The sequence below is a fragment of the Hibiscus syriacus genome, unplaced genomic scaffold (assembly GCF_006381635.1).
Source record: "Hibiscus syriacus cultivar Baekdansim isolate YM2019G1 unplaced genomic scaffold, ASM638163v2 tig00117005_pilon, whole genome shotgun sequence".
NCBI lineage: Eukaryota > Viridiplantae > Streptophyta > Magnoliopsida > Malvales > Malvaceae > Hibiscus > Hibiscus syriacus.
This window is the reverse complement of record NW_024063519.1, coordinates 31,223-171,367: the sequence shown is the minus strand read 5'-3', so window position 1 is coordinate 171,367 and position 140,145 is coordinate 31,223. Positions and strand designations below refer to the sequence as shown.

Genomic DNA, 140,145 nt, shown 5'->3' with positions numbered 1-140,145 from the left:
GCTTAGTAAATATACCGCAGAGCTGATCCTGACTGAGGAGCGTCACTGTTATCAGTTCAGAGAAGGCATTCGAGGTGATATTCTGACCCATATTGTAGTAGATCCTCCTAGAGTCTTTGCTCAGGTGTCCCACCAGGCGAAGGCAGTTGAGAGAGCCCTAGATAGGCATACTAGGCAGTCCAGTGAGGCTGTAAGACAGGTCGGGAGAGCCATTGAGTCAACGAGATCATCGTAGTTTCTGGTCAAGAGAGCCAAAGATAGTCAGGGTTCATCGAGACCCCCGGTGGCACAGTCCCAGATGATTGGGCAGAGTTTGAGTCGTGGAGTAAAATCCAATTCGAGTAAGAGGCCATTGAACTTAGCTTATGAGGGTGTTACTAGTGAGTCGATCGGAGCGTTCACCTCTACCCCATGTTCTAGGTGCTAAAAAAAGGCACCAAGTGACATGTCAGCTGGGGTATGAAGGTTGTTATAGTTGTGGGTCCATGGGCTATTTCGCTAGAGAATGCCTAGGAGCTCAGGGCACAACATCAATGGTGACTCGGTGATCAACACCATCAGTGCAAAAAGTATCGATACTTTGGGTCATAGTTTCGAAATTGCTATAAAGTTTCGAAACTAGGCAGAGCAAAATGTTTAAAAGTATCGATACTTATATAAAGTATCAAAACTTTTGCAGGAGTATCGATATTCTTGGGATAGTATCGACATGTTTAGTCTTTTTTGATAAAAAGGCCAATTTTTAAGGGAATTAGACTTGAGGTACCCCCAACACTTCAGTATATCCTCAAATAAGACTTCAAACGAGAACAATAATTAATATCATAATAGTAAAAAAAGAAATAGCTAGGTTTACATAAAACTATCATTGGTTGACGCTAGGGAAATAATGAGGACACCCGAGTTCCTTTTAGTAGAAATATGACAGTCAGTGGATCCAAGTCAATGCCACGACACTATAGCAGTCGACTGGGCACAGATTCCCTAAGACTCGACGGAGTAAGTCGATAGGTGTACGTTCCGATGCATAATTTTGGATCTGACCCAGAAGTACTGAGCCCTGAGGTACAGAATCCCTCAGCCTCACCATGATGTCAACCACATATTAGCAGTCCAGTAATTATACACTCAGACGTGTGCCACATTGTCACTTTATCTAGTGAATGCATATAGTATAGTACAGTTTTCAGTGAGGCACTGAGCTCGTAAGCTCAACGTTCAGAATGTGTTTCCGTGCGCAGGTTCTTAGGGAGCAAGACGTTGGTGTCGTTTATCTTTTTTCTCAAGGTTGGATTTGACATCACTACAACTGATCAAGATGACACTTATTTGTTATCATGCTAATCTTTCCTCTTTGGACCCTAGGATTGATTTGGATACGCGTTTTGCGCTTGCATATAGTTTTCTCACGTCGCTTGATTCTGATTTGAGATTTGTCGGTAGACTTTCAATAGTTTTATCCCCTTTTGTGGTTCATTTGTCAATGCAATCAGATTTGTTTGTATCTTTGTTTTGTTCGAGCATTGGTTAGATTTTTTTTACTTTTTTATTTTACTATCATTGTGTAATCTAGGTGGCTATTTTTTGTGTCAATGGTTATAAGAAAATATCTTAATTATAATTTAGTTTATGTTTATGGTTATGCTCGTAAATCTTCATTGTTCTGGATATTTTCTATTTTAAATAAAACTAACGGTTTTTTTTATAAAAAACAAATAAAGAAGGTAAATAAGATTCAAAGAATTAATAATAAAAAATATATTATATGGTATATCAAGTCGAAAAGAATTGTCCATTCAAATAAAAAGATAATGATGATAATAATAATAAAATTAAACCCTTGTCCTTTCAAAAGGAAAATTCTCATTTTGATTTTTTAATCCGTTGCTACAGTCTCTTACTAATTTTTATCAAAAATTGATTTTGCAGGCGAATGAAGTACCACCATGTGTTTTTTTTTCTTTTCAAAAACATATTTTCTAAATGAAATAAAAAAAATAAAAGAAATCATAAAAAGTAAATAAAAATCTTAAAAGAATCATAAATTCCAAGTAAGTATAATAATTATGTTAACAAAAAAATATAATTATTAAATTTACCATCACACCTTTTTTATTTCTCTACTTCTTTCGCATTTTTTTCCATGTCGACATAAAGTAAGCATAGCAAAATATTGAGTATCCCTATCAATTTAGAAGAGGGTAGGTTTTTTTGGTTAGGTGTGTACACAGAAAAAAAATTGTTTATGTCGACCCTTTTATTTATTTATTTTATATTTAAAATTTGTAAAATTGCCCTATATATATAGGGTAGGATCCTAAACCTATATGTATATTCTAACTTAATATTAACCATATCATTCTTAACTATTAACATGTCTGTTTTTGAGATTTTAGTGATCCAAGACGAATATAGAAATTAGGCATCTAATAATAAGTATTGAAAAAAATTAAATAGTAAGAGTAAGAAAATAAATAAATAAATTTGTTTGTAAATTGTTTTCTTTATTACGTTTAATAAATTATTTAATAAATGCATCAAATTTTAAATAGAAAAAAATAAAAAATATTACTAAACATCCAACTACTTACACAAAATAAGCATCAACATCGTTGTTGATTTTTTAATGATGGATAACAAAAAAAATGAAAATGTAAGGTTAAGTATAAAATTAAAAAAAATGACTAAATAAATAATTTATTTTTTTAATTATATATGAACTCCCTAATTTTGGACCCCGAGCAGGAGGGAACCCTCGGCAAGTTTCTCTCTTACCCATATTAAATACGAACCTGACGATTATAACCATATAATAAAAATATTACTTGTCTATATTCGTTCAAACCAAGCTCTAGCAGCTTCAATATAATAAATATAAATTGAACTGGTACAATTAGGAACAAGTAGTTCTCAATTGCTATAAACAACGAAGTTTGCGTTACGCCAAGTTTGCCATATTGTAGCAGTTGTTGACGAGTTACATTATGATTTAACATCTTTGTTTATTTTGCAATTATGTAGAATCTCACTGTTTAATTGACATATTAATGATAATTAAAGCAACTTCAGTAATACTAATATATGAATAAATAAAGTCTTTTTTGACCAATTAGTCGTTCACTTAAAAGGAGGGCTTCTAGTGGGGTTTGCATTGAGAAAATGTTAGAAACAAGTATGGAATTCATATGACAGTGAAGGAACAAAGCATATGTAATTGCTCGTTTTAATAATTTTCCAAATTTGACTTTATTTTTTCTTCTTTTGGTATAAGGCTGGTCGATTTCTCTTAAATTTGATCCAATTCTATTTTAATTTGATTACTTCCCTTCATCTCTTGGCATAAGTTCAATAAGAATAAATGTCAATTTTACTTCTCTTTGAATATTAATCTTTAGCTAAGAAACATGTTATGTGGGTACTAAAATGAGCTTTCAAGCGCTAGTCAACTTTGGGTATGTATTAATAGAGTTCTAGTAATTCAAAACATGTTAATTGTGTCGATTAAGAATCTATTCTTGATAAAATGCGTAGTAAACTTAATGATTGATCAACTCGTACTCTTTCCATGACATGTCATATCATACTAGTCAAGTCAATTCTCTCGGACATCGATCTATGTCTATTTTAAGCGAACCTTAATGATTTTTATTAGTATCTGTCAAGAAATAGAAAACCATTCGAAGTTTAATGTGGGGTACGACTTGAAGGGGAAAAAAAGATTTTGTTTGTCAATTGAGATTTCATTTGTTTACCGATGATAGAGGGTGCTTAGGTATCCTTCTTGCTCGGGAACATAACACAACTTTCACGTTGAAGGGTGGTAATGCTTTGATTATCCAACCAAAGGCTTTCTAGGTTATCAGAAATGATCAAATTGGCAAATTAATGATCCTCCTCAAAACTTTTAAATAACCGTCTATGGTGTTGCTTCAAAAAAAAAAAAAATTAAACCTTAGTTATCAGAAATATTTATGATCCTCCTCATACTTGTTGCTTCTTAATTCAATGATCTAGAACCTGACAATAAAAAAAGAACAAGAATGAAGCTTTCTCTTTCTTTCTTTTTTTTACTTCAAAATGACTTATATAAAAGATATTATAATTTAAAAATATTTATTTAGTGAGGAAAAGTCAGAGAGATAGGCAAAGGTGTTGGCCTGGGAAAAGAATAAAGTTGTGATTTAATTTTCATAAGATTTTGAATTAATATGATAGTAAAATTACATTAAAATTTTCATAAATTTTAGTCCTATAAACCAACTGTCTGACTTCACCACAAATTTAATACATTTGTTTTTTTTTTTAAATAAATATATAAATCAACCTAGTTAACCCTAATAAAATTTTCAACTTCCACAAATTTCTTGAGTTGACATGGAAATGCTACGATGCATATACTTTTGATCATGCAGTGCATATTATATATATTTGGTCAAAAGGAAAAGAAAGAAAGATAAATGGGCACATTTTTTAAATCAAATTAAAGGTCGTCTTTGTCTCACAGTAAAGATCACTGGTTAAGAAGACAGTTCAGTCCATTTCACTACAGCTCAGCCAGAAAGCGTTGGCTTTCATTCTCCAATCTAATCTATAAAGATTAATTAAGGATAAAGAAATGTTGTGGGGGGAACTCATCCGGCATCACAGACTTGAGCAAAGAAATATATAATCAAGTGAAGTTTTGAATGAAAAAACATAAAGTTGGCTTTATGGAAAACGTAGCTACACATGACCTAAAACGCCACCTTCTTTTTTCATTTGTTCAACGTTCAAAAAAGTTTCACTGATTCACAATGAAAAGATTGCATTCATTTCATTCTTCTTCTCATGATGTTCATGGGCACACTTTCAACCAAAAAAAAGAGGACTTGACTTCGGTGTAAAGTTTCTTACAAATTGATGTTTGGAGGCTAAGTATATTCAGCGCAAAAAAATATGCTTTGGTAGATGTTATCATCTGGTCATTTTGAATAAAATAAATGGGTCAACAGTTTGAATCTTGTTTATGAACTGGAAATGTTTCTGATACTTACTCTTTTAATGACTGTGTCAAAGGAGCAAGAAGTGCTTCAGAAACCCATAATCTCAAGGATGTGATTGCTTCCAATGAAGTCATTGATCTGCTGATGTTAGGGTGGGGGCTCAGATCCAATCATTCAATCGTTTAATTGTGTTAGATAGAACCAAGTTTAGTGGATATTTGGTGACTTAATCTTAACCTAATATTAAAGTTGATTCAATTGGTTTTTATTAGTTTTTTTTATAATTACCGATATCCGATCTATTGATCGACTAATTCAGATCGGATAATATAGAGGCAAGGGCGACCCATCTAACAAAATTTACTTCATTCGCAATCGTCAGGATTCGAACCTCTAATTATTAGTTATCTTTTAAACCCTATTTAAATATTATTGGATTATGGACTTATATTGTCGTCGTCATCATCATATATATAGAGGATAATTTCAAGTATCTGTTTAGATATTTCTTAATCATTGATAACACATACTCATAGATATAGCTCTAATTATTAGTTATCTTTTAAACCCTATTTAAATATTATTAGATTGTGGACTTATATTGTCGTCGTCGTCATCATATATATAGAGGATAATTTCAAGTATATGTTTAGATATTTCTTAATCATTGATAATACACTCATAGATATAGTTGCTTGACCTAGAATTTCTAACGATAATAAATTAATAATATTCCCTTTAACCATTTATGCTACTAATTTAAATTAACTAATACAATTGGACTAAATATATATAGTTATTCAAATAATTAATTTTTAATTTAAATTAAGATTAGTATGTAAAAGTTACAAACTAAAGTTAGGTCTTGGAATACGTTTTTTTCCTTGAAATATCTGTGTTCCAATTATTCAACTTAAAACAAAAAAGTTCAAAAACGTTTTCCCCTTAATTATATTACATGAGAGTCGAAAATTTAAAAAAAAAAACATATGTGTTACTTTATTAATCATACGTAAAAAATCATTTTTTTATCCTAAGAGATTGCTTTTGATAATAGGGTAGATGATATATCAAGCGTATTAAGTTATATTTGAGATCTTTATGGAATCGGTTCAATTTGATTTAGTTAATTTCAATTAGATTATATCAGTTCAATTTTTAAATTTAAGATTATTTTAACTGAGAAAATTCAAATTATAATAGGGTAGATGATAATAGGGTAGATGATACTTTAATTTATTATTAAACATATTTAAATCTAGTTAAAATTCAAATTATAATATATGAGAAAATTTTATAATCTAAAACCTTAGCTGCTTTATTCATCCTCCTCCTCCTCTCTTTTTCCCTTTTTTTTTTTTACAATTTGTGTTAATTTTATTGATCAATTCAATTTTTTCTTTAATTTTGTTTAACCGGCGACGGCACTGATTTTAATGCCGGTTGTCACCTGTCTGTTATTTTTTTCTTTTTAGTTTTTTAAATAAGAATAATTATATCTTTGTGACATGTTCTCTATCTTTATGACACATTTATCTCTGTCTTTGAGGCATGTTTTTCTTTGTCTTTCAGTAGCTTGCGTTTTTTTGTCGTTGTTTACGATTTTTTGTTACTTTTTTTATCTTTTTTCTCAGGGTTGGATTTGACATCATCACGACTTATCAAGATGACGCTTATTTGTTACCATGATGATCTTTCCTGCTTTGGTAGAATTTAAATAGTAATTTATTTATGTAACAATAGCAGGGCAGCTTTACAATCACTGCCCACCATTGCATAGATGGAATTGTGTATAGGAGAATCATGAATTGGCAAACCTCTGTCTCTAAATCATTTTAACTCATACGACTCGGTCACTACTACAATGTAATCCAGGCGGATTATTGGCCAAGACAGCATGGCAAAGGAAATATCTATGCCCCACAAAGCCCAGGGCAGTGGTTCTCATTTGAACTAATCGCGTGGAGCCATTGGCTCTTGCATCCTTCTTTGCGTAATTGCCTCTTGTTCAGGATCAACTTACATAATTAGGAAAATTCAGATTCCCTAAACATCACCAAGAAAGCAACTAAACTAATATTCATTCCCCGCGCACATAAAAAGGTAATAATAACAAATTTTAAAATCTTTAATAAACCAAATACAAAGCTGAATGTTTAAATATATATATTAAAAAAACAATAGACAGCGTCCAACTATGAAGTATCGTAGGAGTGAAGGTGAAACTGTAAAGACATGTTTTGTTGCTAAGAAACTAAGAAAGGAAAAATGAAAAGAAATATATGTGGATTGAAGTGTTTTCGATTTTTTTCCCCTTGAAAAAATGAAAATTAAAGGTATCCTTTCGTTGGGCTGGAATGGGCTCATGTTGGGTCTTATACATGCCAAATTTCAGATATGATCCAACTTACCCATTACATTTAAAGGGAAAAAAGGTATAAAATTTCTTGCTATATACAATCTCTAATCTATATATAATCTACATAAAATTATAAGTTTAGACCCTTTTTTATGTAATAGTCAGGTGAGAAAATGATAAGCTAAGAGAGTTTGGGTCAATAGAGGAAATGAGAAAGTTTAAAGGGGCCCAAAACTTAAAAGCCCAAAAGAGAAAAAAATGAGGAATCAAAGAAATATAAAGACTAATAGGGATAACCTTTTTGTTAGATTTTACCCAACAATTGGAATATACTTCGTGAGTTGATAAGAGGAGAAAAAGCATCTTCTTTACTTTCTTTTTACCACTTCTCTTTGGTTTCTATTTACACTCATCTAGAAGTCAAAAACTTCAAGTTGTGTAAGGTAAGGAGTGATGAATAATAATTTTGGGATACTTGTAGATTAAGAAGGTTTAGAGATGCATTTGATATAGAAGGTTTGTGAAAGAAGATAGGACAGATAGTTGTGAATTAGGCTAAGGTTTAAGGATAGGTTAATGATCATGTTATATACTTTTCTTGTTAACCCTTTTGTTCATTAAGTCTAATATTTCTTATTTTAGAGAAAGGAGCTGGAGATTCCTCTCAAATCAAAGGTAAGGATAAGTTTGATGAGTGAAGAAGGGATTACTCTTTCTTTTTCCACCACATCATTTTGACTATGTAATGAAATCTTGTTCTTGATGGATGCCTCGCACGGAGCCCCAAAGGGTTATTATAGCTACTCACACGGAAGTGCCTAACCAATTATATTTCGGGTGTCTCGTACTGGAGCGCTTAATCAATTATATTTCGGGTGTCTCGCACGGGAAGGGTTAGAGTGACTTGCACGGGAGTGACTAATCAATTATATACCGGATGTCTAACACGGAAGCCCCGAAGGATTAGAGTGTCTTGTACAATAACACCTAATCATATATATATATATATATATATATATACTCTTTTACAAGAAAAGCTTGTATTATTTTAGAAAAATAGTTATCGATTGCTACTTATGTGATAAGGATTATGCTTGGATTTACTTGCGAAATAATACCATATGAACTGTTTAGAACATTAGTTCATTACTAGCTAAGCACAATAGCTCATTATTCTATTTTCAATGACTTTTCTTCTCAGGATAAAAGTTGTAGATATTGAGTTAGGAGCGCCATCGTTATGGAACTCCGACGCCCGCTGATAAAGTACATTCCTAGATTCTCTTGTGAGGGTTGGAGTATCCATGTATGTGGTCTATACGTCTCTAAACTTGCCTTATTTTGAATTGTGTAAAGTGTTTAGAATTTGGGGTTTACTTTATACTTTTGTACAATGTTAAAGTATGGAGCTTCGTCTTGTATAGTGAATATTTTAAATTCATTTTATCTCTAAGTACTTATGATTTTGTGAGTATTTGAATCTGCTCGAAGCGAAAGTCAGTTCTGAATACTGTTTAGTATCACTTTGATTTATAGTGGGTCGGGTGTTACATTTTAAATCAATGAAAATATTTTATTTTATTATATCATAAATTTAATATTATTTTAAATTAAAATTTATTTTTAATTATTAACTTAAATGATTAATTTAAAAATTGATTATAAAAATACAACTCTTAAAATAAATTATAAAAAATTATGCTAAAAATTAATTTAATAACAACAAGAAGAATATGTATGTGAACCAAATTCTTATAACATATAATAATTAATAATACAATAGAATCTTGTAAATTTTATATATGGTTACACATTAGTAGTTAATCATGCATAATTTTGACTTATAAGTATATTTGTACTGTTTTTATGTTTTCATTTTTTAGTTATTTCTCATTATTGTCATATAGTTATTTATTTTACTCATGTTTTATATATTTTTATAATACTTTAGTTTTAATTTTATAATTAAAGTTCATTAAAAATATATTTATAATTAAATAATTACACATGTGATTTACAAGATAAAAATATAAAATGGTTGAATTATCCCACCTAATAAAAGTTTCTTAATTAAAATAAATGGCATGTAATCGGTGACAATTAAAGAATCTCATGCATCTTTTAAATTTTAATGCAAGTGTGTGTATTATATATATGAAAAAGATTTATTATCGAACTAAAAATACATCACAGAAGTCATGGGGTTATAACAGCCAATAAAACAAAGAACATAAACAAGTCACCAAAAGAAAATCCCAAGGGAACCGGCAACTATATTAGTATTAGAATATTTAAAGAAGCTATATGATAAAAATCAACAGTTTTTTGGGGGTGTATGGGAAATAAGATTATATAGTACTGAGATTAAGTTAATCATCACCGTTTAAAAATTGCAAGTAACCAAACTCGTTCTGTATTATAACAACAGAAAATCATGCCATGCGTAGCACGGTTCAGTTACTCTTCCCATCGTGTGTGCATAAAATTGAAGCAAATAAAAATGATTGATTAAAATAAACCTAACAGATCTCTTCTATCTTCAGAGACTATATTAATATGATTCATGGGAAGTGCAGTTCAATATTTTAAATGAGGTTTCGCTTAATGCTGTGTATTATATTATGCTATAAAGATTTTCTGATATATATCAGAAGCTAAACCTGGATTTCGTCTATAAATAAGAGCCAAAAACGCATTTGCTTTCCCTCAGAATCTTACACAACACCCTTTGGCTCCTTGGCTTCGGTCTTTCCTGGAACTCCTGTTTGGTCAATGGCTAAACCTCAACAAACTCAACTTCATGTCATGGGTAAGTGCTCACGTACTTTGAAACGTCGGCCAAGAATTGTCGATTAAAGCTTTTGTCAATTAATTCTAGCTCGTTGAACTGGTTAGTTTATGAACACGTTGAAACATGCATGGCAGACCCAGAAGCTAAAGGAGCGAGTTCAAGATCTGATTACCGACGACCTCCTGGGAGAGACATGATGAGATGTTTCCGGATAGCCCTATACGCAACCCTTGTGTTGTGTGGTCAAACAGCAGCAGTGGTGCTTTAAAGATTGTATTTTGAGAAAGGTGGAAGAAGCAAATGGATCTCTACGGCGGTTCAAGTTGTGGGTTTCCCTATTATCCTTCCTTATTACTTCATCTCACAACGCAGAGCAAATTCATCTTCTGCTGCTGTGAAAACTGAACTATCAGCGTTGCTGTTGCGGGGTTTTACGTACGTATCCCTCGGACTGCTGGCGGCTGGAAATGCGTATCTGTACGCAGTTGCCTTCGAATACCTCCCTGTGTCCACAGTGGCGTTGATCTCAGCATCCCAATTGGCCTTCAACGCTTTCTTCTCTTATTTCCTCAATTCCCAGAAATTCACTCCTTTGATCATCAATTCCCTGTTTCTTCTCACCATTTCATCCGTCCTCCTGGTGGCAAATAACAGCTCCGAAAGGCCTGCCGGAGTCTCTAATGGCAAGTATATAACTGGGTTCATATGCGCCATTTTCGGAACTGCAACGTTCGGCCTGAACGTTGCTTCCCAACAGCTCACCTTTCGTAAGGTTCTGAAGAGTGAATCGTTTAAATTAGTGTTGGATCTTGTAATTTACCAATCCCCGGTCGCAAGCATTGCAACATTAGTAGGGTTGTTCGCATCGGGAGAATGGGAACTATTAAAGACAGAAATGGATGAATATTTACTGGGGAGAACATCTTATTTATGTGATGACCCTCTTTTGGACAGCCGTATCTTGGCAGGCTTACATTTTCGGTGGAGTGGCGCTGGTGTTTGAGCTATCAGCTTTGTTTTCCAATGTCATTGGAGTATTAGGATTGCCATTTACTCCCATAGCAGCCATGCTCGTTTTCCATGACAAAATGAACGCTGTGAAGGTAATATCAATGGTGCTGGCCATTTGGGGATTCATTTCCTATGTCTATCAGCAGTACCTTGACGACTGTGTTTTGGATGCTGAAACTGAAGTCTCCAACCCTTGAAACTCTCCTTCACCATTTGGAAGGAATTGTGGTATCAAATTTACGTTTAATTATCATATCATACTTTTCTATTAATGTGGTGGAGGAAGCACTCATGGGTTTCAAGTTGTAACTGTTTTTCAGATTGTTCTCCATTGAAAATTGGATAATAATAAAATAATTGTGATATTATTAATTGGTTTTTATAGCTCTTCTTAACCTTATTATTCTTTCAAAATCATTCAAACATAAAATTATATATTATAATTGTATCATATTATACTTTATATTATATAATACCCGAATACCAAAATCTGTAATTATACCTTATAATTTTAAATAAAACTAACAAAACACCATATTACTACAATCCAAGCTTGAAATATTTACTATAATGATGTTTAACCAACATGATTTGATTTGAAAAAAAGAGTATAATTTTCTTATTTTAAAGAGTTATTACTTTTCGGATAACGTCGGCCAAATCTGTTCTACTATTTATTTTTAAATATTTTATGCAGACAATCTCCATCCCGAAAGATATATGTGGAAGTATCGAACAAATAACAAGTTTATTTGGGGTACCTCATCGAACAAACGTAAACCAAACCTAATCAACTGAAATCTTTGCTGCCAACCCACCGAGAACGGCGGCTTAGGTCTCCAAAAATTATCAGTCCAAAACGATGCATTCCAGCTAAAAATGGGATATAACCTATTGAGCGAGAGAGAAGCCTTATGGGCACAAGTCCTCCAATCGAAATATAAATTCCAAGACGAAGCCCCAACATCAATCAGCAGGAACCAATGCTCGTACATTTGGTATTCACTTAGCCGAGTCTGGCCAGCTAATAACAGAATACCTAATATGGTCGCTTGGGAAAGATCAATACGTGAAGTTTTGGACAGATAACTGGATACCCAGCTTAGGACTGTTAGTCCACATCGCATAAGACCAAGAAGAAGACATCATCCTCTCAACGAGGACGTGTGACGTAATCCATAACCGAGGCCACTGGAACACTAGCTTTCTATAACACCACCTACACGACACCCATATCCCACACATCCTGTCAATACCCCACCAAGCGTAACAGCTGACGACAACCTACCTAATTATAAGAGAAATGAGGAGGGCAAATGCACGGTGAAATCCTCGTACCACCAGATACAACAACCATACTGGGAAGAAAAAGACACGACTTGGTCCTTGGTTTGGACATTTGAAGGGCCACAACGCATTCGCCAGTTCATTTGGCTAAGACTCCGAGCTCGACTACTCACCAACTGTGAAAGGGCACGCAGGGGCATGACCGATGATACATCTTGCTCAATCTGCAGCAGTGCGACAAGACATAACCCATGTTCTAATGGACTGCCATAATGCACGATCCATATGGACGCAAATTATATCAACAAGGTCCCGGACGATTTTCTTTTGGCTTCCCGTGGAGGATTGGCTCAAAGCGAACTTACAAAACACCCTATGAATCACACACCCGGAATGCGACTGGAAGCATCTATACAGAACCTTGATTTGGCGCCTATGGAAACAACGAAACGATATTGTGCTTGGAGGTGACTATGGGTCAAACTTCGACCTACTCCAGTCAGCAATCTCCTAGGCCAAAGTTCAAAGGAACTCGACAAACACAAACGCAATACCTCAATTATCGATTCGACCAAGGCAACAATCCCCCCCCCCCAAAAAAAACAGATGGGGAGGGTGAAACTTAACATGGATAACGCCAACACACAAGCAGCTTCAGTAGGGGGCATTGCACGAGGAGAATAGGTAATCAGATATAGAAGCAAGATAGGCTACTACTCAGTGCTAAACGCAGAACTTTGGGAGATTCTAGATGGTCTACATCTCCAATGGGACGTGGGTTATCGACTTATAACAACAGCAACGCACAATATGACAATAGTGAACATCCTTAAAAACACAAACAATCTAAAATATCCACAATAGGCCGACTGATCCAATCCTGGCCCAGGAACGGGACGTCGAACTACAATATACACCTCGTGAAACAAACAAAGCTACAGACTACATAGCCAAGTCGTGTGATCAACAATCAATAGGGCTGCAATTAGTCCAATAGCCATCGTCAAAACTACACTACTTCAACATGACAACTACCCTAACCAGGGCATAGGGATTAGGGAATATCAACTAGGCTCAGCGCGAGGCTTACATTTTATTATATATACATAAAAAAAGAGTTATTACTTTTATCTTAACTCTCAAGTTTAAATTTGATTAATTCTTGATGCAAGATAATCTTTCTATGCCCCATTTAATAGTTGAGCTTTATATAACCAAACCAGCCACAACATTAATAATAATGGATAACAAAATAATCGAGGAAGCTGCACCTATAGACGAGATAACAGATTCGTTTTAAATGTAAGATTAAGGTAATACCAGTCGGACATGGAGTAAATTTACCTTAAACTTTCATTCAAATCCAAACTTGCTGAGACGCAGAACGTGAACATGAGCGATGAAGTAGAAAGGGAGCTTTTCACTATAAAAAGGGGAAGGGTAACGGAGAAACAAAGAAGGGAAAGAAGAGCGAAGGGATAGTCCACTATCACAAATTAGCACTGTGTTCCTACGTTAACATAAGCAGACAATAAATTAGAATACAACCTCGTGGCCCAGGGCAGTAGCCATCAAGGTCTCTTCAGACCCCCACCAACCATTACACGTAAATATTCAATCGCAGGAATGCCTTTGATTGGGCCACTTTCAAACACTTGCTGAAAAACCAGGAGGTGATTACATCAGTAACTGTTTTGCCAATACTGTTGGGTCTGCTTTGATGGCTGGCCTTGAGACCCACTCGGAGTTCCATCCATGGGGTTTTGCTGCTGATGGTCCCCCAATACTCCAGTTTGTGAATGGTAGAAATTTGGGTATCCAAGAGACCCAAACTGCTGTGAAGGCTGTTGCCCTTGTCGAAATCCACTGCCTTGCAGGTTCTGCCCCTGGAAGCTGTAATACGTGCTTCCAGGAACAGCAGACATTGTCCGTGAGCCAGGGCCACCATGTACCCACATGGCTGAATTCTCAGTCTAACCACATAAAACAAAGGGAAAAAAGGGTCCCCTTTTAGATTCAAAGCGGCAGAAATGAAGAACACTGAAATATATAAATAAATAAAAACTACAGAAGTACTTGAAATCACAGACCCCTGAGAGTCGAGGTAGAAAGAGGAAGGGAAGACTTCAGAACCATTTAACAAGAACGAATGCAATATTATGCACACACATTCCACAGAAATGAAAGCAAACTATTCAATTCAAATGAACAATGTTTGGTACATCTGTTACCTGTTTAAGTGACATCAAATGATTGTTTTCCTTGTACTGAGAACTCAGAATATCATCATAGCCAATGGTTGTGCCAGCAGGTGCAGTTGGTGGATTCAGAGGAAGTCCTCCAGGAACGTTGGTAGAATTCCCAAGCCCATAGCCAGATACAATTGCAGCAGATTGAGGTAGGCTGCTAACAGAAACACTATTTTTGTATTGGGGGAGTAGTGCTGCCAGGGACTGAGGATAGTTACTATTACCAGCAAATGTTTGCTGGAATGCCGGTGGCATATAAGTGTAACTCTGAGGCAAGAAAGGATAACTAATCATGTTGGCAAAATGTCCCAATGGGAGCGTAGGTTGGGAAAAAGGGTGCATGGCTAGATGCTGCGGAAGAGCAGGTCCTGAGGCAACACTGGCACCAGGCGGGGTATGTGGAGTTTCATGTGGTGTAGAAATACTAGCTGCTCTCTGAGCCTGCAAATGTCCAAGTTTATAAGGAAAGGATTAAATCTTACCAATTATAGATTTTTTTTTAAGTTAGACTCTGAAATTGACCTATTGTTTTTTCTTTCCCCACACCCAACTTTACAGTCATTTATGGTCGGTAGGCATTTTTATCCCTTTTTCCCGACACAGCATAAGCAAATAACAAAAACATGCAACAAAATTAAATCTAGGTCTGGTAGAAACAGATGCATAATTGAGTGAGGACAAAGAAGTGACGGATAAGAATAGTCAAAGGCCACCATTCCACATTAGGGATCAGTGATGCGTTCAGAACTAGCGTTTAAGAATGTTTCCAGTGTCAGCGTAGAGCATGTGCTTTCACAACCAAAATTCAATCTATTCAAATATGAAAGCAAGATAGTGCATACTTGATGACACCAATAACAGGTAACGTTGACATTAAAAAGAGCTTCAATATTAGATGATATGAAGTTCTAAATCACTTCAGCTGGAGAGATCCAACTCAGATGCCAATTAAAAAAATGACCCATAAAATAACAAAACTAACTTTGAATATTGAGAATATAGGACGTTTATTTTATTCTTATATCTTCATTGCCAACTATTAGTTGCCTCCTATTTATCTCTTCTTAAACAAACCAAAATCAAATGTTCACAAACTCTCATGTTTTATCACTCTTTTCCCCCTATCCATACAGCCACCATACAAGTGACTTGAGTCTTGATGGTATTTGGAAAAAAATAATAAAAAGGGATAATAGTTGGTCACTATTAGAAATGCAGAGTCACAGACATCAAGAAATTAATAAGATAAAGCAAAGGGCACCTCTGGCATAGAAATGGTTGGACCACTAATGGAAGAGACTGCATTGGTGTATTTTGTAGTCACAGGGAAGGGCAAGTATGGAAGATCCGGTTCCCCTGCAGTCTGAACAGTTGATGTCTGCAAAGTACTTGACAATGAATTTGTATATGCTTGCTGCACAAAAAACCATTATGGTAAGAAGGGAACTCCAGATACTAACACACTGTTCCAATAACATATTAGGTCAATCAAAAATTTCAAACAGTACAGCAGGGTTTTTCTTAAAAATGAAACATAGAAGAAAAAGGATAAGCTGTCAACCAGAAAGTTCGATGTAAAAGAAAATTTTAAATCAAACTCCAAAATATATGGTTTGAATCATAAGCTAGAAAAATAAAGTTCATGTATTAAAAACAGAAAAACAGAACATACAATTAAGTTGCATTACCATGACACTTGAGAAAGGAGTGAGATTGTGTATTTGGGTGTTTGTTTGTGGATGAGTAAAAGCAGGATTTAACTGTTGAGAGTTCTCATAGTTATAACCAGATGCAGATGAAGGAAATGCATATTGACTCCCTTGGGCAGCTACAGAAGCGTCCTGCTTTAGTTCAGTTGGTTGAGAAAATTCAGTAGCCTCGTAATTTCCAGTGCTGACATTACTTCTGGACATTATATTTTCATCTGTATTACTTCTGAGAAGTTCATCGCCATAATACTCGGGATTTCTGCAAGCAAAAATGTTTACCACAATTGTACATAGAACAAAAGAGAAAAACAAGGCAAATTAAAATCTTGGAAAAGATTCAAAAGAATACCTATCCTCATTGTCCCCAATAGATGAGATATCTGCTGATTCAGGAGCTTCATCCAAATTATTCTGCAAGGGACTTGAAAATGATTCAGAACCAATGCCAGGTCCAAAACTTCCAAAACTCAAATGTGAACAGTCCAGGGAGTGGACTTGCAGGTGGTTTGGTATGATTACAGATGGATTATCCTCTTCATGTGGTGGCTCTTGTTCATCATTATGCAAATTAAGCTTCTGCATATTCACATCAACTGATGAAGAATCATCTTCAGCTGAAAAAGAAAGAAACAAGATAGATAAAGTGTTAAAGTCCATAAAAACTTCCTAGCCCATGGACAAAATCTATACCAAATGATCAAAAACTAACTGTATATAAGGGTAAGAACTATACTCTAGAAAAGGGTAGATTTAAGAATAAACAGTTTAGAGAATCACAGGTCAAAGTGTGGCTATAATTTTGGAGAAGAAAAGAGGGAGTCAAGGAAGACATCCAACTCTAGTTGTGCTCAGGCTCACAAATCCACTTCATAGGAGATAGAAACGTAAAATTATTCAAAGTAAAGAATGTATGATATTTTAATTGTGCACGAGGGGTTGGAGTGATTCAACAACCCTAAAATATAAATGAAATTGCAAGACAATTAGAAATAAGTTGTAAAAGGAAATTCCAAAACTGCAATCACTGCTAGCCTTAATCATAAGTGATTAATTCATGTGAATAACTAGGTCACTTTCATCATGAATCACACACGATTGAGTGACTTAAAGCACTACACTAACCTTCATTATTCTCAAAAGCATGCTTTTGGGGCTGATAGGAACTGGTATCCGTACGTAAGTTATTATCATAAAGAGATGAGCCACCAGAATTATCCTCTTGTATATTTCTACTTGAAATAGAAGGAGGCTGGACATTGTTATCATAGACAGTTTCAACAGGACCATCATCCCCTGTCTCAGCTTCCTCTAACTTGGCTTCTATGTGTTGGTTATTTCTATCCACAGGCAATTTAGATGCATCTGCATACAATCCAGATTCTGCAGATGCCTCTGCGTTACCACAGACAGTAGATGGGTTGTCAATGGGGGGCCATTCATCACTTGGAGAACTATGCTGGCTTGTGGTGACATTTGGCTCATAAGTAACATCTGACACCTTGGAAATGTGACCATGTGGTGGATGTATATTAGGATGTACTGCAATATCCCGATTATTAACACTTTGATGAGGTGGGTTTGGTATGACAGACACCTTGTTTTGTGGCCTGCCCATCTTGACAATATCAGCCATTGATACTTGACCTGGAGCCCCCAACCAAGCAGATTGGTATCCCGAATGTTGTGACAATAAAGAAACTCCAACTAAACCTGCTGTGGATGTCTTATGTTCGGTGACAACAGCTTCACTGCAAAGCTCACATATGAGAAAAGTAGAATACTAGCACACCCATAAAAAACATATCACAGTCACATTGTTTGTGAACCAAACAAATAGAAATGCCATTCCAAAATAGAAATGAGGGAAACAAAACTCAGTCAACTAAAAATGTAAAACATCCTAACACTTCTTAAACATTAAAAACAATTACAAGTTTGTAAAAAGGTAGCCTCTAGTCCAAACTCCACTTACCCCAGTTTTGTGAGCATTTTATAGTCACGTCCACCCTGGCCAAACTAATCATCTTTTATAAGGATCAGTTCCAACACACAAACCCAGTGAGGATCAAAGGTGTACTAAGTTAATTTCATTAAGAATGATTCTGTGTTAACCAATATCATGTTTCTCTTGGCTTTCAATCAAATGCAAGCAAAAGCAAAAGACAAATGTAGCAATACAATCTAGCTGCTTTTCAGCTCCTGAACTGGACAGACGAGAAACATCATCATTAAGATTGTATGGATTACCCGTGGGGAGGAGGTCTCTGGTTCATGTTGTTTCCTTGTAGACCAGATGCAGAAGATGAAGAGTCTGCATAAGCGTGGGTTCCGTTTTCCCTCTTTTGTGCAGGTTTACCATTGAAAAGGCCAGGCTCTAACAAAAAAAAAGCAGTAATGGATGAGAAACCATCTTAAAGAGCTCCAGGATATTTTTTTCCCTAACCAGGTAAAAGCCAACTCTTCTCCAAATTGTATGGAGCATGTTCATAGTCATACCATTAGAACTGTAATTGGATGAGCCACCACGCCCAATATATCGGTCTGAACCACTCCTACCAACACGACTCTCAATGTTATTGGCACCACGAAATCTGGAATCAATTGTATCTTTGCTCTGGAGAGAATGGGGGAAACAAGTCGAAAGAGAAAACACGAAGCACTATAACCATCCCAAATCATTAAAAAATATTAAAATGAACTAACTAGGGTAAGCTCATCATCAGTGAAAAGTGAATCTAATTAAACACTCATCTGCAATGCTGAAAGTAACTGACAACCTGACATGACGAATATATGATCTCAATTGTGCCATCTATCACTTAAGTTATACAACAACAACAACAGACGAAAAGAAAGGGACACGGTTATCAAGGAAAACGTAATGGTCACGTAATTTCCACAGGCACACACCTTTTTCTTGTCCCGTTTGCTCTTCACCTCGTAAAAAGGATCTACACATTTGGCAAGCATCTTATTAGAAACGAAATACAGTGTCATTACAATAGCAGAAACTTCATCAGCCCTAAAGTTATGAAACAAAGCATCATATGTTTTCGCAATCAATTGAAAGTTACGGAGGCAGGGTTTAAGGCTGTGGGCATTCTCATGTACAAACTTAAGCAGATTTTAACTTTACCACATTAAAACACCAAAACCCAGATGTTATCATTCTCCAAACTAAAAATTAATTAAAAAAATCCTTTGATTAACAAAAAGCCGGGAAATAAACCCACCAAATAGGGGGACCAAAAAAAGTGTTTAAAAATTAAAATAAATAGAAAAGAAAAAGGGCGGGGAACCTTGAGAGAGTAGGCGATTGACGGCCTCGTTAGGGTCCATGTTACACTCTTTAAGCATAGAATAGATCTCGGGTTCAGGGCAGTTCACAATCTCCTTCAAACTCTGGACCATATTCCGAGACCCAGCCGGAATACCTGAAATTCCACTACTGCCCTTCCCTAGCCCATTATTCCCACCACCTCCTTTCCCACTCATCCTCTCTCTCAGGGTACCCCTCTCCAAACGGTTTCGCTTAGGTCTCTCTCAGATCCGGGGGGGGGGAAGACGTGGTTAACGTTTTAAGCTTTTTGTTTTTCGCTTCTCTCGACGGAAATAAAAGACAGCACGCAGCAACGACGAAGCAGATGAAGGATAAATCTCTTAAGAACAAAGCTTCGCTTTATAAAAGAAGTTATTTTCTCTCGTCTCCGAGGTAAAAACCCTCTGGGATAGTGGCCGCGTATGTGTCCAAATTTATTCTTTAATTTTTAAAATACTTGCTTCCGAACAAAAAATTAACATATTACAAAAATTAGTTCTCAAATTATGTCTTAGAAAAATATTTTATTGTCTAAATATTTTTGCTAAAAATAAATGTCTAATGGTTTTTTTTGTTATCATTTTAAGTACTAGAACATTAACTTTAGTTAAAAAAAATTATTAAATAACATGTGTCACATTCTGATATTTTTATTTTTTTAAATATTTTATATTAAAAAACATAGTTGTGTCTTCCCTTCCTCCCCTGCCACAACTAAATGTCACAACCAAAGACCAACCGCCACAGCCAACCAAACTGCAAACAACCGACCACCACATCCGATCAAACGATCGATTACCATGATCTATTTAAGGATTTTTATGGTTTCAAACCCCTAAAATAAAAATTTTCAATTACACCATTTTTCGGTGTTCGATCGGTTGGGAAATCATGTGGGTTTTGGTCGTGGGTGGTTGGTCGGCCATAGGGTGTTCGATAGATTAACGGTGTTGGTTGTGATCGACTCTAAAACCCTAAATTTTGAGCTAGTAGTTTTGAGGTTACCAGAAAGGTAAGTGGACCTTCTGGAATTTATAAATTAAGTCGTTAGGCTTAATTGAGTTAGAATTGGACTCAATTAGCAATCAAAGTATATTTTTTAATTTCAGAAAAATAAGGGATGACCTACAGTGCAATTTTCCCATTTTAGGAAGATGGAGACTTTTTATCTCTTCTATCTCCATATTCTCTTCATTTGTTTCATTCTTATTTCTCTTTCTCTTATTTTACTCTCTAAGACCCATAGCACAAAGTTAAGATATTGAGCCTTTTTTATGTTTCATTTTTGTCCTAAATTCATCTGGCAACCTTAGTTTTATGAATTAAAGTATTGTTTTAATCCTAGCTAAAGAAAAGTTGGGGTTTTCATTCGAATCACCAAGAAAAGAATTATGGTTAAGCAAAGAGCTTAATTTCAGATCCTAGCATCAAGGTAGTATATTTCTAATCTTTTGGAATATTAAGCTTTCATAAATCTCAAGAAATTGCTAAGATTTGTGTAGTTGATAATTTAGGATTTCACATTTGATTCATGTCATAAATCACGAATTTGTTGTTTAGTATGTATTTTATGACACCTTAAGACCCTAAATAACTACCCATTACATTAGTACATGATTTAGAATCAAACTATAGCCTTTATGATGAATTTTAAGTGTTTTCCGAGCCTAAAATAACCATTTCATAGTTCGAGTATCAATATTGGGATGAACAATATTGATATTGGTTAAATTGGGGTAAAAATTAGGGATTTGGGCTGGGAGTACCGGTACTGCCAAAGGGAGTACCGATACTTCCCCTGCAGTATCGATACTCAAGGTGACATTATCGATATTGAGGCCCATTTTTTGCAATTAATGCATTTTTGGTACCGATACTAATAAGGGTGTCGATACTACTCACTTTGGATGGTTAGATTTAACCTGTTTAAGATTGTAAGAGCTAAGAACGATCCGTAATAGTAAGACTTAGTCCGAGAATGACATAAATGACCAAATATACCTAGAAGTACTCATAGGAATAGGTTACATTAGGAGCAACCATATTAAGCCTAATAAGTCGAAGTATCTTCAATCGATGACGTATACAGATTATTAAGGGCGAGGATCGTACAGAGGATATATCGATAAGCTATACGGAGAATATGTCAGATTCAGTAATAGAAAAACGTGTGAGCTTCGAGAACGTCAGTAAACCCAAGAAGTATAAGTCGTCCCTTTCAGTTCTAGAGGTATTGAAGGAAATTACGATAAGAACAACTAGATTGTTATACTCAATAATGAACCCGAGTCAGGTATCAGGCTAGTTAGTGCTTCAGACAGAGATCAGCAAACTCAGTAATCATCGTTCAATCACGAAAAACGTAGAGATCACTCTCGAGAAAGAGTTACTAAAACATCTTTAAGTAATGAACAATATGAATATAGCAGCTTGTTAAATAACATACTAATAAGCCTTCGTATAATGTTATAGATGAGATAACATACGAGATATGAGATAGTGAGAGGATAACCTTAGTTTAGTGAGTCTAGCTATTCTAGGGTATAGTCAGGCTACCTTAGTTGTCCTAATGGAGCATTGTTAGTACACGGGGCACTTCAGGAGCTAACTAGGGTGCGAGGCTCAAACAATCGCGAGGAGTGGGATAACGATGTCAGTGTTATATTACCTTTGGGTTTTAGATATGCATGGGTATTAATGATTATGAATTGCTTTAAGGACATAAGACACTAAAATACTATTAAACTTTTGCATAACGTTCTAGGAGAGAGAACAGTCAAAATACTTGTAAGTGAGGGAGTGTTCTCACCTATGTGTGTTGTAAATGATAATAATGACAAGATAACAAGGAGTTAATAAAATTACATGTGTGATAACCGTAAGAACCTTATGAGGCAAGATTCCATAAGACTTATGCCTTTTGTTTGCTGCTCGGGAAATGATAAGGACACCTGAGCTACTTGTATGTATGATAATCGTCTAAAGTATATGTCTATGAAATATTAGGATATATACCAGTAGTGATAAGGTAATTTAGTATCAGTGCAAATGTGTAACACCCTAAACTAGTACAACACACAATTGACCGATCATAATGACACACATAACCACCAAAGTGGCTAAGCAAAATTTTCTTTAAATTTTTCCGTTGTTAAAATGACCATTTGTGACCACTCATACTAAAATAAATCAACTACAATTTAAATTAAATAGTTTACATTAGGAGCTCCCAAAATAATATTGAAATCATACAGACCATAGTTTAAAATAAGTTACGACTCATATAAAATATATACAAATCGAGGTTTATAATTATACATGCCCTCTAAAGATGAACTCGAGACTTAATCTGCACTATATGGGTCTGGATTACTATTACCAAAAAGCCATCGGACTTCTCCTCGACTAACCTATGTAAGGAAACAAATTCCAAACGCTGAGCTAACTAGCCAAGTGTCATACTAACAACTAAAACATACTAAAAGTGTCCATGTCTTGCTCAAGCTAACTAATAAACTGAAATAGTGAGTATACTCGTATACTATACTCTCTACTTTATGGTAGACATCATGGTGCGATTGACGGTTTTGCATCTCGTAGCTCACATACCCCTATAGTATACCAAGGCTTGTTGTCTAGAATCTTTGTATCAGTCAACCCACTCCTTGAGTGTCGGACCTTGCGCCCAAGCTAGTTAGCTTTAAGTGCTTCGCACACTACCTAAGGATATATCCAGACTGAATCTATACTTTCGATAATGCTAGCATTTTCTAAAGGAACTCAGGTGTTATGATCGTTTCCCAAGCATCAACCAATACTATTTTTATGTCACCCTAATTGATCTTATTTTTAAGTGTAATTAATATCATTAATATTTTCACTTGTAGTCTTTTTTGATGATATAATAAAAGTGTTGGGGTACCTCAGGTCTAATTCCCTTAAAAACTGACGTTTTTGCCCAAAACTGACTGAAAATATCAATACTAGCCCAATAGTATCGACACTCGTGCAAAAGTTTTGATACTTTATATAAGTATCGATACTTTTAAACATTTTGTTCTGTCCAATTTCGAAACTTTATGGGAGTTTCGAAACTATGACCCAAAGTTACGATGGGGTACCTCAGGTCTAATTCCCTTAAAACTGACGTTTTTGCCCAAAACTGACTGAAATATCATACTAGCCCAATAGTATCGACACTCGTGCAAAAGTTTTGATACTTTATAAGTATCGATACTTTTAAACATTTTGTTCTGTCCAATTTCGAAACTTTATGGGAGTTTCGAAACTATGACCCAAAGTTACGATACTCTTTCCAAGAAACTCACGAACTTGCCCAAAACGAATAACTAGTATTAAGACTATCCCAATAGTATCGATATTTTACTTACATAAATCATAAAACACATACTAAAATGCTATACCTCAATCCCATCTACCTTAATGAGGTCCCCAAACATGCTTAAAGTTGTATTTGATCAACAAGGGTCATCATAGAGGCTTTAAACACATTTATAACTCTAAAACAAGAATTTCACCATAAAAATGCTTATGTAACACCCCCGACCCGTACCCGACCCATATACTAATCTGAGGTGTCACATTAACTTTTTAAAACTTTTACTCTTTAGAAGTGCATAAAAAATTCAAACTCTAAATTATATTTAAGTGGTGAAACCCTTATATCCTATTAAAATTCAAAATTAAAATAAGACATTCGATAATTTACATAAATATAAAGGTATATGATTACAAAACAGATCAGAGCATTTCAATTTAAAACTAGTAATGCATGCCAACAGTTTATAAAATAACAAGAAACCTACAATTTAAATTATTCTGATCTGATCTTCTGTGGGAGTATGATGTCCTCTCCTAGCTTTAGTCTTCAAATTTCTTTGAACCTACGTGTGAAACAATCACACGCTAAGTCGTTAACTTAGTGAGGCAAGTACTAATATAATAAAACATTGTAAAATATTTTCTTATTCATCTCACATAAAACACTTCTAAAGAATTCAATTTACATTTATAACAAGAATGTATACTTTTAAACATTGTTCGTTTTATAACACTTTGTTTTTAATAACGCAATGCATACTAATGGGAACTCTAGGTATTTGAGTACATTGAGGTTGTGCACTAATGAAGTCACTACTAATCACATAATTTGCACCGAAGTGCTACATATTTGTCCAGAATGACCACATAGGTTTGTCCCGAAGGACTACATAAGACCCATGACTCTTGGCATGCCAACTATACCTCTAATTCTCACACATATACCTTGGGCTTTAACCACATAATTATTTCTCATTTCATTATTCAAAGTGTGTCTTATTTTCAAATAGTATATTCACATATAGGTCACTTTCATGTATAGCACTTTCACTTAGCACATAGATTATTTTCATATAAAACATAATCATATACATATAGAATCAAAATAATACTTTGAAAAATACATTTTATCTAAAGCATAATAAAAATAATTGCATAAAATAAATAAATTGTTTTCGATTGAAAACTTCGAGGTTGGCTTATTGCAAGTCGTCCTCCTAATACAAAAAATATAATTTTGCAGTCTCTTGGCCTCACGTAAGTCCTAAATGAAATTCTTTTTTCCTTTCGATCAATCTCGTACTATAACAATTCTTTTTATACTCTTTTGATCCAAATCTACATATCAATATGTTCAATATCAATAAAGAATTCCCATAAATGGTTCATCAGTTAGCAATTACATAAACATAACAACAATTCTTAATTTAAATTTCATACTGAATAGTATCGGTACCCCCTACAGTATCGATACTTCTCTTCTATGGTATTGATACTCACTTCGGTATCGATACCATTTTAGCATTCTGGAATTTCATTTTCGATTACGCTATTGATACCTTCCTCTTGGTATCGATACCTCCACATCAGTATCGATACTCTTCAATCGGTATCCATACTGATAATCTGATTCATCATTTTTCCAACAATTTACCTTTATAGTATCGATATTATTATTCTAGTATCGATACCCTTACCCATAATTTATATTTTTCACTTCAAATTTTTCCAAAATTTCACCTAAATCTCATACTTTTAACTCCAAATAAACCCTTAAACTCTTTAGCACTTATACCACACAACTTATATACATTACTCCTCCTATAACATCTAATTTTCTCCATAGAACAATGAGAACTAAAAATCACCCCAAATATTCAAACATGTTCTTAATCATTTCTAATACTTCTAACTTCTTAATTACACCCTTGACAAGTCAAATATATCATTAGAAATCCAAATACTAATTCATATCATCAAATCCCTTAAAAACTCATTCTATTAATCCATTAATAATTTATTAATCTCTTAATTATATTCAAATTTAATATTTCCTTAAGCTTATATATCACTCAGTACCTCAAAACAACCCCAAAATTAAAAAGAATAACCAACTTAAGACAAACTCACCTTATCAATGGAGTCATGGGAAGAGAAGTAGAAGAAAAAAATGAGCCAAGCTTCACGATACATCCCCTTTTATTATCTTCGTAAGCTTAAAATATCTTTTAAAATGAATTTTAAATTCATATCCTGCTAAAAGACCTCTTTGCCCTTCCATTTTTACATCTTTGTTAAAAAAATCTTAAACTCAAATTTCCAAAATTAATCCTTGAATTTTCAACTTATTCCAATTAAACCACTAAATTTTAAATTCTTACATTTTAGTCACTAACCCAATGTTTGGGGTATTACAGCTTACAATGCTTGACTCAACTATTTAAATTATTTTAAACTTCTAATGACTCACTAAGAGTATAAAAGAGTTGTAAATGTGTTACCTTGTTTCTTGGATGGCTAGAAACTTTCTCAACTCACTCTAGATTCAACTTTTCTTTTCATTTAGCTCTTGAGCTTTCTCCTATCTTCTTCACTAAACAAAATGAGAAAATAAATCACCAATCTATCTAGGGGTTGAATAGCATCTAAACAAACTCTCTATAACTCAAAACTTTGTTAGAATCCATATATTCACACAAATATCTCAAGACCCATTTTTTGGTCATATGGATAAAAACTAGTGAAATAGATGAAGGAAGGATGAGGTTTAATAATCTTACCTTGGATGGATCCAACTAGGCTTGAATTCCTTTGAGATTCTTACTTAAAGAAAATTGAAAAAGATAAAAAGATGAGAAGATAAGAAGAGTGTTTGATGAGTTGTGTAAATGGGGTCTGTTCATGGTGAAAACATAAAATAAGGAGGGATTTTTAGCTTCTAAATGACTATGGGTAAACTTCAATTTTAGTCTCTTTACTTTTATTATCATGATTTACTAATCTCCGACAAAAACTCTCTTGGGCCCTAACTCAAGCCCATAACCAAAAAACTTGGTCCAACTATAATATAAGGTATAATAACTCAACTTTAGGTTTCAGGTTGACCCGAACTACTAACATGGGATTTAGGGTATTACAACTCTCCCCTCCTAAAAGAAATTTCGTCTTCAAAATTACCTGGATAAAAAATATGTGGGTACTGAAGCTTCATATCTTCCTCGATTCCCAAGTAGCTTCTTCGACCTCATAATTCCTCCAAAGTACTTTTATCAAATAGATCTTTTTTTTCTCAGCTCTTTCACTTTCTTGGCTAGAATTCTGATCGACTCCTCCTCATAAGATATATAAGGGCTCAACTTGACTTGTTCTAAAGATAGGACATGTGATGGTTTGGAACGATATCTTCAGAGCATGGATATATGAAACACATTATGAATGCGCTCCAATTTTGGTGGTAAGGCTAAACGATAAGCTACTAGTCTTATTCTCTCGAGCACCTCATAGGGACTGATGAAACGTGGAGTCGACTTTTCTTTGTGCCCAAATTGAAGTACCTTTTTTTCACAAGGACACCTTAAGGAATACTTTGTCTCCCACTTCGAACTCAATTTCCTTGCGTTTCAAATCTGTATACAATTTATGTCTATCTAAAGCCTCCTTAAGTCTATTCTGAATTACATTGACCTTTTCTTCAGTTTCTCAGATCAGGTCTGGCCCTATTATCTTCCCTTCACTAAGATCAATCCAACAAAAGAGGAGTTCTACACTTGCACCCATACAAGGCTTCGTATGAAGTCATCTAGATGCTTAACTGATAATTGTTATTATATATGAACTCCACTAATGGTAGGTGATCTTCCCAACTACCTTCAAAATCCAACACAATACATCTAAGCATGCCCTAAAGAATTTATATTACACGCTCTAATTGACCGTCTGCCTGAGGGTGAAACGCGATGCTAAAATGAAGATTGATACATAGGGAACTGTGAAGAGTTTCCCAAAACTGATAAGTGAATCTATGGTCTCTATCGGAGATGATCGTAGTCGGGACTCTATGCAACCTCACTATCTCGCGAATATAGACTTGTCTCTAGGGTAAAGTCCATTCGAACCGGTAAAAATTGAGCAGACTTGGTCAACTGATCTACTATCACCCACACAACATCATGCTTGCACCTTGTCATCAGTAACCTAGTCACAAAATCCATCGTTACTCTGTCCTATTTCCACTGCAGTATCTGAATTGACTAGAGTAACCCCGAGGGAACTTGATGTTCTAACTTAACCTGTTGACACACCAGACACTTTGCTACAAACTCATAAACCTCTCTTTTCATACTTAGCCAAAAATACAACGGTCGAAGCTCTTGATACATTTATTGCTACCAAGATGGACAGAAAGTGGACTACAATAGGCTTTATGAAAGGATCTTGTTACGCAACTGCTCAACATCAGGCACACATAATTGCCCTCTAAAATACAATACCTCACTATATTTCATTTCGAACCCTGGAGCCTCACATTACTGACTTGCTATGTCTAAGCTCTTAGGCAGTTGTCTGAACTTTAAAGTTTTTGTCTTCGCTCACTAACTCGGGTTCTACTTAAAGCACTTCTAACAAACCTCCATTATTGGATATACTCAGGCGCACCAACAAAGCTATCAACTCTGACATCGACTTTCAACTCAGCGCATCTGCTACAACGTTCACTTTTCTGGGTTGATAATTGATAACACAGTCATAATCCTTAACCAATTCCATTCACCTACGCTGCCTCATGTTTAGCTTATTCTTGGTAAACAAATACTTTAAACTTGTGTGATCTGTAAAGATGTGTTATTTTCCCCAAACAAGTAATGTCTCCAAATCTTGGGTGTGAAAACAACTGCAACAAGCTCTAAATCGTGGGTGGGGTAATTCCGCTAGTGAGGCTTGAGCTAATGAGATGCATACACTACTATATTTTGATCTTACACCCCCAAAATGAAACTTCAAATAACATGAACTCACATTTTCCCAACTTAGCGAACAACTAACGGTTTCGAAGGGTTTAAAGAACTATGTAAATGTGTCGGTCGTGGTCATCATCTGATCGCGAATAAACCAGAATATCGTCTATGAAAACTACCATAAATTGATCTAAATATAGGTGGAAAACTTGATTCATGAGGTCCATGAATGTCGCTGGGGCATTGGTAAGTCCAAACGATATTACAAGGAACTCATAGTGATTATATCTTATCATGAACACCGTCTTGGCTATATCCACTTCCTTGCCCTTTAATTGATAATATCTAGATCTTAAATTGATCTTGAAATATACACATGAGCCTTTGACCTGGTCAAAGCGGTCATCGATTCTGGGTAAGGGATAATAGTTCTTAATGGTCAACTTGTTCAATTATCAAAAATTGATGTACAATCACATCGATCTATCTTTCTTCTTAACAAAGAGAATCGATGCTCCCTACAGTGAGATACTTGGTCGGATGAACCTATCTCCAATAACATTTGTCCAATAACTTCTGGATTTGAACTTTCAGCTCTTTTAGTTCCATCAGTTCCATGTGATTGGGAGCAATGGACACTGAAGCTGATCATGGAATTACCTCAATTTCAAACTCTAACTCTCGATCCAATGATAATGTAACATCCTCAATACCGGGTTAGTGACTAAATTGTAAAGTTTCAGAATTTGGTGATTAAAATAAAATGAATGAATAGTATAAAGATTTATATGTAAATTATTGTGTAGGATGGAATTGAAAGGAAGAAGGAATGAAAGAACAATAGAGTAATTGCAAGAAAAAATAATTAAAGAAGGGATAAGTATGTATATTAGAATACACGTGGGTGAAAGGGGAGAAAACACTCAAGACTTCCAGAGTTCTCTTCTTCTTCTTTCTTCCTTGTGCATGTGAACCAAAGCAAAGGTAAGATTTCTAATTATTGAGTTTCTTGTTAAATTTAATATTGGGTTTTGATTATTAGATGATAACTAAGCTTAAGGAAAGCTTAAGTTATCTTAACATCAAATGATGATTGAGTTAGGAGAGATTTAAGATTTGAAGTTCTTAAATGAAATCTTGGAATATTCATAACTAGAATTGAAAGTTAAATTTGACTTGTCATTAATCTAGTTAAGATATACGAAGTGTTAGAAGTGGAATTCAAACATGTTGATTTATTAATGTAATTCTTGAATTACATATGAAGGATAGGATTTGAAGGTTTAAGATGAAATAAATGAGTATAAATTGGCTTAAGGATATGTACTAGAGTTAAGAATGAAAAGGGGGATTAAACATGAAGGATTTAATCCAAAATGAATGAATTTTCGGGTTCAAAAAGAGGATTATGGGCAGAGTGCATCGATGCATATTCATAGTGCATCGATGCATCAAGGTTAAAACCCAAAAAGTGTTTGAAGGTGTATCGATGTACAGGTGGTGCATTGATGCACTCTTTTAAAAGAAAAAGATAGAATGCAATTAGTGCATCGATGCATAAGGCATGCATCGATGCATAAGGCATGCATCGATGCATCCCATTAATAATAAAACATCGAATGTATTTTATGCACCGATGCACAAGTAGTGCATCGATGCATACCTTCATTAAAAGAGGAAATTGACATTTATCTTAATCTAAAAAGTGAACCATTAGAGTATATTAGCTATAATACTGATATAGATCCATGTGTGATTATGTAGATACTAAAAGTAAGTTTATTCCGGAACGATCAAAGGATTAGAATCGAATCAAAGCAAAGCTAAGGTGAGTGCATACTATATGTGTATAGTATAATGGAATAAGACTTGTGATAAGTCTAATCTCTATATTGATTTTCATAGTACAATAGTTGTGAACATGTATACATGATAATTATTGTAATACATGCATAAGGCATATATATGTTCATGTGATTGGATTAATGATGTATATATATGAATCGATTCAAATACACATGTGATATGATATGTGATATGTGATATGAGAAGATGACATGAGCTACATGATCACAAGAGAGATGACATGAGCTACATGATCACAAGAGAAATGACATGAGTACATGAACATATAAAAGATAAGAATAATGCCCATAGTATACGATATGAGAGCTATAGGTGTAATTGGCATGCCAAGAGTCGAGGGTATAATAGTCCTTCAGGACGTAGTCCTTCGGGATGTAGTGGTCCTACGGGACATATATGACAGTCCTTCGGGACGAATACTGAACTAAGGTTCAGTGCCCTATGAGGGAATTGATACGAGCTGTGGTGACAACATTAGTGCACAACCTCAATGCACTCACATACCTCTATTCTCAATAATATACATGGGCAATTAAAATACAAAGTAAAGTAAAAGTGGTACAAGAAGGTAAGTTTTGTACATGCATGATATGATTATATATGTTATTGTGTAGTAGTAGATACATGCATGTTGAAATGTCATGAAGGAAATGGTAAGAATGCATATACATGAAGATATTGTGCATATTCATTTATTGCCTCACTAAGTCTATGACTTAGCGTGTAAGTGATTTACACGTAGGTACTAAGAAATAAGAAGATTCAGAATAGCAATGGCACGGACAGCAACATTACTAAGAAATCAGATTAGAAGTAATTGACAAAGTATGTATTTTGTTGTGTATAAAGTGTTGGTATGTAATAAGTGGTTAATTACGAATGCTCTGATCGATTTTGTATTAAGTGGTCTCTTTTATGTAAATTAAAGTATTTTGTTTTAATGAAAGTTTTAAATTCCCAGGATTTTTCTTTAAGAAACAAAGTTTAAAAAGTCAATGTGATATCTCGGACTTGTATTCGGGTCGAATATGAGTTAAGGGTGTTATAGATAACCCCGATAACTATTCCATAAAATATCTAAAAAATCTCTGACTGTTTGGATGTTCTCAATCTACAGAACTGCTACTCTGGTAATGATTACATGAGCCACAAAGGCTTCACAACCTCGATCCAACATCATTTGAGCTTTAAGAGCTGATACAATCCTTGTGTACTTGGGTTTTCACCAAACATCATAATTTTCATCCCATCATCTTTCCTGAGTTTAAGCCGTCTAAGCTTACACCTCAAGCTCACATCATGCTCTGACAACTAGTTCATGCCCAAAATTAGTTCAAACTCTCTGAAATATAGCTCCATAAGTTTGGCGGGGAAGGTTTCACCTTGGATTTCAACAGGGCATCTACGATGAACCTTGTCCATTATGACATCTAATCTTAAAGGGCTAGATACTCTTAACACTATCTTAAGTTTCTCGATTGGGATATTCTGCTCTTGAACTAGATCATAATATATATAGTAATGGTTAGATCCTGGATCGGTTAACGCAATAACTGGAAGAGAAAACACTGTAAAAGTGCCTAAAATAATATATGTTGCGTCTCAATCCTCCTAGGGTTAGACTGCATACTGACGAGAAGCAACTCTGGGCTCTGTAATGGCCCCGGATCGACCCACACCTCTACCCCTTTAAACTATAAGAGCTGACCTCTGTGTTGAAGCTAGTGCTGCAACTCGAGCTTTTGGCACTCTCTGATAAAATAGTCCAAAAGAACTATATCTAAAATATATAAATCAGGGTTTATAATTATACATGCCCTCTAAAGATGAACTCAAGATATACTCTGCACTATCTGGGTTTGTATTACTTGTGTAAAAAAGTCCTCAGACTACTCTTTAACTAACCTGCATAAGGAAACAAATTTCAAACGCTGAGCTAACTAGCCTTGTGTCACACTAACAATTAAACCATACTAAAAGTGTTCATGTCATGCTTAAGTTAACTGGTAAACTAAAATAGTGAGTATACTCGTATACTGCACTATCTACTTTATGGTATATATCATAGTACGGTTGAGGGTTCTGCATCTCGGAGCTCACACACCCTATAGTCTACCAAAGTTGGTTGCCTGAAATCTCTACATCGGTCAACTACCTCGACTAGCCTACTCATTGAGTACCAGACCTTGTACCCAAGCTAATTAGCTTTAAGTACCCCGCGCACTACCTAAGGATATATCCGATCTGAATCTATATTTTTTATAATGCTAGCATTTTCTAAAGGAATTTGGGTGTCATGATCGTTTCCCAAGCATCAACCAAGGTTATTTTTATGTCACCCTATTATTTCTAAGTGTAATTAATATCATTAATATTCTCACTTGTAGTCTTATTTGATGATATAATGAAGTGTTGGGGGTACCTCAGGTCTAATTCCCTTAAAAACTAACATTTTTCCCAAAACAGACTGAAAGTATCGATATTAGCCCAATAGTATCGATACTTCTGCAAACGTTTTGATACTTTATACGAGTATTGATAATTTTAAACATTATGTTCTGCCCAATTTCAAAACTTTATGGGAGTTTTGAAACTATGACCCAAAGTTTCGATACTATTGCCTAGAAACTCATGAATTTGCTCAAAACGAAGAACTAGTTTCGATATTATCCCAATAATATCGATACTTTACCTACATAAATCATAAAACACATACTAAAATGCTATAATTCAATTACAATGACCTTAGTGAGGTCCTCAAATATGCTTAAAGTTTTATTTGATTAACAAGGGTTATAATAGGAGCTTTAAACACATTTATAACTCTAAAACAATAATTTCACCATGAAAATGCTTATCATGCTCAACTCAACCATTTAAAATATTTTGAACTTATAATGACTCGTTAAGAGTATAAAAGAGTTGTAAAGGTGTTACCTTGTTCTTTGGATGGCTAAAAACTTTCTCAACTCACTTAAGATTCAACTTTTATTTTATTTTAGTTCTTGAGCTTTCTCCTATCTCATTCACTAAACAAAATGAGAAAATAGATTACCAATCCATCTAGGGGTTGAATAGCATCTAAACAAGCTCCCTATAACTCAAAACTTAGCTAGTATTCATAGATTCCCACAAATCTCTCAAGACACAGTTTTTGGTTATATAGATAAAAACTAGTGAAAGGGAGCTCAAAATGAAGCTAGAATGATTAGGTTTAGTAATCTTACCTTGGATGGATCCAACTAGGCTTGAATTTCTTTGAGATTCTTACTTAAAGAATATAGAAGAATAGATAAAGATGAGAAGATAGGAATAGTTTTTGGTGAGTTGTGTAAGGGGGTTTGTTCACGGTGAAAACATAAAATAATGAGGGATTTTCAACTTCCAAATGATTATGGGTAAACTACCCTTTTAGTCTATTTACTTTTATTATCATGATTTACTCATCTTCAACAACAACTCTCTTGGGACCTAACTCAATCCCACAAACAAAAAACTTGGTCCAACTATAATATAAGGTTCAATGGCTCAACTTTGGGCTTCGGGTTGACTCGGACTACTAACTTAGGATTCAGGGCGTTACAAAAGGCACTTCCGTATCAGCGCCAAGGCACTTTAGTACCAATGTTAAGGCACTTCCGTGAATTGATGATAATGCCAATAAATATATATATTTGTTGTTTGGTTATGTATCATGCTTATTGCATTCTGCCATTGTTTGGTATTACAGTCAGAGACCTAATATTTGTATACTCATGGAGAGGCCCTTAGCAGAGACTAAGGGAAGCGTGAGACTTCTACTTCAGTGATAAAATAGTAAATCCCTTAAGTAGGTAACACTTAATCTAAATCATGCATGTACCTACTGCTTAGTATCATGTCTTCATTATGCTTATGTTTATGAAATTCTTTTGCTACTTTAGATTAACGATTATACTGATGGGTTTTGCAAGCTCAACCGATTAGATATTTTCCGTTGATAGGTTAGTAGCTTGAGCAGTTCGTGGAGCACCGTTATAGCAAGACTTCCAACATCTCCGAAAAAGTATTGTACTATAGTTTTAGTGCGCATATGTATTCATAGTACCTTACTCATGTATTCAATATATTAAACTCAGAGTCAGTATTATTTTTTAGGCATTAAAACATTTTTCAAGGCATAATTTAGACACTTATTTTTTGTATTAAGACTTCTTAAAATCAATACAAAATCATTTTAAATATTTTTTTCGTTTTTCAAATGATTCAACTAATAAAATTGTAGTGAGATTCTTTTAAGATTTTGAAAATGTATCAATTCAAAATATTATTATGATATTTGGATAAATAATTTTATAAAAATAATATTTAGATTTGATAAAAATTATAATATATAGAAATAATATCATTATAAAAAATCTATTCATCCTTAAATTTATAAAAATGAATAAATATCCGACGGTATGAAAAGGTCAAAATGAATATAAAAATGTATTTAGTTCTCCACGGTTCATGGGCTGCCTCAACCATTAATCGCTTTCCCACCCCCAACCCCCAATATCTCCACAGCCCAATTCTCATTTATTCTCTCAACTTCTACGCCCTTTTTAAGTTTTTTTTTTCCTAAGAAATTCATTAAGTCAAGGGCCCAACTAAAGACCTTTACAGGCATAAGCTAATTATTAGGTTGAATTCCACTATTAGTATCTAAACTATCAATTTTGATTTATTTTAGTATTTAAACTTTCAATTTCTTTTCAAAATCATTTTTACGTTTAGTTTTTATTCATTTTAATACCTCATTGTTTAAAACTAAAAAATAATAATTACATCATTCATCAGTCAACTATCTTGTCACTCCTATTTTGGTAATCAAGTTTAAAAATGTTCAATTTAACTACTCAACTTTCAAATTGCTCATATTTTAATTACTCTAATTTATTTTATTAAAAAATTTTGTGACATGATATTTTTATTATTATTTTATTAATATATAATTGAGAATAAAAAAATAATTTTGCAAGTTAAAGTGATTAAATTAGGAGTAATTTGAAAGTTCATTAATTAAATTAAAAAAATTAAACTTTAGTGACCAAAATAGGAGTGAGAAGATAGTTGAGTGAATAATGATACAATTTACCCATAAAAAAGGTGCCACGAAACAAAAACTAAAACGTTAGATATGACTTTAAAAAATTAAAAGTTTATGTATTAAATATGTAGTTTACCCTATTTATTATTTGTACTTTGTATATAGGTTATTATTGAGTTGATGTTATTAATTATATGTAAATTAACTTAATAAAAAATAAGATGATATTTTTTCTAAGAATAATTAATATTATAATATATATATTATAATTTTATATAATATTTAAATAAAATAATTAAAATCATCTCAAACACCGAACATAAAATTAATAAATATATATATAAATATTTATCATTTCTCATATAATTTTTAATAAATGTAAATATATTTCTAGACTCACGTTGTTTAATCTAATATAATAATAATAATATGATTTCTAGAAATATTTGTAACTTTCTCTAAATCACATTGAGAAATTCATCTTAATGCTGAGTTTAAATTCGGAATCGGATTCATTGGAAAGTTTTCAAAGGCATAGATCAAGCTTTAGATCATTCAAATTACCCTCCTTTAAATTCTTGTGAGAGAGAAATTCTATTGGTCATGACGATTGAAGAAGAGGTGAGCGTTGCTAGGTTTCTATTGGAATATGATTTTTATGAATTTGGGGAAGAAAATTTTAAATTGATTTGATTAAATGTGATTTTATAACAAATTTAAACTTAAATTCTTATAAAAATTAATGGTTACAAAATTAATTTAATTTTATAGTATGATAATTATAAGTTGATATTTAAATTTTTATGATAAGTATTGTAAATTTATACAAATTTTAAAATATTAATAATTTGTAATATTGACATTTTATTGTAGTTTTTATTATTCATATTTTTTAATTATGCCTTATATGATATTCTTGTTATATCTGATCCTTTCATAATTTTGTATAATTTATATTAGAAAAATTAATGTTCTTTTTTGTATCTTATCAATTATAAAATCAACCCTAATCCTATTTAAGAGGAAAATAGAATGGGGGACTCTAAAAAAAGCAACCAGGGTGCTCGTAATGATTCTAGAACTTATGCTCTAAAGAAATATGAGTGAAAGATGAAAAATTTAACTAATCAGTCAAATGTACTTGCTCTTTTATTTATTAGATCTACAATATTTTATTATAATTAGTATAAATATTATTTCCAAAACATAATTAATGTTCTCCTTGTATGTCATTAATTCTAAATCTAATCTTAATTTTATCTAAAAGATAGAGGATGTGAGACTGTAAGAGAAAAAATGGGAGTGCTTATAATGATTCTATAATTCATGGTCTAAAGCAATATGAGTGAACAACAGCTTAACTAATCGATAAAATATACTTATTCATTTATTTATTAAATCTACATTATATTATTATAATCACTATAAATTACCACGCACGATCCCGCATATGCAAACAACTTCTTACATCGATGAGTTGTGACGGTAAACCCCTCTCTTTAAAAATGAGCACTTTAACTAACCGGTCACCACCGTTGTTCTCCTCACTCATGGGAGGTGATTTTTATTTCTATATTATGTTTTGTGATTAAATTTTCGTTTTTTAAATGGATGCTACTTAACTTCTATTTCCTATGACAATGTTTTTGGGAACAACTTAAAAAGTATTTTATTATTTATGTGTCTTTTTAAAATAAATTAACTGATCATATTCCCATATGTAATGGGGTAAGGGAGAGATAGGGTAGTAGGTTGCCCCCAACGTCAGGTTGAGAGTAGCTTCCGTGAAAGACCTCCAATTATGAATTGCCTATTCCACTTTCTCCCTCACACTCATACTGCTTGCAGAATTGAAGCTATACTGATAATCAATGCAAAGTGATTGACCAACTTTGTTATATAATAGGAAGTGAATTGTTTTGAGCTCAGAAAAAAGAAAAGAAAAGAATGCAAGCCTTTATGACATGCTATGTTTATGATCAATGGGTGCTTCTGTTGTCCTTAAACAAATTTCTTGTGGCATAAGCTACCGCAACATGTAAAAGCAGATAGTCTCAAGTAACTATGTTCATAGGGTTGACTTCTGCTTCTCTTATTTACATATTCTGTTAGATTAATAGATGTTATACAATCCGAGATGAAATAAAATAAAAAGTAAATTTTTTATTAATAAAGTAGAAGAAATAATTTAGAGTAAAGAACCCGAATGATAACTGAAAATTGAACTTGAATTTGGATGAGGCATGCAACAACGTAGTTTCTTTAAGACATGTTTCCGGCCACTCCTTGGTGCTCGAGATATCTTGGCCGTCTGTCTCCCAAAATACAACAACAATATGATCAATGCACAGTAGCACAACTTGTGAGATCACGAACCAAATCTTGTTAGAGACTACCACCGAAAATAAGATAGAAAGGAAGGAGTTTTTTGAACCGTGTCATATCGAATATATTCGTGAATTAGAAGTTATACCATATTTAATATTTGAATAAAAAGGAAATCACATAATATCGTTTTTAATTCATCTTTAATTTGTAGTAGGTAAAAAACCTACAAGCCTTTAGTCCAAACAATCGCATCAACCAATCGTGCCGGCGCACCTAACCCCAATGGGTTCAATGAGATTGGATTTGCACCCCCCAAGCTTGCATGAAAGGCACAATATCAACCTAAGTCCTTTAATAACTAGTAAGTTGGTTTGTGTATATAAACCATTTTCTTGTTTGATATCCTATCAACGTGGGATATGATTTTTCCATTTTCCTTACGCAACACAATTCACATTTACCATACTTTGAGCATCAATTTTTCATTCAACACTCAACATTTTTGATCATATGAGATGCCGTTATAAAGATCTCACGTAGTAGAATATGAATCAATAAATTCATTATTCAATTCTTCATCTTTACACTTAAAAAATATGATTCAAAATTTCCAATTTATTACATTTTTTTCCAACAAAAGAAACAATATGCACTGCAGCAATGAGGCGACTTCAAGATATGGGAGAGATGACCACGGGTCGGGTTTTTGATCAACCCGACCTGACCTGAAAATCTACATCCTCCACCCGATTCTGATCAGACCCGACCCGAAAAATATAAACTCTCCACTCGACTCTGACCCGACCTGATATAAAATAAGGATTTAATTAAAATAATAATAAAAATTTTAAGACAATTACATTATTATCCTCAAGTCGGGTTGGAGTTTTTTCACCCTCCACCGAGCCCGATCCGACCAAACCCGAACCCGAATTTAAAAAAAAATCCAACCCTAGTGTTTAGGTCGGGTCAAAACCAGTCGGATTCAAACTAAATTGCCATCTTTAGATATGGGAGCGTCATATTTTATTTTGAATCTTAGAGACAACCTTGGAAGACTGGTACAGGTTTGTTTGCTTTTACCTGGCCAGTTAGTTTTACATTTCTATGTAACATTTAGGTTTGATGATAATCGTCTTTGTTTTGTGCATTTCAGGCTGGAATTGAAATTGCAAACCTATTTCTGAATAAAGGGGAGACAGTATGTCATTTGTTACAGATTTAAATTTTAATGAAGGCTGACTGCTTCTCTCTCTTTATTTTTATAAAATGTGCATGCTCTTATATTTTGAGCTATTTACTTTCTTCGTCCCTGTATTTTAGTCTGTGAAAATTTTATTGATGCATATGTTTGGTTTCTATGACTAATTATGTAGTCTTGGTGTTCTTTTTCTTGCTGCTAAAACTGAGCAGATCATATACACAGTTGGGAGGGATCCACAGTACCAGAATAATGTTGTTGCTGATACTGCCCCGTTGGTTACATTGCCCGTCGTCGTATGCACTTTTGCTTCATCCTAACATGTCTTGTATAATGGGATAATGTCTTGTATAGCCCCTGACCTATAGAAAATGTCTATCATGGAACATGAACTTGAAAATGTTATATCAGGTATTTTCCCAGACTTCCATTTCATGTATCACTCCTAATGGCCTAACACGATACCTGTATTAATGACGTAGTGGTGCATCCATAATTTTGACACATATGCAGACAGGGATGGACCGAACAGAGGTGGGGTAGTCGACCCCGTAAAAATTTAAAATTATCATATAATTAATTTTTTTATGTATTTCCTATTAAAAATATATTTCGCCCCTAGAATTTAGTTCGCTCCGTGAAATTTTAGTTCATCCCCTTGTGTTTAAATTCACCAATAATATAAAATCATGCGTACATCCATGTATGCAGATATTGTGCATGTGTATGATATGCGGTTACCATGTAGTCATCCATGGACATAATTTATTCAAAGAAAATAATTTTTTACTTTTATTTTACTCTTTTCTCAACCCCATATTTTACTTCTTCCCTTGATTCCCCTATCCTACTCCACTATGGCCGGATCTAGTCATTACCTGACCAAGTTTTGCCAGACGGCGTATGCGCTGACCTGATCATGCCATTTCCAGTCTCTTTAAAGATCAGCCAGCTTTCCTGTGGCATGATCCAGCCATAGAATTGGAAGGGTGGGGAGGGATAGGGAGAAAAAGGAGAGTACAAGAAAGAAAATACAACAATTAATTCCAATTTTATCTTTAAATTTAAAATTGTGAATAATTTTTTATTAAAAATATATTCTTTCAATTATGATTTGGTATTTTTCAAAAAGAACAAAATTTTTATAAGAAATCAAATCTAATTTGTGTGAAAAAGAAGAAAATAATCTTTTGGGGGAATATCTATAAATATGTTTCTTTTTCGTTTTGTCTTTTCTCATAACATCATGTGTTAGTCCATGTTATCCGCTAGGCTTGTAAACTATCCGAACGAACACGAATAAGGGTATGTTCATGTTCGTTCGTTTAACTTTAATCGAACAAACGAATTTTAATCGAACAACTAAACAAACAAGATTTCTTGTTCGTGCTCGTTCGTTAAGAAATTTAACTTGTTCGTGTTCGTTCGTTAAAATGTTAAACAAACATAAATGAACAAATGTAAACAAACACAAACGAACAAATGTAAACGAACACAAACGAACAAATGTAAACGAACATAAATGAACGGGGATAAAATTAATTGGGTTTATATTTGAGAACATTTTTTCCTTTCCAAATAATTTTAGGAATTATATCTTCTTTAATTAATTTGAGGTTTTTTTAATTTGGGTTTAAAATTAGGCTTAATATAAAAATAAAATTTCAAACTATATCGCTTTCCCCAAATAGGTGCCTAAATTTTTTTCCAGTCAATCCAGATGTCTAACGTTACAAGTGTTACTGCTTTAGGTGTCTGGTTCATAACAACAGTTAAATTCTACCTTTAAATGACACGTGTCACGTTCTGGTAATTTTAAAATTTTCATTTAAAATTAAATAATTAAAATTATATTATAAAAAACCCCTAAAATTTTGAAAAACTAAAAAAAAAGCTTGAAATTTTGAAAACCCTCATTTCAACCCCTAAACCCACATTGCATGCCATCCTTTATCACCATCGGACCTCCACCCGACCTCTCCTCCACCTGACGACCAATAACCCCATGAAACAGGATCCAATTAACGTAACCCTTGATGAAACCAATGCTACAAATTACGATCTCACGCGATCTCGATGGCCAATCAACGACAAGGATGATGGCGTTTGACTAGGGAGATGGCAAGGATGACATCAGCGACGGTGGTTGTGGCCGACAAGGACGATGTTGATAGGTTAGGGATTTGAGATTTTTAGTGATTTGAGGCTTTTTTGTAATTTAAGAGAAATTATGGTTTTTTTGTAAATATAAAAATATTTTTAAGTTTTTTTTAAAGAAAATTTTTAAAATTACCATAATTTAATACCTGTCACTTAACGGAGTTTTTTAACGGTCGTTACGTTGGGACACCTAAAGTGATAACCTTTGTAACATTACACACCTGAATTTACCTAAAAAACGTTTAGACACCACTTTGAGAAAAAGTGTATAGTTTGGGCACTTCTTCTGTATTAAGGCTTAAAATTAACTAGGCTTTAAAATATTGACATGTTTAAAGTTAAAATATATTAGGTCTTTATATTTCAAATGAGTCTAGAGATTGGACTAAATATAAACGAACGAACATATTATTGAATGTTCACAAACGTAAATGAACGAACAAACTTTTTGTTTGTGTTCATTCATTTAATTAAACGAACATAAAATCTTGTTCATGTTCGTTCGTTTAATAAATAAACGATCATAAATGAACTTCTCGTCGAACAATTCACGAAACAATTTGTTGAACGTTCGGTTCGTTTACAAGTATATTATCCACATGGCAATATTCGTGTACGTCATATTTTTATTGATTGACTACCGCATCATTGATTTTTGTTAATAGAGTAAAGCCATGGGGAGATTGGTGTACAAATTGAAAGTTAAGGCACCTAACTACACATATATACTTCAATTCTGGTGCCGCATTAGAACATTTTCTAGTATCACAGGGGATGTAGAGGACAAATTCCCTTTCACATTTGCATTTATTCTAAATTGTTGTTGGTACTTGACGTAGGTTCTGCAGTTCATGATAACTGTAGAGCTGTTCTTGTTGGGGAGAGGACTTTTGGAAAGGTTTGAAGTTTACCTCATTGTCTGTAACTCAAGCTCTCCTTTGTTCTCTTTTCTTTATAGTTTGTCTATCTTGAACACCCCTGCCCAATCAAATTGAAATGAATTTTTATACTGTCTGGTTGGTGTCGTTGACTCGCGATGAAACTTTTCATGGATGGAAATTGAAATCATTATTTTAGTTAAGTCTCAAAAGGATTGAGTTCAAGTCTTTTAATGATCTGATTATTGAACTGATGGAAATAGATACTAGCCTTGATTATACATCTTGAAAAAAAAGTGTCTTCTAGAATCTTATATCAACCCTTATTGTCCGTTACAGGGTCTAATTCAATCTGTCTTTGAACTTCGTGATGGATCTGGGGTGGTTGTCAATGTTCACTGTTGGAAAGTATGCGACACCAAAATCATTTGGACATCAATGGCAATGGAATAGAACCTGACTGTACAAACTTCCCAGGTAATTACTTTCTTCCGTGGTTCAAACCGAGGGGAATTACTTCCATATTTGAGCTCTATCATGCAAGGAACCCAAAAAACTATGTTCCCCATTTGATTGTTAAAAAGATAATACATTCCTTAGTCCCAGCTGTTCAAAACTCCAAATGTAACCTAAAGGCCACCTTAGATTTTCTAACACTGACGATGAATTGAAAATGGCCTATATCCGATACCGGATTAACACTGCTTTATATGCAGCAGCTTGGAGCGATATTGCACAGCATCTGTCAAGATGCTATTCGCTTCGACAAGGCTGGAAACAGGTCTGTCCTCTCCTTCTTCTTTTTTTCTGTTATCCCCTGCTTGTCTGATATTTACTAGACATGTGGTATGGCATTCTGCAGTTAGATGGAGGTATGATCTGGATTTTCTTGCCCTGTAGGTGCACTTGAGGACTTGAGAGTTAAGAGCTGATTTGCATATGACTTATATAATTAGTTTCAATTGATTAAACATCTTTATATTATACATGGTTTAAGAAGCACTGAATTTAAATTCCCAGCAGACAACCTTTTTTTGCCTTTTTCCTATGAATTAATTTTCCCTCTTTTGGCACCTGTCCGTTGCTTGCTAATTCCAACATCCTGATGCCTCCTCTCTCAAGTTTTCTTATATTCTCCTTTCTCTGTTTCCATCTCTCTTCTATACAAGGAAGCTTTGATTCTTCATGTTTTCATTTTATTTATTTTTATGTCGGAATGATTACTGTACCCTTCTTTGCAATCCCTTCATTGGCCCTTCTCTTTGTTTTTATTATATAAATACCTATTTCTTCTTCATTATTGTTCTTACTAAACAAGATTTTCGTTACCTGTTACAGTTCAAGCACATTCAAGACATGGATTTTAGACTTGTTCAGTTTCTCACAATATTTCTATTGCATCTTTTTCTATATTCAGGTGATTGCTGTATACTTGTACCCATGCCTTTAAAATGCTTTGTTTTCTTCATCTCTTGTCATGTTTGTATATTTCTATGGGGAACTCTATTTTGGTTTTGCCCCAAATCTTGCTAGGATTTAGCATTAATGCTTGAAACAATTCTCATCTGAATGAGTGAATTTTTTTGGGGAAAATTTCTGTTAAACCAATACTTAACATGCTTTTAATCTCCAGGTGCAAGTATTTCCAGGAAACCTCCCCTCCGAGAAGTCAATCAGAGAAAACAATGCAACCAAGAATCGAGGTTGCTCCTAGACCCTTCAATATCCACTACACTACTAGATAATGTTCCCATCGTTAACCCTACACCTACAACTCCAGGAACAACTCCAAACCCGACATCCCCGTCAACAGAGCCGATCACCAACCCGACTACCCCGATCACGCCTCCAACAGCACCGGTCACAAATCCAACAACACCGACCACAACTCCAACAGCACCGGTCACAAATCCAACAACACCACCCACAACTCCGACAACCCAAAACCCAACTCCTACGACATCATCAGGAGGTTCCTGGTGTATTGCAAATCAAGGTGCTTCATCAACTGCTCTGCAGGTAGCTCTAGACTATGCCTGCGGATACGGCGGTGCGGACTGCTCAGCGATTCAACCTGGAGGAAGTTGCTATGAACCCAGCACGGTTCAGAATCACGCTTCTTATGCTTTCAATGATTACTACCAGAAACACCCTGATCCAACCAGCTGTGTTTTTGGAGGCACTGCTCAGCTTACAAATACAGACCCAAGTATGATATTCTAGAAAAGAAAAATCAACTTGTTTCTGAACTACAGTTTTTTTCTTTTTTATAATCTTTCAATTAAAATTCGCCTTTGTATATCGATCCAGGCAATGGGAACTGTCATTATGCAGCATCCTCGCCAACAAGGTAAATATCTTACAACTACCATGGGACCAGCTCTCATATCAGTTTCAACACACACAATATATGTGTTGCTTATATTTTTCATTTGAACATGTAAACACAGTGTGACTCCGCCTGCCAGCATAACACCACCGGCCACCCTACCGCCACCGGATACCATGACTCCCCCCTTTGGGATGAGCCCACCTTTCACCGGGCCGGGAGGGGTGTATGGTTCAGCAGAACCAACAGGACTCCCAAGCTCAGCCAGCTCTATGCCATTCAGCTACGTGCTGATCTTTACCACAATGTCACTTCTTGTTGCATACAAACTCTGGACATAAGGGAAGCAGCTTTCAGTTACTTTTTTCCGACGACACGATTGCACCTTCTTTGGCTCTCCAACTGAGTTTCAGAAACTTTCAGCAAGCTTGGGAATCAACAATGACATCCATGTTCTCTCCATTAAGATCTAAATATTTATTGTATTTGTTGATCTACGTATACATAAAAGCTGGTTTGAAAAAACATCAAAGAAGAGCATAGAATCTCTTAGGTTCTTGTACTCATAGATAAGTTAAGAATATGATAGCTGCTTTTGCAGAATTACTGTTAGCTGCACAATAAAGTTGTTCGAGATGCCCTGCTGGCCTCTGCCTCCAGGAATTAATGCTTTTTTCGGTAAAGGAAATCGTCTGACTTAGCTAGTTCATTATACTAGATTTAATTCTTTTTTACTTTATAATTATTCCTCGGCTACCTTTTAATTATTTTTCTCCAGCAAAATTCATACAGAATTTTCTTATTTCATTTCAATGCCAATACTTTACACCATGCTAAATCAACCCCAACAAGGATGAATGTTTATAAGAATATTATAATATTTCAGAACCTTTTCATATATTTTAAGGAACGTACTTCCAAAATTAAAAATATTGTGAATTTATAAAACTGAAAAAAATATAATAAATTAATCTTATATTGACGGTTGTTTCACTTTTTTAAATATTAGAAAATCATCTAATAACTAGGGTAAACTATACGAATAGTCTCCTTTGTTTTCAGTTTAACCGACTTTGGTCATCGATTCAAAAATTAAGTGTGTTTAGTCCCTTACATTATATATTTAATATATAATGGTCCCTCAAACATTAACATTCATTAATTCATTAACGGATATGTGATGTGGCAATTAAAAAATTCAAAAAAAACAGGTCAACTTGTAATAATACACGTGGCATTTCTGAAATTTTGGACGTTTTCAAACTGCTTTTAGACCGGCTACACCTCCTGCAAAACCACCACCTTATTATTCCCGTTTGAACTCGAGATCTAGTTCACAATACTCAAGGCGACCAAGTCCTCCATGTGGCACAACAGCATTTTCACAGAACGTTATTGAAAGCCTCAGGCGGTCAAATGAAGTTCTGAACCAAGAAGTGTCAAAACTGCAAAATCAAGTACTAGTGATATACTTGCTGCTCTGTTATGGTCATCCGCTGCTTGTGTTACACATGCAGCCTGCCATCAAAACTAATTCATTTTTCTCTACTTTCGATCGGTTACAGTACAAGTCAAAATTTTGAAGCAGAAATGTGATACACAAGGCGTGGATATTCAGAAACTACGGAAAAACGCTCAAGAATCAGCTTTATATGCTGTAAGAGAATCATCCAGGTTTAAAGAGGCCAAGGAAGCTGTGAAATCCACCACAGATGAGGTACATTTAGTTAACTCGCTTATCTTTTCAGTTTGCCACCATATGTAAACCATGCCATCTACAATGATACCTACTCATAAATGCCCTTCGATATTGTTCTACAGTACAGCTGAAAGAACTTGTAACACCCTATATTAATATGACACACAGTCGACCGATTAGGATGCTACACGGAACGACCGAAGTGGATAACCAACTTTTTTTCTTACTTTCTTTTACTTTAAAACAACCATTTTAATAACCATTTCATAAAAAAACATCAATAAAAATATAAAATAAACTTTACACTGGGAGCTTCCAAAATCAAATATTTAATTACAAAAGTAATTACAGACCAACTCTTGACTGAATCTACGACTCAACTTTACATCAAGGATTATAAATATATACACCCTTTAAAAACGTTGAGACATACTCTGATATGCTCTGGTCTAGACCTCGATACTTCTGAATCTTCTCGAACTGGTCGATCTACTAACCTACCAACAGAAACATCCGAAGGCCAAGCTAACTAGCTCAGCGCCCCACTAACAGCTAAAACATACTAATTGTATATCACTGAAAGGCTTAAGTTATCAATTCTATTGTTCTGCTCTGCTTTAGTGAGTGTACAAGTACACTCGCTCTCTACTCTATGGTAAACATCATGGTGCGGCTGAGGCGCTGCATCTTGGAGCTCACACACCCCTCTAGTCTACCGAGGATATGATCCCCGGAATCTCTGCATCGAAAACTATACCCTCGACTAACCCACCCCTTGCGAGTGTCAGACTTCGACCTTAGTTAGTCAACTTAAATTGCATTGTGCACTCCCTAAGGATATATTTATACTTAAACTATACTTTTGACTTTGCTATCTTTTCTAAAGGAACTTGGGTGTCCTGGTCGTTTCCCGAGCATTCAAACAAAGCTAGTCTTATTTCTTTATTTTGTTTCTATGTTTGAATTAAGCATTATTATTGTTCTCACTTGTAGTCTTATTTAGAAGTAATTATAAGCTTTTGGGAAACCTTAATTGCTTCTATAAATCCTCTTGAATTAATGCCCAAATTGAACCATTGGTCTCGTTACTAACCTTGTAGTATCGATAACCTCTCTTCAGTATCAATACCCTAGTGCTGAAAAGCTTCGAAACTAAAGGGGAAGTATTGATACTCTTAAGGGGTATCAATATTGGGACATTGGGTATCGATACTCCCTAGAGTACCAATACCAAAAATGGTTATTGGATTCCCAGTCTCGATACCAAGCCCTTGGTCTCGATGCCAGACCCTCAGTATCGATACTCCTTTAAGGGGTATCGATATTGTTCATCAAAATGCTCTAATCTAGGCTTCTCTCAAGAACAATATCGATACTACTACATGCAATATTGATATCAACTCTTTAAAATGCCCTATTTGGGCCCGAAACTTGTCCCTTTACTCCCTAAAATCCCTACTTTAAGGTTTCCCAATTAGTTATTAAGCTTTATCTGATTATAAGGGTCATAAATAAGGCTTAGAAACATGTTAAAAACATCGAACATTAAATCTACCATGGAATTCTACTCAACATGCTTAAAACTTAACTTTCTAGCTAAAACTCATTTCTAATGATCTATAATTGGTATAAGGAAGTTGTGAGTGAGTTACCTAATTTCTCTTGTTGCTAAAGTTCCTTTCAAATTAACTTGGGATCACATTTTCCTTCCCCTTTGACTTTGAACTTTCTCCAACTTCCTTAGCTAATCAAAAGGAATAAAAGAGTTTACTAACTTATCTAAGGCTTAAAATAAGGTTAAGGACACTTTAAATAACTCAAATTCACTAAAAAAAGTTTGAAAACCTTGATTCCTTTAAAACCCTTAAAAACACATTTTTGGAAATCTTACCCAAAACTTGAGATTATGGACTCTAAATGAAGCTTAAAGGACTCTAAATGAAGCTTAAGGGATAGAGATTAAGGTTCTTACCTTGATTTCTTCTAACTAAACTTGGAATTTGAAAAGCTTTCTCCTTTAAGCTTACTCTTGGAAGGAAAAGAAGAGAGAAAAGAAGAGAAAATGAGAATATATTTTGGGTGTTGGTTTTCACGTATAATCCTCCTAAAATAAGGGGGTTTTAACCTTTAAACCGGCTATGGATAAATGGCTATTTTGGTCCCTATCCTTTTAAACCCATACTAAAGCCATCAATTTTTCTTAACTTTTGGGCCCAACTTGAGCCCAATACTCTTATAAGCTGGACTAGGAAATCTAATAGGCTCCACTTACGGGTTTCGAGTTAACCCAAATTATAGACTCAGGATTTGGGGTATCACATAACTATTCGAGAAGTTGCCTTTTGAGGTTTTCGAAAGTGAAACCTTTAAAGATATGAATAATCAATCAGCTGAAACATTCTTACCACTTACGGAAAACCTGATGCTTCTATGCCAGCAACCATGGAAAACCAGACGGCAGAAGGCAACACAGCTACCGTCCCATCTAATGATAGTGGAAGTTCCAGAGAGGCTGCAGCTCAACCAATCTTGTGTGAACTTACCGAGCAATTCGAACCTGGAGTACTTGAATTAATGGTTGATTTTACTGAAATAGATCCACCTCTCTGTGTCACACGCTCATCACACATACATGCATCACATAGGCACATACGTAACCGATCGAATGGATCACATAGACACAAATATACGTAACCGAATGCGCAATCAACATAAATACAAACCCGGTGAACCAAAATCGCTTTGACGAACCTTTCCACTGACTACTCTACTAAGAAACCAAGCTTGGTTATCATATGTAATTGTTAGCCTTGTACCGACTCTCAACATTTTTGCAGCAAACGAAAGTTCGCCGAGCATGCAACAAGCTGAAGAATGGTGGAGTAATAAGATAGGGTGCTTATGAGGTACAGCAATGCATCAGCTGCACCATTCCCTTTTCAACCACCGCTAGCACCAGCAGCTGCTGGTGAAACCACTGACGCAGCGCCCCCTTCCCAAACTTAGTTTCCTAAAACTCGACAATGTAAATTAGAGAAAAATCAAACTGCTACTTAGTTTCCCTCTTCTTCTTCTTCTGCCGCTCCTCTCTCTTTTTCTTCTTCTTCTTTATGTTTTGGTAAAAAGTGTGTTAGGGTTTTAATCCCTACTCAGGTCTTGTAATATATATAGGTGCAAAATAATATATATAATATAAATATTAATGAGTTTTTATTCTAAGTCACTTAGAACATGTGATTTATGTGGAATTTTTTTAAATTATCACGTAATAATTATGTTAATAGATTAACGGAAGTTAATATTGAGGGACTTAAATTGAACGGATCGATAATATAAGAGATTAAACCCATTTAATTTTTGAATCGGTAATCAAATTCAATCAGACCAAAAACAAGATGATTATTCGTATAGTTTACCCAATAACTAGATTTAAATATAATTATTTGTGATTATATACATAATATGTTTGAATATCCTTTGTGGTCTTATTGGATTGAACAATTACACTATTCAATTCTTACATAAGTTATGAGAATCAGAAGAGTTCCGATCATATTAACCACAGTATTTTTTAAAAAAAAATGTTGATTTTTAACTAATGGGGTTCATACTTTGTCAACTAAACTAATAGTAATTTAATATCGATTATTATTTGATATACTGTTGGTGAAAAAAAATCACAAGCTGTACTAAAGTTATGCAATTTTTATTTTTTAAAAAATTAAATATATTTGTCATCATTTTAGTGTCTCTTGCAAAGTTATGAAATAAATATTAAAATTATATGCAAACTTTAGTTGAATGTACAATATAATATAAAAACTTAAATTTTATATAAATATATACATGAAATTTTAATTTAATTCAATTTTTGTAAATCATTAAAATCATTTTTGAAGTATCATTATTTCACATTTACATATTTTATAACAAATAACTATATTAAAAAATATGAAAATTAAATACAATTATTTTTTCTTAAAATATATATAATTTAATTAAAATTAAAAATTTAAGTGTACGATTATACTAAAGTAAAGATAATATTTTATATTAAATATTTAATTAAATTTTAATACTTATCTCTATAATAATTATATTTTTACCATTAATACGTGATATTCAAACACATCCTTAATACATTTAGTAGTTAGATTGCTTAATAAAAGCATATAAGTTGGGCCAACATTAAATTCCTTATGTCATCATGACTGTGGATGGGTTTTCAATCACGAGAAAAATTATTTGGGTAAACTACATGGGTGATCACTCAACTATGATAAAAAAATATTTTGACCACCGATGTTTCAATTTAATTGATCAAACCATCCAACTATTTAAATGCTTCAATCAAGCCATCTGTAGTTAACAGTGAACGGAATAAGTGATGTAGCAGTTAAAATATTTTGGTATAGTTACATAATTGGTCCATGTTACTTATATATTCTTTTAATATGGTCATCATTTTAATAAATTAAAATATTGGCACGTGTTATCATTCGATTGGATGACTAAATTGATTTTAATTTATTTTTAATTTAATAAATTTACTTTTCTCCAATTAGAAGATAGCACATGTCACCCTTGGTTGAAAGATAATAAATCAAAGCATAAGGAAGCCAAGAGGGAATTCAAACCAAGGACCCCTTGGGTGAAGGGGAAAGCACCAAACAATGGACCAAGACATCCATTTGGTTTGTTTTATACAACATTTTTTTTCTTTAGACAACAAATAATATAATTAATACATAAAACATATTAAATTTTTTATTTAATTATATATATATATTAATAGTTATATATATATATATTAATAGTTATATATATATATATAATAAATTATAATTTAATAGAATAAAATATAACCAAAATTACGAATATAATAAACATACTAAAATTTTTCTTTAATATTTTTATTAAAATAATAATAAAATATTTAAAATATTTTAAGTTAATATATTCTAAAAATATATTTTTAAAAATTAAGATAAAAATAAAAATATATTTTTGAGTGAAGATAAAGATACAATATATATTTTTACATTAAAAAATATTTAATAGGTTAAGACAAAAATAAAATATATTTAATAAATTAAGATAAAAATAAAAAATATTTTTAAAATTTAAGAATTAAGATATATAAAATATTATATTCATATTTTTTTGTTAATATAAAATATTACCCGTATTATATTAATATATATATAATATTAAATTATATAATTATATAAAAAATTAATATGTTTTATATATTCGTATTTTTTGTTAATGTAAAAAAATCTTAATTTATTATATTATATATTATTAATATATATAATATTAAATTATATAATTATATAAAAAATTAATATGTTTTATATATTCGTATTTTTTGTTAATGTAAAAAAATCTTAATTTTTATTTATTAATTATATTATTTGTTATTTAAATAAAAAGGCTTAATATAAAAATAAGTGCCTAAACTTTGTCTAAAAAAACGTTTTAGTGCCTAAAGAAATTTTCGCTAAAAATAGGTGTCTAATGTTTTTAAAGTTATACATTTAGGTGTCCGCCGTTAAAAATCATCGTTTAACCGACTGTTAAGTGGCATGTGTCACGTTCTGGTAATTTTGAGAATTTATTTAAAAATAAAAAATATTTTTTGTAAAAAAAATAAAAAGGAATAGTGCCCCCTATGTGCTCATTCTCCCCATTCCCCTTCCCCTGGCCGATGACCATCAACACCACTATCATCGGCACAGTGCTGACCTCCGATCAAACCCCTGGTGACCTTTCGTCATAAGCTTCCATTGTTTGTAGTGGAGAAGCGTTCGAAGTTTAATCGAATTTTAAGCCACAGTCGTTATTTTTCGTCGATTCCGTCGATCCTGACGACCATATGCCATGCCGTCACCACCATTCGAACCACAGTCCAATTCCGCTCAAAACCCATCCTCGTCGTCCCTCCGTCGGTGCTTCTCCGGTGTTCCACCATGATAACCGGGTTGAAATGAGATATTTTACTTTTTTGAGTTTTTTTATAATTTCATTAAAAGTTTGGGGATTCTTTTTTAATTTTTTTTTAAAAAATATTACTAAAAAAATTCTTTAGGTACCAATTTTTAATACTAAAAGTGTAACTGAGAATATTTTAGGCACTAATTTTTAGCGAAAAATTCTTTACGCACCAAATAGTTTTTCGAGGTAAAGTTTAGGCACTTATTTCTGTATTAAGCCAAAGAAAATTTTACTAAGATATAAGATATATATTATTTATTTCTGTATTAAGATATATATGTATTAAAACTTGACCCAATGGTTTGGTGCTTCCCCTTCACCCAAGGGGCCCTTGATTCGAATCTCACCCTTGACCTCCTTATGCTTTGCTTTATATTCTTTCAATCAGAGGGTGACACATGTCACCATTTGATCGGAGGAAAATAAATATATTAAATTAAAAATAAATTTAATCATCTAATCGAATGATGACATGTGTCATTGTTTTAATTTATTAAAATGACGGCCATATTGAAAGAATATATAAGTAACATGGACCAATTTTATAATTATATCAACAAATTTAACTGCCACATCACTTGTTCCATTAATTGTTAACGACAGATGACTTGATTGAAGCATTTAAATAGTTGGATGGTCTATTTGATCAAATTAAAACATTGATGGTCAAAATAATTTTTTACCATAGTTGAGTTGTTACCCGTGTAGTTTACCTAAATTATTATCCGTGCCCACTTTTCTTGTAAGTACCCAGTAAAATGCGATAATATGGTCCATCGCCCATTTGGGCATTTTGCGAAATAAAAATTTCTATCTTCAAAGGAAGGTCGAGATCGCCATTGCGCCAATTTGATGCAGGAAGGCCGCAGAGTCGTTTTCTTGCTTGGTATAAAAAATGGAGGTACATATTTCTAAAATTGAAACCGAGTGGCCTGAGAAAGGAGATTCTTCAGGTAAACACTTGCTTAAATACTAAATATTAATTCCGAGCCTTTGTTTTTTACCCCTTTGTATCTCTTGTTTATCTTTGAAATCGTTTGTTGTCGTTCTACTCTTTGTTTGTCTGTAGAAGTTTTTGGTGAGCAGAAACTTAAAGAACTTATTGCTGAAGGTGATTTGGACTTCGATGGGTGGGCTAAGCTTATCTTGGAGGTTGAGAATTTGTTCAATGTAAGTTTATTTAATCAGTTTCCTATTCCTTTGTGTTTGTTTATAATGCTGATAAATGGGTTACTCATATTTATAATGTTTCATGTTGATCATTTGCAGGCTGACATAGAGAAAATATGTTTAGTTTGATTCCTTATTGTCTGAGTTTCCTTTGTGCTATGGTCACTGGAGAAAGTATGCTGATCACATGATACGCTTATGCACCATTGACAAAGCTGTTGATATCTTTGAACGAGCTGTGCAATCGGCAACATACTCTGTTGGTGTTTGGGTTGACTATTGTGGCTTTGCTGTTTCATTTTTTGAAGATGATAATGATATTCGTTGGTAATCTCAATGATTGAAATTATAGTATGTGTTAAGAAACAAGCAATGGCTGTAAATACAAGAGATGATTGCTTCTTTGATGCTTTTGTTATTCTTGAAATATTTGTTAGACTAATACACCATGCTACCTGACAATAGATATATTTTTATTACCAAAGGTTTTGGAATAACAGAGTTGTCTACTTAACGATAACATTCATGAATGTAAATTGATAAATGCACTATCCTGGCAGTTGATGTATGCATGTTGCACTTTAGGAATGTTTTTAGTGCCTAAAGTCTTTTAATGATGAGAAAAATTGGCTTCACGAGTTACTTGTATCCATGATTTTAATAAATTTAGTGTTGGACAATGAAAATATTGATTGAAGTGATTGATTGTTTGGGAAAATTACACTTAACTCTGTGGTGGTTTAGCTGAACAGATGGACTAACCACCGTACTCTGTTGGGGTTGGCTGAACTGAATCTTTATTATGTTAGCTTTATTGGTATGATCCTGATTTTGGTTTAAGGATAAGATTGTATATTTGTCTCTTCATGTGGATATCTGGATTATTTTATATCAAATTGTTTTCTAAATACTATCTGGTTTGGCCTAACATCACAATCTTTTGCGCTTTCATTATCAATGCATCAACCTGATATGAGGTTTTATTGATGATGCATGTATTTACACCTGCCCTGCCGTTTTTACCAAGGTCTTGAATATTCTTGCTTCATGATACATTTATGATATATATAATCTTTCTGGAAATTGTTCACAGGTTGTTTAAAAGAGCCATGTCCTTTGTTGGAAAGGATTACTTATGTCATACCTTGTGGGATAAGTATGTTGAGTTTGAGTTTTCTCGGCAACAATGGAGTTCCTTAGCTAATGTTTGTATCCAAACTCTAAGATTTCCATCGAAAAAGCTACATCGTTATTATGAAAGGTATTTTCACTTCTTTATAGAACCTTGAGAGGAGTCCTTAGTTTTTCCTTTGTACTAGTTTGTACACCTATAATTACGTGGTTATGTATTGTCTGCTATGATTTCTAAGAAAATCTTGTTTCATGGACTAGAAAAGCTTAAACGAACACTTCAGAAAAAATTGACTTGCAAAATCCAGCTGAATTTATTGGTGTTATGCTTGAATATTGCATCATAGTAAAATCTCCAGTCCAACTACTTTACAGAGAACAGGTATTTTGGACCATAAACGAGTATTTATTTTTCACTTGCTACAGATATATCCTTTAAATCCAATAATATGTTGTCTCTACCTCATTATACACTGCTGTTTGGTGACCATGATGCATTATTAAAACCCCTGAATGCCTATGATAGTTTCATGGTATTTTACGTATATTTATGAGATTCTTCATCTGATCGGTTATTAGTGTGGTGGTATTATGCTTCAGCACTTCTTTGATTTGGGTAGCTGCTGATGTATTAGCTTAGTATGATATTATCTAGCATATCTTCGATCTTTGTTGTGCCCTTGCATATTTCTCTCTTTGTTTGCCTCTTATCATTTGATGCTATGATATTATTATCGTACAACCATTTGTGTTTGTCTTCAGTTTCGAGATGTTGGCTGCCACTTGGAAAGAGGAGATGCAATTTCCAAATGATATGGATTTGCAATTAGATCCCGAAGTAGAAAATGAAGTCTCTTCAAGTTCTACTGATGCAGAAATTTCTTGTGTTGTCAAAGACTTGCTGGATGCTTCTACTACTGGCATGGATGGAGCTAAAGCATTGGCAAAATACTTGTCCATTGGGAAGCAACTTTACCAGGAGGCGTCCAAGTTGGATGAAAAAATACATCACTTTGAGGCTGGCATTCGAAGGCCTTATTTTCATTAAAGGAGCTTGATATCAATCAACTGGAGAACTGGCATGAGTATTTGAACTTTGTAGAGATCCATGGTGATTTTGATTGGGTATGGATATGGTATATAAATTGGTTCTCATCTTTTCTTGCCTTTAATTGGTATCTGAGTTTTCTTTTGCATTGTAGGCTGTTAAACTTTATGACAGATGCTTAATTTCATGTGCGAATTATCCTGAGTTTTGGATGCGATATGTGGATTTCATGGAAAGTAAGGGTGGAAGAGAGATAGCAAACCTTGCACTGGCCCGAGCTACAGAAATTTTTCTGAAGGTACTTATCCTTGTACTGTGCTTATACTCTTTCATAAAAGCAGTACAGTAGTTTTAATGGATACTACCAATTCAGAACATCTTATCTTCTAATTTGCAATTTGCATAATGTAGCTTATCACAATTTGATGTAGGTGTATTGTAGTTGCAAGTTCCTTATATAGTTATATGTTGTACTGGACTATTGAAGAATACTTATTTTTTCGTCAGAACTAAGAAATTATAATCTCAACATTCCTGTGTTATTCTTTAGGCAACTCGAGTGAAAAGCCAGTGATTAGCTCACTTATGCTACGTTTTTTACATTTCCAAAACTCTGTTAATAATTCCAAAGCTGTTTCTTCCGTACTGAAATTTTAGTTCACTGCTTCTATTTATAGGATGCTTTCTCCATTGCTTTATATGTGACTGGAGATGTTTATGTCCTTCCTCGTATGTACGTTGCAGAGAATGCCAGTGATCCACCTTTTCAGTGCTAGGTTTAAGGAGAAAATAAGGGACGTTTCAGGTGAATTTGTAGCACTTCTACATTATGAGACAGAATCAGATCTTAGCTTTGTTGAAATTGTATCAATAAAAGGTAACCTGGAAAAGCGATTAGCAAGCAGTTCTCTATCTTCATTTAGACTATAAGAATGGGCTTGGTGGTTGGTAGTAATTTCTTATATATGCACGTGCTTTCCCCAATTTGTCAGGGCAACTTTGTAGCAGCTTCTAATAATTACAAGGAGGCAGTGGAAATTGCTTCTGCAAAGAAAAAGTTTGACATTCTTCCCATATTGTATATTAATTTTTCACGACTTCAATACATGGTGGGTAAAGGATTTTCCTTGATCAATTCAACCTAAACCTTCTACGTGCTATTTTTTTTCTTACAGAATTTTGTTTTCAGATTACGAGTGACAGTGTTGCTGCTAGAGACATCTTAATAGATGGTATTAAATGTCTGCCTCATTGCAAAGTGCTGTTGGAGGTAGTTATCCTCAACTTATAATTTGTCCGGTGTGGAATCTTGAATAGAACATTTATGCTGCCTTCAGCCATATAACAGTTAATTGGTGATTTTGCAGGCATGGTACAAAACTAGAAATCTATCGTCCCCTCTTTTCCCAACTCTTCAACTCATTTAATCTCTTGTTTATTGGAGTTTGACTTCTATTGAATGATAAAAAGGTTTTAATCATTCTGATGCTTATGTAGGAACTGATAAAATTTGGAATGATGTGTGGAGGGCCTAAGGACATACATGTGTTAGATGCTATAATAAATGATGTGATATCTCTAGGGCCATCACAAGGTATGGATTCAAAAGAAGCAGAGAAGATATCAAGCTTATATCTACAGGTAAACTTTTTCTCTTCGAATTTTTCCACAGCTGTTTATGTTTTGGAGAAGCATGTAAGAGGATGTTATTTATCCTATTGTAACTTGTATTTTTGTCCCTTATTGATTGTTAAACTCATTTAATCTGTTTTGGCCTTTCACTATGGCCAAAGTGATTAAAACCCTTTCTAACTATTCATGTTGCTCTCTCTCTCTCTATTCTACATATGAACTCACATGGGAATCTTCTTTCTGAAAACTAACCAGTTAGTGGACTTGGAATTTTTGGCTTTTTTTTATAGGAATAACAGGCCTCATTAAAAACCTCCTTGATTAACGGAGCTTGATAATAAGCTCCTTAATCTGCAGAGGGAGGAAGAGAGCCTTAAAAATTTTATTACTCATACGAAATTACATAATATTTAACAAAAACTCCAAACTGAAAAACACAACAAACTTAACCACTCAACTAACAACCAAAAACCTAAAAACTCAAACAATAAAACCCACTGATAATGCCTAACAATCAACCAATTCCCATCTTTGCTAAACTATCAGCCTCCCCATTACATGCCCTTGGAATCCATCTAACTGAGTGCACCCTATCCGAGATGAGTGATGAAATCTCCTTAACTAGAGGTAAGATAAAAACAGGTGCCAAAGTTGGGGACAATATCCATTCCACAGCCGACTTACAGTCACTTTCCACAATCAACCTTCCAACAGTAACCCAACAAGAAGACATATAGATTTCAATTTTGGGTTTGATTGGTGATGAATATCTTTACCATTTTCAATATCTTTGTATGAAAATATATTTAGTTGCCAGCTCTCCAAGATCCTGTTTTAGTATGACAGTGGCTGTAATATGGCCATAAGTTCTTTGTATCTTGCCTAGAATTTGTTTTTGATCAAAATTTATCTGGTAGTGGAAATATTACCCATGCAACAAACTTAAAGATAGTGGAGAATGGAAAAAGACTGTTGTTGTTGTTGTTTCTAAATTATTAGGAGCTGATTGGCCAAAGTACTTTTGTGTGGGCCAGTTTGTTGATCTTTGTGGAACCATAGATGATATAAGAAAAGCATGGAATCGCCACATAAAGTGTTTTCCTGATTCTGCAAGGAAGAGCACTTACAAGTTTTCTGTTGTTAATGGTATAAAATCTATATCCTTGATGATGGCTGCTGCCAGAAGACAAGAAAGCCCTGGTTTTTCGCCTTCACATCCATCTGGAGATGGAAGTTCAGACATCTCAGTTCGGTCACTATCTCAAGACAATATATTGGAACCTCCTAACGTTGATGATTCCCAGCCTTACCATGATGCCTTGGATTGTGTATCAGACAAGAAATCATCATTGCTGGAAGATCATGAAATTCCCCTTTCCCAGGCTACAGTCAACAATCTTCAATCAGGAGAATTTGATGAACGATTGCAGGGGGAAATGCAGCAGAGTTCACAGGATGATTCAAAGCATGCCAGAGAAGAAGATATAAAAGCTAATGCCAATATTTCATCTTGTAATTTAATATGTGATAGTGGAAAAGGAAGTTGAAGCTTTAGAAACTTCAGAAGAATATTCTAAGGAAAATGACTTCCAGCCAGAGCATGATCATAAATCTGAACACGATGTAAACAGACTTCCTTTGGAGAGACTTTCATTGAGTCATCTAGATTGTGAGGCTTCGGATTCAATCAATATGGTGAATCAAGGTGAAACTTCTGTAGAAACCAGCTTATCGAATGAAAGCATGATGAAAAAAGAACCTCAAGAAACCAACAAGCTCGATGGAGTTACACCAGAGGGCCCTCAAAGTAATGGTGGAGGTAATCTGGAATCTAGCCCAAGGAATGCTCAAGCATCTGTGTAACATCCTCCATACCGGGTTAGTGATCAAATTGTGAAATTATAAAATTCAGTGACCAAAGTAGATAAATTGGAATCTGAGTGATTGGGAATTGGACCAGTGGTTAGCTTTGATGACAAAAATAAAGGATGTCAAACTGTCAGAGCTGGTGGAGGACTCTCTTTCTTGGTCTGCTAGTGGAGATGGACTGTTTTCGGTTAAATCATGCAAGAAAAACATTGGCTCGGAGGTAGGGAGTAATGATGTGTGGCTACAAGGAGTTTGGAAGGGTTTGGCTCCACCGAGAGTGGAAGCTTTTCTATGGCAACTTGCACATCAGAAATTGGCAGTTAAGGCTGAGTTGGTTAAGAGGAGTTTCTTTAGGGGAAGATATACAGCGTCCTTTCTGCAAGATTCAGGAGGAAACAGTTCAACACTTATTTATTTCCTGTATTGTTGCTTAGAATTTGTGGAATAAAATAGCTAGCTTCTGGGATATTTCGTTTGTTCTTCCTCAAGACCCTCATGCTTTGCTTAGTTCCTGGGGTGAGTTGAGGGGAAACTCGACGATATGGAAGTTTATTCCAGGTGTATCTTCTGGTCAATCTGGAAAGCCAGGAATGCTATAGTGTTCGAAGGTTCTAACCTGGACAGCATGTCTCTGTTCTTTACAGTTAGATTCAGGCTATCAAAATGGTTTTTAGCCAAGTTTCCTACGGTTAATATTCAGGATTTGCTAATTGGTAATCCATCTCTAGCAGATGGGTTTCTCTAACTTTAGTCAAAGTTGGTCATAATCTGCGTTGGATTCCCCCCTTGATTTCTTAAGATGAACGTTGATGGAGCTGTTAGGCTTGGAGGCTCGGGTGGAGGTATAGGAGGTATATTGAGAGATTCGGAGTGTTGCACGCTTTTGACTTTTTCAGAGAAAGTAGACCAAGTTACTCCTCCGCTAGCTGAATTAAAGGCTATTAAAAGGGGTATTGAAATTTTTCTGGCTTCAGTTTGGGTTTCTGTTGGGAGATTGATTGTTGAGAGTGATTGCAAGTCGGTAGTGGAATGGATTAAATCACCGGCTTTGGCTCCTGTTTTCTACTTGTCTTTGGTTAATCAGAATTTTGACTCTTTCAAATGGCAAGGTTCATTCAGTGAGGTGGATTCCAAGAGCGAGCAATGGGGAGGCTGATAGCTTAGCTAAGAAAGGGATAGGTTGACTGTAAGGACCTGTCACTGGATTTTCTGGTCCAGCGAGAAGGTCTATTAGAAAATTGTTGTTAAGTTTTATGGGATGTATTGTGGTGTAGTGTTTAAATCTTATGTAAGATTATATTATCAATAAAGTTTTTAAGGCACTCTTTTCCTCCTTCCGCTGATTAAGGAGCTTACCACTAAGTTCCTTTAATCAAGAAGGAGGTTTTTAACGAGGCCTTCCATTCCTATCAAAAAAAAAATGGGAATGTTTTGTGTAGGATCAATTAACAAAGAAGGAGGAACTAAAGGGGTAAAGGAGTCTTTTAATAGGGGAAATAATTAAATATTAGATGAAGATATTTAAATCCACGTGGAAGGCAAATGAAGAGAACAAAAGTTTCCAGATTTCTCTTCTTCTTCACTTCTTCTTCTCCATCGAGAGACCAAGCTAAATGTGAGTTTTCTTGTTGATTAAATTCTTGATGAATTTAAGGTTTCTTATTGATCCTTAGTTGATAACTAAGCTTAAGGAAAGCTTAGATTATCTTAAAACCATAAGATGAGGAGAATATGAAGAATCAAAGAAAGGAAGTAGAAAAGTGAAATCTTGGATTAGAGTTCCTAATAAGAATTAGAAGTGGAATTTGACTTGTCATAAAGCTAACTAAGAAGTATGAGGTGTTAGAATTCAAATTATAACATGTTGGAATTTGGGTTAGATTCTTAAATTCTACATGGAGAATTGGATTTTTAAGTTTCAAAAAGTATGGAATGGATAATAATTAGTTTAAGTAAGAGTATGCAAGTTAAGGATATATAAAGAGGGGAAATATAAAGTGTTAAGTAGACTAAGAAGAGATTTTCGTGCTAAAATGACAATTCTGGGCAATGTGCATCGATGCACATTCATTGTGCACCGATGCATCGATGATAAATCCCAGAAATTGTTTAAGGTGCATCGATGCACATGCAGTGCATCGATGCATTAATTTAAAAAGAAAACATCGAATAGGATTTATGCATCGATGCATAAGGAGTGCATCGATGCATCCCCATTAAATACAAACATCGAATAGGATTTATGCATCGATGCATACCTCCATTAAAAGATGAAAATTATTTTTCTTTTAGCCTAAGAAATGATAGTTTAGAATATATTAATTAGTATACTGATAAGTATCAATGAATTACTATGTAGATATCGAGCCTAAACGAGTTCCGGAACCATCAACAAGTAGGATCAATCGAGGGAAAGACAAAGAATCTAGGTGAGTGCATATGCATAGCATGAATATGTATTTTATTCAGTTCTAGACTTGTGATAAGTCTAGATTCAATATTTTGATACATGATAGTATTTCATATTATGATATATGACATTAATCCATACCATATGTATTATGGGACATGAATATGCAAGAAAAAGTTATATGAGTTATGTGATAAAGGTATGAAAATAATATGTCTACGTGATACAAATAAGATAAATTGTGAAAGCCCATGTTATGTAAATGAGAACTATAGGTATAGTTAACATGTCAAGGGTAGAGGGTCTATGTGGTCCTTCGGGACATATATGTATTCTTTGGAACATATGTGAGGTCTGGTGAGACACATACTTGATCCTTGGCATATGTATATGATTCTTAAGGAATGATATGTGGTCCTTCGGGACATATATGTATTCTTTGGAACATGTGTGAGGTCTGGTGAGACACATACTTGATCCTTGGCATATGTATATGATTCTTAAGGAATGATATGTGGTCCTTATGGACATTATTATATGGCACTACGGTGTAATTCTACGCGGCACTCCGGTGCAATTCTACGTGGCACTTAGGTGCAATTATATGAGCTGTGGTGACAGCATAGTGCACAACCTCACAATACTCACATACCTTAGGTTCTCTGTATGGTACCATGGGCTAATGAACTTACTAAGGCGAACTTATGAATGTGAATTTGATAAGTATATGTGTAAGAAACATGGTTCTGGTTATTGCATTGTTTACATACATCTTATCATTGCAACCCATCTTATTTTGGCAATTATTTTATATCTATCGATATTATTATTATATTGCCTCACTAAGTCGATGACTTAATGTGTGAGTGTTTCATACGTAGGATCCGATAAAGTAGACGATCGAGGTTAAGCAGTTGGACAACATTACTCCTGCAACTATCAGATCAGAAGCAACTTAATCAGTATGCCATTTTGTTATGAAAATGGATGTTGGCATGTAACTAAAGAGTTAAATTGTGTATGCTCTGAATATTTTGGTAAACTTATATTACCATATGTATATTATTGTATTTTTCGTAATATAAGTTCAAATATTTTGCTATTATTTGTAATGAGTTGTGTTTTAAAAGTCAATGTAATATCTCTAACTCGTATCCGGGTTGGATACGGGTTGGGGGTGTTACAATCTGATTCTGCTGGAATTCAGACTGAAATGGTAAGTCCTTAATCTTTGGCAAGTCAGCAGAACATCAAGAAAACAGAGCTACTTTTGCAGTGGACACCTCCAGATGATGGTGGAAGCTGGAATAAAAGGATTAGTGCTGACAGAGTTCATCGAGCAAATAAATCTGGCCATAGAAGGTACTCTCATAAAAGGCTGCATCAAAGGCAACAGATGTCTCCAAACAGGCAGTATCCGCGAAATGAAACTGGCACACAAATGCCTGTGAGTCAAGGTTGTCCCAGTCAGTCTATGCATTCACAGAGCCCACAAGTTCATCAAGGTGACCAATCACAGAGTCGGTACCCCACATCTACTGCTCATCCTAATTTAGCTACAGTTCATACCTGGTCTATGCAGAATATGAACCAACAGAATTTTTGCCCCAAGTCAGATTCCACCAGTTCCCCTACCTGCTTATCCTCAACCACATATCCCTCAACATTCCATGCAAAGCAATGAGCAACATGGGCAAATGCAGAATAACCAAGCATATAATCAAATGTGGCAATATTATTACTACCAACAGCAACAGCAGCAGCAATTTCTTTTGCAGCAGCCCCAGCAGCAGCTTTTACAGCAACAGTATCAACAACACCAACAGCTGCTGCAAGTGCAGCAACAATTTCTTCAACAGCAATCATCACCCTATCGGCAGCCACAGCTACTACAGAATTAGCAGCAACAACAATTTATTCAACATCAGCCTCAACAATATCTTCAGCAGCAGCAGCTTCAGCCGCTAGGCTCTTATCAGCAGCAATTTCCACCACCAAATCACTATCTTTACTTGCAGCAGCAGCAAGAACAAGAAAAAAGACAAGAAGGGCAGGTCACAACTTCTCAGGTTCAGATGCAGAATGACTGGAGCAAAGAGGTGTGCTTTCATTAACACACTAGTACAAGGAATCTGTTCATTAACACACTGGTGCATGGTGGGATCATTTAGATATAGGTTTAATTTGAACCTAAATACCTATAACCTGAAATGATCACATTACATCTGTAGCAGTGCAGTCTACTCTTAAATGGAAAATATCTTTTAGTCATAAGAAGGGGATACAAATTAGAACTTTTTCTCTTATATTTAAGTTGTCATCCTGACGGAAAATTAATATTTCTTGTAGGAATCCATGATGGAACCAGGTCGACAAACAACATTGCAGGTTAGTTGAAGTACTATTCTCTTCTAATTAGAGTTTATGCGGTGAATAAGATTAGATTTTTAGCTGAGATTAGACATGTCTTAAAGAGTTTTAATGGAAAATCCATCTTCTCTAAAGCTGGTGAATAATCAGAGTTCCTCCTTTCGATCTGGTTAAGTTGCTTGCGATGAATTTATAATGCTTCCTACCTGCTTTTTCATCAACCTCACTTTTGAAATATTGTTCTCAATAATTGTTGGTCCAGAACAAATTCTATTTCAAATATATGAATGTTCATCTCTTTTGTGAATCAGTCGTACACATTGATTTCTTTCTTATAATGCAGGGCCAAGATTCATTGTCTAGCAGGAATGATGCATCTGGAACTGTATTATCTGCAATATCTCCCAATTCCCAGCAATGATCTTTCTCAAGCCAATGATATTGAGTCAAAGTGATGTGCTGATGCGGTGTTATCTCCTGTACTAGGGATGGTTCCTGTTAGGTGTCCCAACTTCAATGACTATAGAACATGAAACTTTTTGTTAACTGATCTGTTACTTGACCTGAAATCTTTAGGTCGCTGACAATTGGAACTTTTGCTACAAAAAGTCATGTGGTAAAATCAACACATTACTCTGATCATCCAGATCTCTAGATCTAAGATGATGTCTTAATTAATTAACTAGTCGAATGTCCACTAAGAAGGCTGGGAGTAAAGGAATGATGCAGGCTCGGGAAGAACATTGTGGCATCGTTAGTCATCTGGGGAAGGTTAGTTCATGACTGATGCTGCCACCTAATATGGCTCTCTTACAGGAACTAGAAACCTGGGTTCAGACATTTTCAGAGACTATAATTTAAACCTGATCAACTTGTTTCATATCAAGAATGTTAACGAAATAGTCGCTGCTACACATGCCCGTTTTGGATAACCAGAAATTAAAAAAATTAAGTCAATAGCAATTGGTAATGATAAATAAGAAACCTAGTGAAGAAATGAAAACAATTACAAAACCAAATGGAATTTGGTCCAAAATAACATTCTAAGTAAAAATTAGCAGTTATTCGACTGCTAAAGAAATTCCAAATGACTTTGCCAACTTGCTGTGAACAATTAGATTGTCAAATTGGAGGACGTTAATATAAACGACAATTCTTTTTATAATCTCAAAACATGATTCAATTTGGTTTTTTGTTTTGTTACATCGGGAACTCAAAAGGGGTAGTTGGTGAGTTTTGAACCATAAACACGTTTATTATAATTTCTTAAAATAGTTGTATGAATCAACTTCATTAAATTTTAGGTTCCCAATAGTTTCTAAGTACAGTGGATTAGCCTTAGGTTCCCAATAGTTTCGAAGTACAGCTGATTAGCCATCGGTGAGTCATTGCTAAGTGAAATTGAGTTGTAACAATATGTCTGGGTTTGTTCATACTATAACTATAACAAATATAATAGCAGATTTGATTTTTTGGTATTTTCCCTCCATTATCTGCAAATGGGTGGCTAAAGTCTTTCAAGTAATTCAATTCAAACACAGATTCAGTTGGATTTGAAGTGATGATTTGATGTACTATACTTATCCGCTTGTGGTTGCATTAATGAAAGGAACAATGTGACTAGAACTATGTTTTGATTTTATCTGCAACAGTTGAGACTTGAGATGAACACTAATTTACTTAATCGTGGAGACAGTTGGAAAGAAAAGGAGCAGTGCAGGTGTTTTAGAAAACAAAAGCCAGTGGCTCATATTTAACAAAGATATTCAATATTCTTTTATATGTTTGTTGGGAAGTTTCATTTATTTGGGATGTGCAGTGCACTGTCCAATAGAAATGGACCAAACTGCTGGTGCCTTATCTTCTCTGTTCATAGTTATTGTCAAAACAAACATGGTATATTATTTTGATATCTTATGCTTCTCACAAAGCCGACAAATTTTTCGTCCCGTCTCTTTGGTCCCGTGGCAGTGGGCTTACAAATTTCTATTTCAACCCTTTACTTTTAGGACTGCCAAGCACCACACCATGTCCCCTTACTGATATTCTTTGTTTTAACATTTATTAAACTTACAGCTTCCTGGCTCTCCGAACATGATGTGATTGATTTCGTCAAGTTGATGATACGATTTGAGGAACTGCTTTTATTGCTGTGGTGTGTCTCATTTTTACCATTTGAGATGAGAGAAGTTGAAAAAAAAAGAATCTTATTTCGAAACAAGCACGGTGAGAAAAGGGTCTCGTAGACAAAAGTTGACATATGGTATGAGAGTGACAGTGTTTGCTGTTACTATAATCATGGTTCGGTTACATAATTATTGTATCCAAAATTGATTCAAGACAGGTTTTATCAAGAAGAACCTTGATTAGGTAAATGAAAACTAGTAACAACAAAGCTAAATATGCGTAAGGATGGGATGAGATAAGATCTACTTATAGGCTACTCTTTTTTACCAAAAACAAATGAGTTCTTTAGAAGGTAACCTATCAGCAAACCAAACCCGAACTTGAGAGTGGAAGAAGAACAAAAACCCAATACTACTTTTTCATCATCAGCTGCAAATAACATGAAACCCAAAGGCAAAGCCATTGCTCAGTGCAATGCAGATGCTGGGCTTGTGGCAGAGTTTGAGCAGTCAGGTGTGTCTGGTAAGTCTAACTATTCAAGATCAGTTGTTTATGCTCCGCAAAGTGTACCTGAAGAACAAATAACTGCTAATTTGTCAAAAATCCTTGAACGCTTTGGTTGTATGATTGCTATTGAAGAACCAACCTTTAGGATCATTAGTTATAGTGAGAACTGCTTTGAGTTGTTGGGTTTGCATTTGGATAGCAAAGATAAGTCCAAAGGGTTCAAGGATTTGATTGGAATGGATGCAAGAAGCCTTTTTATTCCTTCATCACGGGATTCCTTGGGAAAAGCCATGGCTTCTACAGATATTTCTTTGTTAAATCCAATTTGGGTTTATTCCAAGAGCAGTCGGAAGACATTTTTTGCTATATTGCATAGGATTGATGTGGGAACTGTGATCGACTTGGAACCTGCACGGTTAGAGGATCTTGCATTATCATTTACTGGTGCTGTGCATTCACAGAAACTTGCTGTTAGGGAAATTGCTATGTTACAGTCACTCCGTGGTGGTGATATCGGTTTATTATGTGATACAGTTGCTGAGGATGTTCAAAAGATTACTGGCTATGACAGGGTTATGGTGTACAAGTTCCATTATGATTATCATGGTGAAGTTGTGTCAGAAATCCGGAGGTCTGATTTAGAGCCATACTTGGGTGTGCATTATCCAGTCACAGATATACCCCAAGCTGTTCGCTTTTTGTTCAAGCAGAATCGGGTGAGATTAATCTGCGATTGTCATGCAAATCCAGTCAAGGTCATTCAAAGTAATGAGCTGCAGCGGCCTCTCTGCTTTGCAAATTCAACATTAAGGTCACCTCATGGATGCCACATACAGTACATGGAAAACATGGGCTCCATTGCCTCATTAGTGATGGCAGTCGTTATTAATGGTAATGATTCAAAAAAGCTCTGGGGACTGGTTGTCTGTCATCACACTTCTCGACGCTATGTGCCTTTCCCCCCTTCGACAGAAGATTCCTTCATAACCTCGATTTTTGACATGCCATGCCCAAGTTACTACATGGTTAATCCATCAGAGATGACTTTTTTTCTTCTTCTGTGCTTGTAGCTGGCTCACCCCGGTAAAGGCATTCCTAACGTTGGAAACCAATCTACAACACGATAAGGCATAGCGCTAAACAGGTCACGAAAGCTTCTAAATAAGATGAATAGTGATGTTCACTATGTCAGGGAACATAGAAAATGCTACTTCCTCATCGATGTCAAAATTAGAATAAGGAAAGCAAAAGGCATAAAACCAGAGTGACATGAAGCTCTTCAAGCAACCTCTTTGCTACGTTAGTGTGCCAATGGGGCCAAATAGCTTTTATCTTGCGTCCCAAAGCCTCTAGCAAATAAGGTAAGCAGCAACCTTTTAATTAAGGCACCGTGTTGGTTTTACCAGGATCTCTTTGGTTCATCTTTTTGACAACTCCAATAAAATTATGATTGTATGCAATATAAAATTGTGCCTTTTTTTGGGGGGTGGGGGAATGAAATATGAGCATTAGTCTTCGTTAAATCATCTTTAAACCTGCCAGAAACAAAATAAAAATCTTGATGTTATTTAATACTTACTGAAATTTAATTGGTTAACTAAATAAATTTCAAAATAGTTGGATTTATTAGAGTGAACTAAAATAATGATTAAATAAACATTAAGTATTTCAAAAATTCTAAAAATTGAATTCTATCCAAAAAATTTCGTCTTAATGCATATATTAAAATGAAAATAAAATCCATTTTAAAAAAATATTAAAATGTTACATAATATGATCATACATCCACCATGGATGCATTGCATTTTTTCCAATAAAAAAGAAATAAAAACAAATTGGGCCAATTATAAATTGGATCCGTAAGCATGAATAGGCCAACCATGGAAAAAGGTAATCCGATGACCCAGTTGAGGAATTAAATAATGGCTCGAAATCCAAAATACACAAACCCTGAGAGCCATCACTCCGAACACACACATATAAACTGCAGCAACTCTATAGTGAGGCGCTCAAGCCAAACCCTAATATCCCAGTAAGTATCGGCACCTTCATTCTTACTATCTGGAGTTCTTAAGATTTTCCGTAAGTTAGTTGTGCAATTTAAAAATTTGTTTTGGACTTTGGTAATTGTAAAGGTAAGAAGAAGGAAAAGGAAAGATGGCGGTGCGCTTCTAAGTAAGAAAATCGTGAAGAAGAGGGTCAAGAAGTTCAAGAGACCCCAGAGTGACCGCAAAGTCTCCGTTAAGGTAACTTCAAAATATTCTATTTCCATTCATCTTTTACTACCTTTCAAAAGTTCGATCTAAAACATCCTTTTGTGTAGTTTGATTTGAATTTTAGTCGTGCGCAGAGAAGTAAATATTTGACACTGAGTTGTAAGATGTGGAGTCAGTATCATTCGTCTATTTGATCCATTTGTTATGGTGAGATTATTTTCAACGTTTCATTTTGCTAGTGGATGTGATGATTGTTGTTTGATACCCAGTCATACTTTCGGCTCTAGTTGGAGGATGGTGATATCAATTGATAGCTAATCTGGTCCATTCTTATCAAAATTGCGTATTCTTTTTTTTACTACCGTCTGATCCCTATTGCATTTTTTCTCTCAAATTTCTGGTCAATTGATTTAATTGCTGGAGTACCTGCTTTTTCTTACATTTTCAAGCAATCTACCATGAAAAAGAATGATCGACCTGATCCCTGTGTGATGATTATATAAAATAATCTCCATCTTTTGGCTGAGATTGTAGACATTTTCTGCATCAAAAAGACTGAATATTTGTTAAATATATCGGTTATACTAAACTAACTGTGTTTAATTTCAATTAGCTTTACATATTTGATAAGATTTCTCTGTCTTTTGCCCGTGGTATCTGATGTGCAGTTCTTATATATTCATAGCTGGACATTTCGTTTTGAGGGCACATATAAAATTTTGAACAGGTCTTGCGACACAGTTAGCTTTTTCTCACACAAACTTTCTGTTACTAAAACCCTGGTCACATTGATCTGCTTTTTGTAACCCCTTTAGTTTTTTCTATGCTTGCAAATTCTAAGTGAGAAACTTTTTTGACTTATTGTGAATGTGCTGTTACAGACAAACTGACGTAGACCAAAGGGTATTGATTCTCGTGTAAGAAGAAAATTTAAGGGATGCACTTTGATGCCCAACATTGGCTATGATTCAGACAAGAAGACACGACATTATCTCCCAAATGACTTTAAGAAATTTGTTGTGCACAATGTTGGAGAACTTGAAATTTTGATGATGCACGACAGGTAATCTAATACATACTGTGTTTTATGCATCCGTTTAATGTATATACAATTTATGTTTGTGTTCTTATTTCACTTTTTGTTGCTTTTCAGGACATATTGTGCTGAGATTGCCCATGATGTTTCCACAAAGAAGAGAAAAGAGATCGTTGAATGGGCAGCACAGCTTGATGTTGTCGTTACGAACAAGCTTGCCAGGCTGCGCAGCCAAGAAGATGAATGAGCATGTAGTTGTTATATTTAGCATTGATTCATTGTTTGTGTTATTGCAAATTTTGGATCATTTGGTTGTTTTGATGACGATAACTTTCTCAACAGGACTTCATTTGTATTATGTAATTATTACTACAAGTACAATTATGTCTTGAGAAATTTTTAAAGCACTTTCTATGGGTTTATGAGATTAGCTTCCTATCTCTGACGGGGGTATTTTTTTTTTTGGTATTTAGCTTCGAGTACTCGGTTGTTATATTGGGTAAACCCCAAGTCACATTGTATTTTGATGAAATTTTTCTCAAAATTATGATTTTTTATGTTTACAACACTTGATAACTTGCTTAAGGTAACTTTAGATCGGGCATTGGTTTTTGTTTCATTACTAATTGTGATAACGAGGATTTAAATCATAGCAATGATTAGATTTACAACCTGATTATTTCCAATATGATGATAATTAATCAGTACACGAGTTGATATTATGAAGGAGATCTAATCCGTTTTATGCTTGTTTCCTCTGTCTGCTAAACGTTCACCCCACCTTGGGGGACTCATGAAAACCATGGCAGCAACAGCTACAACTGCGACTCCAACAGATGCAATAACTGAACACCAATTGAGCTTTTCTTCATCTTTCGCGATCCAACCCTTCAACTACATGCTCTTCTTACCTTTCAACTCCACAATAGTTCTCTTCAGCTCCAACAAGCCAGACTCCAACTGCGCCATCTTCACTTCCATCTCACTCACCTTCTCCGGCCCTTTCAAGCACTCGATTTCTTTCATCACCGTCTTCAGGTCAAGTAATTCAACACTCCCCCTCTCCAACATCGCCTCCAAGAGCTCGATTTCCTTGCGCAATTCTTGTGTTCCAATGTCCCCGATCTCTTCCTCTTCACCATTATCACTTGCATTCGCCTTTTTTAATGATATACAACATCACCATCACCCCGCTTAACGTTATCAACAGCATTTCCCAACTTCTCAAACTTCTCCATTGTTCCCTCCTTGTCCGAAACTAGTTGACTCAGATTCTCTTGCTGGCCATATAGATCTATTCCTAACTCTTTAAACATCTCTTTCTTCACATTTCTTGGTTTCTTCAATTTCGAACCTGAAATCTTTGATTTCATCATTCATTTTCCCTATTTCGAGCATCGGATTGACAAACTCTTGTTCTAATTTCTTCTCTTTCGAACACTCACATCCTTCAATTTCTTTCACTTCCGTAAATTTCTCCACTTCATCGTCTTCAAACCTTTTTTGGAGAATCGACATTAGAACTTTCCGTTCAAGTTGTTCGATTTCCTGAGTTAACTGGATTTCACGTTGGTTAAATTCTTCAATCCTGCTCTTCAAATGCATTAATTTATCTTTGTTTTCTACACTGAAACAGTTCAATCGAGATACCTCATGCCCTAGGCCCTGGCATTGCTGATTCAGATCTGAAAGATATGTTTCGAACTTCAACACATAACAATCACCGCCTTCGTTGTCCGACGTCCGATAATTGCGCGATGATGGGACATTGATCATCACAGAGCTTCCCATTAGATTGACCAAACAAGATTACTGAAAAGATATCAATTCGCCACCTCTATTTCCAAGATGAAATAAATAAAAAATGAAAATTTGGGCTGATTATGAATTCTTCCTCAGATTGAAACGAAAAATGAAAAGAAAAAAAAAAGAGTTTGGAATGACAAGAAAATAGCTTCAATTTAACGAAAGCTAAAAGGATGCTTTGCCTGCCAAAAAGGCGGGAGATTTTCTCGGCTGAATGCTGATAGTTTTGGGGCGACAGTAGAAATATGTTTTCGCGCCTTAACGCAAAGGAAAGGAAGGCATTATCAAGGAGATCTAAGGGTCAACTATAGTACGTGGGTGATTTTGATTAGCCTAATTTTTTGTACGGTAAATTACAAATTTTGATAACTGAACTTTCATATAATTCTCATTTTACTTATCGTACTTTCAAAACTTTCAATTTTTTCAATTTTTATAGATTGAATTTTTTTGTCACTCCGTCTTTAAACTTCTCATGCCGTTATGACGTGGCTTAAAGAAATAATTTTTTAATCGTTAAAAGTCACGGATGTTATGACAGGTCAAAAAAAATAAAAGGTAAACTATAATTTTGATAATTGAACTTTCATATAATTCCTATTTTTACTCACTCAACTTTATAGATTGAGTTTTTTGGTCACTCTATTGTTAAACTTCTCATTGCCAACGATCATCCACCGCTGCCCTCGTCGCTAAACCCATCTCCGACCAGTGTTGGCTCGCACCACCACCTCCAGCAGCACTAGTGTCGCCTCCCGATCAAAGCCATACCCTTCACTGTTGATGAAAGCTCGTCGTTCATCGTAAAATCATAGGAAATCGTTCGATGACCCGTCGTTGATCTTCGTCCCTGCTAGGCAGTGATTATCACTGCCAGTATCGGTGTGAGCGCAAGGGCACCGCGACTAAAACCCTGGTGGTTGATCGTCAAGACTCTTCATCGTTTGTCGTATAGAAACTGTCGAAGGTTCGTCGAGAAACCAAATCTTCCCATCGATTTTCATAAATTTTTGGCCACTCAGGCCATCCGTTCGCCTAACACTACTGAAGTCTTCTCCTCTTTACAACCAAAACCCAGTCGATTTGCCCTCTCATCGTCGTTGCCTCCGTCGTCGGTCGTTGGGTAAACAGTTCGAATATGTTTTCCAGCCACCCCATGTCCGTTCGTCTCACCCCCGCCAAAAACTCAATCTATAAAGTTGAGTGAGCAAATTAAAAATTTTGAAAGTACGGTGAGTAAGATAGAAATCATATGAAAGTTCAGTTATCAAATTTATAATTTACCCTTATTATTATTATTACGTGAAAATCCAACGTGGCATGTTTAATATTAAAATATTCGACGTTAATGAGTTGTTAGTGATATAACGGTGGAGTGACCAGAAAAGTTCAATCCATAAAGTTGAGTGAGCAAATTGAAAATTTTGACAGTATGGTGAATAAAATAGGAATCGTATGAGAGTTCAGTTATTAAATTTATAATTTACCCTTTTTTGTAAGAAAAAAATACGTTGAAAATTAATTATATTTTATACCGTGTATAACTCAAACAATTACTATTGGGGGTGTTTCACTCCAAAACCGTATTTTCGGGTAGTCAAAGTACCGGGTACCCGATTTTTTAAATAGTGTATTTATTGATCTGTGTTTTGGTCCGTTAAGTTTGAGTATCCGTTAGTTGAGTACTCATAAATTTGGGTTTCTGCATTTTCAACTCATGAATATCTGACTCATATTTTTTATTTTTTTATTCAGTTTATTAAAAAAATCACATATATAACACAAAATTTAAAAGTTTATAATATATAATCAATACATAAAATTAGTGATTTGAAGTTAATTATAAGAATAAAATTTGGATATATATATTAAAATTTGTTTTCAAATAAAATATTAAAAATATTAATACTGATCGTGATTTTTCTTCGAATCTCATATTGACAAATTAATAATCTTTTTTTAAAAAAAGTTAAAACTTAAAAGTACATAATACAAAACTAGAAAGAATTTAGATATTTAAATTTAATTTTTTAAAAAATATTAAAGAATCTAAAATAAAATATATCTAAGATATTTATAATATATTTTCATTTAAGATATTATATATATATATATACACATATCTATTCCTATATAATTGAATGAAAAATAGTATTTTAATATAAATAATAAATGATAATTATTACTGATAATTAATTTTAAAAAAATATTTCTTTAATGAAATTACAAAATTTTATGTTAAAAATATATCTAAGACTTTCCCCCTTTTTCTTCTTTTCATTCCCATTTTCTCTTTTTCCGCTTGGGGGGATATTATAACCTTTACTAAAGTTTGTTTTTAGCACAAAATGCTACAGGTTGGGACGACTAACATTAACTTCTATATTTGTCAGTTTACATATAAGAAACGTTAGTACTAACATTGTATTTAAAAAAGGATTGATTGGATTTTATATTATAGAAAAACACATAATATTTTGTTTTTTTATATTAAATAATTAATTTATTAAAAAAATAAGATGATACTAATTATCATTTGGTTTCAAATAAAATTTCAATCAATTTTCTTTATCAATCGACAAAGAATCTAAGAATATGACATCTCCTCCCACGAATGAATTACAGAATGTAGCATTTTCGCAACAATAAGCGGAAAACGAGGAAGCAAGAATGAACATGGGTGTTTATTTTGAAGGATTGCCTTGCCTTGCCTTGCCTTGACCATGAAGCATGCTCCTTACAGCCAAGCCTTCGCAAGAAAAGAACCAAACCCATCATTTCGACGGCATATATATTAGCCCCCAAAACTCGCAAATCACATGTCCCTGCAATAATCTTTTTTGCATTGCACCTCTCTTATTTTTCAACGGTTATTTTACTTAAAACCATCGGATAAAGAGAGGCAGTGGCCAATGCTCAAATGAAACCCGTCGCTGTTCTGCTTCTGTTCCTTAATTTCTGCATGTATGCCATTGTTTTAGGGATTGGTGGATGGGCAGTCAATAAAGCTATTGATAATGGTTTTATCATCGGTACGTCACCTTTCAAATATTCGCCTATAGTGTATGCCTAAGGCTTCAGTTTAGATGGTTTCTCTATGTGACACCTGCAGGACCTGGCTTCGAGCTTCCGGCGCATTTCTCAACCATTTACTTCCCCATGGGAAATGCTGCCACCGGATTCTTCGTGACATTTTCTATGCTCGCCGGAGTTGTCGGTGTAGCATCCGCAATCGCTGGTATCAACCATATCCGTTCATGGCATGCTGGTAGCTTGCCATCAGCAGCTTCAATTGCTGGCGTTGCTTGGACTCTTACTTTACTCGGCATGGGGTCAGCCTCTTAACTCTGGCATCTATAAACACAAGCTTGGGAATCAAATCTTACTATGTTCCCACTTCCCAAACTAACTTGAAAATTTTCTTTGGCAAATTTGCATGCAAAGAAATTGAGCTCCAAGACAGGAATGCTCGTCTGGTATGAATGGAATTCAGCACCCACCCAATTCTCAACTCGATAAAACTCTTCGACTAGTATAATTAAGTTAACGCCAATTCTCTCTTCTTTTGCAGAGAACAATGGAAGCATTTATAATCATACAGTTACACAGCTTTTCTACATTGCAGCAATTAACGCGGCGGCGCGTGAATTATTGAAGCTGAAAACATGGTTAAAGTGGATAAAAGCTCTGTGATTACTTCATTTTATATCTTTTATTGCCATGAAATTCTCTCTTTCGCATTCGCTTGATTCTTTAGATGTAATTGGTGTGATACAAATGAGTTTTCATTTGGACCTACAAAATTTCTGGTGCAATGACAAGATTCCATCAATCTCCAACCTAAAAAAGACAGTAAAGTAGCATTCTTCACATATCAGCTACGGCTGAGCACTACCTAATTAAAACCGATTTACCAGACTGATCGAAACCAACCATAGTCAATTTAATTCGATTAAGTTTAATGGGTTCCATACTCAAGAACCAAATTTCTCCTAGGAGCAGCACTAATCAAAAGACCTGCCATGCTAACAAATTAGTTTGTCAATGAAAAGTTCAAGAAACAAGTCTTCAATAATGCATTATCCATAGATTATAAAGTAGTATTTTGCACCTATAATTGGTCTTGGAAAGCAAACACATCTATAAATTTTCTGAAACAAAAAGATATTATCAAAATTCACAATATAGACACTGACATAGGAACCATGTTGAAATTACACAAAGAAGCACTAATATACTCTGTTAGGAAACTAGTCCCTGCAACCTGGAAACAAGAAATAGATACAACATGAACCTAGCTAAGAAACTACGCCGCAAATGTGCCAATAAATGATTGTACTCAATGCTAGTAACCAATAACTAGCAACTACCGGCATCCAAAGTATCACTGCCACGAAACTTACGAGTGTTTTTCTAGCTAGGTCTGCCGCACATTATTCTTTAAAGAAAATCATTGAGCCTTGAAATGAAATAGAAGTATAGAAACCAAAACCATTTGTGACTTCGATGAACTGCATGTCTACCGAATCCCCATGAACAGATGGTTCTGCATTAAAAAGAAAACAGTGTATCACACATGATCCAACCAGTATATAATTCGATGCTAGAAACCGGAAGACTGTCACCAATAGACATCCCAATCATTAAATTTGGACTTTCAAATCAGAAATGGAGGTGAGGTGAAAATACAGATGCCCTTAGCAGATGACCATTGATTCAATAGGGAGGCAATTGATCAACACATAGCCTCCAGCATTATGCAAGCAAAACTTTACCAAGTTACGAGGAAATGTGAAGATTGAAGAAAATAAAAATATTAATCAGACAATAGTTACTATACAAAAAAATCAACCAGAGCGATAATTGGACATGCTACCGAGTGATCTCCCATCATTCACCGAGCCTATTTGGTTCGACCAGGATTAACTGGTGATTCGCTCAAAAAAAAAGACGATAAAGTCAAGGTCACTAAAGATAGCAAAAGAAATACCAGATGGTTTACAAACAATAAGTTCAAGATATAGACTTGCAGTTACATAACCCTAGTATTCTCATGCATGCATGCACACAGAAGATTTGAGCTGCCCAGCATATCTTAGTACGCAGTACTTCAAATTAAAAAAATACTTATATTTTAAATCAATATAAAATTAAAAAAATTTACAATGTTCAACATATCCTCTATATATGTGTATATATATTTGAAAACATTTTGTATTCATATTTTTAAATTTAAATATAAAAAATACTTGTATTTTTTTTAAATAAATAACAATTTGTCTCCCGTCTTTTGTTTTGTATGACTCTCTGATCTAATATACAAAGCTACCTCTTTAAAAAAAATATAAATTAGAAAAATGATAATGTGCGACAGTTTTAATATACGATTAAAAAAATTTGTTACCGATTTTGTTATTACTTAAATAACAAAATGGGTAAAAATTACTTGAAAAATTATTATTTATATCGGTTTTGTTATTGTTAGTCACTTTACCGGAAATATTAAAAAATATTGATGTTTTAAGTAGAAATAATAAATTTTAGATAATTTTTTACCGAATTTATTATTTAAATAATAATAAAATCAATAATAATTTTTTAATTATATATTAAGAGTACTGCACTATAGAACTTTGATGAGGTGATGATTGATGATGGGATTTAAAGTCGTAGGGGAGGGTCAGGTGTCCTTTGGCTTTTGGGATTAAGTAATGGTTGATTTCAGACTTCAGTAGGCAAACCATGGATTTGTGATTAAATCTAGAGGCGTAAACGAGATCGAGTATTGCGGAGTTAAATTTGACTTGAAAATTTTGAAATGAAATTCAAAATTTTATAAGCTTAAAATTTTTAAATTCGACTCGAATTCAAAATCCTGAATTGAATATTGTGAGCAACTCGAAAATGTTTGAAATGAAGAAAAAAAATCTTAAACTTAATTCGATTGAAGCCTCAAACTCAAACCTAACCTTAAATACATAAAAATATTAATGTATTTTTTTAAAAAAAATCAACACAAAAATGTTAATATTATTAATATTTGTTTTTAAAAAATAAAATTTTAATATATTATATTTTCGAATTGCTCACGAGTTTTTCGAGTTGAGTATTAAGTAGCTCGTTTCGTCTCGTTAAGTACTCGAGCTCGAGTCCTTTCGTTCCGGGTATCTATCAAGCCTTGACCGAGTCAGATCATGAGTCAATCTCTAGTATCACGCGATCTATCTCGTCTCATTTATAGCCCTAATCAAATCACATGAAAAGGAGGGTTTATATTTTTTATTTTTAAGTTTTTTTTATTAATATAAATAAATATAACATAATATTTATTTAAAATATTTTTTATTATTTGACCATGAGTGTTGATACATTAAAATAAACATCGTACTCAAATCTAATTTTTAAGTATTGAAAAATTAATATCGTTTAATTCATGTAAATTTTAAATTCTATAATGATTTGATTTGAAAAAAATATAAAGGGGCACCACATCATTATATGATGTATATTTTTTATTTTTATAATTATTGAGATCTTAAAAATAAAACTAAAAGATTTTCTTATTATTAGATCAAATCAATTTTTTATTCTTTGATTTTGTTAAGTCAACGGTGACATTAATTTTAATATTAGTTAACGTCTGACGATTCTTGTTTTTTTTATTGATTTTTCTATTTTAGTAAGAATAATTATGTCTTTGTATCATGTTTTTTTTTTCTTTATTTGTCGTTTTGTCATTCTTTTATTACGATAGATCTTCCTTATTATGGACGCTCAAATTGAATTTGGATGCGCGCTTTTATATTCGTGGATAGTTTCTCACGTCGCTCAGCTCTGATTTGTAGTTCTTGATGATCTTTCAACAGTTTAATATCTTTTGTGGTTCGTTTACCGATGTAATCAGATTTGTTCGTATGTATTTTTTGTTCGAGTCTTTTGGTTGGATTTTTAACCTTTTCCATATGGTCCTTATATAATCTAAAGTGACTAGTTTTAATGTTATAAAAAAAATCCAAATTACATATTTAGTTTACGATAATAATTGTAAACCTTATTGTAATTATGAATATTTTCACTTTTTAATACTATTAACGGCATCTATCTAAAAAAAAGCCTTTCTTGTCATTTTACATAACTTTATTACGTAAATTTGAATCTAATTTCGAGAATATAAACATGTTTGCTTAGGTAGGGTATCAACTAGATTGTTTTCAAATTATTATTATTTTTTGGTCTATCAACTAAAAACACATGGTCTTCTTTTATTTATTCATTCATCACATAAACAAAAGAAAATGCACGATATTTAATAAAATCATTAAGTCTGAAGACAAAAACAGCAGCAACAAGAAGAAGAAAAACATGGGATACGCTGGCAAAAGAATATAAAACTAAATTTACATTAAAGAACCTGCCTAATGTCTATTTCTCTCTCGTTGGGACACGTGCATATCTGTAGGCGTTCTCTTTACACTTTCTGTAGTTTCGTATCCTTTTTCCAGGGAGATTTTCTGTCCATGAAGGTTTTGGCTTCTTTCTTCTTTCTCTCAGACTTTAGCTTATGTTGATGCAGATTGCAGTTTCCTTGCTTCGTTTATTTTCATGGGATTGTAGTTCAATTGGTCAAACCAGAGCACAGCTCTGTCAAAGCAAGAGCTGCAGGTTTGAGTCCTGCTGGTCTTAGCAGATTTTGTTAATAGATCAGTCGGCACCGTCATCACGCACAAATCAGTATATTTTTGTTAAATATATTTGAATAAATTGGTGTTTGATTGTTAACTTTTAGATGAATCACGTGATTGACATAGATTCATGAATGTAAGATACTTTTTTATTTATGAGCTGAAGAAGGTCACATGATTGACATGGCAATCTAGCGATGATAAAGACTAATACCCTAAAACCAACTACAAGTGAAGGTTGACATTTGATATATATTGCCACCGTAGATTCGGGCTTAAATATCTTTCAAACATTAAATACTCTCCTCCAATACTGCTGCATGGCCACCAATGGACGCCTTGCACTCTGGTGGCCGACGACCACCATTACCGTGATGCTGTTTCCGTTTCAGATCATTGCAGTAGTAGTAAATTCTGTAACGTTTACGTACCCAACTCAGCTGTTTTTTGCCGCGAGCGTTAAGCCCTTGTATGCCCCAATCCCTTTTAGCAACGAAGTTTCTGTAATAAGCGACGAAAGGAGCCTTGGACCAATCGGTTTTCACTCTCCCGCCTCTCGTCGCCCAATCATCGGCGTCCCACAAGCTGGCGTACACCTTCATCCGCTGCTTATTGGGGTACGGAACTCCGATGGACTCTTCGTTGCTAAACACCCTTATCGGAATGTTATCCATGCCAAGATTCTGAAACAAATGAAAGGTCACTGAAAATTAATGTTTGAGAAAAGACCGATTACTTGGGAACAAGATTCTTACATGATGTTTCGAGGATTCCATACGATAGAATTTGTGTGGAAACGTTTTGTTGGGTCGAACCAGAGGTGGAACCCTTCCTTCCTTCCCCCTTGTCCTTGAGTGAAAACGTTGGTATGAAGAGTGTAAGGAGAGCCGCTTTTGTTACCCAATAACTCGAGATCGATCTCATCGCGAGATGGGCCTTCAGAAGATAGCTTCAAAACATCATTTTCAAAGAGTTGAATCTTCTTGGGTTGGGACCTAAAATTGCTTTCCAAAGATATCAAGGAGAAAGAACGTAAGTAGAAGGTGGTGACGGTGCCGGCAGAGTTACCAGCAATGAGCTTCATGTTCACGTTGAAGCTTCCGAAGAAATAGTCTCTCTTGGACTTGAAGCCAGAGCCCCGGAAGTTTTGTCCATGCTAAGCGTTAGAAGATTGTCTCGAGTGAGTATTCGAGCATGGCGGCCGCCCCATGTTATCTGCACATCTTGACGGAAATTATTGGCAAAAGCAGCAGCAATGAGAGAAAGCAAAAGCATTGATGAAACTCTCAAGTTTCCCATCTTCCAAGTAAGGAAAGAGTTATGTTGTAGTTGAAACCATGGGGAAGGCTATGATATATATAGGAAGGTAATGACCTGATCACAGGTTGTTTGATACATCACAATTTGAACACATGAATCTTTGCTGCTTCCATTTATATTGTGAAACCGGAGGCAAAGACTAGAAACAACACTATCCAGTAGATGGAGTCTAAGAGAGCGCTTGGTTAATAAAAAAATTATTACTAAATGTAATAATTTTCTCATAATTCTGTTTATATGTTTAATTCGTTATCATTCTCACTGGATGAGGAAAGATTATTACCAACAATAGTATTTTTATATAGTTCATGAATGTCATTCTCACTAAATAATTCTTTAGGTATTTAATTTTATTATTTGAATAAAATTAGTTTTAAGATAATAATTTTTTCTTACCTTCGTGTCAAATAAATCAAAACGTTGGTGAATCAGAGCATCCATCCAACCATAACAACTTTACAAAATGCAAAAGCTAGTGGGGAATTGCTTGGACGGAAATAAATGAGATGATTAATTTTCTTGATATTACAAAGGCTAAACTACACCAAGGTCACTAATGTTTGAGTAGGTTTTCGTTTTCCCCACTAAGGTTTCAAAAGTAATAAATTAGTCACTAGCGTTATCGATTTGTAACAAAATGGTCACTCCACCATTATCTATATCACGTGAAACCGTTCATAAAAAAGGTTAATATTTAGTTTTACCTCTAAACTATTGCTACAACATAAAATAGGTCCTTAAACAACGATTTTATATCTAATTTATTCCAAAAGTTTTCTAATCTCTACTTTTTTAAACACCCACCACCACAACTATATTCTAACCACTTTCCTTACGAAACGAAAATCATGCTTAAACAAATTCTCGTTTGTCTTTAAAATTCTAACCATTTGACTTACCAAATGAAAACCATCCCAAAAAACATTATATTTACATTAAAATTAATTGAATATGTGACTTTAAACACTCATGTATTTGTCTTTCATGAAATAATTCTATTTATCTATGCAATATGGTTTTCGTTTTGTAAAGAAGGTGGTTCGAATATAGTTGTGGTGGTGGGGTGTTTGAAAAAAAAACTATAAATTAAAAAGTTTTTAGGATAAATTAGATATAAAATCATTGTTTAAGAACTTATTTGAAGTTTTAGCAATAGTTTAAGGGTAAAACTAAATATTAAACTTTTTATAAATGTTTCTACATCATCAATTTAACAGAGAAAATGGTAGAGTGACTATTTTTGTACAAATAGATAACGTTAGTGATTAATTTTTTATAAATCGATAATGTAATGACTAATTTGTTACTTTTGAAAATTCAGTGAGGAAAAAATATTACTCAAACATTAGTGACCATTGGTGTAGTTTACCCTAGTTTATTAATGACCGGGTGATAAGGTTTCCAATGATAGAAAACATACCAAAAACGTCTACGAAACGGAATGATTAAATTCAGATGAAGTCTCCTCGGAACAAATTATCATCCAAATTCATGAACCAATAGAGAAAAAGTATTAAAGGAAAACAAAGAACTGAAAAGAAGAAAGAAGCCACAATAAAATCATAAACCTTGGAACCGAATATTTAAAGAGAGAGAAAGAATAAATATTAAGATTCGGAATCGTTCGACGATGGAAAAAGTGTAAATTGCCCCAAGCAGCTTGCCTGGATTTGGCAGACGGGTTATCGAACCAGAAGGTCCACAGCAGATGAGGCTGCTCCACTATGTAACGTCGTCTCTTCCTCTTCAATCCCCACCTCATCCTCTTTCAGGCTAGGATCGGGGTTCTTATTCGATTTCAGATTTTCCGTCTCCATTTTTTTCTTCTCTTTCTTTTACTTAATATAAAAAATATTTAAACTATATATTTTTCTTATTTAAATGACTAAATTATTTTCAGTTAATACAAATTGAAACGTTACACTTTTAAGTGTATAAATATTTTCCGCCGTTAGATTATGCAATTAAATGATATTTTGAAAATTTATATTATTTGAAAGTTAAAATTTTCATAATTATATAACATATATCATTTAACGACTAAATTTAATGTTTACACCTAAAAATATAATGTTAAAAACTTAAATTAATAAAAAAAAAACTAACACCTAAACGGAATATTATTTAACTTTGTGTTAAACTTCTTTTAACCTTCACTTCGCCTGTTTTGCATTCCTTGGCTTTCTTTCGGAAGATTCTTAAATCAGCTTAATTTTCTGATTACCTAATGGATCTTACAAAATTACTTTAGTCAGAACACATCGACTTTTTCTATTTAGTTAGCAGCAATTTACCAACTAAAAAGGGCCAAAAAAAGCACTACCTTGAATGTTAATAATTTCACCTTTGGCAGAAAATATAGAAATTCAACAAAAAGTTCCGATGGCAAAATATCCGTGAAAACAGAACCCATAGCTTTTCTTCCAAATTACCGATCATACAGAAAATCAAAGAGTAATAGCAAAGAGTAGCCACATTCCCCCCCCCCCCCCCCCCCACAAAAAAAAGGAACAGTAGCTGCTCACGAAAATAGAATCTTTAGCTCTAATATATATGTCTAAATAGTGTCTGCTTTAGTTAATTCAGTTTCCTACTACGTATTGACTATACATTTTTTCCGTTTTTTCTTACTATTATTACAAGGGAGCAGTAACAAAGAGGGCTGCACCAATTGAAACTACTATTTTTTTATGACAGAATTTCCCCATCTTCACCATCTTCATTCAGAAATGCGTCCTCATCTTCCGAATACTCAGCCTTGATGAACAAACCCAACTGTTGCAGTGGATTCCCAAGAATTCCTTCATATGATGCTCCACTCACCTTTTCAGAATCTTTCTTAAGATCATGCGATTGATTATTAGAAAGGGAGCATCCACTTAGCATCTCAAGTTCTTTCAAAATCTCCAAGTTCTGTTCAATCTCAGCTGTTTTCTCCATCTGGAAAACCAGGCAAGTAAATAGTTGCACTAGCTGATGCTCTGTTTCACATTTTGTACAATAGTATTACAATGGTCTAGAGTCTATAATCCACACGCACACGTGGACAAAAAGAAAAAAGATAAAACCTCTTGCAATGCAATTCGAGCAGCTTCTCTTTCTCTTTCTCGTTGCTTTTTCAGCTCGACCTCTGCCTTCATTTTTGCTGCTGCTTCAGCAGATACTATTTGAGCTTCGATTTTTTCCTTTTCTGTGAAGATACAAGAATCATGTATAAGGTCTGGGCACACTAATGCCCTGCAACTACTCATCCACCTTAACACTACTAAGGAATAGGTCACTGTGCGCTGAAAGAACTAATGTTCCAAGTCACTTGCAACATGCATGTATCAATAATATCACAGATTACAAAAAAAAATATAGACACGTATACAAGTCTATAAATCAAATCATTTCATTTCTCTGATTCAAAGATAACCCTCAGATATAAAGACAAAAAAACCCGAACACCAAAGACGGAAAAAGAGAGATTGTACAATATGATATCAAAAATAATTATAGCATAAGTAGGCAGATATTGCATCATATAAGATTAAACCGGGAGACAATCAAGAATACAAGCCGATTCACAGATTAAAGGATTTCTAAACCTATAATTGGCAAGTAAAAAAATCCAGTAAAAAAGTAATTTTAAATCCGTATAATCTCTAAAGAACACCAATAAAGAGTTTCAGTTTCGTCCTTTTAATTCCATTTAAGGAGAGAATTAGAAGTTTTTTTTAGCAGAAAAAATAAAAAAGGGGGGAAATCAAAAGGATAAAAATGATCAACATTAAACACTACAAAAAAGGGCAAATTACGCATTTAGTACCTAAACTATCAATTTTAATCCGTTGTAATAACTAAACTTTCAATATTTTCAAAGACATACCTAAAGTTCAGTTTTTGTTTCATTTTAGTACATGTTCAAAATTTAATTTTAAGTTTTGGAAAAATTGAAAGTTTAGGTACTAAAATGGATCAAAACTGATAGTTTAGGTACTAAACACATTAAGTTTTTAACAACAAGATACTAAAATGAAATGAAAACTAAACGCTAAGTCTGATTTTGAAAAAAATGAAAGTTTAGGTACTAAAACGGACTGAAATTGATAGTTTAGGTATTAAATGCACAGTTTGCCAAAAAAAATAGTAAAGAACTACAACAAAGAAGCTTCAAAGATCACCTTCACGCTGCCTTCTTTCCAATCTTTCCTTTTCCTGCAGCAGCTTCACTGGATCAGTTTTATCACACTGTTTAACAAGACATCACATATTATCACTAAGAAGACAACATGCAAGCAAAATTCCCGACACTCAAAATACACCCTTCAAGAAACTTACATGATCAAGTAGTGCCCTCTGCTGAGCTTTCAAAATAGTGTCTGCAAAACGAGTTTTCAGCATTGCAGCACGGAGAGCCTTCTTTGGTGACAACCTCACATCAAAAATAGAAGTTGACAATCCTACATCAAATGATCAAAAAACAAAGGAAGTTTAAGCTTACCGCACAAGAGATCTAACAACAACCAGAAACCAAAACCATTATATAAAGCAAGAAAGGAAAAAGTCCAATAGTTAACATGAACAAATAAACTGACCTTCACCAGAAGCAGCATCTGTTGGAGTTGCAAGTAGAGAACTGTTACATACATTCTCATCATCCAAAGCACTTACATCCCCTTAACATTTTAAAAATAATTACATTGCTCAGATCAAGAATCAAGAGGGAAATCACAAAAATACAATCAAAATATTTCCTCACCATTTGAATCTTGATCAGACTTGCTCATTTGTGAAGTCAATGTGCTTTTTCCCTGGGAATCCTAGTTATTTAGTAGAAAATTTTAGTAACACATTTGATGGCCAATCATAAGAACAAACAGAATATATTGCTGTAAAAGCAGTACTATATACCAATTCAGAGACATCAGCGCTGCACACTAGATCTCCACCCAATGATCTTTCTGAGGTCATACGAACAAAAAATAAGTTATGTCCTAACACTACAAAACAGATGTAGCACCCAGAAACAATCAAAACTAACCGATAGAAGATGCATGAAATGAATCATTTGGAAGGCTACATTGACACTTGATGCTGCCACAAAAACTGCATCTGGAGGCACCTGGGCTCACTGGTGGCTTCGCATTGATAGGCCCACGAGAAAATCCACCACTACCAATAGCAGTGCCTATGAGACAATTGCAAATTAGCTCCTATAAAGAGCCATGAAGCAGAAATTGCATTCTTCCATGTCATACCTTTTTGTAAGCTTTTTCCTGCCAATTTGCTCACACAGTTCTGTGCCGGTTTAGGAAGCTCAACCTATTAACAACCCAAGAAACTCAGAATCCAAAGTAATGCAAGCTTCTATGGTAACAAACAAAAAATGAGCAAGACATTACTTCAAAGCCAAAACTAAGATGCTGAGTGCCGAAAACAAAATACTAGAATGACTATAACTCTGATTTGCTTTACAATTGTCAATTCCAAGATTGTTCTTTACTAATATATTGAATTTACACCAATTCAGTAATCCTAAAACGCATAAGCATGATTGTTTACAAATATTATAGACAATTATCACCTCAGCTGCTCTCGCATTTGGAGGCACCTTTGCAACCTTCTCTTCAGATGCCTTTGACTTCTTGGGAAGAGAACTATTTCGGGATAGCAGTGTTTTAGGACAACTCTGTCTTGATTCATTAACATCTTTCAGTCGCATGCTCATAATTTTCCCTTTCCCGGTCTTCAAATTTTCTTCATTACATTTCTCCTCCAAAGATTTCCATCTAGCCTCAAAAAAATCTTTCATTTCTTCAGCCATTTTATGAACATTATTAGATGGGGGATTATACAGCATGGCATTAGCAAACGTTAGTCTGATATCAGCCACAAATTCATCAGTGCCAATATAAATATTCTTTGCTAGCTTGGACTTGATTGTACCCAAATCCATTGGGTTCTTTATTATGGAAAAATAATCAGGAATCCCCAATGCCTTGGGATCCACTGGTTTATTGAAAACCCAACCAGCTGGATGTTTCATCATTGCTTTCAGTAGGGCAGAACACTGCTGAGTCATGCAACGATCCATCTTCCACCTCTTTTCTGGTGGACCACCCACACTCATCCCTTCTGGTCGACGCTTGAGAGCACTTGAAGTATCCTTAGAATTTCCAGCGGAAGATGTCTTTTTTCCATCACAAGAACTACTCAGTTGCTGGTCCCACTCATAAGATTGCGTTGCTGGAGTTGCTTCTACCTTTCGAGAAGGGAACTTGATCTTCAATTTCAGCTTTGGAAAAGCACTCTCAGCAGCAATCATTCTGTAAAGCTGAAACCTTCAAATCTAACACTGTGAAAACGTAGAAAGCAGAATAAACCTATAAAATTGAGGCAGCTACACACTATAAGTAAAGAATGAAAGAAATTCAAGAAATAAAATACATTAGGCACAACTTCTATTAGCAGGCAGAACAAATATCAAAAGAATCAGACAACATGATCAAACAGAATGCTTATCACCAATTCATCATAAAAATGGTAGCACAGCAAGAACAATATTACAGACCAAGAAACAAACAAAGTGTCGATCCGCCCCCCCCCCCAAATAAGGTTACGAGCCGTGCTATTTATTGCTTTTTACTGATAAGCTAGAAAAAAAATCTTAGATATACCACGTTGACCAACAAATACCAAATCTTCGCAAATCAAAACAAACACTATTTGAGATAAAGGCTGAAAATAGTCGTTTCTGGATCAGGCATAAACAAAACCCTGAAAAAAAGTTGGATCCAATTGAAACAGACAATTCAGTAACGAAAACGCAAAATTGTACACAAATACCTCAGGAAAATGGAAATTAAGATTACAAATGAATACAATTTAAACTAAGAGCATCGCTAAAGTAACTATAATGAACTAATCAGAAACTCGCGACAAAAACCTAGGGCATAATCATTCATTCCGGACCTCAATTCACCAAATCAAAGAAACTAGAATACTCAAAACCATGCATATGATGAAACTTAAGATAGAGCTTTGTGAAGCATACCAGAAATCAAGCCAAACAAGCGCCGGAAAATCTTCAACCAATTGCTTTATCAACAGATCGATTCAAAGGCGAGGGATCTAATAGAGAGTTTAAAAAAGGGGGAAAGAAATAAAAGGAATATAGAACAAAGCGAGACGAGAAGATAGAGTGAGAAGAATTTGCTAGGGTTTTATCTCCACACTGCTACTCATACTCCTCTCGATGTTGCGAGAGGTGAAAATCTAAGTTAGGGTTTTATTATCTCTTGTTTTTTGTCTGTAGCCTGTACTGTACGTTCGCTTTTACAAATTGAATTACTATAACGCAAAGGTCCAAAGTCGGTGTTTGATTAAATGACTAGCTTCTCCTAGGCTAGAGTATCGTTTTGATTACTGTTGATGGTTAAGGATGTAATTTCATGATTGCTAATATTATTTTCCAGATTAAAATGGGGTTGGGACGAATATTAACAGCATGTGGTTACGTATTGTTCACTCTTGATTATAGAGTTTACGCGGTAGCTCTCACAAATACGAGTTGTCTTTATTATAAGAACTCTCTGTGGTGCTATAATTTAGTATTTACTTCTAAAATTTTAATATCTACTTTTTAAAATTTTAAAATTCAAATTTAATTGTTAATTTATTTAGATTTCTTACATAAATTTGTTGATATAATAATTTGAAGTGAGAAAAAAATGTTGTAATGGATCTTAAAGTAACAAAATAATTTTAATGAAATTAATAATAGAACTTGAATTTTAAAATCCAAAAGAGGAGGGCTAATATTCTAAATGCATGAATATTATAAGAACTTGGAAGTATTTGTAACCCATTATATGATATAAATGTGTGTGCTAATATGTGTCAATAGTAGGATAGACATGGGATTCAGACTTGTAAGTTTCAATTTAATTCAACCTTATATTTAGAATTAAGTGTAATGATAGACTTCTTTCTATATAACACCCTAAACTCAATTTGTGTCTACTAAGTTAAAGTGTCAACATTTAGACCCAATAACAACCCAAATATCCATAATATGAAAAAAAAAAATTAATTTAAAACTTCCCAAAAATCATTTTCATTATTTTAAACACAAAATATTTAATAGCTAAAATAGTTAGTATATATACAAACTACGGAACTCCGACTCTTTTTGATCTACAAAATATGTAACATTCTTAAAACAAGTCCAGAGTATAAATCTGAGTTCTATTATGGGCAATGTGTACTTATATATGTGTTTGGTTGGCTCTAGTATCGGATTCTATCCCAAAAATTGAGTTAGGTTTCAAGCAGTTGAAATTTACTTAAATTAAAATTGAATGATGTGATATATAAGAATATAATAGTTTGTTTTGATTTGATCAACTACAAATTCAATCCAACTTATATTCAATCCTAATCACAAATTAACCAGATATCAACTTAACTAAAACAATACTAAAGAAATTTATTTTTTTTTAAATAACAATTCATATTATTACAAAGATGTTTTTATCTTCCAATCATCTTATATCTACCTTTTCATCAATGTTAATTTTGAACTTCTAATTTAGTGTCAATAATTAATCTAGTATCATTTTAATTAAGAGATTTTTTTATTAATTCAAGGATGATTAAAAGTGATAGTATATGTTTTAGAGACTATTAACCATTAGACAATGACATTCACATACTCTGCAATCTTTGGTGCTCTAATCTATAACCTCCAATGATAACAATTATTTATTTAACCACTAAGGTAGTTTAGTTCGTACAATTAAAAGAATATTAAAATATAATTTTCTTGAACTATAATATATATTAACTTATTCTTTCTTTAATTTAACATAACACTCAAATAAAATTACTATCTAATAATTAAACATGAATTAATTGATTTATGTTTTGCACCTACAATGAGTCATTGAATACTTTTTATAATATGTTATTATATTTTTCTGTAAAAGGTTTTATTTGATACTATGAGTGATATTTAATTTAATAAGGGTGTTTAGTACTGTTATCTAAACAAATTTTTAATTGAAAAAATTATTTTAATCGTAAAATCAACGTCAAAGGTTAAAAATTGGAAAACTAATGTCGTGAAAAACGTTAATTTTAAACTAACTTCAAAAACTATGTTTTGTAGCTTTTTTATTTCTAACTTTACGTTTGGAATCCAATGTATATCTCTATCCTTACTTATACATAGGCTCCACTCATTTCTCATGGGAAATAACTTTGAAATTCAGTTTCCTTTATTAATTATGTTTTCATTTTATTTCAATAATTTAATACTAACATCCTTAAAATAATTTATTACTTAATAATTTATTCTAAATTATTTAAAAGTAAATAAAATCTATGATTTATATATTAAAATATTAATAATGAGTTATTATAAAATATAATTTTATCATAATAATAATTTAATTTAATTTTTTATTTTTTTATTATAGTTTAAATTGATATATTTCATATATAATAATATTTTTAAAATTTTATTTGTAATATATATCATTTTATTTTATTTTTATTTTTGAATGGTTAAAAAGGATGGACGTACTATATAAATTATTTTATTTTAAATTTTAAATAAATAATCATGATTAAATTGAATTAATTAAAATAATATTTTAAAATGTAAATGTTAAAAAATATTGATAATATATATTTTAATAAAATATTTCATAAGAAAAATATTATCAATGAATTATCTTAAATTTTTTTATACTTTTATTACAGTTTAAGTTAATATATTTTATATATCATAATATTAATAAGTGTAAATATACTTTAAATGACATATTTTTAATTTATAACATAATATCTAATATATATTTTTTATCTTTTTAAAATCAATTTTTATTTTACAATTAAATTTTAAACTATACTTTTGAGGAACTATTTTTAAAAAAAATTCTATAACATTTTTAAAAGTCAATTTTCAAAAATAAAATCAAACTGACCCTCAAATACAAAATCTCTCATAAAATTTGTGTTACCATTATATATATATATATATATCAACTTAATTAGAGAGAAACAATTCGAAGTTTTATTTGGTTGAAATTTACATAAATTATTTACAATCTCAAAATAATTATTTGTTATTATTTTATAAGTATATTTTAACATAATATGTATATATATTAAAAATATAATATAATATTTAAATTATTTGTAATCCACTATCCTTAAATCAGAGATATTTATACTTAAAATATTCAGATTTACATTATCAAAAATATTATAACAACAATGTTTATCAAAATAATGCCAACAACATGCTATATTTGTATTCACATGAGATGTAGGTGATTTTTTATTGTGTGATTATGGTATCACCTTTTTTCCCGCCTAAGACGGGTAACTACCATCATAAATGCTCCCGATGGACGAGTATTTTTAACAAGGGAAGATATTTTGAAAAGAGAAAACGATTTTATGATTCCAAAAACCCAGTCAATCTAAGAATTAAATCTCGAACTTGACTCAAATCCCTTCCTTTAAGGGTCCTTCCATTGCCGGTACAAACCGAAAACGCCATCTCCCCAGAAGTTCTCCTCTCCGTTATCACATGCGGCGGCACCATTTCCCCTCTCTTATCTTCTTCTTCGAAATCATCGGCTTCGTTGCCGTAATAAAAATCAATATTACGATGTCGACGACGCGAAATATTAACAGGAAGCGAACTGGCGGTCATCTTCTTCTCGGACTTCTTGCAGTAGTTAAATGAAAGACGGTCATTTTTAGATGACCCGCAGTACCAGTAATCAGCCTTCTCGTCATAATGGTTGCCGAGGTCGGAAAATATAACCTCAGACTCTTGGAATTCTTCTTCTTTAGCCATGAAAGATTGAGATCAGATATAGATTGTAGTAATCTGGAAACGTATACAGTATAAGAAGAAGGGAATTAATTTATATATAGGAGATAATCTAAATCGTACTTAGCTCAACATCTATTTTGTTCTTTTTTTAAAGAATGGTGTTTGAGAAATGATGTCGTCATCTAAACAGTGTCTACATTCATTAGCTAATGAAATTATCATACTATTTTTAAGGGTAACTTACACTATTCAACAACTAACTTTACTCTATCTTTTACTTTATTCATTCTAATTTCTAATATTTTTAATTTACTCACTGAATTTTTGAATTGTTCTTGTTTTGATCATTCTAAATTATTTTATTATTATTATTTTTATATGACATGATATTTTTAATTTTTTAATATAAAATTAATTAAAAATATAAAATAAAAACATAAGGTGATCGAAATCACAGTCGGTCGCCGTATATGGTGGTATTTCGATATCAAATTTCATGGGTCGCTTCGCCTCAACACCATGATTCTTAATTCGACTTCCATTTTGTCAAAAACTTGCTCCAACGTCCACAAATCGGTGAACAAATGTGAGGAAGTCGAAATGTTTCAGTCGGGATTAAAAGGTTTTGGGACATTTTTTTTGGTGAAACAACCATCAGATTTGGAATCAACGGGTTGAGACAAACCGACTCATGAAATTCAAGACCGAACGATCATCATCTACAACGGTTGACTATGGTAGTCCTAACGTTTAGCCATATTTTGTTTAATTTTATATTTAGAATTGTTTTTACATTAAGTAGTAATAAAAAATGCAACATCATCAAAAATAATAATAAAATAATTTAAAGTGATCAAACACATAAATAATTCGAAAGTTTAGTAAGTTAATTAAAAAATTAAAAATACAATAAATAAAATAAGATATAATAATATTCAATGAATAATGGTATATTTTATCCATTGTTTAAAGAGTAAACTACATCATTTAGTACTCGACTTTAATTTAATTGTTCGATTTGTTTTGTTTCTCTCAATTGAGTACACGTGTCTAGTTTCTGTTACATAACGATATCCAGACCAAATAATATTAATTTCGTAATGGCGAGATCCAATACATATGCTCTTGCAAAACTCAGGTATTAAACAGTATTTTAATTAAAATAAAAATTATTTTAAATTATTTATTGGTGTATTAAGTTGTGAAACAGAAATTAAATTTAGGTACTTAAATAAAACTGAAACATCAAATATTAAATTGAACATTAAAATTATATATCAAATTAAATATTAATCATTATATTTAATATAAAAGTACTCCATATAAATAATATAACTTAATAGGACACGGACTTGGCCTAATAATTAATTTGAAGTTAGATATAAATTCGTTCTTTTCTATAAAAAAAAGTTAGATATAAATGTAACCTTAAAACTATTTCAAGTGATTTGATTAAGAGATTTGTTATTATTTTTTTAAAGTCTTAGATTCAAATATCGTATATTCTAAAGATATTGATATTCATTATTAACTGATTGAGAGCCAAATATATATTACCTTCTAAATTTATAAAAGAAATATATGTATACATCAAATATTTATTTGTTGCTTTCATCTATAAAATGTAAGTAAATTTCCTATTGTAACCCTACAGAAAATATGGTGTCATCTTCTTGACTATGCATTTAAATTGGTAAGAAAAGTACTCTTCTACTGTAATTGTGTCAGCATAATCTCCTATAGAGAAAAATCTTACGAAATTTAATGTCTTTTAATTAAGTGATACTTATTTAATATTTTTCTGAAAAAATAATTTGTATAAAAAGTAAATAATAAAATTAATTTTTATTTAAAAATTCAACATTATATATATATATATATATCTATATTTTTTTTAAAATAATTTTTTCATTTGAAAATACCAATTCAATAAAAAAAATTCACTATCATCCACACTTATATTAATATTTTATATTTGTCTACAACCTTTAAAAATTATATTTATTATTTACAACCTTTTAGAAGATTTTACCAATATATATTTTCCATTAATCAACCGTTGAAAATTGAAATAAATTTATTTAAATTTTAAATTTGATTTTTTAAACTTCATTCTTGATTTTTTGGACTAATTGTGTAAAGACCCTAAACTCTGATTTATTCTAAATAAGTATCCAATTTATTTGCGACAATGTGATTCAAACCTGCTCCAAAACCCACCATTGAAGTTGAAATCTCTCCATCAAGCTAATTAATTTGATACATGATTAGAATAGATACATTTCATCTTAAATTATAATTGAAATTAATTATATTATTTTTAATATATATATATATATATATTTAAAGTTAACTAAAAATATTAATTTTATAAAAAATTATAATTCATGTTGTAAAAGATAATGAAAAAATAATTAGGACATACATATATTGTTTATTACTATTTAATTTTTTTACTGAAATCAATACTACAATGACATAAAAATTCCATTGGCATGTTCGATTGGTCTATAACTCTATATTAATATATTTTAACTAATTTAGTAAAATGACAAAGGAATAACATGTTCGAACATATAAAAATTATTCAAACATATTAATATAAAAATATGAAATAATAAATAAGACTTATAATAATATTTTCTCACCACCAATGTTACAATGTACCTATAAGAAGTCATTTATTAATTTTTTTGACTTAATGCTAGGTCTGTATGTTCATGTTCGTTCATTAAGGAATATAGCTTGTTCATTAAGGAATAACAATGTAAACGAATCGAACACACACGAACGGATGTATGTTCATGTTCGTTCATTAAGGAATAACAATGTAAATGAATCGAACACACACGAACGGATGTATGTTCATGTTCGTTCATTTAATAAATAAGCGAACATAAACGAACACGAACATAAACGAACAAAATTTTTTTTGTTCATGTTCGTTCATTAAGGAATATAGCTTGTTCATGTTCGTTCATTTAATAAATAAACGAACATAAACGAACACAAACATAAACGAACACGAACATAAACGAACACGAACATAAATAAACACGAACATAAACGTTGGAGACCCTACCTTCCATTGTTCTTTCATGAAAAATAGTCGACAATGCAAATCAACCAAATCTACAGTGATAATAGCGTAAGAGCTGATTAGCAATGATGAAATGTTTGAAGATATCAGATATTTCGATCAATCTTTTAAAGATATTAAATGATTCACACAACTTTAGAGTTAATTTGTTCGAACACGACAAAAACATACATAAATCATAAGTAACCTATATGAATATAATAAAGTCTTAAAGTTAATTTGTTCAACAAAACAATCTTCTTGAAATCCAAACAACTTCAATAATATTCGTAACATATTCAACTTGCATTCATGATCAGTCGTTAATTCATCATTCATCCTGATCAAAATCAAACAAATAAAATTATATTAAATTAAAGGAGTTATAACAAAAGATGAAAAATATACTAAATTAGCGAGGTTATACCAATTCATTCATCCTCATTTTCAAGGAATCTCAACATGTATGATATCTTCGTTTTTCTACAACAAATCAAAAAACCAAAAATATATTAGTCATTGTAAAACCAAATTCAATAAAACTTAAAACATAAAAATACATTGTTTTTATTTTTCTCCAACCCATAGTATTGACGATACCAATCAGCTCCACAAACAAGCATATCTACCATCTTAGTTCCTAAAGATGATCGATGCGGATCAATAACCCTCCCACCAGCACTGAAAGCAGATTCAGAAGCAACAGTAGTGACCGGAATTGCCAATATGTCAGCAGCCATTTTTGACAAAATGTTAAATTTAATATTGTTCTCCTTCCACCATCCCAGTCCACAGTCTTCATCTTTCCCAAGCCCCGAACCTTCCTACCATGCAAGTCCCTCATCTTCCTTATGCCCGAGTCTGACTCGTTTCAATTCAAATACCTCGATTCACCTCCTTCCATTCCTCCGCAACATTGCAGCCATATCCAACAGCGCTCCACTGACCTCGCCACTTTCTTCCCCCACTAGAGGATATAAGCGCAAATCTGACTGGGACTCCCTAAGGGCAACTCTAACGCGGATGACTGGGCAGCGAGGGGTGGGCTGGAGAAGACCGACTGGTTGAATGCACCGTTCATAGCGGCGTACAAGGGGTTCCACATCGTTCAAGATGCCACAAAAAATCCCTAAATTCACACCCCAAAATTAACAGACCAAAAAAAAATTCAAATTATTTACCTTATGAAATCACGTTCAAGAAGGGAAAGAGATGAAGCTCTGTCGAATCGTTGCAGTTGAAGACTTGAAGCTCCGTCGAATCGTTGCAGAAATGAAAATTGTGGAGGGTGGGGAGAGTTGAGAATCAAGAACAACTGAATGACGGGTTGGAGAAGAGTTGAGAAAATATTGTTTTTAGATTTAGGTTTTTTTGTATTACCGCTTAATCAGGCTGTAAAATTGGGTTAATCATGAAGTTGGTCATCAAAATATCATATTAATTAATATTTTTAAGATACATACAAATTGGTCACCAAAATTGATTTAAGAATATTAGGTTAAACATAAATGAACGCACATAAACGAACATAACTAAACACATATAAACGAATATAACCGAACGTTCACGAACGTAAATGAACGAACGAGACCTATGTTCATGTTCCTTCATTTAATTAAACGAACACAAAATCTTGTTCATGTTCGTTCATTTAATAAATAAACGCACATAAACGAACTTCCCGCCGCACGGTTTATGAACGGTTCGCTGAACGTTCAGTTCATTTACGACCCTACTTAATGCCAAAATAAGTGTCCAAACTATACCTTTTGTGTCAAACAAGTGCCTACATTTTGTTTCTAATCTGGGTGCCTAATGTTACAAATGTTAGCAATTTAGGTGTCTTGGCCATCAACGATGTTAGTTTTTTCTATTAAGTGACACGTGTCATAACCTGGTAATTTTAAATTTTATTTTTTAAAAAATATTAAAAATATTATAATATTTATAAAAAAAATCATAACTTTTCTTATAATATAAAACAACCTCAAAAACCTAAATCCTAACATTAATTCGTTGTTGCCGCCCTCTCTGACAACGACCACCGCCTCGGACATAATCCTTGCTATCATCCTAGTTATATGTTATTGTAGTTGTCGTCGATTCACAGTCGGAATTACGTGGGGTCGCGATTTTTATCCTAGGGTTTGCAGGATTTAAAATGTCGATTTGTCGTCGAGCGGTTGTTAATCGGTCACAATTTCATAAGGGTTTTGGTCACCGGGGGAGGAGAAGTCGGGTGGAGCTTCTTCGACAGCAAAGGACATCGATTGACGTGAGTTTAGGGGTTGAAATGAAGGTTTTCAATAATATAATTTTATTTTTAAAAATTTTATATAATTTTTTTTAAATTACCGGGTTGTGTCACTTGTCACTTAACAGGGAGAAATAAATAACATCGTTAATGGCCTAGACACCTAAAGGTGTACATTTGTAACGTTAGACACCTAGATAAGGCAAAAAAAAATATAGACACTTATTTATCACAAATGTATAGCTTCGACACCTATTTGGGCATTAAGCCCATTTTTTTATTCTTTTCCATGTATTATGATATTTGTACAAAGTGTGTTTCTTTAGCCCAGACTTTTCAACTCCATTGAGGCCCAATAGTTCTCAAAATACAGTTCAAGTGATTCTGATACTCGTTTCAATCTTTTCCCCTCCCTCTTAGTATGAAACTTAGTTTTACTCTCCTTTTGTCTGACCAAAAATTTCGAATTGGGTTCTTGTGAATAAAGAAGAATGAAATCAATGGCTTTTAGCTGTATCCATTCAAGAAGTTATCCGTTATCCGCTTTGCCCAAAATCAAGGTTGATAAATTGAAATTCCAAGCTTTCATTTTTTCCAGGTTGCCATCTTGAGTTTACCCAATATTTCTAATTGAAAAAGGCTGAAATTTTTGTTTTTCAGGTTCAAAGAAACGAAGTGACTTTTTCATTGGTTCCTGGGTTTCCAATTTGCAGAACTCCCTGTGTTAAATGTTCCCAGAAGATGGGTGAACAATCACTGAGCATTTCCAAAGCTGCCGAGAAGTAGGTCTTATTTAAAAAATTGAAATCAATATATCAAAATATTGAATATTAATATTTAATTTAGAAACCCAAAGTTATAAAATTTTCGAGTATGCAGGAAACCAGTAAAGAAGGTGGGGAAGAACGAGCATCACTTGTGGAAGAAAAGAGATTCAGCTGGTTCTGGACAAAAGGCACTCAATCTTGTTAGAATTGTAAGTTTAATTTTCTCTTCTTTGAGTTCTGTTTTTTAGCTGTACTATATTTTATAGAATTTGAAGATAAAGCTATGCACTGATTGTATTTGTAAAATGAGCAGATTTCTCAACTTCCCAATGAAAAGGAGATTGTTTATGGAGAATTGGACAAATGTGTAGCTTGGGAGATCGAGTTTCCATTGATTGCAGCTGCCAAGGCTTTACGTATTTTGAGGAAGAGGAGCCAATGGCTGCGTGTTATTCAAGTATGTTTGTATCACTGCTTTGTGAAGCTTTATTTGTTCAATAATTTTCCCTTAACTTCTAGTTTGTTTGGTGGTTCAAAGCTAAAAATGTGGAGCCTTTGCTTTAGAGATTTATATATTGGTCATGTATATATTAATGCTGAATGATCATTTGGTGTGCTTCTACTTATCAACCTGTTAGTTCATGATGCTATTATTTACATTGTAATTGCTGCTTCGGGTATGTTCACTAGTGGACTCACTGATACTCAGGTGGCGAAGTGGATGTTGAGCAAAGGCCAAGGAGCTACGATGGGAACATATGACACCCTTCTACTTGCATTTGATATGGATAGCAGAGTGGATGAGGCTGAATCATTGTGGAACATGATTTTGCATACACACACCCGTTCTATCTCAAAGCAATTGTTTTCTAGGATGATCTCTTTATTTGATCATCATGACATGCAGAATAAGATAATAGAGGTATGCCATACAAAACCAGTTCTGCTGTTTTTATTTAACACCCCTAAACTGTTTTTGAGAATTCATACCAAATGAATCAAAACTATGTTGGTTTTAAGTTATTAGTGTTCATTGCAAAGGTATTTGCAGACATGGAGGAATTACGTGTCAGACCAGATGAAAACTCAATCAGGAAAGTAGCCCGTGCTTTTAAGAAACTTGGCCAAGAAGACAAACAGAAGTTGGTTCTTAGACGATACATGAGTAAATGGAAGTTCATCCACTTTAATGGTGAACGGGTTAGAGTCAAAAGATATACATCAGATGAAGATTGACGTTCGAGTGAGTGAATGCCATTCTTTTGGCATCAATGACATAATTCAAGCTTGTGTCTACTCTGTTGGACCTTGCCAATCAGGAATGTGGAGCTATGGTTGCAGCAACAAGGCATCTTATTCGCTTCCCGTGAGATAGGAAGTACAAAGTTTAATATTATTTGAGTGGTTCATTTGTGGTGAGTTGTTCCCTGTATATAACCTCGCCTGTATGTCAAAACCTCTTAAAATTATCTGGGGATATATATAGAGGGAGAGCCAAAAAGTGTTTTCGCTGTTAATGTAGGACATTGTTCCTTTTGAGATCTTTTTCCTCATAAGAATGTCATGTCTTCATATCATCAACTTGAAATATTATATAGTATCAGAATAGGATTATCCACTATTTTGATATCTGGAGCAATTAGTTATTCTCTTTGAATGCCTTCATCTCCATGTTCCAAGAATGATATATGACGAACAGACAACTGCTATAGCCGCCTGCAATGTCAGTGTGCAAATGGTCGACGATAGTGGCCACGGTAAGCCATTGTGGTCGGGGGGTGGCGGTTCGACCTTAAGTATGTGCTACACTGCTGAATCTGGGATTCTGGATGAATGAATACCAGAACAAGAAAAATACTAGTACTTAGTTAGAATTAGAGGTGCATTAGGGATTGGGACTGTCCAAAGATGCTGCAACAGATGCCTTGCTTCAAGTCTTCCCAACTCATCTAGAGTTTTAATTAAGTTGTTCAGATGATAGATCAATAAACGCAATAAAACAACATTTAGCTTAGATTCATGCGATTATTATATGCAACATTTGGCTTAATTAAGTTATTCAGAAGACAGACCCCTTTCTTTTCTTTCACGTGTTTCAAATTTATATTAAACTTATTTAGAGTTTGGATTATTTCATATAAACTTAATTCAAATTGGATTTGAGCATTTATCTCAGTTTTTCTTATCTTCCAATTATTAAATTCTACCTATTCATATTCCTATTCTCAATTGATCAACGATGAGATCATTCTGCGCTATTGCATTTTGAAAATCTCTAAAACCGAGGGCAAATGTCAACGCCGAGCCAGCTAGTACAACGCTGATGAGTAAGCACCAGTGCATTGCCCGGAAGACTTGTGTTACTCGACATGACTTAGTCTCCTCTACCACCCACTCAACATTAATGACTAGTTTTCCTGTAACTTAAGGTACCGCATTTAATGAATTTTGTTGAAAATTGAAGACGATCAAAAGTAAACCCAAAATTAAATAGGGAAGCCGAAATGTAGCGTGACATATTTATACGAACCGGACAACAACCAAGTCCATGGAGTTGGTGTAATTGGCATGTGCTTGGGTTTCCGTTTTTCTTCATTGGACCAACTTGATGATGAGACGTTGAGCTTTTTGGAAATTGTCTTTCCAAATGTCAACTTTCCATGTATAAAAATATACACATTTGGACCGATTTTAAATATCAATACGATACATTTTATCCAAATTATATTGACAAACGGCGACTATAAAATTTTGCCTGAATGAGAATTTGGATTCAATCACCAGTATCTTGACCTCCTACTTGAATGGCCCAACGTGTAAAAGAAAAGTGAATGAAGAAAGAGCCAATGAAACGACTTAATTGGATGCGCACATCACAACAGAAATGTGAATGAAAAAAAAAAGCCAATGGAACAACTTAATTGTTGTCGATGTGCCCATCATTATTCACTGGCGCTGATACAGTATTGATTAGGCCAGCAATTAACATTGATTGATGGGGATATATTAGGGTGTAATGATCCATGACTGCAATAATATCTCCATTTTAGCAATCTATCAACATCATCACCATACTGTCGATATAATCACTAAAAGGATTTAGGTCCTTTAGGAAAGGGTCAAAGCTTCAGTTTAATGTATTAATTAATGGAAATCAATCCATCAATAACATCATCGTCTATCAAATCTAATTAATCATGCAACATACGATTATTAATGATTAACTTCGTGTATTCTATTTTAGTTAAAATATAGATCATACAAGTTTCTCTTAAACCTACATTAACCTTAATTATAATTTTTGTAACGTTAGCCTCTTACATAATCATAAAATAATTAATTGCTTTAGAATTATAAAGCCTAAACCGATTATTTAGAATCAAAAGTGACGGAAAGTATATGCATTATCACATATATGGTACTTTCCTACATTACATATACAATCTTAGTGTATGGACCGACATCTTGTTTAGAGAAATTTGAGTGGTAAGTGGTGCATTGGAGTTGGAGTAGAGACTACAGATTCTCACGTAATGTCCGCGTGAAATTAATGCATGCATCTAACTCCAACCTACTTCAGCTGTAAAAGCTAAAAAACATCATCACCTACCATCGTGCTTTCAATGATTCGTTCAACACTCTACATATACACTCACAAATTAGCATTTATATTACTCACCAGATACCTTCACATTCCCATTTACTTACTCTCCCACATTTCCTTCCTCTTCTGGAGCTCTTAACTTGATAGTAATATGGGGAAATGGTCTGGGGTTGTAGCAGTAGTGTTGGTTTTGAGTTTGTGTTTACGTGTTAGAGGTGCTCCCCAAGTTCCTTGCTACTTTATCTTCGGGGATTCATTGGTGGATAATGGGAACAATAATCGCCTTTCATCATTGGCTAGGGCTAATTACTTGCCTTATGGGATTGACTTCCCTAATGGGCCGACTGGAAGGTTTTCTAATGGTAAAACCACCGTCGATGTCATAGGTGAGCTTCTATTTTTTTCCTTCGTTTGTTTGACTGCTTAAACCAAGGGTTTCTTTCACTTGAAAACAACAGATTATGACTTATTTAGTAGACTGCAATTTCACCTTCATAAAACCGTGCCATGATAGTGTTATTTCAATCTTTTTTTAACCTGCAGCTCAACTTTTGGGCTTTGACAATAACATCCCGCCTTACTCCACCGCTAGCGGTCGACAAATACTCGGAGGAGTTAACTATGCATCGGCGGCTGCCGGGATCAGAGAAGAGACCGGACAGCAACTGGTAAAAATATCAATGGTTATTTTAGTAACCTTATAGCTATAAATATTGCACCATTGTTGGAAACTAAAACTTTTATCTGCAAACTCGAACTATATAGGGAGCTCGGATCAGTTTCAGCGGGCAAGTTAAAAATTACCAAGAAACAATATCACAAGTGGTGAACTTGCTAGGGGATGAAACCACAGCAGCAAACTATTTAAGCAAATGTATTTACTCAATTGGACTTGGCAGCAACGATTACCTTAACAACTATTTCATGCCCCTTTTTTACTCGAGCAGCAGGCAATATACTCCAGAGCAATTTGCTGATGTTCTTATTCAAGAATACACTAAGCAGCTTCAGGTTAAATCACAGCATCTAATTTCCGTTGATCTTTACACATATCCCCCAGTTTTATTTCCCACAAATCTCATCTATTGATTACAAATAAAATGGTTTAGGCTTTGTATAACTACGGGGCAAGGAAGTTTGTGTTGATCGGGGTGGGTCAGATCGGTTGCAGCCCTAATGAATTGGCTCAAAACAGTCCAGACGGTAAAACTTGTGTGGAGAGAATCAATGCTGCAAACCGGATTTTCAACGACAGGCTTAAAGGTCTAGTCGATCAATTCAATAACGCCGATTCCGATGCCAAGTTCATCTACATCAATGCTTATGGAATTTTCCAAGACATAACAAGCAATCCTTCGGCTTACGGTAAACGTCGAGGAGCACCTATAAACACTGATTAAACGTTGAATATTAGTAATGTTATGTCAATGGTTTGATTTTTTTATGTTTGTGAATGTTCCAGGTTTTAAGGTAACAAATGCAGGGTGTTGTGGAGTGGGGAGGAACAATGGGCAAATTACCTGCTTGCCTGCCCAAACTCCATGCCCGAATAGGAATGAGTACTTGTTTTGGGATGCTTTTCATCCGACTGAGGCTGCAAATGTGATCATTGGGAGGAGATCTTACAGTGCTCAGTCTTCATCCGATGCTTACCCGATCGATATCCGCCGTCTTGCTCAGCTCTGAAGATGGAGACTATAGGCTTTGGATGTGAGAGCTGAATAAGTGATAAAATATTAGATTATTCAGATTACTTTTATGCATTTTCCATAATTTTGTTACCATCATTTTTCTAAGGGATTTGTCTTTTGGTTACTATTTCAAGTATCGGAGTTTGTAATGTATCATCAGTTATAATGCTACAGAAACATTAAATTTAAACTAGTATTTTTGTTCTAAGCCCACAATTTTGTATTTGTTTCTATTCATCCTTTGGTTTTTTTTTGGGGGTTGGGTGGAGGTTACAAGGAGTGGAGCACAATTACATAGGATTATTTTTTAAAAAAAAATGGGTGCCTTGTAGTGTGCTCCTTGCAATAAAGCTCCCTGGCAGCATGCGGTGCTCACCAATAGTGTTTCCTAATTCCTAGCAACAGCCTAGGAAGACAGGTTAGCTATGTCGCATGCGTAATCCAAACTAATCTGAATATAGGAATAAGAATCGCTAAAAAAACATGAACAGAGACCATTCAACGATGAAGCGCAGTGTTTAAAACACAACAATTAGCACCACCACTACACATGGCAATGCCGTATTTATTGGAAAATATAGCCTAGTTTTCTGAAAATCAAATATTGAAACCGAATAGAGGAAAAATAGTAGCCATTGGCCTAATAATCTGACTATCAACTGTAAGGACAAATAAACAAACAAAAAGTGCCACACTGTACACAAGAATCGAACGAAGAATGACCGCCTGTAATTCAAAGAATGCTTTGAGTATGCTTAATAGTGGAAAAAGAGTAATCCTACCAAAACAAAAATAACGGATCAGTAATTCAGTAACGAGTGCTTGATACGCAATACAATCCTCCCCTTGTCCACCCCAAGCTTCGCCCCTGTAACCAACCAATGGCCAGGACTATCCTGTGGTCCTTTCGACATTTCCGTTGAGTCCACAATTTTTGCAAGTTTCCCCACATGGCTCGAACAGTCCTCCTTGTTATTGTCAGACGTTCTCTCATTTGAAACTGATGATGAAGATCCATCAGTCCTCTGTCCAGTAGAAAGGCTGGATGGACTATGATCCCATACGGATCTCCTTATCGTGCACCCTGGTACTTTGGAGAAGAGGAGCTTGGGGTGTAATACGTTTTTGGAGCCAAAGTCCCATACACCAAGCTGAGCCCCTGTGACAATGTGAACGCCAGAGAGGTCTCCAATGCAAGTGTCAGTGTGTTCTATCGGTGCAGTACTCACATGGGAGAAGTTTTTCCACTTGATAGGCTCAAACCAACGGCTGTCTTGCTCTTCAGGACCTTGCCACTTTGGTGCACCTATCGCCATGTGCACATCCCAGTGGGGTTGAAGTATTTTTGGAAGAGATACAAGGTGCTGCAAATGAATCGCTAGTCTGTTCTGTTTGCTGCCTTCTAAGCTAAGCCTAAGCCCAGTGACTGGTTTACGGCCAACTGTTACCTGAAATATCATTGTACATGCTAATTTAGCAGGAGGAAAAAAATGATTTTAGGCCTCATGAAGTTTACATGCACAAGCATACATACCTACTGCTCAACAATTTCCTTCTTTTTCAAAAAAAAAAAAATTTCCTTCTCAACGTTCATCGTTTTCTTTTACGAAAAAACTTATGATCAGAGCCTCACAACATTTGCAATAAATCAAGTGACACAGATAACAAACAGTAATTCCGAAGTGTACCCCGGGCGCTTCATGTTTTCTTTCCATTTATTAACAGTGTTCCATTTTCTTTGTTAAAGTGGTAATAAATATCGAACTTCAAGGAAATATGCAATAATAATTATGCACTAGAGTAACATTTTATATAACCCCCAACACTTTTCCTCATACATTCAATAATGTAGGTTTTTGATTTAGACATTACTTGGTCTGGGCTGATATAAAGCTTTGGACCCATTAAGCTAAAGTGAAGGGATGAACACACTGGTTCCTTCCTTTGAATGTTGCTCTGTTCTGGAGCCCAAACTCGAGCAATTTGAAAATCCAGGAAATATTGTAAATCCTCAATCGGTGGCTTGTCTGGTCAAAGGAAATAATGAATGTTAAATAGACCCTAGAGAGGAAGAATGAAAACATCTTTACCATCGATGTAAGATAATAATAGTGCATGTTGTGGAACATTTGAAGAACTTACACTCCAAGTATAGTTCAATTGCACGGGCCAAATGTTTTATTCCAGACACTCCTTCAAGAAGAGTAACAATGGGAGTAAATGTCATGTTAATGACATCTGGTGTCGATTCCACAGTCTCTGCCCACCTGGCATGACTCTGCTCAAGATCATCACCTCCTCTCCTCCTAAAAATAACTGTAACATCCTACAGCAGGAACTCTTTTAGCGATGGATTTCTTCACATAAAAGGAAAATATAAACAGTAACACATTTCCCCCCGAAAGTAAGCATTCGCAGGGAAGGCTAAGTAATAAACAGGTAGTTACTTATATTTAGATATAGAGTACGTAGTGAACAACACCATAATACTAACCTTGTCTTTGTATTTTAGGGGTGCAGCACTTGACTGGCTTTTGGAGTCCAGAAACCTTTGATCCCCGATGTCTTTCACATAGTTCTCAATGTCTGTTAATGATAAAGGAGATGAATGGTGCTGTCTGACATAAACAACATCTCTCCCACCAATTGTAGCCGAGGTGACAATGTGTGTACCGTAATTTTCGATAAAACTAAGACAGGTAAAAGAAAACATAAAAATATCAACAATTACAATCGGAAGCTGTCTGCCAATGCAAATTTATCATCTATGCTTCCTAGTTCCTATGATACCCCATCATAAATAACAGAGAGATAAGATTAGTGATACATATGACACATAACTGCCAGAAACGGTTTGGAGCTGAAATTAGTTTGACTACCTCAGAGTATGAAAGCAACAAATGCAAAGATACATAACAAACAGTACAGCTGAAGGAAAAATGTTTACTCTTTCATTGTGAAGTCCATCCCATTTACCTTGCCAAAGATGCAGGATCCCATGTGTAAGGAACAGCACGTCTGACTTCTTCATGCAAAACTAAATTCTGCTTCGCTAATTTGACGGTGTATAGGGGAATTAAATATCCGACCATGGCAAGGGATTTTGTAGCTGCAGCATCAACTCGCCAAGAACCAGTGAAATTGAACATTGCGTTAAAACTTCCCAGAGGAACACGCCCTGATATACCAGATTTTTCATTAAAGTATCCTGACATCTGGAATTAAAAAATAAAGATGTTCATTAAAGGTGGTTTCTCAGCCTGTGCTAAACCAACAGCACTGGAAGTAGAACCATTACTTTTAATTAGGTGATTGTGTCGCTCTATCTATACTAATTGACCTTTGAAATACATCAATACATCAACACAAGCACAAAATTCCAATATATAGGACATGGGAAATGATCAAGTGCGGCAGTCTTAATATACGGCTAAAAAAAGGCGCTACCGGTTTTGTTATTATTTAAATAACAAAACCGGTAAAAATTTACCGTAAACATTATTATTTCTACCGGTTTTGTTATTTTTTCTACCGGTTTTGTTATTGTTGCGCACTTTACCGGAAATATTAAAAAACATTAATGTTTTAGTTAGAAATAATAATGTTTTAGGTAATTTTTTACCTGTTTTGTTATTTAAATAATAACAAAACCGGTAACGCCTTTTTTTAGTTGTATATTAAGGGTGCCGCACTGTTGAACTTCCCCTTCAACCTGGAGACGCCATTCATAACCAAACAGAATCGAGTGAATGCTTTATCTGAACAGTATGGATGTTCTTAATGGCTTTACCCGTACAACATCATCAACAATGTGAGTTCAGTCCAAATCAGAGATGAAGCAATGATTGGGCTACTGGCATACATTTATTCATCGAATGCACCCAAATCATGTATCATACCAGAAGTTGAAAGCATTCCTTAATCTAAAAATTAAATGGCATACACAAAAGCAGTATACTGGCTCAGCATTTATCACTGTCAAATTAAATTTAAATGGATCCTGCCTATAGGTTCTTTACTCTAATGAATTAGAGGTGTCAGAAGAAAACTTTAGCAATCAATAAACATAGGCACAGCAATTTGTGAATATGCAGCAGATAACAGAAAAAGAAAGCCATCCACACAGATAACATGGAAAAGTACTTGCTTAATTGGATTAAACTGTATAGAGTTCATTTGTACAAATAATATTCCCTTGCAACTATTCTTTTCTCTTTCGGTTTGATGATGGGACTACCTAATAGCCCTAGACAGGAAAAAATTCAAGCAATTGCATTTTCTGCAAGCAAGTAAGCAAATGGAAATCCCAGCATGTCCACACAATATCGAAGTTCAAGCTTTGAAACAAATAATCAAACCACCCACAACGCTCATATAACAAAGACAGAAGGCCAACAGCGCATCCAAACCGAGAAATTAAAACCACTCAGATAATTCTTTCAAAAAAGGGGGATAAAGATATGAATACCCCGAGAAGCAAACAAAATCAGAAAAAAACAAACAAATTAGAAACAGATCAAAAGGGAGTAGCAGCGGCCTACCTCATTAAAGCTACAAACAGATTTTCTCTCGATGTCACTCTTTCCCATTGACCACTTAATATCAACGGACACGTTAGGCACAATAACCCCGCCTAAGAAAACAAGATCGTTGGTATGACCTTCATCGAGCTGGACTAACCTTGAACCAGGTGCCCCTTTGCAATATAACAGCCTTATATCTGAAGTGACATCAAATCCACGACCCAAAGCTTGAATTGAGCTGCTTATTGTAGTAGTCAAAGCATCTGGGCTAGAAGATGAGCTCAACCGGCTGCCGCTTATTGTTCTTGGGTTTTCCATAAAAAAAATTGAAGGAAAAAGAACTTCTTTGATTCAGATGACCCTAAAAAATTGAAAGCTTTTTAATTTATTTCAGGTTTCTGTTTCAGGTCGTTTATTGAGAAGGAATGTAAATGAGATACGGGGATTGCGAGAGTGAGTTTTGTTTATCTTGTTGCTGTTTTTGTTCTTTGTTCTAAAGGCGGATGTTGTGAGCTGACTACAATAATCGCGAAAAACGCGTTATCTTTGAGTTGTGTCTGAACAACAAAGGATTCCCAGTTGACTGGTCTCCATTGGATATTTTTATCAGGTAAAATATGCTCAGGTAATGTTCTGTTGACTTTTAGATGCGTGACTAATTATAATTGACCGTGTTCATTCATTTTCCAAATCAATCACCTCGTCTCAATAAAATATAAGCGAAGTGTATAAAACAAGCCCGCATTTTAGGTATTCTTTTTGAAGCCAGTCCATTTGTACAACAATCAATCAAGTTTGCTTTGAAGGTGGTTGGTGTTGAACAAGCGTCGAGGAATAGCCAAGCCTTGCTGTTGAAGAATCTGATGACCGAGTAACCATGGTGATTTTGCTATCCTTCAGGGATGGCATCCGGTTGAGTTTGTCTTTCAGTGTTCCGAATCTCGACTCGTCCGCAAAGATACTTGGGTCCATGATTAATTCAGGAACAAGGGTTCGACCTTCAAGCATGTTTACAACTTCAGACATGGTTGGTCTAAGTGCTGGTGATGAATTAGTGCACAATAAAGCTACTCTTGTCATCCTAATTGCCTCTTCTTCATTGAACTCAGTCCCCAACCGTGGATCCACTAACTCCATCAAGTTTCCCTTTTGTTGTAAAACAAGAGCCTGGAATAGATTGAGGAGATAAAAGAACTTAAAACCATTAAATTAATTAACAGGAGAAAAACAATAATGAATTCACAGAAGTTTAATGCACCTATGGATATTTATATGATATACTCAAATCATAACTTGAAACACGGATCATATATTTACCCAATCTTGAAGGCATACATAATCCTCTTCTGGTCGATATTTTGTATTGTTTTTCCCAGCAACAATCTCTAATGCAACAATCCCGAAACTGTAAACATCTGCCTTGTAGGTGAGATAGCCCCATAATGCATATTCTGGGGCCATGTATCCTCTGCAAAAACAGGAGCCTTAAGCACAACGTTTTCATGCATATCAACTTTGCTCATGTTTACATAAGCAATTTTGATCTCATTTTTACTGCTTTATAGTTTAAACATTGACGCTGCATTCAATTTGCAAAAACTGCAGTTTAAATTATCAATGTATTGTTTTTTTCTATTATGGTAGAAACTTGAGAAATCATTTATTTCTCAAACTTGTACTTAGTTGGGAAATGAGAACAAAAAACAAACAGCAATATTGTTTTGCTTGATTCAAACTGAATAAGCTTGAATTGAAAGAAATGCAATGATTATCAGCAGATGAAAAACAGAGGGAAAGAGAGAGCTCACATAGTTCCAGCAACTCTGGTGGTAACATGGGTATTTTCCTCCATGTCAAACTTGGCCAAACCGAAGTCAGAGATTTTAGCATTTAGATCGCTATCTAGTAGCACGTTGGTAGTTTTGATGTCTCTATGTACAATTTTTAAATTCGATTCCTCATGCAGGAAAGCCAGACCTTTTGCTATTCCGAGACAAATTTTCTGCCTTGTAGGCCAGTCCAATTTCAGCTGGCTTTCTTCAGGACCTATTTGTTGACACAAGCCGATCCATGAAACACACCATATGGTTGTCAATACATAGTTTCAGATGTTTCTTTCTTTAATTTTAAACATCACCATGTTCTTTTCTGGTGGGGATGTGGAAGTAATCGAAGGAGGAGAGGAAAACTTGCTTTATATGGTTCCAATAACAGAACCACCAAAGGAGGATAAAAGAGGTTTAGGACATTAAGCTTACCAAATAAAGCACGTGCAAGACTATTATTTTCCATGTATTCATATACCAACAACAGCTGAGTTCCCTCAACAGAACATCCATACAATCTAACAACATTTGGGTGTTGTAATCCTGAAATCATGGCTAGTTCATTCAGAAATTCTTGATCCCCTTGTCTTGATTTTGAAGAAAGTTTTTTAATTGCAATTATGGTACCATCAAGCAATACACCCTGCATAACATAAAATTTTGTTATATATTTCCTCACATACACGTACTCTTAGACATCATAAGGTCGGAAGGAAACATGTCACAATGTAAAGAGAGAGCATGTAATTAAGGTACCTTGTAGACAGCTCCAAAACCACCTTCTCCAATTTTATTTGCAACATCAAAGTTGTTCGTAGCAGCTTTCATCTGTTTGAAGGTAAAAAAGCCAGCCTGCAGATCTAACCCCCTCAAGACTTGGAAAATATAAGGGGGAGCCAATCAAATTACGCATTCAATATTAGAGATTGGAATCGGAATAAGCTTTTGTTGTTTTCAGAAAAATTAGGTCCTACTCCTATCATTTTAGCAGAGTTGAAAGCTATCAAAAGAGGCTTAGACCTATTTGTGTCATCAGAATGGGTATTGAAGGGAAGGCTCATTATTGAAAGTAATTGCAAGCTAGCCGTGGATTGGATGAAACAACAGGATACAGTCCCTAATTTTCTTTTAAATTTTGTTAAGGATATTGTGTCTATTGTTTCTGAGAATGAGGTCATTGTGAGGTGGATTCCGAGAAGCTGATAAGCTAGCAAAGGAGGGAATTGGGTAGTGGTTTTCTTTGTTCTAGTGGGTTCGGAGGTTTTACAGCAAGGGTCTTATTAGAGTGTGTTTAAGTATTATGTATCTTCTAGGAGTGTTTTTAAGTCTTATGTAATTCATTTATAATCAATATATTGAGGTACTCTTTTCCTCCTTCCGCTAGTCGGTTCTTGCCTTATGGTAAAGGACTACTAAGAAGGAGGTTTTTAATGAGACCTACTATTCCTATAAAAAAAAAAAGCTTGCAATAACATGCATTTTTTTCAAATAGATCACCTAGAGAAATCATTTGAAAGCATAAGATTGTAGATTGGAGTTTATTAGGGTACCTTGTTCCCTTGATGGCTCACGTCGAAAATAGCCTTGCCACCACAGAATGCCTAAGATTACAAAAATCAGGAACAGAACCGAAACAATAGCTCCCACTACAATCTTCATATTCTTATTCCAGCCACTTAGAACTGGAGGCTTGACATCTATCAACAAAAGGGGTAAACAGGTACAAACAGTTATTCCCAAACTTCATCTCCTGAAGTAACAGTGCATGTGAATATGCCAGTAAATTGTTAGACTTATCCAACAATTTTAGTATTTAAGATGGTATTGGATAAAGTTCCTTTTCAAAAAATTTAAGCACATAAAGCTGGTTGAATGTTGCTGGGTCAGTTTACAGTGAAGTTCTACTAGTTTCAGCTGCCAAGAATCTATGTCATGCAAACATTTTAAGGGAAATTTCATCATTGCATCATATAATGTACATGTCAATCCATTTCAAGAATCAAACAAATTGGACAAAAAGAATCTAGTTCCCAAATATAACTAGCAGATTGAGTAAGCACCTAAGAAGAATGAATGGCTATTTTAATTACAGATCTTACCAGAGGCTACTGAGATGGCTGATATCAAAGGGCCATATGTTCCTCTTCTTGGGGTTCCCGTTGTCCCCTTCCCAGCCCAGTGAAAGCGTATTGTCAAAGTTTTGTTCATGACAACCGTTTTAAATTTCCTGATAACCTCTTTATCGACACCCTTTGCCTCATCTTTAATATTGAAATCTTCCAATTCCAGTTTCTCCTGCAATGAACTTATTCAATCAACCAATTTCGGGAATATCCAAATCACACTACATATATGACATGAAGGACTACCTGTACATAAACGTCAAATATCCTCCTACCAAGACTTTGATAGGATCTATTGGCTCTGATAACTATCTCTGCAAAGTGAAGTGTAACCGTATAGTTTCCATTTGCTAAGCAACGAAAATAATACGTGAGAGAAAGAGGAGAGAGGCGCGCTCTTGTGTATAAATCCGAGTTGTTTGTTCTGAGAATGGAAACATTTTGTGCTATAAAGTCTTTTGAAGTAACAGAGGTATCCCAGAAAAGCCCAGTGCTACTAGTTTCCCAAGTCTCTTTGAGTGGAAAATATTTTGCTGGACCTCCTAAGTCTTCATCTGCCTCATAGTCAATGCCATTAATAGTTGTTGCTCCTCCACCACAATTTATATTTACCGAATACCAATCTATTAAGAATGAAAAAAACATTTCAAGTTCATTAGGACAAAACCTTACCGTAAAACATGTTGTTAGAGTCTACAGATTTGCATTTTAATGCAAAGGAATTACCTTTGGAACAAGGAAAGTTCTTCAGGCAGTTATCTAGTCCTCTACATCAGAGTAGTACAACAAAGAAGCATCAGTCCTTTTAAAGAATTATTAAAAGGGGAAGAATAGAAATAACAAAAAAATTGGTAACTTTTTATCTCAATAAGATTCAAACTTACAAGTATTTGCCTCCTGAGAAGCTCTCGAACAAATTTCTAATGAAGCACAACAGATGAATCACTTTAATATTTCAAAACATCTTACAGAAAGTTGGAAAAGTAATGCGTACACAGCATAGAGAGCCAAGTTAAGAGGAACTTTTTCTTACAGATTTTCACGACAAGAAGGCGACCCTGGGCCTTCAGAAAAATTATTATAAGAAAGATCAATCTGGCTGCATAAAAGTATAATAGATTATAAATAACTAGAGTTGAAACAATAAAGCAAATTAATTTTGATTAAACTAACAATGTTATAGCTGGTAGATACAAGTTAGAGGGACATGTTTCTAGGAATGGTACTCTTGAGCAACTACAAAATGGATAAATTGGGTTATTTCTGCACTGTTTGAAGAGAAACCCCAGAAAATCCTCAAGTATAATAGATTATAAACCCTTAAGTTACTGTAAATAGCTTAGGATCAAATCCAGAAAAAAATCATACAACAAATACTCTTTGAAGAGTCGGTTAACAAAATACAGAATATAAACAGATAATCATGTGTCAAGGTAAAAAAAAGGATAGTAAACCTACTAGCGGCTATCTCTAATACTCATCCAATCTGGAATGATCCCAGTAAGCGAGTTGTCTGTCAGGTACCTAATCAGTAAGCAAAACATTCCACAGTTAAGCTATTCTATTGGAACTATATTGAAAGGTTATAACTAAAGCTTAAAGTGAAATAAGTTCAATCAAATTTATAACCTATGTAAGGATATTAATGCATGCAGATTCCTGATTCTGAAGTTGCGGAAGAACCAGCAAGCTAATTTTGTTTGACTTTCCAAGATGCGGAGTGTTCAGATAAAATAAACAAATGAAAATGTTCCCTTATCATAAGAACCAAAAAGTCTAATAACCTTAAAACTTTTGATAAACTACTTTGAGCATATTGTGCTTAGTGTTCTTCATATTGGTTAATTTGGTTTTGGAAGAATACACCTCAAGAATTCACAGTACTTACATGTATTGTGTTTTTGTAAGGCTTTCAGAGTCTGAAATATTACCTTCCAATTTATTGAAACTGAGATCTCTGGAAGAAAGAGCAAATCAGCAATTCCATAGCAAAACAAATATATGACAAGTGCATTTATGAAAAATGAATTCATGAAAAGCAAGCAAGCATATCAGATGTTGAAGTTCACAAGATGCTGATTATAGTATACTGTTTTAAAATATTCATTTTATAAAATGAATAGTCTAAATATTTCATTAAACTGGTCAAGATGTTGGTACAAATATGACAAAATCAGTCAATATTGGCAATGCTTTACATAGTGTGATATGGTAATTGATACAGAGTGCAAAATTTTGAAACACCTCTCAGTATATTGATGCTCTAGTCTCTACATTGATTTGTACAAAAAACTTATAAATATAAAACAGAAACAGACAATTGTGTCTCAACAGAAGAACTAGCAAATCTACAAAATTTTAGAAGCAAGTCTCTTTTCCATTTTCTTTTTCAATGTCTGGATCATATGTTTGTTACTAGTCCAATTAGATAAAAACAAACCTATTGCACCATCTCAAGTTCAAGGTTAGCTTAAATGAGTGCAGCAAGCAAAATGAGAGTATTTTTAGTCAACTATATGATCATTTTCGAGATCAAACAAGTCTAGTAAAATATTGTGTAGAGTTTCAAAAGTAATGAGACAATGATAGCTTATTAAAATGCATAAATGATACCTAACAAAACTGAAAAAAGAAAATAACAACCCAAAAACTTCTCCAGACAACCGTTTTTAATCTAAAACCAGGTTTAGCCCCAGAAACACTCATAAACAGTCATGCAAAACTTACTTTCACAAAGATTCCATCTATCAATTGTTTCTAAACAAAATAATGCGAAGTGTACTTAACTTAAAGCATTGAAGATTGTAGTATCACAAATATATTAAAACCCACAAGCAAAAAAATGAAAATTGGTATGCCCAGTAATGATATAACAACCGAAAATAATAAAACTTCAGTATAAAAAAAGTACAATGTCTAGAGAGAGAGTGAGAGAGTTTTCGGAAGGTAGTGTCTCTCCCGGCAGTGGCAGATCAGTGCCTGGAGGAGTTTCTTGGGTAGCTTTTGTGGATAACCTTAGTAGGAGAGTACCTAGAAGTGCTTTATGGATAATATTTTATTTATAAAAATCTTCTCTTAGACAAGATGAGTGAGAGAGATAGGAACGTAGAGAGAGAAAAATTGAAAGGGAAGTTTTCTTCCGGGAGTGTTTGGTCGGCGTTCATCGATAATCTAAGTAGAAGAGTGTCTCGACGAGAGTTAAGGGAGTTGTTCTCAACTCAAGGTCCGGTAGTCAGAGTGTTCATTCCTAAAGAAACAAGGAATCCAAAATACAAATTCTCCACTTTCGCCTTTGTTCATTTTGGTAACGAGGAAAGTCTAAAACGGGCTATTAACAAGTTGAATGGTTCATTGATGGATGGTCGGAGAATTACAGTTGGTGTTGCACGATACAAGGATGCTCGTACGAGGTCAGCAGGGCAGAATAGTTCACTGGAGATGACTTTAAAACAGGTCTCAGTTGATACTTCAAGGTCAAAAGAGAAAGTTGATATTAACAGGAGTTTAAGGGATGAAAGATCTTACAAGGATGCCTTACTGTCTAATAGATTGAAGAGTAATGTATCGGACCAAAGGGAAATGGCATATGAAGGTTTCAACAGAAGGAAAGGCATAAAAAATATGTGGGAAATGCATATTCCTTCAGAGAGCTCCAGTTGGTTGAAGAGGTCATTAACGGGAATTATTAAACATTCTTTTGAGTTAGAATTAGTCCAGAAGTCTCTAGTTAATGAAGGTCTTGAAGTTCAGATTGCCAGATGGGGTTACGTTTGGAATTCATGTGTTGTAACCTTTAAGTCGAATGAGGAAATGTTGGATGCATGGTCGACGAAAAAAGATGAACTACTTTTCTGGTTCGATAGGTTGGCACCTTTATTGAATAATGATGGCATTCCAATGGCTTTTTGCCTCATAGAACTATCTGGGGTTCCATTATTATGCTGGCAAAACACCTTCTTGGAACGTTTAGCAGGGAGGTGGGGAATGGTGGAAGATATCCATGAAGATACAAGAAACAGAGAAGACCTCTCCACGGCGAAGATTTTGATCAGGGTGGCGTGCTCATATGATGTCCCTGAGGTGTTAACACTTGGAGCTTATGGAAGATCTTATACAGTGAAGATTAAGCGGGGTTCGGTGCTCGAGTATAATTCAAAATTTTCTAGCAAAGCGCCGGTGGGAGGTTCCGATGAAATTCAAATTGGTGAGAAGTTTGCTGGAGAGGAAGCTGACAGGAGTGTGTCAGAAAGTATGGAAAGTGCTAAACATTCAAAAGAACACAACAGACAAAAGGTAGACTTATGGTTTGACAAAGGAGCTTATATGGGTTTGGTTGGAGCAGGTGGGGAAAATCATATCCCAATGCTTAACAGAGATGAGAAAAGCATTAATTGTGAGGTGTCAGACTGCCAAGATCTTGGGAGAAACAATTTGGGTGACTATGCCGGTTTGGGATGCAATTTTTAATTTTTCGGCTGATGGGTCTGAAGCCCAGTCAGTAGAAAGTGGACAGCCTAGTTCTACAGATTTTAAAATAATTCCAGCTGGGCCAGTTATTAAATTGGATAGTTTTGGGAGAATGGTCCAGAACCAATTTATTGTTCAATCTGTCAACATGGAGGAAGCAAATAATAGAGGTATATCTCATTCCAGTTTGATGCTGCGCAGTGGGGAAGTAGAGTTAACAGCAATAACTAAGATGATTGACTCTAATACACATGCTGGAAAAATGATTTCTAGGGGAAGATCGCTTCATCGATCTAATTCATCTTTAACTACTAGGAGTGAGCCGTTGGAAAGGAGAATGGTTAGTTATAAAAGGGTGTATTCGAGATAAAGGGAGAGAAGACATTGGCCATTAACTACAGAAGAGGAAGCCTTAGACAAGCTAAAGGGTAAGGAATTGGTGCTAAATTCAGTTCTGCCAGTCAGTCCAGTAGCAGATTTTAATATGGATGGTTGTGTGGAGTCTACTGAGGAGAGGCATGTTGCTAATAGCAGTTTGGGTAATACGTGTGAAGGGTGGTTTCCAGAAGGTGATGATTCTGATTTCAATTCCACTGCATTGATTCGAAGAGCCAAAAGGTTGTTGATAAGGGAGGCATTGGATCAGGCAAGCATTTCAACAGTTTCTTTTCCAGCTTTTTCAGTTCTATTGGAGGAAGCCTTAGCTACTTGGGAAGTCAGTAAGCTTTTGGGGGTGTCTTTCAAGGAATGGAAGTCAACTTTTTTGGAAAAAATTATTAAGTTGGAGGAAGATTTGAGGCTGGTTTGAGCTTCAATTTTCTTGGCAGTTCTGGTCTTTTATTTTTGTGATGATTAATCAATTAGCAATTATTTCATGGAACGTTCGGGGATTAGGAAGAAAGGAAAAACAAAGATCTGTTCAAAATTTAGTTATAAAGAAACGCCTTATTTTTTTTTGCTTCAAGAAACGAAAATGGAGAAGATTCAGGGGCATTTTTTGAGGAGGAGTGGCTTGAATACCCTTCAAGGGTTTACAAAATCTCCAGCAGTGGATTCTTCTGGAGGTTTATTGAGTTGTTGGGATGAGGGCATGTTTGAAGTGGAAAATCATGTTATAAACAAAAGGTTCATTGCTACTTTTGGGAAATTTTGAACTTCACAACTTAGGTGTGGTTTCATCAATGTTTATGGTCCTACTGTTGAAGAAGAAAAAGCTTGCTTTTTTGAAGAGTTAGCTGGTTTTATTTGTGGTCAGAGTATTCCTCTTTGTGTGGGAGGTGATTTTAATGTGTATCTTTCAAAAGAGGAGAAGATTGGAAGAGCCCAAAACAGAAATTCAATTAGAATTTTCAGTCATTTTATCCAACAAACAGGTTTAATTGATCTACCTCTGCATGGGGGTAGGTTCACATGGTGTAGCAATCAGGATATACCCACTTTTGTTAGACTGGACAGGTTCCTTGTTGATGCCCGTTTCTTGGAAGCCTTTCCTGAGACTATACAGTATTTGTTACCTAAGGCTATATCAGATCACAATGCCATTTTTCTTGAGAAGTGTGGAATTAGTTGGGGTAAAAAACCATTCAGGTTATTTAGTTATTTGATGGATGAAGAAGGTTTTCAGAATTTAGTTGGCTCTGCTGTACAAAACTGCAAGAGTAATCACAACAGAGATGGAATTTTTTCTATCCTGAAATCTACCAAATTGGCGATCAAGGAATGGGCAGGGAATAGAGATCAATACCCAGCTGTAGAAATTGCAGAATTAGAAAGGAATATCCACATAGCAGAGGAAAATTTCCGGCAAATGCAAGACTCTAATGGTTGTGAAAAAGCTGCAGAATTGAGGACTATGAGAACAGAATTATGGAAGCTTTATAAAATTGAAGAACAAATTTGGCTTCAAAAATCGAGATCAAAATGGGTGCAAGCAGGGGATCGTAATACAAGATTTTTCCATGCATGTGCTTCAGTCAGAAGAAATGAATTTTATGAGTGTTCTAAATATCAATGGTGAGATTATTCAAGATCCAACTATCATCAAAACTACTGTTAAGGACCATTTTTTTGGAATCTATAATTCCAAGTCTACCTTGGAAGTTGAAGATTTGAAGCTGAATTTTTCCAGAATTTCAGTGGAGCAAAGTGTGTTTTTGGAAAGAGAATTTACAGAGGAAGAAATTTGGGAAACTCTTCAATCGTGTGATAGTAACAAAGCTCCCGGACCGGATGTATTAAATATGGGCTTTTTCAAGAGATTTTGGTCTACTCTAAAGGTAGATATTCTAAAATTTTTTCATAATTTCTATATGGGGAAAGATTGGGAACATGGAGTCAATCATACTTTCATTACTCTTATTCCCAAGGTGTCTAATATTGGTGGATTAGATGATTTTAGACCCATAAGCCTTGTAGGAGGGTTGTACAAGATCCTTTCAAAATGTCTTTCAAGGAGATTAAGGAATTGTATTACTGGTTTGATCAGCCCAACGCAGTTTGCATTTATTCCAGGTCGTCAAATACCGGATTGCTCTCTTATAGCTAATGAGGGAGTTGACTTTTGGAGGAAGAAAGGGCTTAAAGGATGTGTGTTTAAAGTGGACTTCAGAAAGGCCTATGATACTGTGGATTGGTCCATTCTTTTTACGGTTATGGAGAAAATGGGATTTGGCTACAAATGGAGGAGTTGGATCAGACAATGTGTAACAACAGCCTCAATTTCAGTTTTGATTAAATGTTAAGAGGGTCCTAAGAGTGTTTGAACTCATTTATGGCCTTCAATTGAATTTGAAGAAAAGCAGATTATTTGGTGTTAATACGGCTGCGAAGGAGGTTGAGGAGTGGGCATCGTCTATTGGTTATGCAGTTGGGAATTTTCCCTCTGAATATCTAGGTTGGAAATCGAACACTCTTTCATTGGCAGGGAGGTTAGTCTTGATTAAATCGGTTCTCTGTTCACTTCCAACCTACTATTTATCTCTGTTTAAAATTCCTTCCTCGGTTAATTCCAAACTCAATTCCATAATGTCTAAATTCCTATGGGGAGGTGGAATGGATAAAAACAAGATTCATTGGGTCAGCTGGCCCAATGTGTGCAAATCTAAGGAGGAGGGAGGTTTGGGAGTGTTGAATATTATTAATATGAACAGAGCTCTATTGGGGAAATGGTCTTGGAGGTTTGCTAATGAAAGGAATGCTGTTTGGAGGAGGTTGATATGTTCAAAATACAATCTGGATCCCTACTCTTTACTGTTAAATAGCAAGATACCAGCTCAATCCTCTTGGATTTGGAGTTCAGTGGTTAATTCTCATTTTAAAGAAGACTCATTTGGCTCAAAATTTTGAAGTATGTGCAGAATTCAAGTTGGTTGTGGTCAGTTTATCCGTTTTTGGCAGGACAAATGGGCATTGGACTGCCCTCTTAAGGTCTCTTTCCCAAGGTTGTTTGCTATCTCTTCAAATCAGAGTGGTAAATTGATTGATTTCGGCGAGTTTAGTTCTTTAGGTTGGATTTGGAATATTCGATTGAGGAGGAATTTGGCTGATTGAGAATTTGAACAGTGGACTAATCTGATGACAATCATTTCTAATTTTTGCTTGTCTAAAGATGCCAGCGATGCTATGATCTGGAAAGGGAAAGGGGATGGTGTTTATTCTGTTAATTCATGTGTGAAGATTTGTTCCTCGGTTTCTCAGGCGAACTCTTTTTGGAAGAAAATTTTGTGGAAAGGATTGGTGCCACCCAGGATTGAGACTTTTATGTGGCAGGTGGTCCTTCAAAAACTACCAGTGAGGACTGAATTGGCTAAAAGAGGGGTTTCGGATATTGTTGATCTTTCATGTCCTTTATGTAATTTGGTGGATGAATCCTCTTCTCATTTATTTCTCTCTTGTTTTGTCGTGTGGTCTTTGTGGAATAAATTTTTGCAGTATTGGAGTATCAGTTCGGCCTTTCATGGAAATGCGCAAAACTTTCTTCTAGCTTGGGAAGATCTAAATTCCAGTTCTACTATTTGGAACTTTATTCCAGTTGTTGTTATGTGGACTGTTTGGAAAGTTAGAAATGACATCGTCTTCGAAAGAGGGAAGTTAGATCAAACTAATTTATTTTTCTTAGCTAGAGTAAGGCTTGCATCTTGGTTCCTAGCTAAGTTTGCAGATTCGGTCATTTCTTTGGATTCCCTTATCAGTGATCCTTCCCTTGGGGATTCATGTTTCCCTCCAAACAAATCAATTGTCTCTACCATCCCGTGGTCCCTCCCTCCTAAGGGCTTTGTCAAATTGAATGTGGATGGAGCTACTAGTTCTGACTGGAAGAGCAGTGGAATTGCGGGTATTCTAAGAGATGAAGAAGGTATACTTTTAGGTTCTTTTAAGACGGCTTCTGGTCCGGGTCCACCTATTCTGATGGAGTAAAAGGCTGTTAAGGAGGGTTTAAATTTCTTTCACTCAGTGAGAGGAGGTATTAAGGGTCGGTTGATTATAGAATCAGATTGTAAAATGGTAGTGGATTGGATTAAGGATGGATCTTGTTATCCTGTTTTCTATGCCTCCATTGTTAGGGAGGTAGCTGTTAAACTCAAAGAAGTCGAGGGAGTTATTAGATGGGTGGCTAGGACAGCCAATATTGAGGCTGATGGTTTGGCTAAGTCTGGTATTGGTTAATTTTACTTTGTTGTTGGGATATTTTATTTTGGGTTATTAGGTTGTTTGTAAGGGTTTTATCTTATTATTGTAAATCTTATGTATCTTTATTAATAAAGTTTAAGGCACTCTTTTCCTCCTTTTTTCCTCTGATTAAGGAATTCAATATGAGTTCCTTAAATCATGAAGGGGTTTTTTAATGAGGCCTCAATTCCTATAAAAAAAAAAGAAGTGCTTTATGGGACCGTTTTAGTTTTCATAGAAAAGTGATTAAGGTATTCATTCCGGTAGTGAATAGGAGACCCAATTATAAGGATTGTACGTTTGCGTTTGTGCACTTTGCAAGCAAAGAGGATTTGCTTTATGCAAAGGATAGGATGAACAACGTCCTGATTAATGAGAGGAGAGTTAAGGTGTCAATTGTGAAATACCAGAGAATAATATTTCGTCGCATTTGAAGCGAAATAGTGTTGGGGGTAATTGATGCAGGAGGAAGGAACAGCTAAGGAAAAGATCAACATCCCAAGCTGATGTTGGAGGGAAGGAGGAGTTGCTGAGAAGGTTTTTTGATGGTAGGTCATACAAGGATACGGTAGTGGGAGTGAAAAAATTTGAGGGCCAGAAAGTGGGCAATTTTGGAGAGAAGAGGGGGAGGAAGAAGCCCTGGAAGTGTTCATTCCTGTGGAGGAAAGAACATGGCTGAGATCGTCCTTAACAGGCATTTGTAAGGCGATTTTTGATGTTGACTTTGTGTAGAGAGCTTTAAGAACTAAAGGTATCAATGTTAAGGTGGGGATATGCAAAAAACTCCTGTTTAGTAGTTTTCCAATCATTCGAGGAGAAGGTTGTAACGATGGAAGATAAGTGGGAGTCATTATCATTATGGTTCGAAAGGTTGGAGCATGTTTTGGATGAGAAGTGTGTTCCATTACCGTACTGTGCAGTTTCCCTGATGGGTGTTCCATTAAATTACTGGTCAGTTTCATTTTTCTCAAGTTTGGCTTCGAGATGGGGTAAGCTTGTGAAGATTCAGGAGCAAACAGTCCATCGAGTGGATTGTAGAGTGGCGCATATGCTGTTGAGGGTGGAAAGTCCGTTCGATGTACCTCCCCATTTTACCATTAAAACGAATGGAAGGTCGTTTACAATTAAAATTAAGGTTGAAGTGAAGATTTTTTCCCGATGTTAGTTGGGGATAAAATCTCGTCGGACTGGAGCCAAGAGGAGATTGTCGAAGGTCAGGATGGGCAGCTGGGTATCCAGGCGTTGTCTGATTCTCAGAACAGGGTAGAAGCATGGGACCAGGATTTTCCACAATGGGGGGCACGCATGTCATGGGGAGTGTGAGAGGGAATGTAGTTTTTAATAATATTGGGGGTGTTAATTTTTGTTCTAAGAAGACAGCTCTAGGTGGAGGCACAAGTCAGCAGAATGTGTCGGAGCTTTTTATTGAAGGGGGAGAAAGGGGTTCAAGCATGGGGATGTCACCTTGGGGCATGGGATGGCTGACCAAGATAATGGACAGTGTTAGAATGGATTTGTTAGAGGTTAATGGGCTGCCAGTTGTATGTGGTGTTAATAAAAAACTAAGTGGGAATCACGTGGGTATGGGAGTGAGGGAATTAAGCTTGTCGGAGGTTATTGCATGTTCGATCGATAATGGAGTGGCTCATGCGAATGATGAGTTTCAAGCTGATCTGGCTGATGGTATGAACCAGTGGCAATCTGTTGGGCAGAGAAGTGACGATGGGGTTCATGTATCCAGTACAATAGTTACCGGAAACCAATAGAAGGGGAATAAATCTGTTGAACAAAAGGCTGACTCAAAAAAGATGGTTGGTAGAGGATGATCCTCAGTTGAACCTCAACACCAGTAATTTTCTGAGTTCGAATGTAAGAGAGTTAGATGGGAATCAGGGTGGGTGCAGCCTGCTATTACTTATGGATGACAAATGGAAAACTACAGGGGGAAACAAGGGAATTAGTTTTAAAAACTCGGTTTAATTTCTTTCTCGCCCAAGGAATATTGCGAATCACAGGAAGTTAAGGATTGCCCCCACTCGTTCCGGTAGTGTTTGCTCGAAGGGTGAAGTTTCTATTAGTTTTCATGATAGAGTTTATAGAAGAGTGGATAGGAGTTTGGTTAGGGAATCTTTGGATCATGACAGTGTAACGTGTGAGTATTCACACCCTTCTGTTAATGCAAGAATTGAAGCAGATGCTACCAGGGAGATTTGTGATATGCTAGGGATCTTTTTTAAAGGGGGACAACATGTTTTGGAAGAAGAGATCATGAAGATGGAGTTGAAAGGGGATTCAAGGGGATCTTGAGTGTTGTTGTTTGCTTGTTTAAGGTGTTTCTGATTGTCAATTTAATTTTACAATTTAAAATGATTTCATGGAATGTTAGGGGGCTTGGGAAAAAAGAAAAAATCCGAGATGTTGCAAGATTAGTTAGCAGAGTTAAACCGTCCATTCTGCTTTTACAGGAAACTAAACTGAATAAGTGCCAGAATGGACTATGGAGGAAGTTGGGGGGTATTTGGTTGAAAGGAAGAAGCTGGCAGCCAGTTGTTGGATCTGCAGGGGGCTTAATCTGTTTGTGGAATGAAAATTTATTTGAAGTCAGTAGGGAACACTTTCATAGTAGATTCATTGCTTTATCAGGGAAGTTTAAGGCGATAAATTTTGACTGTGTTATTATTGTGTATGGTCCGGCTGTAGAGGCTGATAAGGAGGATTTCTTCAAAGAGTTGAGTAGCTTTGTGCAAAGTTTAGAACTGTCAGTATGCTTAGGGGGGACTTTAACGCTTACCTAGACCCAAAGGAGAAAATCGGAGTGGCTCAGAATTGGCATTCTTTGGATTTATTTAACTCCTTTGTCCAAAGTTTTAATTTTATGGATCTACCGTTAGTTGGAGGGAGGTTTACATGGTGCAATAATAGGGAGTCTTCCACTTGGAAAAGACTAGATCGATTTTTATTAAGTGACAGCTTCTTCCAGAACTTTCCAAAAGTAATTCAAAAATTGCTACCAAAATCCCTATCCGACCATAATCCATTGTTGCTAGAAGAAGTATTCAAAGACTGAGGTCCTAAACCTTTTCGTTTTTTCAATTACTTGATAGAGTAAGATGGTTTTACTGGGGTGATCCAGAATTCTGTTTCTAATTTGAAGCTGGAAAATGGTCGAAGGGGATTGCTTAGCTTACTTCAAGGAACAAAAAAAGTGATTTTTTCCGAGCAGATTTCAGATTTGGAAACCATGATAAATGATTTGGAATTGAGGTCTCAAGGTGGGGGAATTTCTGCACATGACTGGGAGCAGTTACTGCTTTGGAGGAATGATTTGTGGTATTTGCATAGGAAGGAGGAAAATATATGGCTTCAGAAGTCTAGACTGAAATGGATAAAGGACGGGGATAGAAATACCATATTCTTTCACCTATGTGCCCTGAATAGGAACAGAGTAAATGCCATTTCGTCCTTGAAAGTGGCGGGTGAAGAGGTTGTTGATCCGAGCCAGATTAGAGCTGCTATATCATATTATTTCAAGCTCAATTATAATACGAAATCAACTCTGTAGGTGGACGAAATTAATCTGAATTTTGCTAAATTGACAGATGAGCAAAAGGATGGTTTAGAGGTTGATTTTTTTAACAGGAAGTGTGGGAGGCTATCTTTTATTCGGACAGTGCCAAGGCACCTGGTCCGGATAGGTTTACTATGGGTTTTTAAAAAAAAATCTAGCTCGTAATGAAGGAGCATATTATGAAATTTGTTCAGGATTTTCACAGAGGTAGGAAATGGGAGAATGGGGTTAATCACTCTTTTATAACTCTAATCCCCAAGAAACTGAATCCAGAGGGCATTGAAGACTAGACCCATAAGTCTTGTTGGCAGCTTATATAAAATAATTTCCAAAGTGCTTTCGAAAAGGCTTGTTTCGGTTATTAAAGGTATAGTTAGCCCTTCGCAGTTTGCCTTTATTCCGGGAAGACAATTGCTTGATTGTGCTCTTTTGGAAAATGAAGGCATAGAAAATTGGAGGAAAAAAGGGAGGCGTGGAGTAGTTTTCAAAGTTGATTTCCGTAGGGCTTATGATTCGGTTGAATGGCCTATCTTACTGAGATTAATGAAGGTTATGGGTTTTGGGGAGAAATGGATTTCTTGGATTGATTGTTGCATTTCTACAGCCTCAATCTCGGTGTTAGTGAATGGATCTCCAATTGAGGAATTCCACATTAGTAAAGGGCTGAGACAAGGCTGTAGTCTGTCCCCTCTCCTGTTCAATATAGTTGGGGAACTTTTAAACTTAATGTTGATCAAGGCAGCTAATCTAGGCCTTTTCCAAGGGTTAAGCATCGGTCGGGTTGATAATTCCTTCCATTTGACGCATTTACAGTTTGCAGATGATTTAATATTATTCTGCAGAGATTCACCGATGCAGATATTAAATATTAAGAGAGTTTTGAGGGTTTTCAGTGTTATGTTTGGGCTGCATTTAAATCTGTCAAAGAGCACTTTGTTTGGCGTTAATATGGAAGTTGATATGCTAAAAGATTGGGCTACTGAAGTGGGTTGCGGAGTGGGGTCTTTTCCAATGACTTATCTTGGTTTACCGATTGGTTCAAGGAAAAATTAAGAAGGTTTGTGGGAACCGGTAATCCATATTTTTAATAAAAGATTAGCAGGTTGGAAAGCTAATTCTTTGTCGATGGCTGGAAGACTTGTGTTGGTTAAATCTGTGTTGTTCTCATTGTCGATTTTTTACCTCTCTATTTTCAAAATCCCATTCAAGGTGACTCAGAAGTTGAATTCTTTGATGGCTAATTTTCTTTGGGGAGAAGACCAAGCCAAGAAAAGGATTCACTGGGTGAATTGGAAATCGGTTTGTCAACCTTTTGAAGGAGGGTTGGGGATCCTAGATATTAGTTTGATGAATAGAGCCTTGCTTGGGAAATGGTTTTGGAAATTCGCAAATGATAAGAACAGTCAGTGGAAAAAGATGATCTGTTGTAAAAATAACGTTAGCAACTTATCTCTTTCAATATCAAAGGCTGCATCACCTCAAGATTCATGGGTATGGACAGGTATTCTAAATAATTATGTGAAAAAGGATCAGATTGGAGACTGCTTGAGAGCTAATTCCAAGGTCCAAGTGGGGAATGGTAGGTTGATAGCGTTCTGGACTGATGTTTGGGTGAATAATTTGACATTAAAAACTCAATTTCCCAGAATTTTTGCTTTGTCGACTAATAAATGGGGGCAAGTTTTTGAGTTTGGTGGTTTTGAAAAGAATGTTTAGGTTTGGAATATTCATCTAAGAAGAAATCTATGTGACTGGGAATTGGAGCAGTGGATCGCTCTAATGTCTTTGCTCGATAATATTGTGATGTCCGGTTCAGTGGAGGATTTTCTTGCTTGGTCGTGAAAGGGGGTTGGATTGTTCTCGGTCAAGTCGTGCAGATTGACGTTGTCGTGTAATTCTGAAGGTAGGTTTGAGTGGAATAAGTGGGTGTGGACAGGATTGGCTCCTCCTAGAGTTCAAACTTTTCTGCGGCAGATTTGTCATCGCAAATTGGCAGTTAGAGTGGAGTTGAAGAAAAGAGGGATTCCTTTGGATAATGTACTTTTTCCTTTATGCTGTTCTCATGAGGAAACAGTAGAACACCTGTTCTTATTGTGTTCTTCTGCAAGAGAGATTTGGAACAAATTACAAAAGTTATGGAATATTTCTATTGTTTTGCCTCAAAACTTCTTTGTTCTTGGTCGAATCTAAGGCAGAATTCTATTATTTGGAGGTTTATCCCGGTTGTCGTGTTCTGGTCAATTTGGAAGGCTAGGAATTTGGTGGTGTTTGATAACGGAAATTTTGACATCTCTGCCCTCTTCTTCTTCATTAGATTTAGGTTGGTTAAATGGTATCTAGCAAAGTACCCTACTGTTTGTATGCAGACAGATCTGCTAGTAGGGGATCCCTCGCGGGCTGATAAGATTCAAAACTCTTCTATCTCAAAGAAGGTTATTGGTTGGTTACCTCCTTCATCGGATATGTTTAAACTTAATGTGGATGGGGCAGTAAGAGGAGATGGGTTGAAAGATGGAATTGGAGGCATTTTAAGAGATTCAAACAGCTCTACCTTAGCCACTTTCTCTTCAGCAGTAGGGCCTACTCTTCCTATTTTGGCAGAATTGATAGCTATTAAGGAGGGAATTGATTTTTTCTATTCATCTGAATGGGCTAAGAAGGGAAGACTTATTATTGAGAGTGATTCTAAAAGTGCAGTGGAATGGATTTATAACTAGCACTCTGCCCCTACTTCATTCAGTGATCTGGTGGAGGAGATTGGGGCTCTAATTACTGCTTTGGACACTGTTCTTAGATGGATTCCTAAGAGTTGTAATATGGAGGCTGATAAGTTAGCTAAGCAGGGGATTGGTTGATTGCTTGTAGGCTTAATGTTTAAATGTTTTATGTTTTCTCAGGCTGTGCATACGCTAAGAGTCTGTAAGGGTGCTGGTAGACCAGTAAATGGTAAACCATTCAGAGGCTGCTGCCTTATCTTAGTTGGTTTAGCCTAAGTCAGTGTTGTTGTATTTGGTTGTTCACGGGTGTCTTGTGTTTTTCTGTTTTTGAAGGAGGTGTTACTCTGGTTGTATCTGATGTAATTTCAGTTGTTGAATGAAATTCTAAGGCACTCTTTTCCTCCTTCCACTGATTAAGGAGCTTCCTTACAAGCTCCTGTAATCAAGAAGGGGGTTTTTAATGAGGCCTTCAATTCTTGTAAAAAAAAAAAGATATAACAACTGAAAATTAAGGTGAGACAAGAACAGTAGAATTACAAAATCTGCAGTCGTGAATATTCCCATATGTAATTTGGGATCGGTCCAGTTATATTGCAGCTACGCAACATCCTGAAATTTGAGCCAGCATCATGTGAGCCAGCATCATGTGAGCACAACTATAGCAAACGGAAGTAATACGAGCTTGAATAATTTTGCAAGCCTGGAAATGACTTACAATCTGTACATGTTTTTCATGTTTTTTAAGTTCGGAAACTTTGAACCCTCTCCAGGTAAGTCACTGATCCTTCTGAATTACATTGCACCATAAAGCATTGGTAAAAGAGACAAGGCACCCAGTGCAGTAATTATCAAAAGGAATTAAGACAAACTCACAGTTCCACTAAGTTATGCAAGAGTGTTAAGCTCGGAGGAATTGGCCCTTCAAAACCACTAGCTTGAATCTCTCTGTCAACAAAAAAAATATTATGATCACCAGAAATTTCAACGAGGGGCTCTAGAGAAGTAGTGGAGACAGGAAGATGCTTACAACTTCTCAAGTTGCTTCCAACTTTGAAAAATGTTGGGTATCTTTCCAATGAAATTGTTACTGCTAATCCTACTGCATAAACCTCACATATAAGCAGGGGTACTAACCAAATCTAGCCTAATTTACAGTCTAACTCTATATAGTACAGAAAACACTTACAGTTCTTTTAGATTGGACAGATTAGAAAGGGACGAGGGAAACTTTCCAGTGAGATAGTTAGCATTAAGAGTACTATATTCAAGAAAGAGGCGAAGTCAGGCCAATTATACCATGCTAAATATTCAAGAGAGAAGTAGACTGATAAATCATGCATGGGTATCTAATAGGGAAGAGAAAGCCTAACAGGTTTTCCAGGTTGACCAATTTCCCAAACTCAGGAGGAATAGTTCCAGAAAACATGTTGTTCTCGAGGCTCCTGAAAATATATTGCCGTTAAAAAGCATTATAATCCTTTTAAATTTATGGAAAAAATAAAGAAAGAGATGATACTAAATAAAACATAGGCAACGAAGGCATACAAATATTTTAGAGTGGTTATGTTTCCCAAAGATCCTGGAATTGACCCCGATAAACGATTCATAGCAACTGACCTGAAATGTGGTCATCCCTATCAGTTGAATGAAAGTAGATTTCTGCTAAAAGGAGGATAAACATGAAATGTCAAATGCGGTTGTAGCTTACACTGTCTCCAATTTCAGAGCAGCCCATTCATGAGGTATTGAACCCTTAAGGTAGTTGAGATAGAGTTCTCTAAAAGCAACAGAAAAGAGTTTTAAAATGAATAGAAACTTATTTTCTAGTTAAAGAGTAAAATCATCAATTGTAACCTTTTCCCTTACAAAGTTCTAATATATGGTAGCTTGACAAGTGAGCGTGGAAGAACACCATCAAGATCCTGCCCTGAAAGATAGCTGTTCAAATGAATACAAAGCTTTTAGAAGCATTTCCAATTCAAAATTTCCAAATATGCGGTAGTTAGGAGAGAAATTTCAGTAGCAGAAAAAAGTAACCACATAACCCTTTCACTGATAAAGAAACAACAGAATTCATATTATATAGTGAGTGGGATGATTAGTTGGAATAAATTTGTATTAGAAGATGAAGCTACAGTCATGCAGCCTTCCATCTTGAATGAGGCGCACCCTTCATATAGCTAGAATCGAAGTGGGGAATCCAGGCAAACCATTAGTATAGAAATTAATTGGAAAAATACGATAAGTCGATTATGTCTATGGTTAAAAAATCAGAATAAGCATCAATTTTCTTATGACCAGTAAGGACTTACATGCCATCAATATGACATTCACCATCGGGGAAGGAGCAATTGCAGGTGACAGTACTGTTGTTAATAGCCAGGGGCATATTTGGCGGTGGCGGTGGAGTAAACCAGCTTGACTTATTGTTACAAGGGTTCTCACTGAAATTCCAATCCTTCTTTCTAAGTTCTGCAGCTATCTCACGAAGAGCTTTTACTGCAAATCCAGAAAGAGGGGAAAAAACAACAAATTGAGAAGCCACTGGAGTAAGCTGAGTAGGCGTTGAAACAAATTTAAAAGAAAATCAGTGGAATAATCTCTTGGGTGAGTTCTTAAAACATATAATAACTCAAGTATCAATAACCCAAATGAACCGAATCTGCAATGTACTGTTCAACAGTGCTCATCTTTAAAGCGAACTGAAGCAATAAGGAATTGGAAAGCTGTACTGTACTAAATTACCTTCATAATGTGGTGGATAAGGTGGCTCTACTCGAGCTTCAACTTGGTTTGGTTCCATGTAAATGAACTCCAGGACTGTAAGAATTATGTACCCAAAGAGAATTTTCATTGTTGAAGGACAATTAACAACTCTTCCCATGTTTTTTTCCTTCGTGAAATGAAGCAGTCTTATTGCACCTTAACTTTTCCTTCTCATCAACAGTTAGCTTTTAGATGCAGCTATCGCTCTATCTGGATCTTTAACTTGCCAGCTTTTTAAGCGTATTGGGAAAATGGTACGAAACTCCAAGCATTTATGGTTTTAATGATGGAAAATGGGAAAATGACTGGTTCGGTCATTTTCAAAGGCGCATTGAACCGAAGACTTATTATTTCCATTTCAGGAAGAAAAAGTGGTTTTATTGTAAAATAGCTGTTCAAATATATCATTTTTATTTTAAGTATTTAATCTTTTTTATTAATATTTCATGTCACCATTTATAAAATCGTTAAGAATTATTTTTCATTGATAAATTTTTAAAATTCTGTAATTTCCTTATGCAATTCATCGTTAAAAATTAAATCAAGGTGTTTAAAATTATTATTTTTAATTAGAATTTTGATTTTATATTTTGAATAGATAAATTTTCGTAATTAAAATATTATGACTAATTTTTTTATTACTCATAAAAAGATAATAATAAAAAGTAATAAATCGAATTTGATACACCATAAATAAATGATTTTTTTAAATTAATATGTTTTGGAGTTGTAATTTTTCAATTTTTTAAGAAGGAAACGAATTTTCACAAATTTTATTGTTTTATGTTTATTTCTCTATAAATCAAAAGAAGAAAACAATAGAATTTACATATCACGTACTTATTAAATAATTTTTTAAAATAAATGGTTTTAAAATTATTATAAAATAAAATATTATATATTTAACAAAATTGATGTTGAAATAAAATTATATAATTTAAAATTTTATTTTATAATAAAGTCTAACGAAATATTTAAAAAATGTAATAAAAAGTATTCTTTATATTAGTAATAAAATTTATATTTATAAATATACTTTAAAAATTAAAAAACTATATAAATATATCTAAAATTTATACTATATTTGTATTATGTCGGTGTTAATGAGTCACTTGAATTGTATTATATATTTGTTGTTTATAAATATTAATAGAAAATATTTTAAAAATATTTTTTCTTCCTATTTTTCAAATTAATTTTAATTTTTCTAAAATTCATAATTATAATATAAAACTAAAATTATTTCTTTATATTGGGGTGAAGTCACTGTTTATTATTTGGGTAAATTAAACATTTATTCACTAAATTTTATTCTCTCTCTTATTTCGCTCATTGTACTTTCGTTTTTTTTCAATTTACTCACTATAGTCAGTAACTACATGATATGGCATTTTTAATTATTTTTTATTAATATTTTATTAATATTATTTATATATTTTTTACTCTCATTTTCTTCCTCACCTGTTGTTCATATGCTATTTCTCATTTTCTCTTTTCTTCCTCACCAGACTTCGTTAACTCAATTTTTCCTTCTCTTGCATCGACGCCACTGTCACCTTTCATTTCCGATTGATGGAAAATCGACCCCCTCTACACCGACAAGAACAGAGCCAACGTTTGATTGAAAAGTCAAAGCTTATTCGCTGCCTCATCTTAAGGTAATTTTCCCGATAAATCACTAGTGATCGATATATTTATTGATCTAACACCGATTATATTATATTTTTTATATAACACCCGTAGCAGAAAAGCACGTCCTCTACTCTGAACCGCGTTATACGCTGATTTGGTATCACGTGGGTATAGCGCGCCCCCTACCATGCGACATACGGTGATTTGGCGCCACGTGGGTATAACGCGCCCCCTGATCCGCGCTATACATGTATATCTGACACGTGGGGTATAGCGCAGTGTAGAGGGCGCGAAATACCCGACCTCTCACATCCCAATCCTCCCTATAAATACGCTCATCCTCAATCACTTTTATCAAACTAAATTCTCTCAAATTCTCTAAATTTCTCTCTAATACTATCTTTTTAAGGTATATTTTATAATAATTTTATTATTATGTATTTACTTTATTTAATATTTTACTAATATAATTCTTTTGCAGATATATAATGGAAGGCAGTCTACTTCGCTCGAATAAAAATCATATATCTCTACACTTTGCTGTTAAGGTAACATTTTAACGTTTTAATTTAATTTAAATTATTAGTAATATTTAGTTGATTTATTTAATGCATGATTATTAGATTAAGAATCAAATATCTCAACATTTTGTTAATACGGTAATATTTTAACGTTTTAATTTAATTTAAATTATTAGTAACAATTAGTTGATTTATTTAATGCGTGATTATTAGATTAAGAATTAAATATCTCGACACTTTGCTGATACGGTAACATTTTAACGTTTTAATTTAAATTATTAGTAATAATTAGTTGATTTATTTAATGCATGATTATTAGATTAAGAATTAATTTTTGTAATTATTTATTTTTAGGAGAAGGAACGTGTATTAGATCCTTTTATTAGGAATCTTAAGTTAGTGATACTCAGCCGTGTCTTGCCATATTTAGTAGAGGCTGGATTCGGTTACATAAGTAGATATCAGGGTCACTGTAAGATAGAGCCAGACCTGATTTCTGCCTTAGTAGAGCGGTGGAGGCCGGAGACTCACACATTCCATCTTCCGTGCGGAGAGTGCACGATCACGCTTGAGGATGTTTCTATGCACCTGGGGCTTCCAGTGAATGGAGATGTGATATCGGGGATAGCTTCCGGTTTTTGGACTACTTTGTGTGGGGATAGTCTAGGACGTATCCCGGAAAATTTTATCGGAGGTAGAATACCGTTAAATTGGTTAGATGCCAATTTTCGAGAGTTGAGCGCAGACGCCTCGAGGATGAGGTTAAGATGTATGCACGGGCATGCATACTGCAGCTGATAGGAGGGTTGTTGATGCCGGACAAATCGAGTAATCTAGTTCACTGCATGTGGTTGCGACATCTTAGCGACTTTCGTCTCGCCGGATCATTCAGTTGGGGCTCGCCAGTTTTGGCTTTGTTGTACAAGGAGATATGTAGAGCCACTGACTACAGACGTAATACTATCGGCGGATGTCTCCTGCTGCTGCAGTCTTGGGCATGGTATCGATTGCCCTTTTTATGTCCCGTTGTGAAGAACCCATTCGTATTTCCACTACTTCTGATGTAATTATAAAACTAATTTTGTATATTAATAATTTTATACAGCATATAACAAAATTTTTCCCTTGAATAGGTGGTCTACTAATAGGAAAAATCATCAGGAGCTACCTGATGATTTAGAAAAAATTAGGGTGCTAATCGATCAGAAGGCTGACACACAGGTATGAATTTTAATGTTCAAAAATCGATTTTAGATTATAGTTATAAATTAGATTATTATTTTAGTAAAAATTATATATTATTTGTTTTAGTTTAAATGGGTGCCATATTGTACTGATGATGTGAGGGCGGTGATCCCACCTGAGTTGAGGGGTCCATCAGATGTTTGGATGGCGATGGTCCCTCTGATCTGTTATGCGACCGTCGAGTGGCACTCCACTGATCGCGTGCTCCGGCAGTTTGGTTGTTTTCAACCAATCCCGAAAGCACCTCGCAATATGGACGAGTTGCATAGCTTAGATAGACGCGGCAAGACAGATACAGATTGGCTATTGAGGCATCATGAGTGGGTCGTGTTGTGGGAGGATCGACATCGGCGCCTTCCACTTAGAGAGCCCATTTTTACAGACTTCTTGATGTATGTTGAGGATTATTATGAGTGGTTCAACAGTAACGGGAAATCGTTTCTACTTCCCGAGGATGCACGAGGGCAGACCTTTCCACGACGTCGACAGAGACGTTCACCGACATAGCATCATCGTCCCCCGACTCGTGGACGGATAGCAGGGGCTTCCGGTTCATCTTCAGCTGCACCAGCAGGACCTTCCCAGCAGCCACCGCAGCCATATATGATGTCACAACCATATATGATGTCGCCATCACCTTTCCATTACCAGATGTCGTCATCACCTTTCAATTACCAGATGTCGTCGCCGCCTTCACCTGGTTTTATGACCCCGCCACCGTCACAGATGACCCCTCCTAGAGGCTATTATGGGTCAATGTTTGCAGATCTGACTTGGGGTTCATATGCTAGATATTTGGCAGGTTCAACCTCATCACCTATGGCCGCAGCACAGACACCTCCTATACAGTTTTCACACTCAGCGATGTCTGGGTTTTCCCAATTTTCGCATACTGGTGGGATAGTCAGTCATACACCTGTAGGGTTCTTATTCTATGAAGGTGCTTCATCGTCATCAGCTCCTCATCAACCTAATTTACCTGCTCAGGATGACGACGACGACGATGACGATGGTGACGACAACAGCGAGGAGTCAGAACCAGTGATACGAAGAAATCCTCCTCGAGACCGACAGCCACCGCCCTGCGGAACACATTCGCGACGCAGGCATCGATAGATTTTTTTATTATATTTGTATTTACTTTATTTTGTTTAATTGTAATTTTTTATTATTTCTCATTTAATACTTACTTTATTTTGTTAAATTTGTTGGACTTTTTTTTAATATATTTTAGTTAATTTTGTTTATTACCATTTAATATCAGTTATTGTAATTTGGTTATCATTTACCACTTAATTCTTATTGTAAGTTTGTTGTATTTAAATACCAAATTATTATTAGTTTGAAAAAATTTAATCATTGTGTTCGTTTTTTTAATCTTCATCAGCGATTATCGAATGACATTAACTTGAAGTAAATGCAAATTAAAATACAAGAATTATTATTTGATAAACAAATACATCATTTCCTCGTCAATTGTTACATGATGACAACAGAAGTAGACATGTTTTTCTAGTGTGTCCTGGGTTTCTACAATGGCCACATCTTCTGTCTTGTCTAGATCTTTCTCGAATATCCATATCGCAATGAATTCGATTGGATTTTGGACGACCACGCTCCCTCAATAAACTCGGATTTGGTACAATCAGAAGCCAATCTTGAACCTCATCAGGGTCTTTGTCATTACCTATAGGGGAAACTCAAATTCGTATACCTTAAAAACTTCAGATAGTAGGTATACGGGATCCACAAAATGGTTATAGTCTTGACGTGTATGCGAGCAAGCTGCTATCACATGAGAGCATGGATACTTCAGAGCTTGGAAAAACCCGCAGTCGCACGTTCTGTCCCTTAGATTTACTCTTAACGACACAGGTTCAATCCCTTGAAGAGGTCGCGACAACTCTGTGACACGAAACATTTCATGCCTTCTGGAGAAGCTTGTTACAGACATTCCATTTGATGCAGTAATTTTTTTCTATAGATCTGCAACTAATCTAGGGTGATAGACATAACCGTCTTGCATCCAGGTTTGAGCTTATCCCTCGAGCTTCGCAAAAAGTGCCCCCAAACGAAAATATGTAGTTTTTACCAAAGTCGCTATAGGTAAGTGATGTGCACCCTTTAAGGTTGAATTGATTGCCTCAACCAAGTTGGTCGTCACGTGTCCATATCGATATCCACCATCATATGCGTTCGTCCACATTTCTTTATCGATGAGGCTGATGTAATCGTATCCTTCCTCGTTCTTCGCCCGCAAATCTTGAAGCATTGATTCAAAAGTTCGAGGAAGTAGTTCGTAACCTGATCAAAAAATGTATAACTTACTACCTTGTTTTTTTTGCAAAATTAAAATGATCAAAAAATGTATAACTTACTAACTTGCTTTCACTTACCCATGTGCACAATTAATTGACGCTCATCATTCTTCTTGTACCTTTCATGATAGTTCGCAGCAATGTGTCGGAGACAATACCTATGTTGGACAAAGGGTGGTTGCCACATTGGACCTAAAGACTCCATTGCTGCTTTGATCCCAGCTCCGCGATCTGAAATGACACAAATTTTTTCCCTCGTGATAACATGTGCACGTAAATTTCGGAGGAAAAAAGCTCAATAATCTGTATCTTCTCCTTCGACAAGAGCAAAAGCAACTGGAAGAATGTTGCGATTGCCATATTGGACAACTGCCAATAATAAAACTTGCTTGTATTTTCCATACAAGAAAGTCTCGTTGATCTGGACCACAGGCTTTCAGTATTTGGCAGCATTAATGCACTATAGGTAACTCCAAAAAACCCGATAGAATTTGCATCGATCGCGAAGAACTCGATCATTATGGTATGCATAGGAGGTTTCGAAGTCCACAATTGTCCTAGGATTCAACGTCCGCACCAGCCTAAACCAACCTGGAAGTTCGTTGTAAGATGTATCCCATTCGCCATGAAGTTTGACAATGACATTTTGTTTTGTCAACCAAGCTTTTTTATAGGAGACGGTGTACCCATACTACGATTGTATAACTGAAATCAACACTACAACAGCTATATGAGAGTATGCTTTTACCATGGGCATGATGGCTTGGCATATCACTTTAGAGTCCAAGTTAGGATGATATTGGTTGACCCCTCCAGCACAACATGTGTGAGGACCGTTGTATACTGTTAGTTCCCATATGTTGTTTTTCCTCTTCATTTTCGATACACGAACCATCTAATTGCATCCGTTTTCGCGTCGGGCACAATAGCATACATATTTTTCGGTCGTTGATCGGTTGACTCTGGACTAAACAGAATTACAGATATTGTAATTTTTATAGCCATCATCGCTTCTTCTTTGCTTGAAAACTCCATGCCTAAAGATAACTCACCATTATTTATTGATGAGTAATATCCATAGTCACCGAGATGAGGCATATCCGCAAATTCTGGCCCGTACATTGCACCATAATCAACTTCATACATGTGTGCAGGAGGGTCAGTTTGTGCCACATTTCCTGGAACTTCATCATCATCGGAGTTGAATTGCGGTGATTCTGGGTGAATGAATAGTCCAGTCTCAGCACCATCCGCACCAGGCTCACGAAGCGGTTCTTCTGGTGGAGATGATGGTTCCTCCATGCTCTCCACATTTAGGTCGAAGAACCTACTACTTGCACGCCTTCCTCTTGAACTGGAAGGCATATCGACATTGAGATCGAAAAAGCTCGCAGTCGAATGCCTCCCCCTGGAGCTTGAAGTCATCGTGTCAAATGGAAACTGCACAGATGGTTGCGTCGATGACATCTCCATATGGTCAAAGAAATTTGCAGATGAATGCCTTCCACTTGAACTGGACGCGGTGTTGCCATACGGATTGTTCGTGGACCCACCTTGGTACATATCGTAAGGAGTTACAGATAAATGTCTCCCCATTATGGCATTAAAATCATTACACATTACTGTAGTCGGGCTGTCAACTTGATCAACTTGTTCAGCCAGCCCATAGTGGGAGCTTAAAGATTGACCCCGAACAGCACGCACTTGAACAAAATATGCATACATCTCAATAGCGGCGTCTAAATAATTATTTTGAGCTTCAACCATCATTGTTCGAAAGTTCGAACGCTGTATAAGTTAATGGCAACAATGATGTTGGAAATCTGTACTGCAATGACGACATTCTTCTATTACTTCCAACATGAATCTTCCTCGAAATCTTCGTTATCAGCTCCTCAAGAGTTATGTTTCTCTTGAATGATATTTTAACACGCTCATTTGATACGAAAACAACGCCGGTTTTATCTTCTCGAATTTCACCATCATAATAAACAATAGCTGAAAGCCGCGTTATTCTTTGAGTTTAAAAGTGCGGCAATATTATATCTGCAAAAAAAATAACTTAAACAAACCTAATTAAATAAATTATATATAAACGAAAATATAACACAAAATTTTTTTTACACATCAACGTAAATAATTTAAATAATATAATTTTATATTATTACCTGGACCGTAAAACTATTTTGACGTATGCTCCCGCTTTTCAATTTTACAAACATAAAAATTAATTGAAAATAATTAGTATAATATTTTTTCAAATAATGATAATAAACAATAAGTATAATTAAAAAATTATAACAAAATTACCTTATAACGAAAAATCGCACGAACTTCTAAATCAAATATGAGAAGATTGTCAGAATTATTACTCGTTGACGGAATTGTTGTATTAATTTATAAGAGAGGAGAGATGCATGAGATGTGAGGAGAGATGCGATATTTATAAACATATAAGGCGCGGTACCGACACCGCGTTATATGTAATTATTATATAGCGCGGATCAGGGACTGCGTTAAATATAATTTTGGTACGGCGTATAGCACGGCCCCTAATCCGCGCTATACCCCTACATGGCGTATAGCGCGGATCAGGGGGCGCGCTATACCCCACGTGTAACTCAGTCAGCGTATAGCGCGGTACAGGGGGCGCGTTATACTCCACGTGGCGCAAAATCAGCATATAGCGCGATTCAGGGGGCGCGCTTTACTGCTACGGGTGTTAGATCGAGAAATATAATTTAACCGGTGTTAAATCGATAAATATATCAATCACTGATGATTTTTTTTTAGGAAAATCGCCTCATCTTAACTCCCTGACGTTTGCTATACCTCAACCGACTGCAACATCCAGGAAAAGTTCACTCTCTACCTCGTTTCTCCATCTCAGAGGTGGCACAAAGAAGAGGAAGTAAAAGACCTACATCAAACACAAGAAAAAAAAGGTCATGCTCTGTTTTTGTTTCTTTACGTTTTTCTCGTAAACTAAACTTCATTCTTGCGGCACTTTTTCATCCGTTGACACTGCCTTTATTGTAATGCAAGCCACCACTCAACTGGTCATTGCAGTTATAACATGCGAAGAAAGAACAAAGAAATGGAAGCCAAAAAGGGGGAAGAAAAACAAGAAAAGAGGGGAGTCTCAATGACCTCTTTAAAATCTCATTTTTATGTCATTCAATTGAATAACATCCTTCACGGTTAATCTTGGCTCCACTCCACTCACTCATCTGAATCATTCACCATTATTTTCACAATCTCCAACCAACAATTACCCATAAAGAAAATTAACCAAACAATTACCCCTAAACCCCAACACCCAAAAAAGGAAAAAAAGAAATTACCATCGATTTCATGTTTATACGGGCTGCAAAAATGTTCACTTTCGATGGCGGTAAAGCAACTCATTTATTGCTTTATAGGGTAAACATATTTCATTTCCGATAATTTTTATTCGTTTTATTTTTTTTTTAATTTTATGACTGTCGGAGGTCTTCTACGGAAGTTGTTCTCAACCTAACGTTGGGGGCAGCATACTATCCTACCTCCCCTTATCCTATTACATATGAGAATAGAGTTTTATTGTTGTTGTTATTTAATGATTAAAAATGGTTAATTAAATCAGGCCATAACGCCATTCTTAACGACGGGGTCAGCAAAAAAAATGTAATGTGTAAAATTCAGTAAATAAATTAAAAAAATTAAAAATACAATAAAAATAAAAAAAAAATAAGAAAGAGAATAAAATTGAGTGAGTAAACATATACTTATTATTTCTATGAAGGGAGAAATTCGTGGCAGTACTCGACCAATCAATTCAAAAGCGAAAAAAGAAGAAGCAAATGTCACATGCCTACAGATTAAGAATTGTCCACTAGTGAATCTGGAAGATGGTTTAAATAAAAATGAGATGCACAATCTATTCTGCAATTCAAGCCAAAAAGCGATTTTAAGACTCAAATCAGGGAGATAAGATATGTTATAAAATTAGCGAAAACATTATTTATACTAATAACGGTCTAAAGAGAACAAGCTTTATTTTAGGTAGGACACTTTTTGTTCTCAAATTCCTTTAAAGAATTGTTCTAATTTTTTTATTTTTATTAAATTGGATTAACTAATGAAAATAATAAATATATTAAATTAATCACATTTATTTGATATTTTTATCAAAATTTTTACTGAGTTTTATTAGTACAACATTTAATAAATTACTCGTTTTACGCTATTGTTTCTAACCATCTCTCAAAGTACTCCAACACCTTGGCACATTATTAGACTTTACACATTCATTTCCATATTAATTGCCCTTCGTCTCGCAATCAAGGAAGTAGATAAAAGAAACACAGATTCTTGTTCTGAAACCAGTCTTTACTTTACTATATCAAATAGGTTTGCCTTGAATTTGATGGATGCTAAGCAAGCTCTGAGGAAGAGCCATATCATGCTATTGAACTTAAATTGGTCTTTCAGTGCTCCGAATCTCATCGGCAAAGATACTCGGGTCCATGATTAATTCAGGAACAAGGGTTCGACCTTGAAGCATGTTTACGACTTCAGACATGGTTGGTCTAAGTGCTGGGGATGAATTAGTGCACAATAAAGCTACTTTTGTCATCTTAATTGCCTCCTCTTCGTTGAATTCGGTCCCCAACCTTGGATCCACCAACTCCATTAAGTTTT

General features: G+C 34.7%; 12 protein-coding genes, 2 long non-coding RNA genes and 3 pseudogenes across 17 annotated transcripts; 10 read left to right on the top strand and 7 right to left on the bottom strand.

Annotated features, from left to right (window-relative positions):
* The first annotated feature begins 10,259 nt into the window (after positions 1-10,259).
* On the top strand, positions 10,260-11,340 carry LOC120195020 (annotated as a pseudogene).
* Positions 11,341-13,830: 2,490 nt separating this feature from the next.
* LOC120194926 lies at positions 13,831-20,114 on the bottom strand. Its single transcript, XM_039197094.1, has 10 exons — positions 19,688-20,114; positions 19,299-19,339; positions 18,885-19,002; positions 18,636-18,762; positions 17,511-18,136; positions 16,738-17,002; positions 16,368-16,647; positions 15,941-16,093; positions 14,662-15,120; positions 13,831-14,403 (listed from the first exon to the last, which is right to left on the bottom strand). Exons 1-10 carry the CDS (start codon positions 19,881-19,883, stop codon positions 14,113-14,115), a joined length of 2,556 nt encoding a protein of 851 aa, XP_039053025.1. The 5' UTR covers positions 19,884-20,114; the 3' UTR covers positions 13,831-14,112.
* A 19,176-nt stretch (positions 20,115-39,290) lies between these two features.
* Positions 39,291-39,784, top strand: LOC120195091. Its single transcript, XR_005523027.1, has 3 exons — positions 39,291-39,335; positions 39,425-39,469; positions 39,682-39,784. It is a non-coding gene; the product is annotated as an uncharacterized LOC120195091 (long non-coding RNA).
* A 2,650-nt stretch (positions 39,785-42,434) lies between these two features.
* On the top strand, positions 42,435-43,413 carry LOC120194992. Its single transcript, XR_005523025.1, has 4 exons — positions 42,435-42,527; positions 42,847-42,984; positions 43,227-43,288; positions 43,370-43,413. It is a non-coding gene; the product is annotated as an uncharacterized LOC120194992 (long non-coding RNA).
* Positions 43,414-43,760: 347 nt separating this feature from the next.
* LOC120194965 (PLASMODESMATA CALLOSE-BINDING PROTEIN 3-like) lies at positions 43,761-45,289 on the top strand. 2 transcript variants are annotated; one of them, XM_039197119.1, is made up of 5 exons: positions 43,761-43,924; positions 44,141-44,374; positions 44,438-44,716; positions 44,818-44,857; positions 44,958-45,289. In XM_039197119.1, exons 1-5 carry the CDS (start codon positions 43,864-43,866, stop codon positions 45,175-45,177), a joined length of 834 nt encoding a protein of 277 aa, XP_039053050.1. In that variant the 5' UTR covers positions 43,761-43,863; the 3' UTR covers positions 45,178-45,289. The 2 variants fall into 2 exon arrangements, with proteins under 2 accessions (XP_039053050.1, XP_039053049.1); XM_039197118.1 differs by having other exon boundaries at positions 44,141-44,716.
* Positions 45,290-53,377: 8,088 nt separating this feature from the next.
* LOC120195019 lies at positions 53,378-64,707 on the top strand (annotated as a pseudogene).
* Positions 64,708-64,852: 145 nt separating this feature from the next.
* Positions 64,853-67,923, top strand: LOC120195017 (phytochrome E-like). The gene is made up of 6 exons (XM_039197163.1): positions 64,853-64,933; positions 65,815-65,882; positions 65,982-66,058; positions 66,239-66,317; positions 66,654-67,821; positions 67,867-67,923. The coding sequence occupies exons 1-6, from the start codon at positions 64,853-64,855 to the stop codon at positions 67,921-67,923; spliced, it is 1,530 nt and encodes a 509-aa protein (XP_039053094.1).
* Positions 67,924-68,676: 753 nt separating this feature from the next.
* LOC120195016 lies at positions 68,677-70,452 on the top strand (annotated as a pseudogene).
* A 4,294-nt stretch (positions 70,453-74,746) lies between these two features.
* Positions 74,747-75,199, top strand: LOC120195015 (membrane protein PM19L-like). Its single transcript, XM_039197162.1, has 2 exons — positions 74,747-74,886; positions 74,967-75,199. The coding sequence occupies exons 1-2, from the start codon at positions 74,775-74,777 to the stop codon at positions 75,197-75,199; spliced, it is 345 nt and encodes a 114-aa protein (XP_039053093.1). The 5' UTR covers positions 74,747-74,774.
* Positions 75,200-79,714: 4,515 nt separating this feature from the next.
* On the bottom strand, positions 79,715-80,235 carry LOC120194924 (xyloglucan endotransglucosylase/hydrolase protein 15-like). The gene has a single exon (XM_039197093.1). The coding sequence runs from the start codon at positions 80,208-80,210 to the stop codon at positions 79,830-79,832; it is 381 nt and encodes a 126-aa protein (XP_039053024.1). The 5' UTR covers positions 80,211-80,235; the 3' UTR covers positions 79,715-79,829.
* Positions 80,236-80,287: 52 nt separating this feature from the next.
* On the bottom strand, positions 80,288-80,620 carry LOC120195014 (probable xyloglucan endotransglucosylase/hydrolase protein 16). Its single transcript, XM_039197161.1, has one exon. The coding sequence runs from the start codon at positions 80,618-80,620 to the stop codon at positions 80,288-80,290; it is 333 nt and encodes a 110-aa protein (XP_039053092.1).
* A 2,847-nt stretch (positions 80,621-83,467) lies between these two features.
* Positions 83,468-88,135, bottom strand: LOC120195132 (transcription factor GTE12-like). 2 transcript variants are annotated; one of them, XM_039197235.1, is made up of 11 exons: positions 87,896-88,135; positions 86,426-87,196; positions 86,100-86,163; positions 85,883-86,029; positions 85,753-85,802; positions 85,601-85,661; positions 85,437-85,517; positions 85,180-85,301; positions 85,023-85,089; positions 83,925-84,046; positions 83,468-83,796 (listed from the first exon to the last, which is right to left on the bottom strand). In XM_039197235.1, the coding sequence occupies exons 2-11, from the start codon at positions 87,164-87,166 to the stop codon at positions 83,545-83,547; spliced, it is 1,707 nt and encodes a 568-aa protein (XP_039053166.1). In that variant the 5' UTR covers positions 87,167-87,196; positions 87,896-88,135; the 3' UTR covers positions 83,468-83,544. The 2 variants fall into 2 exon arrangements, with proteins under 2 accessions (XP_039053166.1, XP_039053167.1); XM_039197236.1 differs by having other exon boundaries at positions 86,426-87,182.
* Positions 88,136-91,306: 3,171 nt separating this feature from the next.
* LOC120195013 lies at positions 91,307-91,714 on the bottom strand. Its single transcript, XM_039197160.1, has one exon. The coding sequence runs from the start codon at positions 91,712-91,714 to the stop codon at positions 91,307-91,309; it is 408 nt and encodes a 135-aa protein (XP_039053091.1).
* A 5,711-nt stretch (positions 91,715-97,425) lies between these two features.
* Positions 97,426-99,273, top strand: LOC120194964 (pentatricopeptide repeat-containing protein At4g18975, chloroplastic-like). Of its 2 annotated transcripts, none has more exons than XM_039197115.1 (6): positions 97,426-97,586; positions 97,687-97,808; positions 97,906-98,002; positions 98,107-98,250; positions 98,503-98,715; positions 98,835-99,273. In XM_039197115.1, exons 1-6 carry the CDS (start codon positions 97,518-97,520, stop codon positions 99,027-99,029), a joined length of 840 nt encoding a protein of 279 aa, XP_039053046.1. In that variant the 5' UTR covers positions 97,426-97,517; the 3' UTR covers positions 99,030-99,273. The 2 variants fall into 2 exon arrangements, with proteins under 2 accessions (XP_039053046.1, XP_039053048.1); XM_039197117.1 differs by having other exon boundaries at positions 98,845-99,025.
* A 2,253-nt stretch (positions 99,274-101,526) lies between these two features.
* On the top strand, positions 101,527-103,114 carry LOC120194910 (GDSL esterase/lipase At1g29670-like). Its single transcript, XM_039197082.1, has 5 exons — positions 101,527-101,783; positions 101,941-102,065; positions 102,163-102,408; positions 102,507-102,762; positions 102,860-103,114. Exons 1-5 carry the CDS (start codon positions 101,549-101,551, stop codon positions 103,081-103,083), a joined length of 1,086 nt encoding a protein of 361 aa, XP_039053013.1. The 5' UTR covers positions 101,527-101,548; the 3' UTR covers positions 103,084-103,114.
* A 528-nt stretch (positions 103,115-103,642) lies between these two features.
* Positions 103,643-108,042, bottom strand: LOC120194970 (MACPF domain-containing protein CAD1-like). Its single transcript, XM_039197123.1, has 6 exons — positions 107,630-108,042; positions 106,065-106,303; positions 105,583-105,778; positions 105,231-105,414; positions 104,961-105,115; positions 103,643-104,536 (listed from the first exon to the last, which is right to left on the bottom strand). The coding sequence occupies exons 1-6, from the start codon at positions 107,927-107,929 to the stop codon at positions 103,889-103,891; spliced, it is 1,722 nt and encodes a 573-aa protein (XP_039053054.1). The 5' UTR covers positions 107,930-108,042; the 3' UTR covers positions 103,643-103,888.
* Positions 108,043-108,312: 270 nt separating this feature from the next.
* LOC120194969 (probable LRR receptor-like serine/threonine-protein kinase At1g07650) lies at positions 108,313-129,915 on the bottom strand. Its single transcript, XM_039197122.1, has 24 exons — positions 129,726-129,915; positions 129,293-129,479; positions 128,847-128,918; positions 128,689-128,757; positions 128,526-128,597; positions 128,351-128,422; positions 128,167-128,238; positions 128,008-128,079; positions 127,854-127,925; positions 127,696-127,767; positions 127,518-127,589; positions 113,449-113,517; positions 113,019-113,084; positions 112,594-112,659; positions 112,445-112,480; positions 112,287-112,327; positions 111,807-112,183; positions 111,537-111,732; positions 110,988-111,134; positions 110,194-110,312; positions 109,870-110,080; positions 109,420-109,657; positions 108,929-109,079; positions 108,313-108,778 (listed from the first exon to the last, which is right to left on the bottom strand). The coding sequence occupies exons 1-24, from the start codon at positions 129,862-129,864 to the stop codon at positions 108,401-108,403; spliced, it is 3,066 nt and encodes a 1,021-aa protein (XP_039053053.1). The 5' UTR covers positions 129,865-129,915; the 3' UTR covers positions 108,313-108,400.
* Positions 129,916-140,145: the final 10,230 nt, after the last annotated feature.

Coding starts and splice junctions, on each gene's coding strand:
- LOC120194965 (XM_039197118.1), top strand. CDS start 43,864: ATGGATTTTAGACTTGTTCAGTTTCTCACAATATTTCTATTGCATCTT. Junction 43,925..44,140: donor GCATCTTTTTCTATATTCAG/GTGATTGCTGTA, acceptor TTTAATCTCCAG/GTGCAAGTATTTCCAGGAAA. Junction 44,717..44,817: donor GCTTACAAATACAGACCCAA/GTATGATATTCT, acceptor ATATCGATCCAG/GCAATGGGAACTGTCATTAT.
- LOC120194910 (XM_039197082.1), top strand. CDS start 101,549: ATGGGGAAATGGTCTGGGGTTGTAGCAGTAGTGTTGGTTTTGAGTTTG. Junction 101,784..101,940: donor AACCACCGTCGATGTCATAG/GTGAGCTTCTAT, acceptor TTTAACCTGCAG/CTCAACTTTTGGGCTTTGAC. Junction 102,763..102,859: donor AAGCAATCCTTCGGCTTACG/GTAAACGTCGAG, acceptor TGAATGTTCCAG/GTTTTAAGGTAACAAATGCA.
- LOC120194970 (XM_039197123.1), bottom strand. CDS start 107,929: ATGGAAAACCCAAGAACAATAAGCGGCAGCCGGTTGAGCTCATCTTCT. Junction 105,779..106,064: donor GATCCTGCATCTTTGGCAAG/GTAAATGGGATG, acceptor TACCTGTCTTAG/TTTTATCGAAAATTACGGTA. Junction 105,116..105,230: donor AATTGAACTATACTTGGAGT/GTAAGTTCTTCA, acceptor TCCTTTGACCAG/ACAAGCCACCGATTGAGGAT.
- LOC120195015 (XM_039197162.1), top strand. CDS start 74,775: ATGAAACCCGTCGCTGTTCTGCTTCTGTTCCTTAATTTCTGCATGTAT. Junction 74,887..74,966: donor TGATAATGGTTTTATCATCG/GTACGTCACCTT, acceptor TGACACCTGCAG/GACCTGGCTTCGAGCTTCCG.
- LOC120194926 (XM_039197094.1), bottom strand. CDS start 19,883: ATGAGTGGGAAAGGAGGTGGTGGGAATAATGGGCTAGGGAAGGGCAGT. Junction 16,648..16,737: donor ATTGGGGACAATGAGGATAG/GTATTCTTTTGA, acceptor TTTTGCTTGCAG/AAATCCCGAGTATTATGGCG. Junction 16,094..16,367: donor CTCCTTTCTCAAGTGTCATG/GTAATGCAACTT, acceptor TTTTTTGTGCAG/CAAGCATATACAAATTCATT.
- LOC120194964 (XM_039197115.1), top strand. CDS start 97,518: ATGAAATCAATGGCTTTTAGCTGTATCCATTCAAGAAGTTATCCGTTA. Junction 98,003..98,106: donor CACTCAATCTTGTTAGAATT/GTAAGTTTAATT, acceptor TAAAATGAGCAG/ATTTCTCAACTTCCCAATGA. Junction 98,716..98,834: donor TGCAGAATAAGATAATAGAG/GTATGCCATACA, acceptor TTCATTGCAAAG/GTATTTGCAGACATGGAGGA.
- LOC120195014 (XM_039197161.1), bottom strand. CDS start 80,620: ATGAAGCTCATTGCTGGTAACTCTGCCGGCACCGTCACCACCTTCTAC.
- LOC120195132 (XM_039197235.1), bottom strand. CDS start 87,166: ATGATTGCTGCTGAGAGTGCTTTTCCAAAGCTGAAATTGAAGATCAAG. Junction 86,030..86,099: donor AGGAAAAAGCTTACAAAAAG/GTATGACATGGA, acceptor ATTGTCTCATAG/GCACTGCTATTGGTAGTGGT. Junction 84,047..85,022: donor GGAAAGAAGGCAGCGTGAAG/GTGATCTTTGAA, acceptor GTATCTTCACAG/AAAAGGAAAAAATCGAAGCT.
- LOC120194924 (XM_039197093.1), bottom strand. CDS start 80,210: ATGGATAACATTCCGATAAGGGTGTTTAGCAACGAAGAGTCCATCGGA.
- LOC120195013 (XM_039197160.1), bottom strand. CDS start 91,714: ATGGCTAAAGAAGAAGAATTCCAAGAGTCTGAGGTTATATTTTCCGAC.
- LOC120195017 (XM_039197163.1), top strand. CDS start 64,853: ATGTCCACTAAGAAGGCTGGGAGTAAAGGAATGATGCAGGCTCGGGAA. Junction 66,059..66,238: donor TTATTGTCAAAACAAACATG/GTATATTATTTT, acceptor TTAAACTTACAG/CTTCCTGGCTCTCCGAACAT. Junction 66,318..66,653: donor GAACTGCTTTTATTGCTGTG/GTGTGTCTCATT, acceptor GTAACCTATCAG/CAAACCAAACCCGAACTTGA.
- LOC120194969 (XM_039197122.1), bottom strand. CDS start 129,864: ATGGGAAGAGTTGTTAATTGTCCTTCAACAATGAAAATTCTCTTTGGG. Junction 127,926..128,007: donor TGGAAGCAACTTGAGAAGTT/GTAAGCATCTTC, acceptor TTTTGTTGACAG/AGAGATTCAAGCTAGTGGTT. Junction 110,313..110,987: donor TGAGCCATCAAGGGAACAAG/GTACCCTAATAA, acceptor ATATTTTCCAAG/TCTTGAGGGGGTTAGATCTG.